This window comes from Mixophyes fleayi, chromosome 5 (assembly GCF_038048845.1).
Source record: "Mixophyes fleayi isolate aMixFle1 chromosome 5, aMixFle1.hap1, whole genome shotgun sequence".
In the NCBI taxonomy this organism is placed as follows: Eukaryota; Metazoa; Chordata; class Amphibia; order Anura; family Limnodynastidae; genus Mixophyes; species Mixophyes fleayi.
Window position 1 is genome coordinate 57,574,994 of NC_134406.1, and position 128,691 is coordinate 57,703,684.

The 128,691-nt window shown below is 38.2% G+C and overlaps 1 protein-coding gene across 5 annotated transcripts; it reads left to right on the plus strand.

The window, feature by feature from the left end:
• Positions 1-3,623: 3,623 nt before the first annotated feature.
• Positions 3,624-105,804, plus strand: PALS2 (protein associated with LIN7 2, MAGUK p55 family member). 5 transcript variants are annotated; one of them, XM_075212245.1, is made up of 13 exons: positions 3,824-4,092; positions 8,790-8,820; positions 48,860-48,978; positions 57,040-57,192; positions 59,418-59,567; positions 63,876-64,103; positions 75,231-75,362; positions 78,212-78,311; positions 81,812-81,880; positions 87,037-87,198; positions 91,443-91,645; positions 92,501-92,629; positions 102,999-105,804. In XM_075212245.1, the coding sequence occupies exons 3-13, from the start codon at positions 48,862-48,864 to the stop codon at positions 103,173-103,175; spliced, it is 1,620 nt and encodes a 539-aa protein (XP_075068346.1). In that variant the 5' UTR covers positions 3,824-4,092; positions 8,790-8,820; positions 48,860-48,861; the 3' UTR covers positions 103,176-105,804. The 5 variants fall into 5 exon arrangements, with proteins under 5 accessions (XP_075068345.1, XP_075068346.1, XP_075068344.1 ...); XM_075212244.1 differs by lacking the exons at positions 3,824-4,092; positions 8,790-8,820 and adding an exon at positions 3,624-3,785; XM_075212243.1 differs by lacking the exon at positions 8,790-8,820 and having other exon boundaries at positions 3,825-4,092.
• The last annotated feature ends 22,887 nt before the right edge of the window (positions 105,805-128,691 follow it).

Sequence of the window (128,691 nt, forward strand, 5' to 3'; positions counted from 1 at the left end):
ATAAAGACTGGCTTACAACTCCAAACATACATTTAAAAGTTCCATGTATGAAATATGCACCAATGTATATTGGACCCTCTAGTAGCATTTGTCACTGTGCATCTCCAATACCTTCTATATCTCTTTATTGAAACCATTCATTATCAATCGATTTTCTTCTATGTTTTCTCCTATATCTGTAAACAGCAGGATGAATCTTAAGTTAAACAGATCTTCAATTCTAGACGTTCCCAAGGAAAAATTCATTACTCTGTAGATTGGAAGGGCTTTAGCCCTGAAGATCGACTTGGGATGACTCCCCTGATGTTCACGCAAATACTTTGAAAGGTATTCCATGCCCACCCTTAAGAGGGGGGTTCTGTCACACACCGGACCCTTTGGCTTACTTACTGGGGTCCAGTGAGCAGGACTATCCTACTCCGCACCAATAGCCTTCCATGTTCCATTTTCTGATCTTCCCTAATCCTCTGTTGGCTAATTATATTTCACCCCCCCTTATCTTGAGGACTATACATGTATTGTATGTAGTGACATACCGAAAAGTCTTGGTGGCATATAGTAATTTACTATGTATATTTCTCGGTATGTATATTTATCGGTTTGTATCTTTTTGTTGATTACATAAGTAAAGAATTTATTAAAAAAAAACACTTTTTGGCCCATTTTGCATAGGATTTCTTTGACAAGTCAGATTAACTTTTTGAGTAATGGTATCTATTGAAAATACAGAGCCTTCTTAAAAAAATAAGGTATGATTTGTGTGGGTACTGCACAAAATTGACTAACATTTATGTTGGAATGTGCCCAACTGAAAAAATGACAAAACAGGCTCAGCACAGAGGTGAAAAAAGCTTCAGCAATGAAAGGATTAAAGAATCAGACCAACAGTGTCATTTGATATAAATAACATACAGCTGACCACTAATACAGCTGTCAAATGCCAAGGGCTGAACACCTGGATCCACGCATCATAAAAACAACTGCAATTCACTCAGACAAGATTCCTGTTCCTGCTCATAGCGGACACTAAAGCTGCGCACACACTGCAAGTTTTTCACCCGATTATTGTGCCAACCACACGATAAATGACTGTTAGGTCTAATATTGCATTACTGTGTACGCTCCAATGATCAAGTTTTATCATTCCTAAGCACATTGTATCATTTGATTTTATAAATGGACGAATAGTCTCCATAAACAATGGAACGATGTTGTGTCAATTCTGCAGTGTGTACGCACTCACAACCAGCAGTAAAGGCAGAACTCCATAGATTTTACAGAGTCACAATACTTTCAGCAGATTGTTATGACAGATCAAGAGCACAGATCTGAAGGTAAATCGTGTATATGTGTACTCATGAATTGCCATGCTCATTGGAGCTTTCAATCGTTGGTAAAATCGTTAAAGAAATCGCATCGGGAGAAATTTTCTGTAGTGTGTACCTAGCTTAAGCCAAAGTTCCATCTGCCAGTTTTATCATCATGAACTCTAGACCTTCCTTATCCTGTGGCCTTTGATGATTAGAAGCAGGAAGATAAATTACAATAAAATGTCAAGAATATTTGCCACTACAATGAATTTGGTGGTCATTGTTTGTATCTTGAGTTTTTGTAGTTCACCATTACTGTATTAAATCCATTCCTATTCCCTTTTTTCTTCCAATATGCCAAAATCCTTAACTAAACAAACTGTTGGATATGTGCGCACATACCTAACCATTCTAAAGGGGGGATGCAAATGAAACCTGTTTGGTTTATTTGGAAAGACTTTTGCCAGTAGTGTTCCAGGGAAAACACCACAACAATTTGGAATAACATGGGAAAAAGAACAGGTGGGCTGGAAAAGAGATCATGGACTACAGCCAAAAATGTTAACAAAACAGTGTGTCAGCAAATAGCCACTTCAGTTTCTAGCTTAATTTGCTTTGTAAACAATGGAAAGCAGCCTGGAATTATGTGGAAACAGTGACAGTGCCAAAAAAGGACAATTAACTTGTTGAGTAAGCTGCTTTTTTTTTTTTTTTTTTTTTGCATGAAGCACTTACTGTCCCAATCTCCACTCATCTCAGCTCTGCCCTTTTCCCATTATATTGTAAGCTCTACCACTAAACTACTTCTCAATTTACCTTAATATATTTAAATATTTCAATTAATTATGAATGAAGGGACATTGGCAGTGTCTTTATTGCATGTCATTTTTGTGTGTTTGAATCCTTTTATTACATTGGTCTTAGCTGACAATCTATGACTGGTCATAGCGGACACTAAAGCTGGGTACACACTATAGGTTTTTCACCTTATTATCGTGCCAATTACAGGATAAACGACTCTTAGGTCCGATATTGTATTAGTGTGTACGCTTCCACGATCATGTTTTATCGTACCAAAGCACATCGTGTCATTTCATTTTATTTTAATTTTTTTGTGCCTAAAAATGAGCTTTCCCAAAGAAGTGTAAAATACTGTTAGATAATTACAGGCTACACACTATTTCTTGGTGTTGACAGGAACCAATGGTGTGTGGGTGATGGAACCCTATGCCGTCATTAACAACCAGGGTCCTTGTATAGTGCAGTGTGCTAGAGAACATGGCCACAAAGTGCTGTTTATCAACAGCAACTCAACACAAAGCTCACCCACTACTGACAATAATGTCCCTTTACTTATTCCCAGGCACGTTTTTTCAACATCCGTTATTTCATTCAGAGTAGGTGTATTTTTTTCAAACAATTCTTGTTCCATTTCTGTGTGTTTCCCACACATCTCAACACATGTGAAACATACATTTATCTGTAGAACACTAGTAAAAACGATGGGAGCAGCACTCTATCATGCTGCAGTTTACATTGTTAGACAAAAGGGTTTTTATATATTAGTTAAAATAGTTTGTGAAATACAAACTTTCAAAACATACATGTTAATAAAGCCTGTCACTGCAGCGCTGCAGGCATGCCCCACCAGCAACACTCACTTAATATTCTGACCACTTGTTCTCAAGTTGTTTCCATGGGGGCTAAACTTTAGATACTGCAAAAGCCAGAAGCAATGATTGAGTCTAAAAATAATGATACTGTGTCTGAAGCAAAGAAAAAGTCTGGTTTGATTATTTTGTCAGCAATATCGGCATATGCCTAAGGCACCAGGCTCTACAGAGAGGAGTTCTGGCTGCATAAAAAGAGCTACTCATTCACGATTCTCTGTTCGTTCTAATAATTGTGAACAAAATGTTACATTAAGTAATTTGCATTAAAACGCTTCACCAGCTGTACTATCCTGATTAGCAGTAATTGCTCACATCAGGACATGTGGGTGGGTGATGCAAGTTCGTGTAACCACTGGAACGTCTGCTGATAACTACAAGGCATGCTGAGCCTTGTAGTTCCACAACAGCCGCAGATCTCCAACTACCTCTAATTTATTATCACAAACATTTCCGTTACTGGCGTGGTATCCTGGTTCTGATTCCGCGACAGGCTGTTTAGCTCATATTCAGTTTCGCGCATACACTTCTGTATTATTGAGTTTAATAATTGTGCTCTGCAGGAAACCATCATAACTTTCAGTGACTGGAAATGGGCCACACACAAAAAAAAAAACTTCCCCTTGTGAAGCATAGAGGGCGCAGCCTCTCAGGCCAGATCACACGACGGGAGGACACCCGGTTGATGAGAGAGAGGAGGGGGGGAGGTGTCACAGACGGTACGGTTCTGTCACTGAACAACTGTGTGTCACGTCTCTGTAGCACCGCGTGCGGCCGCGAGACCCGTGACATCAACTACCAACAGGTACGTGTGCACACACACACACACAGTACAGTGGTGTCTGGCTTCTCACGCGCGCTCTCTCGCTCGCTCGCCCCCGTGGCTCTCCCCATGCCCGCGCGCCGGTGCGCGAGCCCAGTATGCTGACGCCGGCCGCGCTCGCGGAGAGTTTGGTGGCAGAGAAGAGGGCGCGTGTCAAATTCATGCTCTCTCCCCGTTAAGTGTCGGAGCCCCAGTGTGACATAGCAGAGCCGGGGCAACGCCGGAGCCCACCGCCATTATACCTTCACACCACTGAACGGAAGGGTGCAGACGGTGCGCCTTAGGAGAGGTGAGTGGCTGTCACCGGTCAGTGTAGCTGTGATTTGTGTCCTGCACACCCTGGACAGAGAGGAGGAGCCACTGACATGTGTTATGTAGAGCTGCTGTGTGTATAACATCTGTTCATAGAGACACTGGCTGTCCCCTCATGTCACCCAGCGGGACCATACTTACCTATACTTGTGTTATTCCTATCAGTAATGCGTCTGCAACCACAGGTAAGTGTTAGCTATGCGTGTGTAATATATGTTAACCTAGCCAATAGAAACGTGTAAAACGTGTGTTCAGCTCCTTGTATAATTGAATGAGTATAACCACATGTTTATGTTTCTATATCATATGCTCATGAATGTTCTTTATGAGCCTGTGCTTTAATATGTACATTGCCTTTAGCTAGATGAACTCACTCATTCATGAATGTAGGTAGTATGTCAGTGTGGTGTCCTTCCCCACATGACCCTGTTTCTCTATGCGCTTCCTGCACTGTGTGAGGTGTCTGCCTACTGCTACTGGGGAAACCCTTTCAATCAATGGCCCAGCATAAGGACATTGAGGAACGGCTTAGTATGCCTCCCCCTTTTTTTCCAGGGTTAGAAAGCTGCTTGCTGCAGTCACCCCCAAAGGAGTGGGGTTTCCTGATTAGAGAAAGCAGTGTTAAAAACATATATATATATATATATATATATATATATATATATATATATATATATATGCATGAGGGATTTAGCTGTTATTATTATTTTAGTTTATATAGTGCAAGTCATATTACACAGTGCTGTAGAGAAGATTTGTAGTTATTCAGTCCCTGCCTCACTGGAGCTTACAATCTAAATTCCATACCACCCACACACAGCCTAGGGTCCTTTTTGTCTAACGGAAGCCAATTTAACTTGCCATTACGTTTTTGGACTTGGCTTTGTATTTTTTTAAGGGTCAGGGCTAAATTATGTTATGTTACACAGTTGTTACTATTGGTTTTTACTTCATATAACCAATGAAAGTTATTGTGCAAAAGGCATTTGTAGAAATTGACTTGTGAGTGTTTTGTTTGGGAAATACTACAGATTTCTGTGGTGAGTTATGATACCTGTTGAGCTGAAGCTGCATAATATAAAGAGTGCAGTCCGCTTCTTGAGGTTCAGTGCCAGGGTTTTAATATATTTGGCATGTCCCTTATTTCTTGGTATCATAATGGTAAAAATATAATTTATGTGAGGTTGCTTAGTTTTCTTCTGATGTTTCCATAGGGTAAAATACTAGAAATTACATTGTTTCAGCTTTTTGTTTAATTCCTTGACACTAGTGGTGCTGAAAAATTCAGTCTGATTATATACATCACTCATTAAAATTACAGTATGCTTTCTCAAGTGTTGAGGTCCATAGTGGCAATCTCTGCTCAAAGTTTTTTTGATTTTTGTTGTTGTTTTATTTATAAATCTAAGGGACATATTCAATTGACGGCGGGATTGCCGAAAATCCCGCGCGCCAAAAATATTACCGTTATTACGGTAATCCTGCGCTGGGAAAACCGTTAATACGATAATTTACACGCTGGATTTTTTTTTGGGGTACATGTGCATTAATTATATATATTTTCATTGTACCCGTTTTAAAATCGTATATATTTTTTTTAATATTCATGTATTGCGTCCCAATTACATACTATCACCTGTCATGGTAGTTTCTAGATAATTGGCAATAGGCAATAGTGACCATTTGTCTTCACGAACAAAACAACAAACAATGAGGGTTTAATTAGATTTGCAGACTTTTTACTTTAATCTTAGATTCTCTGTTTTGTCTCTTACAATGTAAGTTATATGGACAAACAATCTTTAGTATTGCTTTGTATATGTCACCTGTTAAAGCAGTTATTTCTTCTTGACCGGCATATGCCAAATATAATGTAAGAGGTTGTACCAATGTTATAAAAGGGATCACAACAGATGTCTGAGCGAGATACTTGCTATTGTGCATTTATGACTTGTAGACAATGTTTGTCATTGGATAACTTTTTTTTGCTTTTCTTTTATCTTATCTTTGTCTTATTGACAGCGTATGTATACTGCTCCTATTTGGAGTTCTGGTAATCAGACTAGTAAGACAAATGATTTGTGTACGTAATATAAACAGTCCTCATAGGGTAGATGATGCAATAAGTATTGTACTAGGTTCATACCTGTTCAATTTGTGTTTCTTATTTTGACTGTAAGCTCTTTGGAACAGAGTCCTACTTTCCCCACCTGTAAAGTGTTGAGTTAAATAAATGCAGGTATTATTGTTATTCATTATTTTGCGCATGGATATCATTTATATATCACATTAAATTAAAGAGTTTCTACACACAAATGTGTAAAAATAAACTGTACTGCAGATAATTAAATAATACTACTCACTATTAATCTCCACCTCTGTCCAAACGCAGGTCTTCTCCCTGTGCAGAAGCAAGGTGCAGCGAATAGCAATGTAAACGGCAATTCATCGGCCTGCCCCTTTTACGTACAGCTTATAATGTTTTTCAAGCTATCTATAGAAGGAACTGACAGTAGACATTTTAGTTGTAACTGGACATCACTGTGTAAGGTTCTGCCTTGAAAAGTACCAGGAGAACACAAGCACCAGGCCTGCAGATGGAGGTTCTACGGGGTCTAGTATATCCAGAGCAAAAGTGTTATTTGGCATTTGACCCCTGCATTTGATACATTTTGGGTTGAACCTTCATCTGGGTGCTGCTTCACACCCATTAATTAGATTAAATGCATAAACTTCTCCTTGACATACCTCCCCTTTCATGTCCCTGTATAATATCTTCATTTCTCTTTACAAATAATATTTACATATTTCTTTAATGTGCGGGCAGATCCTAGCAAAATTTATTCATTCTTCTAATCATCCATAATTCTAGTCTCACAATAAAACTGCATGAATTGTTGGGGACTGGTTTTTGTTTTTTTAAACAAACAAACATGAAATAGGAGGGTACTGTAGAAAAATCATTGAAGAAGCAGAATTATGGTCCCCTTGTTGGCAAACATTAGGACCTTTTGTTTCTGTTGGTTATTGGGAGCTTTGGCAGTGACTAGGATAGTGGAGGAGCAGATATGAGCATTGTTGAGTTTAGTGACCGCATTAAAGACAGACTGGGGAAGGTAAGGAAACTTTACAAAAATGTACACTTGTTCCTTTCATATAGTACCTATTTGGAGAAAGTATTTTGGGGATATTGCTAAGTGGGCACAAAAAATATCTGGAGATGGACTGGAGGTAGGAGAGAAAGCAAAGGGCAAGTGACCTTAAATCAGAGAATTTGAAATTTGAGTGTTATTGTAGAGGGTTCAGTGAAAAGTATAGATATTTTTGTCTAGATTTAGTTCATGAGGAGATGACAGAACTAAATATTGTAACTGTAGATAAAACCCTAGATTAGTGACACAGAAAGGTGGATTTGGTTATTATTTACCAAGAGGAGATTAGGTTACAGATATGTAGACTAAACACAGCAGGGGTTACCAGGACTGTTTATTGTGGTACAACAGAGAGCTATATTCAGACATTTATAAGATGTTTGGGGTCGTTGTTGTTGTTGTAGCGTGTGCTTTAAAGTCTACTAATTTCGTTTTTTAAATGGGCTCTCCACTTTTGACAACCCCTATTTAATACCGACCCTTCTGTCTAACAAATAGGGCCTCCTCCGGGAGCCCAATCTGTTAGCTGGAGCTAGATCACACTGCAGCTTGCTTGTTTTCACTGCAGCAAAGCTTCAGATGAAAACTGAGTATTACGATCTTCCCAGTCCTCTTCAATTCAGGATTGAAGAGCACTGGATAGATTTAGTCCAAAAACACTGAGCTATGGCACTGTCCTGTACGGTTAAATCATACCTTTTGGCAAGTCATTCCCTCAGCATTGAAAAGAGGTACCTGTCATTTCTGAGTAACATGAGGGTTAGTAAGCGTATCTTCCAGTTGTTGAAAATTCTTCTGTGGAAACCAGAATGGAATTTAGTGCTACGTTTAGGTTCCATACCCACTTGTGTTTTTTATGCTGCTGAAAATGCACAAATGTTCCATATACATTTAATATGCATTATTTTACTATTGTTTTAAGTTTACAAATGCACTAACATGTAATAAAAAATGCATGTCCATTTTACATGTAATACATATGCATGTAAAATGCATAATGCAGCGCCAGTATGTTCCTTTAATTTTTTTAGCTAGGTGTTTTTGTTTTCTGTTATTCTCTTGCATGTTCTATTATTGAATACATTCTCAAATTGTGTAATGTGTGGCAAGTTTGGGGATGCTTTCTGCATTAATATGTACAGATGGTTGGATCAGACAATAGCCTGTGGCAACTCGCATAAAAAGGATCACCTTTCATTGAAATTGTATAGTAAATGAGTTTACTTGAAACAAGGCATAATATGAGGCATGCATTTCTTGATCCAGAGACTAACCCTGATGTGCTGTGCACTTCTTCCGTTACTTCACTTTCACATTTGTTGATTCAAATAACATATAATTTTTTCTCTGGTCCCCATCAGATTCACCACATAAAATGTGCTATATATGTGTATGTGCTCTTTAAATTACCTATTTCATTCATTAGTGAAAGTTGAGCATCTATGTAACCCAATGTCCTCCAGCCTCCAATGCCAGTGATTTCAAGAATGGAATAGTAACAGTCTATTTTTGAATCTTCCAGTTGTGGGATGCTTGAACCCTATCGACCAGAGGTCAGTTATTTGTCATGCCATCCTCTGAACTTTTCTTATTCTTCCTTAACCAGAAATAGTATCACCATTTCTACTAGTAATTTAAAACCGAATAGGTGTTTGTAGTGTCATTTTATTTAATTGTTTGTTGAATCTAATTTAATAAATAGTCACGGGGCCTTGCAGACATGCACAAATGCCTATCAGCACTCTGCCATCTACCCAACGTATGTTAAAATTGTAGATTGCAGATTCAAACCCACTTTCACCAGCAAATGGTATGGTAAAGAGAGAATTGTCTCTGATTTTATCAGATACTGTACAATATAGGGTCCTGTAGCCTAGTGTGTATTTAACCAACAGTTCAAGTTAAGTAGGCAATTCTAGTAAAACAAAGACTGTATTCGCTGTTGCATTTAATTTAGATAGGCATGTCTTTTAATTTTCCCCATGTGATAAGGTCTCCCAACATCAATATATTTTATTTGTTCGTTTCCTTAGGACATTGAAAACTTTAACTAAACAGTGATACTTTGTCCTCACATTTAACAGCTGCTTCAACAATGTTGAAGTGGATGGAAAGCAAACCCTTGTTAGAAAGTGAGCGTGTGTGTATAGATCCATTCACTTCCATTAGTTGTTGGACTGTCTGTGTCAAAGGGCATTTATTATGCTTTAAGAATGTGTACTACAAGCTTAAAATGTCTATGTGCAAGAGGTCCTATGGTCGGAAAAGCAGTTAAATTTAGCTTCTCTGCTGTACTAAGAGTGCACTGACTTGAATTGAGCTACAACATCCTTGTAACAAATTAGAAAACTTAGTTGTAAACCTTTCAAAGGGAAATGAAGGTGATGTGAGTGGCCATACTACTATAATATGCGCATAGTTTGCTGTAATGCTTTTTGCAATCATCTGTAGGCTAGAGACTGGTTATTTGCTATATATAATATGCTGCTTTTTTTACTTGTAAAGATGTTTACCATATAAGCAATCATTTGATGGTACTTGTAAGCTATGATGCTGGTTACCTGCAACTTCCCCCCCCAATGATTTTTGCACAGCTTGCATTTATGTAGTTGCAGGAGTGTTAGATCCTAACTTTTAGATAGCTTTTGTTGAGGCCTGGCTTAAATAGGGCTTTAACATGTCTGTAGGTCCTCAGCGCTGTACAGAGAACTCGTTCACATCAGTCCCTGCCCAATTGGAGCTTACAGTCTAAATTTCCTAACATACACAGAGAGAGAGACAGACTAGGGTCAATTTGATAGCAGCCAATTAATCAACCAGTATGTTTTTGGAGTGTGGGAGGAAACCGGAGCACTCAAGGAAACCCACGCAAACACGGGAAGAACATACAAACTCCACACAGATAAGGCCATGGTCGGGAATCGAATTTATGACCCCAGTGCTGCGAGGCAGAAGTGCTATACTCACAGGATTAGACACTTGCCTTCATTGCTAAATTATACTAGATAGATAAAAGCGGATAGCTGATTGGTTCCTGTGTTACATCTAAATGAAATACTTAAAATGAGCCTTTTTGAGCACCCTAGTAAGTTTCACATACAGAACAATTACACACCACAGTTAGTTGCTATACACTTTATACCCACCTCCCCTGCACTCCTGCTTCTTCTGTAGTCTACTTATTCCCCCTTCCAGTCCTCCCCAGGCTCTATGCAGTAACTCAAAAAACAACCAGCCATAATGAAAGAACTTCAGTCAGCTGAATAGAGACAGGAAAATGAAACACCCCGGGAGGAATCCCCTGATTCCTTTCATCCTGTCTCTCAGCTGAGTAGGTAGTGCGTAAGTATGATGTAGTACTTTGGGGGTGGGGGGGTCTCTATTGGGGACTTTTTCCTTGGTTGTCTCAGAGGGTCCCCGCAGCTCACCACCAAGAGTTCAAGCAGGGGTAAAGGTGGCTGTCATGGGGACGCTAGTTGGTACAATGGTGTAACAAACACAGGGCAAAGCTTCTAGGCCTTCTTGGGTGCGAGACATCTCTTATGGTTCAGAAGCCATAGTCCGTCTTGAATCCTAAATCTGCATGGGGGGAAGCCTTGGAACTACTGTCCTCTGTTTACTAGGATTGAAGTCTGTGGAATATTCTACCGTTACGGAGCCTGAGCTCACACCCAAAAAACTGAAGAGCACCCATTCCAGGTAATCCCCTTATTTAGGGGTGATTTCTAAATTTTTATGATGAATTAGTCAGTTATTTTTCCTTTTCAGTACTGTTTCAGCCTGTTGAAGGAAAGCGAAGCAGCAAAACTCATCACAGTGTTTGCGGAGCATGTGACAAACCTTTCTGTAAGAGACTCTGTCTTTTATTTTTTTATTTTTTCCTTTTTGAATTTAGTTTGTTTTTATTTATTACATTTTTGATTATTATATTTTTAATAATTAAAATTAAATTGAATGGTACCAGTAATTATTGATGGATTTGGCTGTCTATTGAAGTGTGTGGCTAGAACACTAAAGTCTGGGTAATCACTAATACAATTGTAATACTTTTAGTATATGTAATGATAATCAATGTATATTGTATTATGTAATAGCGACAGGGCAGCTAAGGATATTGTCCAATGTAATAATATCATATCAATGCTTTCATCTCTGCTTAGGATATATGCCTTGACTATTGACATTGTAAGGTCTTGTGGTTTGGATCACTGGTCTAAACATAATGATGAATCTAAAGTAGTAATTCTCTCATCTCAACACCATAGAAGCATCTTTGATTATCATAGTAAAATATGAATTCTTGGTCCCGATCATGTAGCCAGGACAAAGTTCTAGTGCTGATAATCACGTTGAAAATTTCCTCAGATGAAACCGGCTATCACAGTGAAATGTGTCAGGAGTGGAGACGCTGACACATTGGTTTCTGTGCAGACTAATTTCCTGAAAACCAAAGGCCCACTGCTCAGTCTTCTGCCCAGTTTGCAGAAGTAATGAGCAATAATGAACACCTTTGTGTTACAAAAGAGGATTTATTTGCCATGCAAGGGCTTAAAAGAGCTAGACCACAGACAAGTGTCGACCTGGAGGACATTAGGCTTGGTACATTGGTCAGGAAGTCATTGGGTTCTCTCAGTGATCTTAAAGTTTGAGAAAATTCCAGGTCATTTAATCATTCAATTAAGTTGTGAATATCCTCCTCAGAATTATTAATAATACCATGTTGATTGATTATACCTCAGCTCCGTTTCTCCAAGTTTCCCTTTTTGAGGGTCACCAGCATAAAGGCGTAGTATTCAAAGTGCAGAAGGTTATTAAGGATTTCAATAATAAGAAATGGGCCGACCAGACAGACGCCTACTTAATCAAAAGAGACGTGATCACTCTCACCTTGACTTCTGTCTGGCCTACCTGACTCTCACCTTGACCCTTTTAAGTCTATCCTCAATGCTGCTGCCCGCCTCCTTTTTCTCTCCCACCGCTCTCTGCTGTCTCCCTCCAACAGTCACAACATTGGCTTCCCAATTGGCTTCTCTGTAGGCTGCCCTACAGAATTAAATTTAAACTCGCCATCACCTTTAAAGCTCTTTATCAATCCTCCCCTCCCTACATCTTCAATCTCATCTCTACCTTCACTCCTAGTCACCCCCCTCCGCTCTGCCTGAGACTGCCGCCTCACTACTTCACTGGTCACCTCTTTTCACTCCCATCTCCAGGACTTTGCCTGGGCTGCTCCCCAGCTGTGGAACAATCTTCCATGTTCCATCAGGGTAGCATCTACTCTCAAAGGCTTCAAATGTGCCCTTTAGACTCATTTATTTATTCAAGTCTATCAGTCCTCCTCCTAACTCCCTTGTCCCGGCTCTCTCCCCCAGTTAGTACCACTCTATTTGTGTCCCTCACCTTTTCTTTAGGATGTAAGCTCCCAGGAGCAGGGCCCTCTTTCATTGTGTCCAGGACCACTATTCCATTAGTGGATGGAGAACCTTTAAAAGATCCAATAGGATAGAAAATGGAAAGCTTTTTCATGAAACTTTATATTTTTCGGGTACTGTGCTTAAGCCTAGCAGGCTGTGTCCTCGATCTTCATTTCTCTCAGAGTATAAGTCAAAACACTGCATAAGAATTATTTGGCCAAAGTTCCTTTTGAAAGCTCTTTTCTCTTTTGAGTTAAACTAGATTCATTTATTCAAAAGCTTACTGGGGAAATTAATCATTTACCTCGAGACCAGAGAACAAGAGGATTACTTTTCTCTTCTCAAGAACAATTTAAGGAAGCACAGAGCTATAGGCCTGGAAAGCGGTATTGAAGACATTATGGGCCATTATTTCTAAACAACCTTTCACAAGTAAGGAACAGAGGCCTTCAATGAAGCCCTCTTAATAACTCTTTTTGTGCTCAACCTCTAATGAGTTTTGTAGGTGGCAGAATTTCACAGTATGCAGAGGTTTAGACACTTGCCACTCAAGATTGTATGGAAACGATGAAGTCTCATACTTCATGCAATAAAGAATCAAGACCTCCTTACTTTCATAAATCTACAGGATGCTTATTTTCAAGTCACACTGTCTACATCTCCAAGTACCTTCATCAAGATGCAGGTAGTTCACATGGTTACTCTCTGATTCCCAAGGACAATGTGGCATATGAGGGCGACCTATTTTTTAATGCCATAGTAATTGAACAGTCTCAGTAGAGGCACAAGTGAGTCTCCGACAAGGTTATTGAAGTACTACTTCAAGCTAGATAAACAAAACTTTTACTCTGTTTATTATAGGATTTGAAGGACATTTATTCGGTGGTACAAATCCAAATTGGAGGATCCTTCGTCTATCATTATGCATGTTCTTGATTTTCTTCATGATGGTTTCAACAAAGGCTTAGCCCTCACCTCAAGATTCAAGTATCTGTGCTTTATGATTTTTTTAGGCACTAGATTAGTGTTGAAGGATCTTTATTTTTTATTTTTATTTTTTCAAGCAGTTAAAGAGAATTTGTAATTGTATTAAACCTTTGGGGGGCACTTTGGTATCTCATTGTTGTCCTGGATGCTAATTCCTTTGTACCTTTATGGGAGGTTTCATAAGTAGGAAAGATTACACATTTTTATTTGGCCTTTCTGTAGTACTTCAATAAGGACACTCCATCAGATAGAGAGGTCATTGTCCAAGCTTATAACAGTAATGGATGTGAGATGCCGGAAATTCTAAAAGTGCTTTCTACAAGGGCAATGGCAACCTCCTTAACACACAGTGCCCAGTGGACAATATCTGCAAAGGAGGAAGGTGGTGATTGATTTACACCTTTGCGAGAAATTCCTTTCTGAACATGACCTCTTCTGCTGATGCTTAGTTTGGAAGAAAGTCTTTCAAGAAATTAATTCAAACAAAGGTTTCCACTCTGCACTGTCAGTGTTGATTTTGCTTGAATCCACCCTCTTTTTCATGTGTTATTTGATTATATCCTATTTTTTCAGTAAGCAAATTAGATAAGTAGTACCTTTTTAATTTAATTTCCTTGAGGATACTCAAACTTAATATTCTCACTTGTATTGTCTGTTTAGAATTTTCAGGTACAGCTTGGGAAGTTTATCAAAGACACCAGGGGAAGGAGCAGATCACACTGTATACTTTCAAAGGGTGTTTATTTTTCCTGTTTCTACTCCACTGGCTAGTGAGGTAACCCATTATTTATTGTGGTCATGGAGTATCTCAAGGAAATATATTTAACTTTAATAGTTCTCTCATATTGCTAAGCCCTGTCCTCTTTGTGGGTGGTGGGTAGGCATAAAGAAGCCTCACTCCCTCATAGGTGACATCATGAGCACCACCCACTTGAAGGTGATTTGTGTTTTTTTTTGTGGGACTGCTGTGCAGATGATCCTGCATTGTCTGTTCCTATTCAACACATATAAATCTTGTTTAAAGTGTGGTTATACCATTGTGGTAGATTTTCCAGCATTTGTTAAAGAGCTTTGTTAAACGCTGGATTATCCCGCTGGCATTGAGTTACTAATGCAATACGATTTCTCAACGTACATTTGACATTGATAACATTTACTTGCAATACCTTTGCTGACCACATAATTTGTTGTTGAATTATTGTAACTATACAATACTATATAATAATCTATATAGCACAGTGTTGCCTATGATAGGTGACTGGTAGAACAGCTTCTGGAACCAGCATTTGTTTCTAGCCTTATTACTATGACATGACACATCTTCTAATCGTATAAGGCCAGCAATAATGGTTGTCTTATTCCAATTTGGTCAGGCATTATACAGTTGTGATAGGGCATTTTTGAAATCTAAATTTATTTTATCCGCTTATTCAATATAGCACTCCTGTGAATGGGAACCAGCCTAATATTATTCTATATTCTAACTTAGTTTCATGTGTTTACCGCTGATCAGTATTGATCTTCCCTTTGTTGATGCAGTACTGAAGATTCAGCCTCTTTGAACCATCTCAAATCACCATTCTCACATTTAAAAACCAATGTAGCATGAAAGTCTGGGTTGGAGGAACAATAAGATATAAGGTGTTGCAAACATTAATTATATATGGTACAAAATACTCTTGGAGTAGTTGTGTTTTTTTGAATAGTCAATATATTGCATAGTACTGTAATGTTGAAATGTATTCTCATTTCTTTGTAATTTAATATAAAAATAGGTATTGAGATCATTATCACACTACTTCTGCTTTATACAATTAGTTTTACAGCTGTCAATTATTCATAAAATTAGCGATCATTTTATTCACTTGTGTTTTTACGATTATTATACATCCAGATACAATGTCTGTTAGTGTGACATTAATTTCAATATGGTTCTTAAAGAATTAAAATAATCTGCCAGTAAATAAAATAAAATGTATTATTTATTTTTGCTTAAGTTGAACTTGTTGCCTTTAAAATTCTGTAAATTGTAAGGGAATAGCTAAGTTTTTTTTAAATGTCTTAGTGGAATTATCCAAATCCGGCATATGAGTTTGGAGCTAATTGTTTTGAATATGTGTTACATAATATCCCATTGATTTAATAATATGAATCATTGGCACACATTCTAATGGCCATACAGTTTTCAGATGTGTACTGCTGATTCATATTTTTGTTTGAAAAGCAATTATCGCAACATATTTGTTTTTAACAGCATACGGTAATTACATAGCAACTCAGCTGAAGCTGCTGCTGGAATGTCCAACTGGTGGCTATATACAAAGCTTTCCTCTGGACCATAGCCATAGTGTATTTTACAGTGTTTTTTTAATTGTTCTGGTAAACAAACCTCATTGTATGACCTATGCTTTCCACTTAAAAATTTGGAGCTAAACAAAAAAAAACTACAACACTAACCCTTATAATTTTATAATATTAACTAGGCTCAAGTTATTACTTAATGAAATGGTCATACTGTCCTGTTTTGGAGAAGTGGTCACCATTCGGGGTGAGTTAACACAATGATGGGCAACAGACTGCCTAGCCTTCCCCTACAGACCCAGGCTGCTTCCTACTTTATTGTCAAATTTGTTTGTTATAGCTTTGCAACGTTTAAAATGCTTACCAATATGTTATTACAGATAGGTGTCTTTCTTTTAGAGATGCTCACTGACCTCCGTAGTGTGGTTTTGGATCTGGGTTAGCTTCGTGTTTTGGTTTTGGCAAAACCACCCTCGTGTGTTTTTTGGTTTTGGATCTGTATTTTTTAGAAAATTTGCTAAAATATGCTAAAATCACATAATTTGTTGTTTGTTTGATTTTTTTTTTTTGATCCTACATTATTATTAACCTCAATAACACTAACACTAATTTCAAGTCATCTGCAGTCAATTTTGACCACCTCACAGCTCACAATATTATTTTCATACACTTTCAAACAAAGATTGCAGCAGTTCTTGACAGCGTTAAGAAAAAGGCCATTGTCATGCCTGGGCATAAGACCAAAAATCCACCTCTTATGTGTGCAATTATTTTTACACAAATCTTGACAACAGTTGTCTAGCCATTTGTAGCGTTTGCAAAGCCACACTCAGTAGAGGTATGGACCTTAACCATCTAGGATCCTCATCCATGTTACGGCATTTGAAGTAAGTTCATGGAAAGCTGTTGGGAAAATCAGAAACATTAAACAGCAACAAGCAGCCCAGCATCAGCTACCTCCCTTCTCTCATCTAGATCCCAGCACCTGCAATCTACACCCCAACACCTTCATCATCAATATCCTCACAAGTAATGGGAGTTAGTCCTGCATCCAAGTTGCTAAGGCTAGATGACTCCTCCACTAACCATGATTCCTCTGAAGAATTATTGAGCGTTAGTCCTACTGCTGCTGCTGGGGGTGGATCTTCAACCCGGAAGAAGACTACTAGTAGTTTACAACAATTGACTGTTAAACAATCCTTTGCTAGAGGAAGAAAGTATGAAAGCTGTCACCCAGTCGCAAAGCGGATCACAGACGATGCTAGTATTAGATCTGCTGTCCAATATCCACTATTAATGCAGCTGGTGTTAGACAATTACTTGAGGTCTTGTGTCCACATTGCCAAATTCCATCATAACACCATTTTACTAGAAAAGCTATTTCTCACCTCTACCAGAAGGCAAGTAAAAATGTAATTATTGAGCTACAAAATGCCATTCTACCCACTGTACACTTAACCACAGATATGGGGACAAGCGGGACTGGGCAAACTAAAGATTATATAACTGAGACAGCCCACTGGGTTGGTAATTTGCCTTCACAAGCAGGAACAGCAGCAGCATGTACCCAAGTATGTCACATTTTTCAGAAGTAGGCTGCTCTCTGTATCAGCGGCTTCACCAAGAGGCATATTATTGTATGTGTGTGTATATATATATATATATATATATATATATATATATATATATATATATGTATATATATATATATATATATATATGTATATATATATATATATATATATATTAGTGTCGGTGTTATCGGGGATAAGATCACCTCTAAAAAAAGATATGTGCTTGCAAAGAGTATCTAAAGATTTGAAGGCTGTGGTAAAGTCTGATTGAGCGTGGTAGGGAATTCCATAAGTGGGGAGCAGCACGGGAGAAGTCTTGAAGGCGGGAGTGAGAGATGGTTATCAGACACAAGACAAGGCGCTGGTCAGAGGTAATACTGCTGACAACCTGTTTTAAAAATTAAGGGATGTCATTGCAACATGGCTTATCCTGCTTGGACTCTACTGAGGATATGTGATTTCTGATAACGCCACCAATATTGTTAGAGCATTACATTTGGGGGGAATTCCATCATGTTTCCTTTTTTGTTCACACAATTAACTTGGTGGTACAGAACTTTTTTTAAAAAATACAATGACATGCAGGAGATGCTGTCTGTCCCCAGAAATCTTTAGGGTCACTTTCGGGATTGTGTAACAGCATGTAGGAGAATGCAGCAACTGCAAGAAAAGTACATTTCCCCTCAAATTCTAGTTTAGTCCAGCGAAGTAGACACCTGTGAAGAGAGTGCAGACACGGTTAGCTTGAGTCAAGTGATTGCCTTAATTCTACTGTTGAGAAGCAGCTAGAGAAATTGAAGGAGGAAATGAAACTAAACAAATCCGCTAACTATATTGTAATTGTAGATGAAGTACTTAATTCACTTCACCAGGATCAAAGAGCTATCAACATCTTGTAATGACGTATCCTCCTTAAGTTTCTCTGGCAACTGGTTCTAGGAAAAAACTTAGTTTCCCAAGAAACCCAGTGGTGATGCAGATGAGTCAGCACAACATTTTGACATTTGCTCTGCTCTAAAAGAATTGTCCAAAAATCGTGACAGCTCTGCCATAAAATGAACTACAAATTCCATGAGGAAGCCATTATTGGCAATTGTATCAAAGTACACAGGCTTCTGTCATGGTGGATTTCAGCGGGGATGAATTAGTATTGTTTGAGGAACATGTACACAATGATGAGGGTGAATATGATGACATTGTACATTGCAGGTGCTGAAATCTAGCTAAGAGAAGGGAGATACCTGATGCTGGTATGCCTGGTAATATTTTGGGTAGAATGGCATCTTGGCAATTTTATGTTTTTCTACAGTAAACTTTCACCTTTTTTAAAGAGTTTTTTTTTTCTTTAAAATGGTACAAGCTTTTTATTTGAATTTTGGTTTCCCTGACTTAAAACCACTATGCACTTGATCATAGGCTTCATCACATGAGAAAGAGGGATTGGTATCATCATGACTGAGACTGGAGAGTGACAGCAACAATGTCACCTCTCCTGTTTCTGTATGAGCTATGGCACAGTAGAATGTCACTGCAGATTTACAGCAAGCCAGACAGCCCTATATGTTTCAGCACCTACTCTTAGCAATGGAGCACTCCTCTTTGTCTGTTACCAATCTAACACAGTAGAATTTGCCTGAAAATTCAGAAAACAAGCCTGCCACCCCTCCTATTTGTATTTCAGCAATTGCTCTTCGCAATGCAGCTCTTGTCTTTGGGTGAATATAACACTGTACACTTTTTGGTGCAAATTCAGATGAATAGCCTGCAAGGACTAGTATTTGTGTTTCAGCAATGACAATTAGCAATGGAGCTCTCCTTTTTGTGTTACCTATATAACACAGTAGAATTGGACTGTAGAATTACATCAACCCTGTAAGCACTATTATTTGTATTTTTCTGCAATGAGCTTTAACACTGGAGCTATGGAGCTCTCCTGAATGTCACTGATTACTTTGTTTAATACTGCTACCACCCTCCTCTTTCAATTCTATAACTTTGCCTGCCCAACTGCTCTACACTCTATGCTACCTCTTCTGTATCCCTCTCTCAAATGGCGCTAGATCGCCGTGGAGGGCGGTATTTATAGATTCCAAAACTTGCAGGATCCGACATTGGACGACATCACAATGACGTTTTGCCTCGTTTTCGAATCGGCTCGGTACTTGGATGTCTAAGTTCAGGTGTGTTCGGTTTCCGAGGAAGTGAGCCTGAGCATCTCTACTTTCTTTTATTAAATCTATTGTTTTAATTTATTACAGAGATTAATGGTAATCTGCGAGCCTTTTAAAGGTTAGACGGCCACCCGCACGGTCCCTTAATTATAACAGGTTGCCTATCCCTGTGTTATTTACTTACGGATACACAATGCTGGTTCTTTGGCTTTAGATTTACTGGAAAAAGTGTCAATGGAAAACCTTTTCCTGAGCCACAGGTAAACACCAAGAGGGTTGTCTGCTGTTTTCCACCATTACATTATATAACCTTCTTATTTTTTTTGTGGAATTAACAGTAACTTAGCTTTAGGCCATATTTGAAGCACAGCTAGCAAGTAGGTTAGAACAATCTATTCGCCTTAGAGCCTGAGTATTTATATTTAGTATTTTAATAATCATGCATATTTTTACCTCGTCAGACATTGACAAAATTCATGCATATGTGTACTCTTATTATATAGCACCAATCATACTACACAGCGCTGTACAGATATGTAACCATTCACATTAGTCCCTGCCCCATTGAAGCTTACAGTCTAAATTCCCTAACCCTCTTTCCCCACATAACACAAACCCACAATGACTGAGGTCCATTTTGTCAGAAGCCAAATATCCTACTAGTATGCTTTTGGACTCTGTTAACACAGAGTTAATGTAATATATGTCTAGTTATATGTTGGCTGTTAATAAATGTGCAGCTTTGTGTTGGTGAAAGGAATATTTTGTTTTGTTTTTTTGTCTTGTTTTTAACATTAGATTTAGTTTGCGTTATACATACTCTTGCGCTCCCCTTCCTGCACAACGTGCTGATGACAAATAGCATGATCCCTCCTGGATCAATCTTCCAAATGATCACTATTGTGGATCAAATGCCCTAAAATCGAAACTCGCAAACACCAAAAAAATCCCAACATCGTGTAGTGTATCACTGGTACAACAATAAGAAGAAAGTCCACCACCATTCAAATAAAGGTCCTTTTAATTTTCACTGTGAAAAAGATGTAAATCACAATTCACCAGTGTTCTTCACGCTTTCCAACCCCTAAGGATATGTGCTTACAAATGCACAATGTTATAATAGCCGGCTTCATTCCACTCATCATACACAGGAGTTGACATCACCGGATCAATCTGAAAGTGGACAAACATTTGTCTTCGTTGGAGTTCTACGTTTTCTCCATACCCCTCTCTCCGTTTGGAGTTTATTTTCACCAAGTTAGTTGTAGGTGAGGCGGTTACACACGTAGCTGTGAACCGCGGATTATACAAATACCATCATTTGATGCAGTGCGTGAAGTTATTTGTGAGAGTATTCCGCTAAAAGCCTAAAAGGCTGCACTACTATTCATCCACGATTTCAGTCTGCATCATGAAGGAGTGGGACTCCAATTTATAACCATCGGACACACAGCGATCCTAAGGAGATGATTCTCTAATGGTATAAATCTAACGGGTGTGTGGAACGACGCATCGTATTCACAATCGGAGACAGTGAGTACTACAACATATCTTACTCATTTATGTGTCTTTGTCCATCTATGGGGTATGAAGTGGAATACATTTTTCATGGTGAACTAATACTATAAAGCCAATTGGAAGCTGAGGCTTCAGATCATCTTTACTCCGTACGGAGCTATATATATGGCCATATAGATATTAATACTCATCGGAAGAAGCTTACCATTCTATGTGGACTAATGACTACGGCAATAATCAGCATTCTTTTTTTCTGGGAGGAAATTATAGAGCAATGCTCAATTCATAAAATTTTTTGACCACAATATCGGCTACAAGGTATACAGCTGTTATCCATCATTTCCATAGTAGCGTTGTGGTTCTATCAATCTAGACTCATGAGTACCATTCAACATGGTTTTCTATAGTCCTTGAATTGTTACATCATCCTATGTCACTGTGCACTGTGACATAGTTTTTGTACACCTTTCCCCCTACAACTACCACTCAAGCATCAATAGGTATTATATGTATGATTTTTTGTGATATTAAATACTATTTTATATATTTGACCACTCGTGATCTGCTATTTATGCTTCATTAGCCCATATTGGGAGACAGTTAGATTTGAGCGCTGCATTCATTTTTTGTTGTTATTTCTGCATGTTGGGGGGCGCAGCCACTTAGTTTATGCAGCAGCTTGTCTTCTGTCCAATACATTATTGGGAAATTGCTATTATTCAGTCTTTTCCCATTATCCCATTTACCTTCACTGGTATTACATTGGCGCCATATCAGGGGTATTTTTTTGTTTTAAGTTATAATAGCCTTCTCAATCTCCAATCCTGTTATTCTCCTTTTTCATATCCATGTTGCCAAGATCACCAATCGTTACATCGGACCATGGGAAAAAATACCAGGGGAGAATCTTGTGCATTCAATTTTAATAAAACAATAAAAATACTTAAACACTAAATTTATAATAAGCCATAATAGACATAACACACGGCTTGACTCGTATCTAACGTCTGTACAGTGAACGTTATGTAGGAGATAAAGGACCGATCTCGTAGTCTTTCTGCAGCTCCAAACACCGCACGATGTTTCAAAACAGCTGGGCTCAATGACCATCGCCAACACATTTCAACTCGCTCCCAAGATCATGGTTAAGGGTCAATGATGGATTTACTAATGCTAGGTTCGTGAAGCTAGGTCTCCTGATAACTTGATTGTCATTTGTAACCAAATATTTTCCCAGTCGCAAGCAGTGCACACAGACTGTGCAAGATAGCGGGAGCGAGATTTGTTTACTATTAAGTGTGAAGGATGCATTAAAGTGTTGCGTGAAAATGTAACTCTCCCATACACGCACATATAGCCTCTACTGTTAAATATGCACGTGCGAATGCACAAATACCCCCTTCTGTTAAATAATGCCAGAGGCCCTGCAATTGTATATGATCACAGAACTTATAATGTCCTTTCAGAGCATTGCAAAGCAAGTTGGTTGTATGAGAGGCAGGGATCCTTATATCTGTTCTTGTTCTGCCTTGTTTTGCACACACATCTCCAACTGTCTGGATATATTATAGATGTAAAGACAGAGTAAAGGATTATTCATTATAAGAAAGAGGTAAAATCATAGTCTATATTAAGCACTTTCAGGGTTAGAGTTCATAAATTAAAAATGCATCTGGTTTCCTCTTGTGAAATGAATGTCATAATTGCCTCCTCTTCCAGTTATGTTTAATTATATGTATACCCTTGAAACTGACTACTAAAATCCTTATTATGAACTTATTAAAATGGGTTGACACACTATGGGTTTGTACCACACTGGCAATTTAGAAGATAAATGACACCATTTGTTTCACAAGTAATTTCCTGTTTACTTTCAAACTTCCGTTCATCCGTAGCTGAAGTAAAAAAAAATCCTTTCAAGAAGGGATTTCTTAGTATGTTTGCACCTATATTGTTTCCCATTGCTTTTCTTCGTGGTCAGCCTTTTGTGGGAGATGGACATGATAGGCACCATAAATAATATGCAGGAAGGATGAGTAGTAACACTACAAGATGTTACAACTGCTGAAGGTAGGGCGCATGGAAGGTATGTGTGCATGGGTATTTCTATCTTTCCTTCTACATTGCAAAATATGTGTAGATGTGAAAAAGGAAAGAGGGCAGTTCTAAGACAAGAAGTGATTGTGACTCTGGGTATTGGGACTGGAGGGGGTGTTTGGTGTAGATGGTAGTATAGTAGCCTCCAGTAATTAGGTGGATTTTCAGAGTGGTTTTAAAAGACTAGTGGAAAGTATGATTAAGTGTCATAGGAAATCTCATAGATGAGTAGTGGCACAGGACATCTTATATGCAGCAGTTATAAGTGATTATCAGGAGGCACAGGTGATATAAAAATTGAAGAGGGCACAAGATCATGTTTGTTATATATGGACCAATGGAGTAGGCAGGAGGGTGAGCAGTATTTTTAAAAGCGGCAGTAGTCCAGGAGGATGATTTATGGAAAAGTTGACCCTTAGACTTTGCTGTAAGTAGATTGTTAATCACATTTGTGAGGGCAGTCTCAGTGGATTGTTGGGGTGAAAAGACTGAGAAAAGGGTATGTGGTTGAACACAAGTTGCTCAAGTAATTTAAAAGGGAAAGGGGAAATAGAGAAATGGGGATGTAGTTGGAGAGGGAGTTTAGGCCAAGAAAGTGTTTCATTAGAATTGGTGAGATAAACATACATTTAATGTGACGGTGGAGAGACAGGTTGAAAAAGTTAGCTTGTGGCAGGTATGTGTTTGAAAGGGAGTGGAGGATATAGTTGAGGGTCAAGTTGTGGTGTGAGAGAATGAGATGAGTGAAGATTGTGGCGTTCAGAAGAAGGTGTATGGGGCATGTAGCTTCTGGCAGGAGGAGATATCATGTCAATAGTGTTGTTTTTGAGGTAGGTGGCTGTGCGGGAGGAACAGAGGTGAGAGTTGAGGCTGCAAAGAGGTGTCTATGGTTGGAAGACTGGTTTGTAGATAGACGATGTTTGTTTGCTTGGTAACTGAAAGATTAATGTTTCAATTTGTATGGAGAGGAATCAGAAAGAAGTATGTTGGCACTAAAAGGAGAGTTTCTCCGTGGTGCTCAGAAATGTGAGAGCGCTTTTGTAGATAGCCAGTCTATTTGATTTACCATAGTTGAAGTTTGTATTAGCTGAAGCTAAGTTTGAGCCTACTCTTGTATAAAGAGACAGCCAGATCAGGGAAGGACCAGGGTAGTTATGAGAGATAAGAATAGTGTTAGCAAGGCTGAGAAGTTGACAGGGTTGGGGGCATGTAAATGGTGCTGTGTTCATGTGGATTAGGGCTGTGGGGGTGATGGGCATGATGTATGATAAAGCTACAGGAAGTTGATGAATTTTGAGTTGGAGACATGGAGATGAAGCAGGAGAATTCTTATGTCATGGGTGTATGAATAATTATGTCAGTGGTTAGGAAATAAATAAGCCAGGCTACAAAGTGTTCAAGGGACTGGGAGACTGGTGGGCATTAAATGACAGCAACATGTGTAGGTGGGGAAATGGTAAAAATGAAAATGTTAAAAACTTCAAGCGCCTTATAGAGTTCTAACATAGGTAAAGATCAATGGAAGATAAAGAGAAAAATTATACTTATATTCATTGGAGATCAGATTCTTCTTGGATACAACTCATCCTCCATGTAGGGATTACATGAAAAGTAAATAATAGAGAGACAACATAGCATAATATTGTTTGCTATAAAAGATGTGACAAATAAGTCCCAAATGCAGAAAACAAAGAGGCGGTGTTCCTTACAATCTTCTAAAATAAATTCTTGTTGGAACTCTGTTGGATCCACTTATTAGAATAATAGGTGTCCACTTTGAAACACCAACACTCAGATAATCTTCCAAAAAGGGCTTCTTTTACACATAGATTACTATTTCTTGTCTCTCTCCCCTCTTGGGTGTGTACTTACAAGATGTTTGTAAAATAAAAGCGTAGTGTGTGTGTGTGTGTGTATATATATATATATATATATATATATATATATATATATATATATATATATATATATATATATATATATATTATATTCCTTTATCATGAGGATATCCAGAAAAACTTGAAATATTCAAAATTGCTTTGATGATAAATATACCTTTTTAATACAAAATTTTAAAAAATGAGAACAAACATATAAAGACTTCCTGAGTACAGTAAATGGATGGATTCTTACCAGATGGTAAAGATGTTAGGCATGGTATAGATCATAGCAAGTCCTAGGAATTATTGCAATGATTTCCCTTCTTGGCAGGATATCCTGGTAATACAGTTCTTGTATCTCAAGGTCAAGTCCACATGCCTAAATTACCAATGCGTTTCAACCTGTATGGTCTTTTTCAAGGATAGAGGCCTATAGGTGCAATCACTCCTTTATATACTATCTGACCGCTGGATGACATAGTTCAGAGGTCAGAAAAGATCACTTAAATAGCATAAATCCTTCAAACGACAAAAATTTTTCACAATGCTTCAATATATATGAACAAGAAGGATGATTTATGGGTGTGAGGTTTGTTTCTGTATTGATAGTTCAGTGAATGTGGTGGGTGCTGACAATAGAAGGTGTGAAGTAGATAGTGTGGTGGAAGTAAATAAAATAAATTGTACATGTAAATTAGTGTTGGGCCAGTTTTAAGGGTGTGGGAAGGAGCAGTTGATCCAGGTAGTGTAGAGCAGTGGATTCTCCTCTGCCACTTGGACACACATTGACAGGTGACAAGTGCAATGACAGTTAAGCTCAGTGGGACCAGCAGCTAGATAGAGGTGGTAGCCCAGTAGATCTGCCAAACTATTTTTGTTGTGATGACACTCCTTGGCAATACTGTGTAATTTACCACTGTTTTCCACACATAGCTGTTTTTTATTTATGATTAAAAAAATGTTAAAGATAGGGCTTAGAGCTGCTAAATGTTGTCTACATTCCACGTGTGAGTGTATCCAGGCATTCTATAGAAATCGAACATCTGTAATAGTTTTAACCAAAGTATTGCCATTGACATTCTATGAAAAGCAACGATGCCTGGAGTTTATGCTTGGCATGTAATAAATATATATTGATAATAGTCGGCTCCTCTACACTTGTAATTGTGTTAAACAGAGTAGTTTAAAAGCTGACCGTACCCTGATATGTTATCTTAAGATAGTGTAACGGATTTACTGGATTCTCTACTAACCTTGATTAACGCTGGCTTACCTGAGGTGCAGGGTCTATCGATCTCCCCGGTATTCACCAAGAAGGCGGGATGGGCTTTGCTGCCAGGAGTCGCAGGTTGCGGTGCTCAGGTTTGCCCCGAGGTGTAGTACAGCGGAGCAGGAGCAAGAGGAGAGTAGTCGGACAGGCCGGGTCGGTACACAGGCAGGCAATGCAGACAGAATCGGGAAGCGGTCTCGGAGTCAATCAAACCGGGTCGGTACACAGGTCACAAGAACAGAAGCGAGGTCAGCTAGCCGGGTCGGTACACAGAGGACAACAGAATCCAGAAGAGTGAACAAGCCGGGTCGGTACACTGGGAGTCAACACACACGAAGCAGGAACAAGGAAGGACACAGGAATCAGGAGCCAGGAACTGGTAAGTTGCTCTGACACTCTCCAAGTGTCAGAGCTAGGTCTTTATGCAGAGTCCCATTTGAATTCCCCGCACTGGTGGTGATCATGTGACCGCCCTAGGTAGCGGTCACGTGATCGCTGAACCCGGAAGTGTGGCTTCCGGGTCCGACGGAGCGGCGGGGGAGCGTGGAATGGTAAGTATCGTAACAGTACCCCCTACCTTAAAGGTGGACTCTGAACACCTATAAAGGTTTACAGGGAAATCTTTTATGAAAGAGTTTGAGTAGACGGGGGGGCATGAAGGTCGACTGCTCTTAACGAGGAGCGTTCCTCGGGACCGTAACCTTTCCAGTCTACTAGGAATTGTACACCACCTCTGTTTTTACGGGAGTCCAAGATTTGTTTTACTTCATATTCACCCTGATTCTGAATAATAACAGGGGGAGGAGCCCTAGGAGGGGTGGAAAACTTGTTCGTAACCACTGGTTTCAGCAATGATACATGAAAAACATCTGGGATACGTAGAGAACATGGTAAGCTTAATCTGAACGCTACTGGATTGATGATCTCTGAGATGGAAAATGGACCAATGAACCTGGGAGCAAATTTCTTGCTGGGAACCTTTAACCGAATTTTCTGTGTAGATAGCCAAACTTTATCCCCGATAGAGAAATTAGGGCCGGCTCCTCTCTTTTTATCATGGGACTCCTTAGAGCGAGAGATGGCTTTTCTAAAACTTGATTTGGTTTGTTCCCAGATATGTGCGAAGTTACGAAATAATACGTCCACTGCTGGGACTTCAGAAGCAGTAATTTGGGAAAATGTGGGTAATCTAGGATGACAGCCATAGAGAACGAAAAAAGGAGAATTAGAGAGAGCCTCATGGAAATGGTTATTATGGGCAAACTCAGCCCATGGAAGGAGGTCCACCCAGTTGTCTTGATTGGCAGATATGAATATTCTTAAAAATTTCTCCAACTCCTGGTTGGTTCTCTCTGTGAGACCGTTAGACTGGGGGTGATATGCAGAGAAAAAATCAAGCTTGATCCCAGATTTATGACAAAAGGATCTCCAGAATTTGGATATAAACTGAGATCCTCGATCGGAGACAATGTGATGAGGACAACCATGAAGGCGGAATATCTCTTTGATGAAAATATCAGCCAACGAGGAAGATGGAAGACCTTTCAATGGAATGAAGTGAGCAGTTTTTGAAAAGCGGTCTGTGTCCACTAGGACCACAGTACATGACTTGGAGGGAGGTAGGTCAGTGATAAAATCCATGGAGATTTGTGACCATGGGTATTCAGGAACTGGTAATGGAAGTAAATGACCATAAGGTCTCCTCCTGGGGGTTTTGTGTTGGGCACATATGGAACATGACACAAACTTCCTTACATCTTCCCGTATGGAAGTCCACCAGTAATTGTGAGATAACAGGGCCCAAGTCTTGCGAATGCCAGCATGACCCGAGAAGAGGGAACGATGAGCTCGTAGAAGTTTGATGCGAAGAGGTGCAGAAATGAAGGTTTTGCCTGGAGGACAAATTTTCTTGATATGGGTTGCTGCTAATATTCAACTAGGGTCCAGAATAAATTTATTCCCCTCCAAGGGTTCCGAGTCAGTAGGATCAAATGAGCGAGATAGAGCATCTGCCTTGATATTTTTAGATCCAGAACGGAAGGAAATGTTGAAGTCAAATCGGGAGAAAAATAAGGACCATCTTGCTTGTCGAGGATTTAGGCAGCGTGCCGTACGTAGATATAGCAAGTTCTTGTGATCAGTGTAGATAGTGATGGGGAACTGGGCTCCCTCTAGAAGATGCCTCCATTCAAAAAGAGCCAATTTGATGGCCAGGAGCTCCTTATCACTGATACCGTAGTTCTTTTCAGCAGGAAGAAGACGACGGGAAAAGAATCCGCATGGACGTAGTTTACCGGTAGTGTCTCGTTGAGAAAGAACTGCTCCTGTACCTACGGAGGATGCGTCCACCTCTAGAATGAACGGGCGAGAACAGTCAGGTTGCTGGAGGATGGGTGCTGAGAAAAAGAAGGATTTTAAGGTAGCAAAGGCTTGGATGGCCTCTCCAGACCATATTTTGGCATTCGCAGACTTACGGGTTAAGGCAGTGATGGGAGCCACCAAAGTAGAGTATCCTTTAATGAACTGGCGGTAGTAATTGGAGAATCCCAGGAACCACTGTGTAGCCTTAAGGCCCGAGGGTTGAGGCCAATCTAGTATGGCTTTTAACTTGGTAGGATCCATTTGCAAACCAGTGCCAGAGATGATATAGCCTAAGAAGGGAACTTGCCTTTGTTCAAAGATGCACTTCTCTAATTTACAATATAGATAATTCTTCCTAATGCAGGACAGAACCTCCAAGACATGTTTGCGATGTGATACTAAGTCTTGGGAGAAGATGAGGATATCATCCAAGTAGATGACCACACATTGGTATAATAGGTCTTGAAAGAGTTCATTCATGAAGCCTTGAAAAACAGCCGGGGCATTGCATAACCCAAACGGCATGACCAAGTATTCAAAGTGACCGTCCCGGGTGTTGAAGGCTGTCTTCCACTCATCCCCATCCTTAATGCGCACCAGGTTATAGGCTCCTCTGAGGTCCAATTTAGAAAAGATGGTAGCCCCCTTTATCCGATCAAATAATTCTGAGATTAATGGTAAAGGGTACCGATTTTTTTTACGGTGATGGCATTAAGGCCTCGATAGTCAATACAAGGGCGGAGGCCCCCGTCCTTCTTTACGAAGAAAAAGCCTGCCCCAGCAGGAGAAGAGGATTTCCGGATAAAGCCTTTTCTGAGATTGTCTTGGACATAATCCTCCATGGCCTTAGATTCGGGAACGGTAAGTGGATAAACTCTGCCTCGGGGTACTGGTTTGCCAGGAATAAGATCTATATTACAGTCCCAAATTCTATGTGGAGGGAGTTTTGTGGCCTCTTGTTCACAAAAGACATCGGAAAAGGTTTGGTAGGGTTCAGGAAGAAGTGCCAAGGGTACCCTCCTGCGGTGTTTTGGATCCTCCTTGGGAACTACTTTTGATAGACAATGATTAAAGCAATGTTGTCCCCAGGATAAGATATGACCGGACTGCCAATCCACATTAGGAGAATGGAGACGGAGCCACGGAAGTCCAAGGATAACAGGATTGGTAGTTTTATGGATGACGAAGAAGGAGATACTCTCCTGATGTAGGGCTCCAATCTGAAGAGGGATTCTTCCCCCATCGATGGCTAAAAGGGAGATATGTTGTTCTAGGGCTAGCGTGGAGATAGAGAATTGCTTTACCAAGGCAGCCGAAATGAAATTCCCAGCTGCTCCGGAGTCAAGGAGTGCGGATTGAGAAAAGGTATGTTGTCCAGACTGTAAAGAAATGGGAAGAGTGACACAATCATTATTATAAGGAACTGAGGGAGAAGAAATAAGGAGGCCTAACGACACAGTTCCTGAACACGTTAGGCCCTGTCATTTCCCGGACGTTTGGGACAAGAGTTCAGAAGATGCCCGCTCTCTCCATAATATAGAGTCTTCTCTCTCTCAATACAGAATCTTCTCTCTCTCTCTCTTCGGCCGATAGGCGGGTCCTTCCCAATTGCATCAGTTCCTCGGGTGGAAGAACAGGTGTTTGGAAATTGGAGGCTAGACGGATCATACTGCGTCGGGACTGTTCCTTCTCAGAACTACGCTCCTTGAAATGTAAGTCAATCTTAACGCAGAGGGAGATGAGATCGTCTAAAGATGCAGGGAGTTCCTGAGACACCAGCTCGTCTTTAATCCGATCTGAAAGACCCTGCCAGAATGTAGCTACAAGAGCCTCATCGTTCCAGCGGAGTTCCGAGGCCATAGTTCTGAAGTGGACTGCATACTGACCCACAGACTGGTTTCCTTGGCGGAGACGCAATAACCCAGCAGCGGCATTGGAAACCCTTCCGGGCTCGTCAAAAATCTTCCTAAAGGTGGATAAACTATACAGGATAGGATCTTTCCGCTCCCATAATGGGGATGCCCACGCTAAGGCTTGACCAGAGAGCAGTGATATCACATAGGCCACTTTAGCCTTTTCAGAAGAAAAATTTCCTGGCAACAGTTCAAAGTGGATGGAGCATTGGTTCAGGAATCCTCTGCAAAGTTTAGGGTCTCCATCGAACTTAGGCGGATTAGGCATCCGAAATTGGGAGGAAGAAGCTGCTGCTGCAGGAGAGGGGTCCGGAGCCGCACTCACTGGTGCTGGAGGTCGGGTAGCCACTAAGGTGTTCTGAACAACGTCCAGCCGGGTAGATAAGCTCTGAAGGAATTTTAAAAGTTGCTCTTGGTTCGCCTCCTGTTTATCCATTCTACCCACTAAATACTCCAGTAGATCTTTAGCCGCTGGATCCATGGTCAGAGCAATCTGTAACGGATTTACTGGATTCTCTACTAACCTTGATTAACGCTGGCTTACCTGAGGTGCGGAGTCTAACGATCTCCCCGGTATTCACCAAGAACCGCCGCAAGGCGGGATGGGCTTTGCTGTCAGGAGACGCAGGTCGCGGTCCTCAGGTTTGCCCCAAGGTGTAGTACAGCGGAGCAGGAGCAAGATGAGAGTAGTCTGACAGGCCGGGTCGGTACACAGGCAGGCAATGCAGACAGAATCAGGAAGCGGTCTCGGAGTCAATCAAACCGGGTCGGTACACGGGTCACAAGAACAAAAGCGAGGTCAGCTAGCCAGGTCGGTACACAGAGGACAACGGAATCCAGAAGCGTGAACAAGCCGGGTCGGTACACTGGGAGTCAACACACACGAAGCAGGAACAAGGAAGGACACAGGAATCAGGAGCCAGGAACTGGTAAGTTGCTCTGACACTCTCCAAGTGTCAGAGCTAGGTTTTTATGCAGAGTCCCATTTGAATTCCCCGCCCTGGTGGTGATCATGTGACCGCCCTAGGTAGCGGTCACGTGATCGCTGAACCCGGAACCGACGGAGCGGCGGGGGAGCGTGGAATGGTAAGTATCGTAACAGATAGGATACCTTTTTAGGATTTTATTTCTAACTAACACAACTCTTTATAGATGCATCTAGGACATGAATGCCAACACTTTTTATTTGAATCCACATGTGCGTCATGCTGTGTCCTAAATCAATGGTTACTTGTTATCAGGAGCAGAAGTGTCTGAATACTGTATTTTGCAACAAGTTAAAAACAAACACTTATTTAAAAATCAAAACAATATTTTGAACCTTGATTGCAAACAGACTGACTACACTTATTGCTAATGTGATTGGATCAGTGGCATTGAAGGCTTAGGCTCTGTACACACTACAGATTTTTCACCTGATTATCGTGCCATTCACATGATGAACAACCATTAGGTTCAATATCGCATTAGTATGTACGCTCCAATGATCATGTTTTATTGTTCCAAAGCACATTGTATCTTTTGATTTTATAAACTGGCTAAAAATCTCTATAAATGTTGGCACGATGTAGGGAAAATTCTGACGTGTGTAGGCAGATGTCTATCGAGTTTAGAGTCCTTTTTTCAGGTGATGATTCTGACAGATAAGGAGCACAGATCTGAAGATAAATCTTGTAAAATGTGTACACATGTATTGGCATGTTGATTGTCAGGACTTTCAGTCATTGGTAAAATCATTAACGATATCACATTGGGAGAAATTTTCTGTAGTGTGTACCAAGCTTAACTACGACTCTGAGGCCATAATTATTCTGTTTGAGATAAGGATATTCTGCTCTTCTACTAATTGACTGGACACCACTCCATTTTAAAATCAAAATAGAAATTTATAGCCCTGTAGCTATTACAAATATTTATTTAATTTCATACTTGCCTAAAATCTCTTTTTTTTTTGTAAAATCTATTTATTGAAGGCATCAAGAGCAATACATAATAGGAACACAGTTAAATAAACACTGAGCCTAACCGTTAATAACCTTTACTCGTCCAGTGATGGGAGAAAATGCAAAATAGTCCTTTTTTTTTTATTTATTGAAAAAATAAAATTTGAGTAACTGGGGTCTAAAGTGTGCGTTCTAAAGGAGGAAGGCGGGCAGGAGATGTGGGGTGGATAGATTCACTCGTGTGGCTTCTGTGGGTCAGAGATGTGGCCAGTACAGATGAATACCTGGGCATATAGGCTACCTTGTAGGAGAGGACTGGGCTATAAGTTGAGCAAGGATTTACTCGGTAAATAAGTGTCTTATCTACAGATACTGGTGGAACTGCCCCAAAGAAAACCCAGGGGTTCCTGGAGGTGTAGGTCTTTGCAGAATGCGAGCTTGAACTGAGGAAGAGGAGTCCGGTGGGGGATCTTCTAGATAATGTTTGAAAGTGACACACCAGTCTCCATAGAATTTTCATTTTAAGTGGTGATATGCCCAATCCCAGATGATCATTCTATCCCTTTCAATCAGATTTCTTAAGGCCAACTATAATTTGCCTGGTAGAAAGTGTTTCCTAGTCAAGAAAGTCCTTATGTACTTTATCTTACTGGCCTGCCTTTTGAAGGGAAGTGGAACTCTTAACAGGGTTTTTTTTTCACATGCAAATGAATGAATAGGGCTAAGATTTCCATTTTTGTTGTATTCATGTTACTATTGGTTATAGATTTAACTGCTGTACCTTTTTAAATACATGAAAGCTATCATCCTTATAAAGGGCCACACTTTACAGTCAATGACCGTTTCAGCTTCTAGGGAGAGAGATAGACACGATTCCCTCATGTTTTCCTCTTGTTGTCATTGACCTGTTGTCTGGTGACAAAACCAACCTGTCTGAGTTGTGGATTGTAGACCTCATGGCTGGACAGATATTTAGCTTTCCAAGTTTCCCTCTATCAAAGTTCTTTATTTTATTTTTTCAGGAAGACAGACACTTTTTTCTTTAAAGTGGTGCTGAACCCATTTAAGCAACCTGGCAGCTTTTTTCTGAAAGGACTGCATTGAGTTGGCCTAGAAGGGCAGTGATCTTTTAGAGAAGGGAAGAGCAGAGGGAATTCTGGTGCTGTAAAAACAGATTGTATTTGACTCTCTTAACTGGCAAGAAGCTCTTTCCCTTTTGGCTACAGAGATTTGAAGGTTTTATTTTATTACCTTATACCAAGTGCAGTGCCACTTGGTAGAGTAAACGAGGTAGTAATGTTCATTTTGAGGGAGACAATTATTCCCAGCCAAGAAATAATAATTTTTTGCCACCTGAGCAGATCCAGCTCAATTGTGTTAATAACTTGAGGGACGTTTGCTGAATACAGGGTGTCGTAGGTGGAAGTAATATTGACTCCCAAATATTTTAATTTGGAGCACTGCCAGATGAAATTAAAATTACTCTTAAGGATATGCAGGGTGTGGGGGCTGCAAATGAAACACAATGGCCTTAATCTGGGTACACACTACAGAGTTTTTGTCCAATAATCGGCTTAACCAGCCAACATACGACCACTCATTCGAAAGTCGGGTCAGTGTGTATAGTGACACAATGGTCGAATGTCTGCCCAAATGAACGATTGTCGTCTCATTTGGTTGGTCGTACCATTCAATATTTTCGTTCCAATCTCCTTTCAGTTGTGTAGTGTGTATAAATTTCCGACCGATCCACGACAATCCTCCGATACTTCCTCAACCTAGGGGGCGTGTGTATGTAAATTTGTGGTGCCTGTACCAGTCCCACGTGGTGCGGTATCCGCACATCACTAACTTGTGTTTTGTATACATGTGTATTGCACCTTTCTGGTTGCAGACAATTACACTTGTGTAAAGCATGTATATTATTACCCTTTGCATCTATATTGGGAACCTATTCATATTTACCCTTTATAAACCTATATTTTATAAACTATTAACCTTTAGTAACTAATATTTGTAAAATACCCACAACACATCACACAATGTTAATGCAACAGTTTTATTGCAGGAAAAAGTAAAAATATTTTTATTGCAGAATATGACAAGTGGAAAAAAATAGTATTACACTTTAAAGGTGCTAGTTGGTTTGTGGCAGCACAGTTCCAAACAGCATACACATTTTTCACCAAATTTTTTCTCAAGGTTTTTAATTTTTTTTTTCTTGATGTCGCTTGGGTTTATATTCCCTTTGATTTCTTTACCTACCAAAAAAGGAAATAAAAAATGTTTACCATTAAACTTCTATAACTGTAATCTGTACCCAACACCAGAAATAGTCTCATTTGCTCACCTTGCACACTGCTTAAGATCAGTTTATGTTGTGGTCCCCCTGGCACAATCGCAACAATAGCGGGCTTAACCTCCATATGTTCTGGAAAACAGGCGACATTTTGGTTATTATAATGGTACAGGTATGTGCCCAAAGCATTTAGTTGTCAACACATGTTCACTGAAATACTTTTGTGTATAACTTTTTTGTATCTTGGTATTCAACATCAATTTGTTCTTATTTGATAACAGGTGTAACATTAGTGGTATCAGTGGTATCTAAACAGGCCTTCTCACTGTTAATTCTTTGTTCTGACAAAAAAAAATCTGTTACAAATCAGGCATTTGCATTGGTACATGTGAAACAATAATGAAATACATAAAGTCCTTCAAACAGGTACACTACACGTGCTGCTCACTTTTTTAATGTCGTAGTCGTACTGGTCCAGTACTTTTACCATCATCTCCACCTCTTTGGCTCATTGGCATTGCTCTTTTTGAGCATCTCCATCCCCCACCTTAACTTTTTCAACATTTTTTTGGCCCCTCTAGCACCATCTCTGTCTCCATCTCCATAGCTGCAACCCACACTGACACCTTTTCCTCACCCGCCATCTTCTCACGTTCCTCGGCGCCAGACAGGCGCCTCTGCAATTTTATACACTCAGATATGGGCGTTTGTTTCTGCTGTAGACCAATCAGCGATGATGCCCGCAGAGAATGGAGCATTGTGGGTGATGCCTACTCGTGTATAATAACCTTGCGTATGGAGATTTTAGACTATAAGTTTAACCCGTGCAGGACCATTACATACGAAGGGATTTGGGGAAGTTAAATGATTTTTTCTAAATTTTGTGTATGGTAATAAACTTCTATTTTATAGGAATGAATGAAGACAGTGTGGTCTTGCGGTTTTGGGTGTTAACTACAGTGAAAGCGCTGCCCCTTTTATGTTAATGTCTTTGGTATATCGTTACATGCCCCGCAAATGTTGCTTCAGTGTGTACGAAATTAAAATCAATGCTCACGACAACATGACTGTAAAAAGTTGCGAACGTGATGGCCGCTCTTCCCTTTATCGTCTAAAACAAGGCTAGTGTGTGTGCAGTCCATGGACCGAGCGATCAAACCATCGATCGGATGTAAAATCGATCGGCATAAAAAGTTGGTGGAAAATTCTGTAGTGTGTACCTATCTTTAGTCTTGGAAAAATTAACTTTATACCCCGAGAGATAGCCACAGGCAGTGAGGAAATCAAATAAGATTGGGATGGAGGTGTGAGGTGAAGTCAATGTAAGGAGGATATCATCTGCAAATAAGCTGTGTTTATATTCAACAGACCCAATGACAACACCTTTAATATGCTTGAATAAACTTTTTAAGTGCAGTACCTTCAAAAATGTTTCTCTATTTAGCATCTTCTAATTTATTTTCTGTACTTTGAATGCATTATTAAAAGTATTTTTATATATGGGGTTCTTTATAATTAACAGAACACCTATCTATTCCTAGTTGTGCTGAATAATACCCACTAAAATGCATTACAGTTGTAAGGCTATTTTAAAGTCCATTGCATCTGGTGTACTTGAATCACTTATGGGTTTTTGTGTGTAAGGTCATTCCACACCAGATCACCACAAAAAAAACATGAAATGTCCACCACCCATCTCAGATTTTTTTTTGATTTTTTTTTTTTAGTTAAGAGAGGACAGCAAAACAATGATTTCTGCCAAATATCTCGACTGTCTGACAATTAGTTGATTAAATATTGATTTTTCAATTTATTAAATAATTTACTAATCGCTTCTTTATCCAGTTTATTTGAAGTATCACCGGTGATTATTAATCAATCGTCACAAAATTGGGACCCCTAAGGTAACTCTTCCTCCCGCATCCAAAAATCCAAACCAAATGACTTTATCTGCCTCATGTTTTGTGTTACGGCAAAAACGCACGTTTTTCAAATATAATTAAAAATGCTAGGTTCAATTGACTTTAGGGATCCCATTTTTTGGGGGGTGTTTAAAAAATGTATACATTACCACAAAAAAAATCAGCAGGGTACTCTGTTTCATAGTGGAGAAAAAAAATAATGAAATTGATGTTCGATTACTGTTGTACCGCATACATAATTAACACAGGAAACCATGAAATTTAAAACCTTTAACATAACTTAAGTCCTTAACTGAAGTTGAGTCAACAATCTCATTATTTTTCCCTTGTTTGAAACTTGTAGCGGTCTGTAATTTTCCTTAAAGTGTCAGCAGAAAGTGTATACTGCCTTCCAGTACTTCATTGGATAGTAGGCACTTTCGTTACAGAGGACGTGAATAAAAGGAACAAAACACTTATCTCTTGAAGGCCATGACAGCACATTTGTTGATTGGTTTCGTTTCATTAAGTGTATCAGCACATTTTGTTCCTCCTCATTACATTGAATGATATACCCAATGTACCAGATGTTATCATACTCTGCTGCTATGTATGTTCCAGGTTGCAGATCACTTTTATCCACATTTTTTGTGACTGTGGTAATAGTGACACTAACTTTGGTTCCTCCTGTTTTATGTCGTCTGATGAAAATCAATATATGTGTAGCTCATCATTACATTAGGTCAGTAGTGTGGGAGTACATAGAGTGCAATGTCTTGGGAACCATGTGCCACATAGTATATATCTTATAGGTATTTTCTCAAATAACTGTATTAATAAAAGACTTTGCAATCAGTTGACGGAGAAGCGATCATCCCTCCTCTTCCAACGCTATCACAAGGTTCCACTCCCATGCCTGTTCAAATGACTCCACAGGAAGGGATGAAGAAGACAAAGTATAAATACAATGGTGTTCAAATGTTTTTGGGGATGAAGCTAGATGAATGTATCTGGGCTTGTATGAAGCTTTTTAGTTGGATATACTAAAATTGGAGATTATTGGGCAGGTTGTATTTCTCGCGCATGTCCCAAAAAGATTATGACCCATCAGATGAAGAAACAGATCCAGACCTGCTTTCAGCCAAGGTAGAGCGAAAGCCGTGGTGCAACCCAGAGGAAACTGGGGTGCTTCCAAAGTGGTTTAAGTGGGGAAGGATAGGGAGTCTTTTCAAATATTTTGTTTAGTTTGTCCCATGTGTCCAAAGTGAATCAAACAGAGTGGGCAATGTAGGCCGGGGCTGGTCTGATGCCCTTATGGATCCAAGGTAATGATCTTAACTGCAAGTCCGCAGACATCACGTCCTGAATATCCACCCATCTCTTAACCCCGGAAGCCGTCAGCTAGGAGATGAGGTGACTCATTTGAGTTTCATGATAGTATTTATCAAACGGATGAAGGCCTACACCCCCATTGTTTTAATTTGGCCAGACAAAATTTATTGCATCTAGGGTTTTTGCCATTCCATACATATTTGCTACATAGGGATTGGAAAAAGCACAGAGAAGGATCTGGGACTTTCACAGGTAAAGTTTGAAAGAAATATAGCAGCTTGGGCAGGACATTTATTTTAATGGTGTTCATCCTCCCGTACCACGAGATGTAGAAGAGATGTTAGGTATGCAGGTTTCGTTTCGGGCACCCCACATTCAATCTCTAACCCAATCCTGTCTCTTCCAGCTCCGCAACATCACCCATCCAGCCCTTCCTATCCCAGAATGCCACCAAAACCATCATCCATGCACTCATCATTTCCTGTATAGACCACTTTAACCTTCTCCTGACCGGCCTCACTCTCTCCCCCATTGGGTCTATTCTCAACACAACTGCGAGGTTCAATTTCCTCTCCTGCCGCTCCTCTTCTGTCTTCACCTCTCCCCTCTCACCCTACACTAGCTCTCTTCCCCTATAGAACCATTTGCAAACCACTCACCCTCGCCTACCAGACCCTCTCCCACTCTGCTGTTCCTTACATCTCTAACCTCCTCTCCATTCACACTAAATACCCTTCACTGCGATCGGCCAATGACCATCACCTCTCCTCCATCCTGATCACTTCATTCCACTCCTGATTCCAAGATTTCTACCTGTCCCTCTTCATTGGACCGACCTCCTACGCTCTACCTGACTGTCCCTTAATTTGTGCTCCTTCAAACGGGCACTCAAAACTCATCTGTTCCTTAAAGCTTACCTGTCATCCACCTATCCTTCTCTCCATGCTTGACTACCTCACCCTCTCTCACCCCCCCTCTATTCACTACTCTTGCTCTTGATCCCCTCCTCTGACTCACTTTGTGCCTCCTGTCTGTTTGCCCTCCCTTTAGGTTGTAAGTGTTTGGTTATGTTTTACCCTGTACGGTCCAATGTCTGTTTCTGTATGGCACTGCTAAAATTTGTGGGAATCCTATAAATGAAGGCTGATAACAATACTCGGTAAAATAGACCCAAAGTCCTGCAGTTCCACAAACAAATTAGGGAGTAAGATCTGAGGCGAGTAAAAGGTTAGAAGGACATGGTCCACAAAGAGAGAAATTTTATACTGCCTGTGCTTAACCTGGATTGTGTCACGTGATTTATAATAGAGTCTGATTTTCCAAAAGCTGATGTGACACCATCTACAAATTGGTGGTATTTAGCTTAAAATAAAACTTCAAAATAAAATACGTTGTGGTTATGACTTTAGTCTTGGTACTGTAGAAAGAAGCAGTCCTTGATCAAGTCTGTTCTGTTAGGTGCAAACTTCAGGGGAGCTAATAGCTTTTTGTTGATCTACTGTACGTTCTCTTGAAAACAAGTGGCGTGAGGGGGTCATAAAAGTGGAGGAATCTAGTTTCCTTAAATGTTTTATGGAACACCTACATTTTAGAATATATTCTATTAAAAAAACATATTTACGTTTTTGGCTTTTTTAATATTGTTTTCTGTGTTTCTTTTCGAAAATGCAAGTTTTTAGACTCAATCTGTCTTAATTTCAAGAAGGATAATTTATTAATTTAGTATAGAGGGCTGATACAGCCTGAAAAAATATACTTAAACTACATAACGTGTATACTGTAAAAGGGGTGTTTTTGTTATACTGTTTGGCTACACTCACATTTACCTGCGCTAGTGAGTCAAAACGGAAGTGGTTGGAAAAACGGCAGCGTAATGTTAAAATGAAAAGGAGGACAATACTAAAAAGAAGTTGAGGTAAAATTTCCCTTTATCCTATGTCATAGAATAACCACAGATTTCTGTACAAGTAGTATTTTCAGCTATTTTTTTTAAGCAAATCCTAAAAGCATTGATGTTTGATCTGTTTCTTGGCTTAATATGAAAGCGGGTTTGTATTGCAGAAGAACCTGGCTTTACGTTAAAAAAAAAAAAAAGTTCTGCTAATCAAGCTTGCATATATCACTTTTAAAGCAGACAAAAAATAATCCGTTATCATTTTCCTTTTGTGGATTATGCGATAAATTGCTTGAGGATGGATTTGTCATTGCATTCCGTGTAAGGATTATGCTGAACTCCTTCAAGATCCTCTTACAAAGCAGATGCACTAACCGACTCTAGTACACTGAAGTGTGCTACATGTAAACTTGTAAATTGTAATCATTTAGCAGTGTGTTTTCCAAATTAAATTTATATATATATTGTGTTAAGTATCACACAAGCCTCTTAGTTTGAATTTGATCTTCCTCAGTGGCACAATGTTTATGCAAAGTGTTGCCGCATACATTACTAGTCGTGGTTTTTACTGTTTGTATTATACAATAAGGGAACCAGCAAATTCTGCAGCGCTTTACAATCGGAAACAAACACAGTAATAAAACAATACTGGGTAGTACAAACAGACAGATAAGAGGAACCTGCTTGCAAACTTACAATCTGTAGTAAGCCACAAATAGTTTATTACAATTTTTCTGAGCAATCATACTTTAGAGCTAAAATTTTATAGGTTGATACTTGTATTTTAGAATGCCAGATTTGTACAGCTATAAAAGTGCAGTACTCAAGGCAGTTTAATGTAAATCATTGTTCCCCTCTGAAACAATGACTCCTGCTTTTAGGTAGATTTCTGTGTCCCACGGGTTTATGGCTATCTTTAGTCCCAGTGTGAACACGCAAACCATTTTGCATTCAATCTAATGCATTAAGGGATTTTTGCTTTCTCCTCTCTGACGATACACCACTCAGTCAGGTCTTGCTCCCAGCCAACACATTTAAAAATGTCCACCCTCAGAGGGACCGTTAAGAGGGATATAAACGTTAATTTAAAAATGTAATTTTAATTCAACATAATTAAAAAGAATGACTAGGTTGTCATCAAGGTTTTTGTACATTTTTCTAACTGGGCTTTTCCCTTTTATCAACCCCTATACACTTCTGTGCAGAGAGCTGCAAATTTCTTGTGATACATATTATGACAAGCCTTTTGTATAATGATTTTTTTTAATTTTGCATATGATCTCAGCAGACTACATATATTAAGATTTGTTCTAGCAAATGTTTGTATTTTGCTTATGTATACTTACTCAGTAAGTTATCTTTAAATTTATTGTCATTGGTACACCAATCTACCTAATGTAGAAAAGTTTTAATAAGGGATAAACAATATCCAGAGGGTGGTATGAAACCAGCAGGTGATTGACATGAATAAGCTTTTGAGCGGATTTCAAATGCTGGACTTATGAGGATAATGTATTTTTAATACTGTGCATTTGGACTATGTATTGTTTTCACTTTGAAATCAGTGATTGTTGATTTTAACTTGCAGTGTTAGTTTGTAAATAAAAGAAACCAAAATTTAAATGTAGACTCTTCATTAAAATGTTTTTTTGCAAAGAATGGACAGTCGATCATTTAGTACCCAGATAAAATTTCTAAAATACAGATAGGAAAAAAGTTAAGTTTTGGTGCTTTTCAATGAATTTCTCATATACAGATATAATTCTTTTTGTAGTTACACTGAGGAACTTTGCTAAATAGTTTAATAAGAAGGGAAAGGCCAGCTGTAGTATGGGGGACAAAAAGGGAGACACTCGGGGCCTGATTCAAACCTGAACGCAACCTGCACACAGTTTGTGTTCTCGATATTAAAAAATAAAAAAATAAAACATTAAACAGTATAAATATAACTAAAAATGTCTAATATATATATATAGATATAGATATATATATATATAGATATATATAATATTATTGTTGCATTAAATACATAAAATTTATTTATTTTTTTTGCATACTGTACATACATTTTATTGAGTCCATCTTGCTTGCATAAACATGTTCAGTGCTAGCAAGTGGCTCGCTTATGTGTGCATTTTAAAAAGATTATGCCATGTAGTCACCACTGTTAGTCGGCATTTCCACCTGCCCTGTAGCTGGTGCAAATAAGGCTGAAACCAAGCGTACTTAAAGAGAACCACAGGATTTGAATCGGCTGCATCTGCGTAGCCTCTCCATTGTAACATCCTTACAGTACATTGCCTACGTTAGTCCGACCTTTCCCTCCCCAGTTACACCTCTCAGTTGTAGGCAGTTGTAAGTATCATTTGTCTTCAGACATGAATTGTATGCAAGTTCGTTTATTGGTATAAGGAACGTTTGTGAGCATGCACAGAGCTATTTCATGCTAAATACCCTACGCAAACACAATTTAGGCTCCTAAAGTGTTTTAGTAGCTATTAGGCATAGTGTTTCAAATTACATAAAATTCTCTGATCTGCTCTGAAACCAGAAGTCCTAAGAATTTTGATTAGTAGATCCCATACTGGTGTGTATTATTAATTTTTTTTTTAATGTATGCAATATACGTACAATCCCCCTCAGAAGACTGATTATGTGCTTTACACCATGCGCCCAAAATGCTTGCTTAGTTTTTCGTTTATATGTACGTGTAATCTACAGTTGTTGTGTGAGACTATATGGTTTTGAAAATCATGGGCTACTTTCCTTGTGTTGCTGTATATATATTTTGCTTTTTTTCCCCTGTTCACCTCATTTTCTGACCTGTATTGTTTAGAATATTGAATATATACAATATTTATGATTGATCAGTTGTGCAATCTGTTACATTTAATACCATTTTCTTTTTATTCTTTTAGAAGTTTTCTTTTATATAGTTTTCGGTTTATAGATTTTGTTAGTATTGTTCAAGATTGGCTGTTATGTCTTTGTGTGTTTGTAACTCAAATTCTTAATTAAAATATTTGATTGAAAAAAGTGTAAAATATACATGTACACTTAAAATGTGTGTGCATGCTGATGCAGATTTTAGGTTTGCTAATAAATAGTGCATATTAAATAAAAGTGGTAGATTGCGCTAATCCCAGCTGCTAATTGGAACCACACAGTATTCCCAAATTAAGTAATATCGATAATAAATATATGAGTACTCAGCGCTGCTGAATGTAGTCACATGGGTAGACAAAAATACAAATCTACAAATCCCACCTTACAACAAGTGAATACAATAAAGAATAAAAGTAAATGAAAAATATTCATATTCGAATGAAGGGTATATCTGTTGTCTCAGTGTTCTGATCTGTCCCTCCATATTATGTGGAATAGAGAGATGCCATAAAAAAAATATAAAAATACAACATAGTATAATATTGTAAAAACAAAATGTTATACAAAAAAATCATTGAGGTAGAATTGATATTCTTCTTAAGCGTGATTCAATCCATAAAATCTTTACTTTTTTTATTCCACCACAAATTCTCTCTTTATGTGGTTCCACTCACCAGATAATAGATTAATAAACGCAATGGGTGCTCAAGTAAATTCAATGTGATATGATGTCTAATCCATCACCACCCAGATCCTTAAGTGAAAACACTTACAAGAATAACATGGATATAAAGCCTTATATCAAATTACTTTAGATTTCTCCATGGAAATATTTAGAATTTCTTCCAGATGTAATCCCTCAGTGTCAGATAAAAATGGATAAAGGCATGTTGTTATAAATCCCCGGGGTGCATAGTCACCACTTCTCTGGCCGTCCGGATGGCAAGAATGAGATCCTAAAAAGTTCCAGATTTGGCAGCCCTATTGTACCGATGTGTTTCAACCTCTTAGTTTAGGTCTTTTTCAAGGATAGGGCTACTACAAAACTGACTCCCTTTTATACAGGAAGTCTAATTAATACAGGTTCACAGGTCATATGCATAAATCATAGAATAACAATTAAATGTTCACATAAGCTGAGATATACTGAAATTTATATCTCAAGAAGGAGGAAAAACAAATAAAATTCAATATAAGTTACAATATAATACATAGAAGTCTTTAACGATCAGTAGAAACTTCAACATGTACCTTTTCGTAATGTCCAGTTCCATAGCACTCCCTCTTAGTACTTAATGTTGCTCGATTAGGGTAAGATTGTATATTTTTTTCTTTCTCATAAAAATATATTTCTAAATACCAAGGGGAACGCCATTTGCCTTCCACCTTCACTTTCGGTTTGCAGGTCATCGGAAGCCAAACACTAAACTAAGTGAAACGCATATGTTCTCCACTGCCCCACTTTCGGTTTTTATGTAACGAAAAGGCACGCATCTGCGCCAATGCCCTACTTCCAGTTTCTACTTTACTTTAAATTCCGGATGCTATTAGCAGGTGGAAGGCATAATACCTTCCACCTAACACTTCCGATTAACGGAACTCGGGCATATTCCGTTTTTAATAAATGACTTAGATAGTAATTGGAAATTAATAACTCCATCAAAGTGATCTGTTGCGACCAAAATGATGAAGATATGCAGGGGGGCAATTGGAAGAACACGATCAAAAGTTAACAAAAAATCTGAGTGAAAGCTTTATTGACAGGTTCAAAATAACAATTCTACATTTTTTCTAAATATACAATGGGATCATCAATCATATGGAATAATCAGTCCTTCATTATACAAAATTGGACATAAGATGTTAGATCAGACTGAAGATTTTTGGCTAAGCAATTACATATTTCCTTTTCAATAAAGATTGAAGAATAGCAAATCATATATTTATACTACAAAAATCACATGAGCTTGAACCATGAATCAATAAAGGATCCAAAAGAATTGGAAGGAATAACATCAATCCTAAAGAGGAAAAAGAGACGAAAAAGGAACAAATAAATGTTCAATTTTAAAACCATTTCAGTTCAAACTCTACGTTCAAACCATTCGGAATCAAAGTATTGCGGTTGTATATCCAGGTCATTTCTGATTTAGCTAATTTGTTATCTAAATTTCTATATTTCCACCTGGGGAGTATCGCTTGGACCCCCCAAAAATTAACAATACTTGTAGGTGAACTGTTATGACAAGTTTTGCAATGTGAGGAGACTGAATGGGTTTCTTTTCCAATTTTGATATTATACAAGTGTTCTCATACTCGATTTTTAAGAGTTCTTGATGTTTTGTCTATTATAATTGCCAGTGGATTCCAAACTATTTCAGTTCAAGGCACCTTTAGGGTCTTGTTAATATTATTCTATGTTGTATTTTTATATTTTTGTATGGCATTTCTCTATTCCACATAATATGGATGGAAAGATCTGAACACTGTGACAACGGATCTACCTTTCATACGAATATAAGTATTTTTCATTTACTTTTATCCTTTTTTTTTTATTGTACTCGTAAGGTGGGATTTGTATTTTTGTCTACCCATGTGACTACATTTAGCAGCGCTGAGTACTCTAATAAATAGTGCAAGAATAAGACTAGAAAATAAATTAAGGGCATAAATTAAAGTTCAGCATCAGTAGTGGAGTGGTGAAGTCATTTCAGTTTAAACAGACTAAACTAAAACCAGTGTTAGAATAATCATAGTTTCTTTTATGAAATCAACACAATTTTAGAAAAAATTCTACCTTATATTCTCTAATTTCAATTAAATTTGGTATAATGCTGCCATGGGTGTAAAGAAAACCCTCAAATCACCTGAAGAGGAATGTGCATTCCTTTAATGAAGTTAACTGGAAAAAATAATGTTTTGTTGATGAGTAGTGCCTCAATAAATACAATTTTTATGAATCACTCAAAAATTAAAGCTCTTGTAGCAGATGATCCCATCATAATCCCAAAATAAAACTTTGGGGATTTATTAACAACCGTATGAACAATTGTTGAGATATTTTTTCAAAGAAATTAAAATATGGCTTTTGGAGAAAATCAAAATTTTGATTTTGAAAATGTTATATTTTTAATTTTTATTGAAAAAAGATTCTGTTATATATCCTATGAAAGCCCATAAATAGAGGTTTGAAATGAGACCTTGCCCAACTCTCTAGTTCAATCAGGTGAGCTACAAATGCAATTGAAATAAACGTTAAGTACCCCTTCTGTTTCCGTAGAAAAAAAATCCTTAAAAATATGACTTCTTGGGAATAGAGTAATGTTTTTTGGTTTCTTTGAAAATGCACGATTTTCCAGCGTTTGGCATATTCTTCATTTAACAATGCTGGATAAAAAAATACAGCAAGTTGAAGGCAGAGCACGTGAAAGGCAGTAAACTTATATCAGGAGGAAGAAAATTAAAGAGGAGAATCAACTTCACGATAACAATTAATAATTTCTTACTTCTTAAATTCTTACTGAGAAAAGGAAGAAAGTTGCGAAAATTAGAGGAAGCCGGTTCTGGTACTCACACTGGGACTAAATAGGGCCATAAACCATTGGGATGGGAGGCTATAAGAAGAACCGAGCAAGAGGGTGTGAATGAAAATTTGATTCTGGAAGCGGAGTCAAAGCCGAAATGGATTCCTTAAGCTAATATGATGGTTAAATTAGGTTTTTATAATATTCTCCTTTTCAAGTGTACCGTAGATACAATGCACTTGTGTTTGATCGTGTCCCTTCTAGAGGTTAAATGTTGCAAATGGTAAAACGTATGCTTTTTCTGTTATATGACTATATGTATTGGGATTAACAAATTTATCCTATTGATGTCATTCATCAAAAAAAGGAAGAGCCCTGGTCATAAAAGGTTTTCACAAGGAACTGTTCTTACTAACTCCAAATCCTCTGTACATTAGCAATGTCTTAATTTTTTTTTTATTTAGTACTATAGAAAGCTTACTGTCATATGCATGTATCTATTCAGACAATTGATGAGATAGTGCTCAAGATATTGTACTAAAAATAATCAACAGATTTCATGCGTGCTGTGAAAAGGATTTCTGGATAGGCACTAAGTCAATTCTCTTGTAATGGTAGAATTTATGTGTTCCTGGCTTACATGTTCACTATCTTGTAGTAATGCATGCTTTGTTCCTCATAGAACTTGCTCCTATTTATTATTAAATTTGGATAAGTGCCAGCCCATTGGCTCTATTCTTGTAGGAACTAGACATCCGTGCTGCACGTAATTAATACGATTCGCCTTTCATTTGACTCTGCGTTTCGGAAACATAAATTTTCTTTATCAAGGGATATTATCTGTTGAAAAACTCATGTTTGGAATCTTGGTGGACGTGCAATAAGTATTTTATTCCTTAAATTCAAGTCCAGATCTCAGTGAATTCCAGATACCTATAAGTTGCAGAGAGATTGATATTGTCCATGGACATGTAAAAATCAATACCTCTGAACTGTTCATCCACTGAAGGGGTGGGAGTTGATCTCTAGTGGATCAGGATAAGTGCCTTAGCTCTTTTAATTTAAATGTTTGAGAGTGATTTTTCATAGGTGGATGTAGGAATATTGGAGCATGTCAGAAGCCAGAACCCAGGGTCAGTTAGCACCTTAAAACCAACAGAGGGAATGATGATTTCATTCCATTAAAGAGTAATCTCGGACCATGTCCACCAAATAGGGAAAGGGGAGACAATAACAGAGTTGGCGAAATTGTATCTGGGAGTCTATACCACCATGATAATATCTTGTATTGTGTCTCTGCCACTAAAGTATTTAGTGAGCAAAGTGTATGGACTCGTCCACAACAAAGCACTTTTATGTACAAACCTATCCTCTAAAATTAATTTGTAAATACTTTAGATAGTATGTTTAAGTTGGGGGAGGGGGGGGGGGGTGACCTGGGTACAGAGCAGCTCAAAATCAGAATGTTGTCTACTAATTACTTTCAGAATAACCCACTTCTGGAGAATGTGTAATTATTACTATTATTATCCTTTATTTGTTAGGCGCCACAAGGTTTCCGCAGCGCAGTACACAGTACAAATAGTAGACTATACAGGGTGAAACAGTACAAAACAATAAACAAAAATACCAGTACTTCAGAAACTCCAGGCTGGCTAATGCAATAAGCATGGAGCAGAAGAACAGATAGGGAGACAGGAGGGAAGAGGGCCCTGCTCATGTGAGCTTACATCCTAAGGGAGGGAAAACAGAACAGGCACAAGGGGAGCCAGATGAGGCAAGGGGAGACAGCGAGTGGAGGAGATGAAGGGGTTATGCGGATGGTTGATAGGCTTTAAGGAAGAGGTGGGTTTTTAGTGCCCGTTTGAAGAAGGACAGAGTAGGAGAGAGGCGGATGAAACGAGGGAGGTCATTCCAGTGAAGGGGGGCTGCACAGGAATGTAATGCAGTTGTACGTTTGCCACTTTTAGATGAGAAGTTGTGTAGATGTTTTTCTAAAATAATAACAAATTATTTTACTGAAAAATGCTAAATTTATCCTTCAAGGGCAGTCTTTCCTTTCAGACTATAAAATAGATTTTGCACTTTTGTGCAGAGAGCACAGATTGTGGTATGAGAATTACAAAGGGGGTATTATGAGGAGGGGACCACTGTACAAACCGTTGTAGCTATTTTATTATATTGTAGTACAAAACTACTGTTTTCACTTCTTGATATTGACTTCTAAATATTATTAGTTATTTGCATGATATTGTCATCCAAACTATGTTTGTGGTTCTTTGTTTTACACTGCAATTTATTTTGACCACTACTTTTTATTCTAACAGCAATGCAGCAAGTCTTGGAGAAACTGACAGATCTACCCTCTTCAACAGGGGCAGAAGAAATCGATATTATTTTCCTTAAAGGAATTATGGAAAATCCCATTGTAAGATCTCTTGCTAAGGTATTTTTATTGTTTGAAATGTTCTCTTACTACGAGAATAGATGTTGTCATATTGTTTCAACCCTTTCAGGAGCACCAGTGTTCTCCCCAGAAAATTTTGCCAGCCGGGTGGCATTAAGAAGTAGCTGGATGGAGGCCTTCTCAATAATTTAAATGTTAAAATTCTGACCCTATATTGATTTAACCTCCAGATTAACATTATATATTCTCTTTTTCTTAGAGGCCCAGTTGTCTGCAGCTTTTTCATAATCAAAGTCTGTAGGATCTGGTCCCTCTAGTGAAATCCTCATCAAATTATTTAGTGTGCTCTGCTTTGTTTGATTCCTTTAACAGGTTTTAATTAGTTTTAGATAAGAAAATCCTATTTCACATTCAGCTGTGCTTACAGGTATGGTAAGTCTATAGCAGCTAGTTTTGTTAAATCTGTAAAGATTCTTTGAGCTCAGTGGCTGTTGAAAATGTATGCATTATTTGTTTTGAATCTAAGGGCTGAGAGCTGTTGAGTATATTTTGGATTTTAGTTTAAACAGCCATTCTAACTGGGGAAGTTTGAAAAAAGAATAATTGGCTGTTATTGTTAAATTTTACTAAATAAGGCACCTCAGCAGCTGCTTGGACCTAGTGTCATGCGGTGGTTTATAATGTCAGTTGACCATTACTCTGCCTGTTTCATCTTTTAATAGTTTTACTAATCCTTTGTGCTTCCCAATCATGACAGCTGCTCCATCAGATCCTAGAACCCACCAAATTAGATATTTTTTTTTTCAACCCTATATTGGCAATTTTTTCAATTATTTTGCTAGCTATAGTTTCAGCTTTGCCATCAGTGATACTCCATGTTGATCTAAAACGAACAGTAATTTCTTTTTTTTTTTTTAAGTTGACATACCTATTTAATGTATATAATAAGCTGCTTCTAAACTGAGATATTTGTTGTTTCATCATATAGAAAACTAAAGTAATCTGCCGAATGCAAATGTTTAAGTAATTCACATTTTATTTGTGAGGCTAAAATGTCAAGAAATTCTTGCATTATTCTTTCCGAAGTGTAATTTGCATTCTTTCCAATATCAAGATGTTTTAAGTATGCACAGCCCCATAGTCTTGCAGTGTTCAAGCAAATTTCCATATAATGTATTATGCGGTAGTTTATTTGTTGCCAACCAATACATAGTTCTTAAAGTGCCCACAAAAGCATCTCTGCAATTTACTCAAAATTTAAATTGATCGTTCAATTTCCCCTTGCGCCGTTTTTTCAAAAACACATTTTTGAAGTATATTTGAACAAGAATTGTTGTGCAATTTACTTTCCTCACGGTCAATTTCACTTTCTTTTTGAAGTCTTTTGTATGTAATAGTTATCCAAGTCACTTCCTTGTTTGTGGCTGGTCTATTTTCATATTTTATACATGTGGAACACATCAGTCCGTTATCTTTTACCAACAACCACTGACATGTTTTAAAATATTCAATGTTTACTCCCAATATGCAATGTTTAGAGAAACATTTTTCATGCAAAATAGACTGATTCATAAGATGGACCAGCCTCATCTGCAATGTTGGAAATCTCTTGCTCTGTTGTTGTGTTTGTACATTAATTTTTCTTTAACCCCCCCCCAAAAAAAAAACCCCTGAAGTTTGTTGTTTTCTTGTTTAATTTCTTACTCGTTATGTGTAACATCTGGCTAAACACAGATATAATTTTAACAGCAATGACAGTGCCCAAATTGCTTTGGACACCAATTATTTTTTAAAGAGCCCAGATACTGATACTACAATTTCCTTGCTACAAATAAGACCCCCAAGTAACAAACACTCAAACGCAGAATGGACACGGGAGGATCACTCTCTTTACAGTTCAGCAGCGACTGATCACCGGTAACCGTGCCTTTCCTTTTATACAGTGTAAGGAATGTCTCTCCCCTGAAGTTTGACGCCCCTCGGCACTGTGATACAGCCGAAAGTTGTGCTGCATTGATGCTTCATGTAGAAATGTCAGCACTTTTTTTGGCCATGGTACAGTGCTGGGCTGCTGCCGGACAGCAGGGGTCACTGCAGTGTGACTTTCGGCCCTATCACAGTGGCGGGCGGCAGGGGATTTTTGCTGGGCAGAGTGCCCAACAAATAAAGCGTGGGTAGAACAATGAGTAGTGAAAATGCCAGAGCATGCAATATACAATGTCCATTATGCAAATTAAATTGTACTGTTGAGCGACCCCAAATTTTAATTGGCTTGTTTTCTTTGTTTTTGCTTTTTTTGACAAATTGATATTTAATGAGTATGCTTTCAAATCTTAAGAAACGTATCACCACATGCTAGGAACACTTTCTCAGACTTATACTTATTTAGCATATGTCTAAATTAAAAAATGTTGTATTTTTGCAAGTGCAAGTTGCATTTGAAATTGAATATAAATGATGTGCGTTTGCGTATGTGTACAAAGTTTTTCCTCATTATTTTAAATAGACCATTGAAATGAATTGGAGAGCTTTGTAAATAATCAATAAAAACCAAACCACTCCCAACAAGTCTCAGAGCTAGTGATGGACTCCATAAGACCCGTGCCCATTGTACCAATATAGTATTAAATAAGTTAAATAAAATTAAATAAATTAAATGAAACACATGTTTGCAGTGTGTTCTATTTAAATTTAATTTTACAAACTCTTGTTTGCCATTGTATTAGTAATGACAAAGCCCAAAATGTCTTCATTTGTAATACAGTGGGATTTTAATTTGTGTCTACTGAAAATAACAACTCCCAATAAGTGACGTGAACCCACAGCAGAATATTTGTGAACTGAATTGACCGTGACTCCCCTTAGTTGCTCGGCTCAGTTTCTCAGTACTAGCTCCAATGTAATTGACTGGAGGTGAGCGGAGTGTGTCCTGGGGGCTCCTTGCATTGTTCACGCATCAGAATAGACTAATTAGTCTCTCCATGGGGAAAGAAACCAATTAACAATACTGTGTAGTTATATATGTTTCAATAGCCTATTCATTTTCGTGTAGGTATTGGAATAAATGGGGAAAAATACAGCAGTACCCTGCTGTTACCACTCTTTTTAACCCCGGTGGGAATGTACAATATGGACCTGACACATTAAGGAGAGCAAAGCATAAAAAAGGAGTAACTTTGCACCTGGGCAAAACTATGTTGCATTGGAGGAGGTAAATTTAATTTGGGGACAGATTTATAGTTGGGGTAGGGCATGTACTAGATCCAACTTTAAATTTCAGTGTAAATATAAAGCTAGCAAGTATTTGTGTGCTAGATTTAAAAACAGCCAGTATTTAACTTATGTGCAAAATAATTTGCACCCCTTGCATTGTAGCATGGTTTGTCCCAGAGAAGATTTACTAATTTTTTTGCCTTACTTTCTTTAATGACTCATGCCCTAGGAGTTCCTATATAGATTAGTGGACGGTTTCAATGGCAGTGACTTTATATGAACGTATTAAAATGGAGCAAGCAGGGTCCAGAAAGCTACAATGCGTATTGACAGACGCAAATATGGGTAGGAGGACACAGAATAGAAAGGTTTTACTTTCAAATTCTGTTTCATGCCTTGCAAGGCACAGTGGTTAAACAGAAAGGGGGGTGAAAGAACTTAACCAGCTGATCAGACTACTGAATCCTGTTATAGACAGTAGAGAAGCTGAGAGATGCCTTTTATAATTGACTACTAAAGAAAGAAAGAAAGAGAGAGCTTATAGAGCATTTTTTAATGAATGGCAAATTGTGTGCAAGTTGAAGAATGATAAAAAGTTAAAAGCTGAACATGCTCTGCATAAGTATACTTTAGATCGCAGTAAAAACATCAGGTTTCTGAAAAAAATTTCTTTCTTTTACATGTTTTTTCTGTGATGTACGTTTCGTACGGTATTTATTTGTATATTTACAAAATTAAGGAAATACCTTTATACAGATCCAAGTATCTCTTTAAATCCACTGTGAAAGTTGACATGAAAGAAAAGACTATTTAGCCAGTGGCCAAGCCTACAGGATGAAATGCACAGCAATGATCGGGAATGTAATTGCTCTCTGTGAGCATGGATGAAACAGAATTTGGCAGGTTTCCTTCAAAACCATTTTTGTATACTCTATTCAAACTCTCACGTGCTATGTTTGTCCTAAACATGTTCTTTCCTATTTTACTTAGTAAAATATACATACATGTGCATTTCTTATGATACAGAATCGTGATAACATATAATTGGCTATATTAATGCTATAACTTGTTCTCAGTTCTGGTCCTTATAATAGTAAAGGAAATGGGAACAAACAAAATAAAATTTAAAAAATTCACTTCACTAACACAATGATTCAACATTCACTATCTTTTTTGGGAAAACTTGAAACCTTTTAGATCTAGTAACATATAGCACCTCTTTTAGTAGCAGATATTTTATCTTGTTTCTTTTTATAGAACGTGTTTGCCCATTTTTGGGCTGATTTCCATGAACAGCTCACTTTCGGTTCTGCCTTAAAACTTCAATTGGGCCAAGAGCCACTATTCTGCTGCACACTTGTTGTGTGCAACTTTTCTTCTTGCTCCATGGAGTCTTGTAAGCCTTTTGTAATTCCTTTTTATTATTGGCATTTTACTTGTAAAAAGTAACAGTGGAATTGAACTTTCTCCATTTGTACACTTGCTGACCCTTTACAGCCTCTTGAACATCTTCATCCTCAGAAATTTCTTTTGATCTGGCATTCTTCATTTCATCAAACCTAAGCTGTAACCAGCAGGCTGTGCAAGCTATTTCTTTTTTCAGGACCCATGATACAGTTTTGAATTTATAATGCATTTTCCGCAACTCCACTGATGGCCAATTTGTTTCTTTTATTGTAATTTAGAAATGTTCGGAAATGTGGTACTTGTGCAAAAATAATTAAATAGATGTAATAATTGCTTAATTATTTGGTAGTACACTACAGTTTTGCAAAAGGTATTTAATAGTGTTATCAAATGCAATTTTTGATTAGTTCTAAGTGTATAGGTGAGATAAATGTAGTAATACCAGGATCACAATCTTCCAACACATTATTATTTTTTAAACTGGCACATTTCTTATTAGCATTCTGGGGCATAATTCTGACTGCTATAATGAATAAATGGTATGGCTACTTTGCAGTGGGGGCCATACCAACAATAGATGAGTGTATGAGTGAAATAAAGAAATCCCCAATTTAGGTGAAATGTCACTGAATCAGACCAGGTGGAAGTCCTGGGGATACATAGAGGAGGAGGCATGTGTAAAAGGGAAGGAGTCACCTCAAGGGAGGAACCCTGAATCTATTGATGCTTTGTGGGCATTGGATGATGGAGAAAGAAAGTGGGATCTGAGATGATCTCCACCCTCTGAATGGCTGAAGAGCAAGAAAATAATTAGAGGAGGGTTGTCACTGTCAAGATGGATTCCTGAGGGCAGTAAATGTACAGGTTCCCAAGGAAAGAATTTGGAGTGTTCTTTGGGCTGTCCTTTTTCCTTACAGGCGAAGAAAATTTCAGAAGTTGCCAAACCGGGCGGTTCCTACTTCAGTACATAAATGGAACAATATTGGCGTGTTGGTGGATTGAGAAAATAGGAGAGGTGCAGCAGCTTCAAATAACAGCTGGCCTATGGGTCTTTCATCATGGTCATTATATGGTACAGGTGAAAGACAGAAATGTCAGATGTGATGTTGACACTTTCATGGACTTTTTAGAGGCATTGTTTGGTGTACTGGCATAGCATGGGGGGGTAGGTAAATGTGGTTAAAGGTGCCATCAACTGTTATCTGCACATATTGGACCTTGAGCTGCATCTGAAAATGCAGTGGACATTCATGGGAAAATCAGGGAGGTGTCTTAAGTAGAACCTAATGCATTATTCGGGTGCATCCCCAGGGTCACGTTAAATAGTAGGAATAAGCACACTAAGGGTGAGTGCAAGTATTCAAACGGGGTTATTGAAAGTGGGTTAACATGTTAATCTTTAGAGAGACAATTGGGGCTGTTTGTATTAAGGACAATTTATAATTTTGCAGCAGAGCTGCATGGGTCAAAATCATTCACAGTAAACGGTACCTTCTCACCAAAGACATTCCCAAAGCCATGCAGCAGCATGGGCAGGATTTGGCATAGTAGTACCAACTGCAAGACAAGTGCTTGTAGGAACAGGGGTAGTAAGCAAGTGAGTGCAGGTCTCAGGTGACAACTACAGGGAGACATATGTGCTCATAGTTCCACCATTTCGTTTGCAGTTAGTGATTTGAACAAAGGGAAGAATAGTCAATGTATAGATATCATTTTGCTTTCATTCATGCAAGACCTTTTATTACAAAAAAAAGATGTGATGGAGGAGGGGCTTAGAATCTTCTACCGATAAATTTCAGAAACTGGTTACAGGCATTTGAGACATTGGATATGTTAAGAAGTCACAGGAACTACAAGGTGATGTAGTAAAAACAATATAGAGTTTATTTCAGCACACACATATAATAATGGGTACATCTCAAACATACTGGATTTGGCAGTAATCAAAAAGTAGACCGATGACAACACTGTGTCGGCAATGCAGGAATACAACACAATCGTCACTCTGCATGCCCTGCAGAATAAGCAAAGATAATTGCCGCAGTTTGTGCTTGAGGGTACTGTGTAGAGCTATATGAATAGCGTGCAGCTGTGAAGCCAGGTATCTTGAACCAGCAGACTATAAGTTAAAAAGGCAGGTAACAGGGACTGAGAGACAGCTGCTTGTAGAGCCAGTAACTGATTATTGCAGAATCAGAATTAAACAGATACAGGACAGATGGCAGCTTATAAAGTGCAGCCTTCTAATCAGCACATAAAGGGAGACACACCCTAACTGCATAGCAGATCGAAGTAACAAGCAGAATGCAAATCGGATGAAAGCCGAACAGACACTCTCTAATCACCTCTCACTCCTGCCCCTGAAGAATTCCCGAACTGCCCCCAGTTATGGAACTCCCTACCCTGCATGACAAGACACTCCTCCAACACTTCAATATTTCAAACACCCTCTCACAAACCACCTCTTTACTTTTAACTTTTCTATCCCCATCTCATACTATTCCTTATGTATGTTCTATCAGCTACAGTCCCCTGTCCACTTGATGCCCCACTATCTCCTATTGTCTCTTCATTGCCTTTGCCTTCTCTTCATTGCCTTTGACTGTAAGCTCTAATGAGCAAAGTCCTTTGTCTCACATCTGCACCTCTTTTAAGTTGGTTATTTTTTAATCTAAAGTGAAGTTTTTCTTTCCTCCAAATCAGACCTCTTCTCAGTTGATGATCCTCAAGCCTTCAAGGCTTTTGTGTCCCCAAACTTACCTATTAACCTTTATAGTGTCTAATGTATTTCATTTGTGTATTAGTAGTAAGTAATGTGTGTTTATAATATTAGGCTCCGTAGCAATTGGTAAGCATAGAAGCACTAAATATGTGTTTGTAAAATATCTTTTATTAAAGACTGAACATCTCTCTCCAGAAAATGGAGATTTTAGGGAAAGCCCACTGAATATGAAGAGCCTCTTATCAACATAGGGTTAATGTAGATGGATATATTTTATTTAGTTTAACGATTGCAAACATCTCTAACAATCATTTTGATGCTTCAGTGATCTTTCCTGTTTAGCAGATCACAACGTGTTATAAAGTCTAAAAATAATGCCCTTTCTCAAAGGAGAATGATAGCACAATTTCTCAAGGTTGGTAAGAGGTCTGAATAAAATATCTCTGAAGATTGTATTTAAAAAAAAAATTAAAAAAAAATTCCGAACTGTAAATATTCATAAAGCCCAATATTTCTCAGATAGTGAAGCTAAAGATCGCTAAATAGCTCCAGCTATAAAATTACTAGCCAGTTTGGGTCCCAGACTGCACTTCTTCTAGGAATGGTTTTGAGTCCACAACAAACCTGGTGGAAACCTGGATTATCTAATGTAAGACATGTCTATTTATTTTAATTCACTTTGATTTAAATGTAATTTTTTGCTTCAGTATCCACAGCATTAATTCTGCAATAAACAGTTTCTGTTTCTTCTGTTGCAGGCACATGAACGTCTAGAAGATACAAAATTAGAAGCAGTCGGTGACAATAATGTAGAACTTTTACATGAAATTCTTGAAGACATTAGCCCTTTAGTACATGAAGATAAAAATGTCGAGGAACTAGTTGGTATACTTAAAGAACCCCATTTTCAGGTGTGTTTGAAAATGGCCAGTGTTATATGGTATTGTTTCATAGAGACATTTCATCCTTTGTTTATACAGAATATTTGAATAATGTTATTGGTATGCATGGCATAGTGTGTTGATCAAATTAAAGCCAAATGTCGTCATGCAGAGATGTTTGTTTATGAAACATTTATACACCCATAACTTGAAAATAAACCCTTCCCATAGATTCTCAATGTAATTATTCAACATGCATTTTTTGTAACTGTTTGTTTAGGTAAATATTTTGGGTTAACTGACAAAACAGAGTCCCACTGGACTGAGGAGTTTTTATTCATCACCCATTTACTTGCCATATTGTATGTATTTCAAATATAAAGTCTGTTGCCATATTGTGGGAAAACAGCAGGACTGCAGAAGACATATTGCATGACATTTTGGAAAGTTGTTAGCTAAGGTAATTACCATTTGTCTCAAATGTCCACTGTTATGAGGTGTGGCATACATCTGGGCTGTTAGTAATCAGAACAATGTCTGAGTGACTGTTAATATAGCTAACTAGCATCCCAAGTTAATTATCAATTTCAACAGGTTATCAATGAGGTAATTAGGTTACAACTTTCAGATTATGTGCAATGTGTCTCAACAGTACTATACTGGCTGAAATAGCATTGGAAAATGTATAACTATGTATTAATATACAGTACTGTGAAAATGTTTTAGGCAGGTGTGGGAAAAATGATGCAAAGTAAGAATGCTTTCAAAAAGGGAAGTGTTAATTGTTTATTTTTTATCAATTAACAAATTGCAAAGTGAATGAACAGAGGTGAAATCTGAACCAAATCATTATTTGTTGTGACTACCCCTTTGCCTTCAAAACAGCGTCAATGCATCAATTCTTCTAGGTACTTTTGCACACCGTTTTTTTGAAGGAACTCGGCAGGGAGGTTGTTCCAAACATCTTCGAGAATCAACCACAGATCTACTGTGGATGTAGGCTTGCTCAAATCCTTCTGTCTGTTCATGTATTCCCAGACAGAATCGATGATTTAGAGATCAGGGCTCTGTGGGGGCCATATCTTCACTTCCAGGACTCCTTATTCATCTTTACAATGAAGATGGTTCTTAATGACATTGGCTTTTTGGGTTTTTTGTCCTGCTGCAGAATAAATTTGGTGCCACTGATGCCTCCCTATAGTATTGCATGATGGATAACTATCTGCCTGTATTTCTCAGCATTGTGGACACCATTAATCCTGACCAATTCCCCAACTCCATTTGCTGAAATACAGCCCCAAACTTGCAAGCAGCCAGTATTTTCCTTGCATGCAAAATAATAAACTAATTTACACCCCTTGAACTGTAACATGGTTTGTCCAGGAGAAAATGTACTCCTTTTTCTTGCCTTACTCTCCTCAGACCCAATATGCCTAATAGTTCATGTAAGTGTCCACTGAAAGATCCCTGCTGAAAGGGGAGGATTAAGACATTTGACTCTACTCCCTCTGTAGACAGCCAGAAATATAAGGAGACCATAATGTCAATAGATTTATTCAATCTTGGAAGATCCTGGTACACAAGACATCAGCACAAAAGACTCTGGGTCACGCATCTCAGTGCTGCTAGAGGAAACCATACGATGACAGGGTTTGTGTCAGCTAGTAGCCGATGCTGGGAGACACAGGACTGTCTAGCTAAACTGTAGCAGTAAAACTGCAGGAGAATAAAGCTCTGAAGGATGCTGAGATACTGTTATTGTGGGGTGCTGACCGCAAGAGGCTGCTTGAGGGAACACGCTGCCATTTACCCTCTAACTTGTGAACATCTTATAGTGTTGTTCTGTTGTAATAAAGACTTATTTTGGATATATTCTGGTCTGCCTGAGTGAGATGAATCCCACGTTGGATAACCACCATCTCTGCTAAGAGTGTTTTCCTTAAAGTAGCCAATCAGAAAATACTGCATACACAGGAATCGTTGATCCTGTGCCTACACATTTGCTGTTTAAGTGTGGGTCAAAAATGCTTGTATACAGTGCATGATTCTAAGTGTTTTTTGTTTTTTTTTTAAATCAAGAAAGCTGAAGGTCTAATAATTCCTTTTATGTGGTATTTTCTGCTTTTCCCACATCTGATTTCGAACTCAAAGCAATGTGAAAAAATGCTCCCAAAGCGCTTATTTAAACAAGTTCTTAGAGTGTACATAATTTGCTTTATGGCATTTAACTAAGAAAACAATCTATTTGTTTACAGAGTCTACTGGAAGCCCATGACATTGTTGCATCAAAATGTTATGATTCTCCACCCTCAAGTCCAGAAATTAATTCTGTAGGGCACAACCAGATTGCACCTGTTGATGCCATCCGCATGGTTGGTATTCACAAGAGAGCAGGGGAACCTTTGGTAAGGGATTAACCATTATATGTATACAATTTTATTTAACATGTCAAAACTTACTTGGTAATAATATTGTTATAACATACAATATCACTGTGTTCACATGATTTTGTCTTTACACTTTTTCAAATTCCATGTCATTGAGTGTTGTTTTTCCTTTTAAATATTGCTTTTTTACATAATTCATGACATATGGCTGATTTTATTTCTATTTCACTCCTGCAAACCCCTTGGCCTATTTGTAGTTGTGTGACGCATATTATAGTTGTCCTTTGAATGTTTTAATTATTTAACTTATTGTATTGTCATGCTACCCCTTGTACCTGACATCATATGCCAATAACTTGGAGGATAGTATGGGTTTAATACAATTATTACAGGATATAGAGCAAATTGGCTTGTGTATTTTTTACTGCAGAAGTTTGGTGTGAGGAAGGAGTTAATTTGCTGTTTAACACCCTTAAATGTAGCTTTTAAAAGCTACATTTTACAAAGTTCAGTAAAAGAGTAGGCCTGGGCCCCTCTTTTGTACACTGCAGCTGTCCTACTTACTCACTGGTAATGTTACCTTTTGTAGGAAAGCTGTCTGAAGGACTGGTGACAGCTAGAAAGAATGTTTCATTCCTACTACAACTTTGGCGACTCCTAGGCTTTCCTAGAGTTCCTATTGTGGACCTAGTGCCACAGGTTGAGATTTACTTTTGGTTTACATATACTTTGATTAAATGGACATCCCAGCTGCAATCATAAGCCAATGTTTTCTCAGTAACGATAACGTAGTAATTTTTATATTTGTAAAATGTGGTGATTATACATGCTTTTGTTCGAGGGGGTGTGACATTTCCTGCAGCATACAGCAGTGAAACGAGAGCTACACTTAATGCATCAACAATTATAACAAGGTTACAGAAAAAATGTTTACATGACTAAGCCCATATCTAATCTTCTGCAGAGATAGCTTTTTTTTCTTTTTATTAAGAAATCAAGTAGAGAAGTTTCACCATTATTTTCTTCAACAGAAAGTGATTTCTGCCTTATGGCAGAAATCGCCTTACCCAACAATAAACTATACCCAACTAACAAATATACCCAACCAGTTAACAAACTGCATAAAGTTTGTTGGGTATATTTAATTCTTCCATAACCACAGTCATTCATGCCCTAGATCTGAAACTATAGATTACAAATATATGCTTTGTAGATGGGATAGATGTTTGCATTTGCTCTTTCTAAATCTCTGTAGCTTTTTCCCCAAGATATAATTACCAGTCAAAATGTTTAAATGAAAATATGCTGTTTTTCAGTGTTCAGTTTTTAGAATAGTATGTTCTCTGCAGCTAGATACCTTTTACATTTAGGATGTCCTTTCCCCAATGTTTGTTAGGGCTACTTTTGAATACTGAATCCTACTGTCTTGCAGGTGCAACACCTGGAGCCACAAAGCCTCTTATCATTTTCGTCAAATTATAATAAACGTGCAAACAGATTTTCCTTTTTGAAGGTGTTCCCAGGAAGCTTTACACTCTGCTTCTCGAAATCAACCTAGCTACCATGATCATTGGTTCATATTGCAGCGTGGGCACCGCCATGTGATGGGTAGACTCAACAATCACTGAAAATTAAGGGCAAATGGGAAGTCCCCTCATATATTTGTTAAGCAATTGCTTTATTTAGTAAGGCATTTCAAATGTTAGTTGGGAGGTGAAACTGTTCTGTGTTTTTAAGTTCCTAATTGGCACACACAGTAAGAGATCCTTCATTCAGTTGTAGGAGTGGGACATTATACCCACCCCTTCACCCTTTGTATAGTAAATCTGATTCACATCCACAAGTGGAAGAAACTGGAAGGAGTACAGTAAGCCCTGGGACCCTAAGTTAAGACAAAACACGTTATCCCTTACTATGTAGATATTTTCTATGTAAATTTCCTTTGGATGTCTTTGGCTGACAGGGTGCCCAGTATATATACCCCTTTATCATAATCATGCATTGCTGTCTTTTACTTTGGTTAAAAATGGTAAATTGCTTCACCCAAAATGTCTTATTTTGAACTAGGGAAAGAGCTGAACAGTAGTAGCTAGAAGTAAACCTAGTCACACCCATGGAAAAAGCACAAAAATTCTAGAGTTATAGATGTATACTCCTCAAACAATTACAGAAGTGAACCACAGCAACAACAGTTTATTACACTAAAATATTAATCAATTAACCATATAAAGCACGCAATATCTATTACATATAAAACATCACAAGCAATCTTCTGCTATGGCAAGAGAACAACAATCTCAGATAGTTAGTGCCGGATGGTCCACTTTCCGGTCAAAATTCAATTCAATGTAGGTATCTTTCCCACACTGGGAGATAGTATACTGCAGACACTCCGACTAACAAGAAGATATTGGTGAAAGCAAATCCACAACAATCTGTTTAATAAATAGATACTCCCGGGTCCTGGTAGGGGCTTAATAATTGGGCCGCAATGATCATAAGATTGTTATGTAGCTGTAATGTTAAGCCCATGATTATACAGATGGTAAAGATGGTCAATGAAAATTCACCTCCCCTTAGACAATAATACTGATCAAATAATTCAGATACACAGTGAATTTCCCTTCTGGAATTTACAGTGTATTAAATTCTTCCAGGTTCCTTATATTGCTCACAGTAGAGACCCCCAATGTCCTCACAAACATGTGTCTGCTTACCAGACGGGTCGCATTAGATGACCGTCTCCACTAGCAGCTCTCATGGGATTTGAACCTAAACTGGGCTCCACTAAAATCATTGCGATATCTTGTCTAACTTTAGGAATAAACAAATAATCCTTGGTCCTTCATGTAAATAATGTTTCCACTTCAAAAATAGCACCCTTTATGGGCACCTTCTATTTTATGATTATTTAAGTTGTTTTAGAGCTACTTGTAATTGGATTCAAATCACAGTATGTATGGGTCTCAAAAGACTATTTATACCTATTAATGGTCTATCAGATGTCTGAATGGGAATGCTAAATGCAGAGTGGTGAGGACAGTATCTGAAGTGTATACAGGGTATATTGTCTAGCTGCACTACTGGTGCCTTGTGGAGAACTGTTAATTTTGAGATTTAAATTTATGCATTGTCCACTAGTGGAAGTGTTTGTTATGTGGTTTTATTTATTTGACCAATATTCTTGAAGTTGGATACCATATGTTTGCATACATCAATATCATCTATTTATTTATATAAATTCTCAACCATATGTTTGCACACACTATTATTTGCTGGTACCTGCTTTCTTTATGTACGATCTTTAGCTTTTGACATTCATTTTGATTAGAAGGCTTCATGCCTGTATAGTTTATTTCAGTGTATGGTACCAAAATAGTCCAAAACAAACATGACTGTACAACCTCAGTTCATATGGAAAATTATAACTTCATTTTATTCAATCTGCCCACTCTGCAAGTTTGCAACTGTATTGACACTATTGCATTAGAGCATCTGTAAGCATCAATGATTTCCTTGACTTCAGCAAGTCTATATTAACAATTCCTCTTATTGTAATTTTACTATTCTGATTTAATTTTTGGTGTCAATTTATTGCAATACAACAGCTTTCTTTTGTCTAAATGTTCTTGTGTCCCTTAGTTGATAGTGCATGGTTTCAAGGGCTTAACAGAAGATTCTGCTGCACCCTTGGCGGGGGTACCCATTTTCACATTTAACTTTTATAAATCCTGTACTACCTTTTTAGTTCGGTCTTCTTTTGTGTTTTAGTTCTGTTAGCTGACTGAGCAGTTATCCCTTCACCATACAGCCATAGATTGTGTCATTTTAAAATTACATTAATAATCTTCATTATCTGAAATACTTGTACTTTTTCCTGTAACTATTTACCTTTTATATGTTCATGTCCTTTTTATATACCACGATATGATTGTGTTGCATCATTATGTTTAGCTTTTATGTTTTGTTTTTTTAATAGTGTGTAATAGTGACTTTGTAAAAATGTTTTGGGTTCTCACTTTTATGAAATAAAGGGGCATATTCAATTTTCGGCGGAAACGCCGAAAATCCCTCGCTCAGCGCACGATTACTGTTATTATGGCAATAGTGCGCGTAAAAAACGTTATTACGGTTGTTTTCTCGCTGGATTTTTACCGTAATAACGGTAATAGTTTAAATGCAGCGGGGAATCTAAAGAATTGAATATGCCCCAATGTATTAAGTTTGCATATTAAATACTAAACTTCCATGTTTGTATTTCTTGCAACAGAAGAAATATTTGTTTCAGTACTACCAATGTTTTTGTTTTATGCTTGTTTTCATCAGGGTGTGACATTTAAAGTGGAAAATAACAATCTGGTAATTGCTCGAATTCTCCATGGTGGAATGATCGATCGACAAGGTCTCCTTCATGTAGGAGACATAATTAAGGAAGTCAACGGCCATGAAGTGGGAAACAATCCAAAGGAATTACAAGAGCTGCTGAAGAGTATTAGTGGCAGTGTTACACTAAAGATACTTCCAAGCTATAAGGATACAATTACCCCACAGCAGGTCAGTGTCGCACACAACGCAAAGTACTTTTATCTAGGTCTCAATCAACTGTGAGTTTGACAGGGATTTCTATATGTATATGTCTATTACTGTGATATTAAGACTAGAATTGCCTAACTGATTGTGTAAGGGATAGGAACAACACTGGGGGTTTTCTGGGGGATTTCAGAGTTTTGTGTATTTTTGATTTGTTCTTTATTTCTGTTTTGTTTCTGATATGTGTACTCATATATTTACATTTAATTGTTGCGGTTTGATATCCTGAAACCATATTCTGATTAAGAGAGGTTATCCTTTTCCGGAGTGATTCCTTATATTATACCATATTATACAAGTTGACTTTGAATATTCACACATGTGATTTGAGATTTATGGTATTACGAATATCTTTTATGTACACAGATTCCCTGTTTTATAGATTTATAGATTTTTCTTTACAATAAACATTATCATTCATCCATGGTTCGTAGTTGATTCGGATACTTTTACACTATTTGCATACTTTTTCACCTTTTTCTTTGTTTCTATATGTCTATCACCGTGATATTAAGACTAGGATTGCCTAACTGATTGTGTAAGGGATAGGAAATTTTCCTTGACCAACACATTGATTATGTGCGCTGTAAAGGTTGTATTCTTGTTTGTTGATTGAACTATATGATGCCAACACAGGTCTCTGCCCATTTTCTCATTACCCATTGATCCTGGGGGTAGGAAGGCATAATTAGCTTCTAGTGGATGGGGGGAAAGGGGGCTCAATTATTCTAGCTTTCCTTGGCCCCATAGTGGTTAGGAAGAGCCCATGTGCCTTTCAGCTGCATTGTTCTGCTTTTAGTACAAAAAAACAACTAGCCTTATGCGGATCATATGCAGTTAGGAAGACCTCACATGGGGGATCTCCTTAAAATCATAACAGCCTTAGATTGATTACTAGAAATTATTAGAGGAAATCTTGCTGTATTCTAAATTATATCAATTGCTATTATTGAGCTTAAATGTGATTTTTATTAAACATTGTTCACACATTTAACTTGTGAGCACATAGATTTATCAGTACATTATTGTAGGATAATATGTTCTAATTACACAGTAATTTAAAGAATACCCTTTAACATAAATGCATTATGCCTAAACACACTTTTGAATGATGGTTGATTTGTATGAACAGTAATGGATTTCACATTGGAAAACATGAACTTTGTGTTGCCATTTAACAACCAGCTTTATTTTACTATTACTCGTTTCAACACTGGTGAGCAAATTACATGACACATAGATGCTTTAACAGATTATATTTGACAGAAATATTCAATTCTATTGTGACATACCCATGGGTCATAACATTTCTGATGCAAGTCAGTTCACCCCTGAACCTTTCTGCATGACTCCCCTGAAGGAAAAGACTTGAATACATATGAATGGTTTATGGTTTATATGTAATTATCAGTGATAGTTATTAGTCCATTCGCATATGTTAAATTGTATTTCTGTTCCCAGTTTTTCCCACAGTCAATCTGAAGAAATGTTCATATCTCTTTGGTCTTTACAGCGCCTGTCTTTAATTGATATTTTAGTGAATGCTGACAATCCTGCTATAAAGTAGTAGCCCCTGGAAAAAAGTCCTGACTTTTAAAAAAAACAAACTGGTTTTGTGTTTTTGTATTGGACTTTCTGTCATTGTGAAATATATTTTTACTAGGCTTACAAATCAAACGAAGTAGGCTCCAGTCACTGGATGAGTGAAGCTATTTTGGACTGTACTTCTGTGTGGCTTTTGTGGTTGTTTATAATCAATACATTTGAAATGTCATGTTGGCCTTTATATAATCAGGAATCACTTTTGCAAGTGAACTTTGTATTTGAATTATTACGTAAGCAAAATTGTGAAATAGAAATAGTCACTAACTTAGAAATAGTTGCTTAATTGGAGATTAGGAATTTGTTATGTTTGGCTTGGTGCAACATGGCTTGATATCCCCAGCCATTTGACTGGAAATTTATAGCTCAATAGCTGGAGAGCCTCTGGTTACTCACTTTTTTTTTATTAGAGAGCTAAAATATTTTGGGGGAATCTACTAATGCACGGTTTTCATGTGATTTACATTGCTATCTTACATAGCCAAATCTATGAAAGGGAAATGACCAAAACGGCATCCTCAAACTTCATTATCCCTGGTCCGTGAGTAATAAGGGTGACTGTGGTACTTGCAGTGGCCCAGTGGTTTCACTGTAATGGAACAGGATACCCAAGACCCTTGTCCATTATATTAAAATAATTATACAAAAAATACATTATTATATTTAATATGGTGACAAAAAAGGGTATTTAAATATAGAATAAAAACGTATTTTCTTCGTTTTTAGTCCAACAGAGTCGAAAAACAAATACAATCATTGCAGCCTAATTGGTGGAGAGGACGAGGGGAAAAAACTAATCACTCTTTGCTGAACCAATTCACAAATCACACTAGCCACCTTTTATTAGCTGATCATGAGAGGAGTCCTGGAGACTGCCTGCTTTGATCCACAAGAATAGAAACTTTGACTATTAATGGACTGAATGAATATTGATGCGCTGGGAAAAAAACAATTAACAATGTTATGGAGTTCCATTTTTTTTCAGTGGGGATTCTAAATATAGCACACAAGTACATTGTAATGAAAGCTCGAAGATTTAGAGTAAAGTCCATTGTTGGGTTCGAGAGTTTGAACAATTCACAATTTTTGATAATATTTAAAGCTAGTGGGAAAAAAAAATGATCTTTAGTAGTTCCCTACCCTGCTGTCTTACTGATATTTGTAATTTAAAGCAGTTTAAAGACACATCGATAAACACTTGTAAATTGTTTTTCTTCTATGGCATTAAGTGTAGAAAACGTCTGAATCGTTTTCCAGCCTCATAAATGTAGTCTAAACTTAACAGTAGATCTGTGCAGTGGAGCTAAAACTTTTGTATTCTCAACACATTGGTAACCAAGCCTCCAGAATCCAATTCAAGCTACTCATCCTCCCAACACTTCCCTCTTTACATCTCTGACCTTGTCTCGTGATACCACTCACCCTCTTAAGATCTGCCTCTAACTGGCTCCTCTCTAATTACTACCTCCTCCTTTCTGCCTCCAAGGCTTCTCCCGTGGGCCCCCCCCCCCCCCCCCACACACACACACACACACACACACACACACACACACACACACACACACACACACACTTGACCAGACCCTACCTCCCTACCTGAACCTTCAGTCTTTCAAGGGCACCCTCAAAACCCACTACTTTACTATATCTTATCACACCCCCACCTAACAATGCTCCCCCTTCGCAATACCAGCTGACATCCCATGCTCTAGCTACTATAGTCTCAGGATTATCCTCTTTCTCTAAACTGCAATCTTGAGCAGGGCACTTTCTACCCCCTGATTCATGTATGCAGCTTCTCCATCAACCTTGTATGAGCTTTGTTCTCTTGGTTTGCCTGATTTCTTGTACCACCTGTCCAGTACTGCAGAGGTTTGTGGTCTCCTAAATAAATTATGATGATAATGAATTCATATGCCAAGGTAGTATCTGTCCAAAAATGCAAATAATCCCAGCTTTTTAAATGTATTTTGTAAGTATTTTATAAGCATGACGCACGACTAGCATTATTACTACTACTACTCCTACACCACCACCCTCTTTTTCTTTTCTTTTCTTTTATAAAGAAAGAAAACATGCACATGCTTAAATCAATTGTTCGTTTGCAATAGAAATCTCTTGGTAAAGGGATTTGGATATATCTGCCTGTTTTTGGAATAATTAGGCTACCAATGGACAGGAGGGAGTTTGTCTTATGAGCATCCACAACTGTGATCTAATCGTAAAGTGTGTTCATTGTGTTCCTCACAATTAAGAGATTAGTTGAACGGAAATATGTCTAAGTATACATGTCTGTTGTCTGATGCCAAAGACTGACTGTAATGTTATGTGTTTAGAAGCATTTTTGTTTTTCTCCATCCTCTTTCTGGTTGCAAGGGTATGTATGATGGTGCTTGTTTGCTTCACCCTTGTTTTAGAGCTTTAATGTAAAACCCATAGTGTTTAAATTAATTCTTAGTAAAAATAGTTCATCCGACACCAACACATTTAACCCCTCCTCCCTATAACAACAGAACAATTATTATTATTGTAGCTTTATAGAATAAATATATATATTTGCATTGCCTGTCTGCAATTATAGTGCAGGTTGTGTGGTGTGGAAACTCTGCACACTATCGTGTTACTGTGCCTCCCTGAAATAAGTACAGTTATGTTAGAGCTTGGTACATCAAGGATAGATATTGAAGCAGCTGGTCATTGAGGTGGCTTTATAAACCAATCAATACTCTGCTCAAGGATGGAGAGTAGATGCAAACAGTACAAAAATGTCACCTTGATTTGTATTTTTGCAGGCAGCAACTGTCATACTAGAATTTTAAAACGGTAATAGAGCCAGACTTGCATGCAGCCAGTTGTTACTGCCAGATTTCATATAGTCCCAACACGTGTTTGAATCTAGTGTATTATGTATGAATAAACATAATATAAAAAAAAGAGAGAAGAAAAGTGTTTGAAATTAATTTATATTACATTACTCAGTTGGGCAGTTCTCACAATATGTTTTCCTTTGGTTTTATTTGGCGCTTACAAATCCAGCAGATTGATATTGATGAAGAACCGTTGATACAAAATCTAATACTGTGCTGTGCACCAGTTTCTAATTAGTGCAGCATATTTATTTCACGTGCTGTGCATTTCTTCACTTCTGCATTTTTTTCTACTCAATCTTTTGCTTCATTGTGCATTTGACATGCGTTATTACTGTTGTTAACAAGATTATTGTAGGCATTTCCAAACTATGTATGGAAAAAAAAAAGATGCATTCCAGAAAAATGAAACTCCAGTAAAATGCCATTGACTTTGGAGATTCTAGAAACAATGGTTTATAGTGTCTGACCCATTTACATGCATTTTACTAGCGTTAAAAATAGTAGTAGGTATGAGCTCTTAAAACAGCCAATGTCTTACTGACTTTTTACAGAGTCATAAAGTTGGTGAAGAGTATGCCAAGCTTGGATAATGGCGGGAATTATTTTTATAAGCATTTCTCTCAGCCTGATTGGAAGCCCAAGGAGTTTGCATTATGAGTATAAACCAGCGTATTTTTTCTATTTCAAATGTTCCTGATCATTGCTAAAGTTTATGGTAAGAGTGGTTATTTATTAGCCATACATAACACACAATATCAAGGAAATTATTAAAACTCCATAGTATTGTAGCATTTGCAACAATTGTTTTGTGTATGGGCACCTTAACACACAGTACTACAAAATACAATAGAAGGTGAATATATTGCACCATATCTTTTACTTTATTTTTTGGGGTATTAAATGTGTGACAATTCGTTATTGCGTCAGCGCTATGAGTGATATTGTTTTTTATGTGTTGTAACTTGCTTTTGGTTCCCTGTGGCCTTTTTATCTTTGATCACCTAGTGTGGTTTGGACTGCTTGTATTTGACTGTGTTTACACCTGTATTGTATTATCAATGTCTTCATTGCTTCTTTCAAGAACCAGTCTCCTAATTCGGCATGCACAGGTTTCTGAAAATCTTTAAGTCTTAGACGGTACATTGCCCTGTCTGAGTATCTAAGGTATGGGCACATAAAAGCGAATCTGTTAATACTCTCATAGTTCTTGAAATCTGCAGCTGTTCAATAGAAAATTAAAAAATATTCTATGCGTATGTGTACAGTGGCACGAAAAAGTAAGTGAACCCTTTTGGAATTACCTGGATTTCCCCAGAAATTGTAATTAAAATATGATCTGATCTTCGTCTAAGTTGCAAGAATAGAGAATATAAGAATACTTAAACTAATTACATACAAATTACTATACTTTTCTTGTCCATATTGAATACATTTTTATAACTTTCAAACTATAGAAAAAGGCTATTGACTTCTAATTGACGTCAGGAGTTGGTTAACCTGGAGTCCAATCAGTGAGACAGGATTGGAGGTGTTGGTTAATGTTGTCATACCCAATTTGGAGTTTGCTATTCACAGAAAGTAATCCCTGATGTGAATCATGCCTCCCTCACATGAGATCTCAGGATACTTAAGATTAATAATTGCTGACTCAATTAAAGCTGGAAAGGGTTATAGAAGTATCTCTAAAAGCCTTCATGTTCATAAGTCCACGGTAAGGCAAATTGTCTATAAATTGAGAAACTTCAGCAATGTTGCCACTCTCCCTAGGAGTGGTCGTCCTGCAACGATGACTGAAAGAGCATAGCGCACAATGCCCAAAGAGGTTAAGAGTAATCCTAGAGTGTCAGTTAAAGACTCTGAAATTTGCAAACATATCTGTTCATGAGTCTAAAATACGTAAAACATTGAACAAGAATTGTGTTCATGGGGGGACACCATGGAAGAAGCCACTGCTGTACACATAAAATATTGCTGCAAGTCTAAAGTTCGCTAAAGAGCATCTGGATATTCACCAGCTCTACTGGCATAATGTTCTGTGGACAAATTAAATAAAAGTTGATTTGAGGTTGAGGTTTGGACACAACACTATGTGTGGAGAAAAAAAAGACACAGCACAACAGCATCAAAACTTCATCCAAACTGTAAAATATTGGTCATGGTTTGAGGGCTGTTTGCTGCCTCCAGGCCTTGGTTGTTCTTATTGTAGCCTGGGTTGCTCTTATTGATGGAAAAATGAATTCCAAAGTTTATCAAGACATTTTGCAGGATAATCTAAAGCTAGATGTCTGCCAATTGAAGCTCAACAGAAGTTGGGTGATCCAACTAGGCAACAACCCAAAAACACAGAAGTTTATCAACAACTGAATGGCTTCAACAGAAGAACAATTAACCTTGACCTCAACCCAATTGAGATGATGTAGCATGACCTGAAGAAGGTGGTTCACACCAGACATCCCAAGAATATTGCTAAACTGAAAGTTTTGTAAGAAGTGATGGTCCACAATTCCTCCTGATTATTGTGGAGGTCTGATCTGCAGCTACAGGAAACGTTTAGTGGAAGTTATTGCTGTCAAAGGAGGGTCAACCAGTTATTAAATCCAATGGTTCACATACATATTCCGCTCTACACTGTGAATGTTTAAACTGTGCGTTCACTAAAGACATCAAAATGTAGAATTGTTTTTGTGTGTAAGTCAATCAGACTGTTTGTTATTCTTGTGACTTAGATGAGATTTAGATCACATTTTATAATTTATGTAGAAATCCAGGTAATTTCAAAAGATTCACATACTTTTTCTTGCCACAGTATGAAATTTGATTTGAGTATCATAATTCATCAAATGTATGAAAAATTACTCTACCGGATGGTATTTTTATACAAGAGTGCACTTTAAAGCACTACTATCACCTTCCATATCGGTTTTTCAAACCTGGTACAGAGCTGCAGCTATTTATCCCTGGGTTCCATTTGTTCTGTAGAATACATATTATTTTTTACAATTTCAAATACTGGGAGAGAATCAGTCAGAAGTTGCAATCTTTTGATGGACTCACACCCTGCACTGCAGCAGTTGAGGGGCGCTGAGCAGCTTTAACGGTCTGTTTTTATCAGAAAGCCATAAACATTTTTATATTTTTTAACTATGGAAACACCTACACGCCTGCACACAAACCTCTCAACATGGAACTGGGAAAAAACAAAAAATTTGAAAAGAGAAGACCTTCTCTCTTACAAACTCAAAGAAACAGGAAAGCAAGAAAGAAGCACACCCCTCTTCATAACAATCTACCACAGGAAACTCAAAAAAATCCTGAGAAAACACTGGCACATCTTACTCCAAGACGACCAAATAAAAGAACTCCTACCATCCAAACCACGCATAGTCTACAGAAAAGCAAGAAACTTGAAAAACATGCTAACGGCCAGCTTCGTCCCAAAAGACGATAAGAAAAATAAAGAAACCTGGATAAAGGAAGGAAAAAAGGGCTACTACTACTGCAACCGATGCATGGCCTGTAAAACAACAAAACACAGCTCGACAAGACCAACCACCAATTACAGCTCCAACTCTAACGGAAGCACACACTAAATAGAAGAACAAATGACATATGACTCCACAGGAATTATATATCTACTTGAATGGCCTGCGGACTACAATACATAGGAAGGACAATCAGAGATCTCAAGACCAGAATCCCAGAACACAGAAGGAACATAAAGAGGAGTGCAAAACCACAGCGTCTCAGAACACTTCAGGATAAATCACAACCAAGACCCCACAGGACTAAAATTCACAGGCATCAAACAAATCCCGAAACCATGGAGAGGAGGAGACTTCATCAAACTTATCTCAAAAGAAGAAGCTAAATGGATCCACAAGATGGTAACCCTAACCCCGAAAGGACTCAACATAGACTTTGACCTGCGAATCTTTATGTAAGTATAAACACCCCCCCCATAATACCAATAAACATAATCCACCCATCCCCCCAAAAAGGAGCCCCCCCTCTCATAAACCAGTAAACAAAATCCACCCATTTCCCTAAAAAATTAGGCCCCATCTAAAATATATACCGCCGCTGAAACCCTAGAAAATTAAACCCAAGAAGGTAAAACTCACAATAGACCCGCCTTATATTCCCCCCCCTTGCTCTATCCGGTTTTTATAGCCACCAACTTCCACCCAAAACTAGCCCCTGCCCTACCCCCCGTCCCCAAACAAATAATCAAATAGTACATCAAAAATAGCCTGCAAAGACAACATAGATAGCCCCCCCCCCAAAAAAAATGATCAAATCAACTGCATCAAACCCCCTCAACACCCCCCTCCTCTATATCACTGTATCGCCCATTCTCCCCCCCCCCCCCAATATAACAATATAGTTCAAAACACCCCAAAATGCTCATTCCAATATTTAAACTCGCCCTCCCAAACTAAATATAGCTAACATCAAGCACTATCCTGCCGCTAATACCCAAGAACAATAAATCCCCCAAAACTTCCCATTTGCTCACTCCTACATATAGAGGTGCCTATCATCATCCCAAAATATACACCCCCCCCATAAATGGACACCAACTAAACATAAACAGCCGTTAGCGACAACGACGAGAGCGCCTCTCCCAATAGAGGCTACAAACACACATAAAAGCTACCACTCCCCCTCCAGTAAATCCTAAAAATGCTGCATCAATACTAAACCCCCACTCATACTAATAAACTTACCAACAACGCCCCATAAGAATAATCCATTATCTACACATTCCTTCATTTACAAAGTTATCCCTTCTGCCCACATTAAACAAGAGTCAAATAGAAAGTCCAACGTGCGCCCCTCCACCCCCCACAGGCACACACAAGCATCCGTCTCATAATTTACAATCAAATCAAATATCGGACGTCGCGAAAACAAACCTACACCTGTTTGGAAGCGGACTCTTTGCCCCAGCACTGTGCGCAGCAATACTACAATGCCGCCAGACTTGAAATAATGATTTACATTACCATTACTTTCCATAGTTTGCACATTGCAAATGTATATTTTTTACATTTTACTATTGATCTAACATGTGAGAAACTATCTAACAGCACTTTTGCTCCCTATGAGTAAAATAGTTTATTGCTCAGTGAAGCATAGGGTCACAAGTTGGTAGATTCTGATACATGGCACAAAATCACATGATTACAATGTGTCAAAACAGGGCTGAATAAAGAGTAGAGGTAAAAATGTTGATATATCTGCCTTATCAGTACTATGGGGCACTGCGATCAGGCCACTTTATGTATATGACTCTAGGCGAGATGCAGCAAGTCAGATTTTTAAAGACCAGTAACTCTTAACTAAATTTAAGATAAAGAGATTGCCAAATATTGCCCACACTTATTTTTAATGTAATGAAACGTTACTGGTCTAATTGGATATTATTTTTTGTTATGTAAAAAAAAGTCTCTGATCAGGAAAACCTGCATCTATGGCTTCCACTCCCCTTTTCTGCTCCACAATCTGTTTCATTCCCAAGTGTGTATTGGGAGAGTATGGGGAATGTAATACTGTACTCCTGCAGTGTAGAATTCTGTAATACTCATAATGGATAATAGAGAGGGTCAGCTTTATAGGGCAACAGTGTTTTTAAAATTCTGTATTTAAATGTTCCAAAAAAAGAGCAAATTCTTTGTTACCCAGAAAACATGATCATGACAGCTAGTCATGGCACTTTAGTAAATTTTTATATGTTGTGCAGTGTGTTTTAGTGTTGAAATTATACATTGTGTTTGTTGCGTTATCACATTATTCTTCAGTTGCTTGAACAGTACATTGTGCTTGGGATGATGGCAGTACACGATGAAGCTTCAACTAGTATAACTGTAGATTTACATATATTATCACTTGAAATCAATAACAATGGGTATGTGTATCAAGTAACAAAGCTGTATTTCAGTTTTTCTTCAAGTATTAGCAATAACACCTGCTTAATCTTCGACAAGAGACAACTCATTGCTTCCTATGGATGGACTTATAATGGTAAAATTGATTGCCGATAGGTTCTCATGCTAAACAATTTTGTGAGAAAGGGAATGCCACATGCAGTATGGGGAAATAAGGGAGTAATTCTTAAATGTAATTTAGTATATTTTAGGCATAGTGCAGTTATAGAAAAATCTGGAATTGCAAGTCCCAATGATTGATTTATTGTTATAAATCCAATATCTGTAGTGGCTTTATTTTATTTATTTTTTTGCCCTGATCAGGATAGTGGTTGCTGGCTATCCTTTTACAAGGAGTAGTTCACTGTAGGATTTTCCTTTTTAGATGCTGATCCTCTGTAGCAATTCATCATGCATAGCAGTGGGAATTACATTTTGTGATTGAAGTTTAATATAGACAAATTAGGCACACTGGGCACACATTTTTTAATATAATATTTAATGATGAGAGATATGGCCTCAGTTACTATTGCCCCATTTGTTTGTGGCATATTGTAGTATTTTGTTAATCTTATTTTAGGTACAGTAGATTGTACAGGTTAAAACAATGCTTAACTGAATCACAAAAATTACATTTTGGGGTTAACATGTAGTGTCACTATTAATGATTTCTGATTTTATTTTTTCTTTAGGTTTATGTGAAGTGTCATTTTGATTACAACCCATTCAATGATAACTTGATTCCCTGCAAAGAGGCTGGATTAAAGTTTTCTAAAGGAGAAATTCTGCATATAGTTAATAGGGAAGACCCAAATTGGTGGCAGGTAGGTATAAAAAAAAATAGTCTATATAATGCATTCTGTCAGTTGAATTGTACATAGTGATGGACTGCCAGAGTTACAAAACTTGTTTCTACAATACTGTTTTCTCATGATGAAGTTTGGTCTTAGGTTTCAAGTTTGCAAATTACTAAAGTTTTGTTTCTCACAGCAGAAAATGGCAAGTTACGCTTTTGATGTAATGGCTTTAAAATATTCAATTTAAATGCAATTATTTTCATTCCAGTAGAACTTTATAAAATGCAATTTCAATTTTATATTTTTTTTTCTAAAAATTGGAATATATAGGATTTTAAACAGAGGGCATACATGTTACAGCTTTATCTGCAGATCAAGCTTTATTTCTGCCTGCAAGGGTAGTAGTGAAAGTATAACTGTGAGGAACCTAAAAATCTAACCAATTAGTGAGAAAGCAATGAATGCTACATAACGAGGTTAAGGATTCCTTGCACAGTAGAGTGCAAATGTAAGTATATTCTTTATCTTCTCTCGCATCCTTTCATGTTTTTTCAGCAAAATCAGCCTTGTTTTTGTTCTCCTTGATCAATACAACAATTTCAGCTCCTTGCTGAAAATGTTACTGTAGCTTTTTCTATGCCAGAGTTGTCTGTTACCAGCAATTTCCCTACCACAACCTGTTGTCAGTTTATTTTTAATGTGTTCCTCAATGTTCTTTGTCTCCGCTGTAATTTTTGCATGGTGTTTGCTTGGCCACAAAGACCTAAAAAGACACAATTTTTCCCTTTCCGCACTTTAGCTGCTGCCAGAAAAAGTGAAACCAGTTTTTCACCATGTATAAAAAATAATTACAAATTACTCTTTGCACATCAGTAAAGAATGTAATTTGAGCCATATGCTGCTATCAAACTGCACTTCATTGTTTAATTAACAGGAAGCTTTTCGAAAATATATATGAAAGGTCTGATGCATTCAGGGTTATGTTAACACCATACCAAGCATAAGGGATATCTGCATTGATCTCAGAGAAGCCATTACTGCTGCATATCAGTCTGGAAAGAGTTATAAGTCCATTTCCAACAATTTCGAGTCCATCATTCCAAGCGCTTTGAATTTTATTGGGACAAAAACTCAGCATAAATAAAATTATTGCAGTTAGATTATTTACAATAAAGAACGTTGAAAACAGTTGCTAATTTTCTCTGGAATGGATTTCCCAGCAAATTCACTAAAAGATCAGACCGTGTAATGCTTCAGAAAGTTGTAAAGAATCCTAAAGCTAAATCCTTGATCTCCAGGACTCTGTCTACATGGAAAATGCTAAAGTTCATGACTACCATTACCAATATACTTTCATTATGGGTGTTTCATACTGTTCAGTCTAACTGTCATCGAAGGGCAACCACGAGAAAGGCTGCTTTTATCCCAGAAAAAAAACATAACCATACAGCTTACTTCCAAAAGTCTTGTATTTTGTCCAGATACAGCTTTTTAAACCCAAGTCCTAGACAGTCATGACCAAAGCTAGTTGTTTGGTATTAATGTACAACATTCACGCACACATGTTTGGTGAAAATTAAACCTGGCATGTCACAATAAGATCCTCATACCAACTGTTATGCAAATATTTGGGGTTGTTTTTCAGCCAAAAGACCTGGATGCCTCACATTCATTGAGTCCACCATGAATTCCTCCTGGTATCCAGCGTATAATATAGGAAAATATTAGGCCATCTGTCAGATAACTGAAGCTTGGCCAAAACTGGATCATACAACAGGACAATAATCCTAAGCACACTAGCAATGACTGAATACTTGAAGAAAAATCCAGAACTCAACCCCATTGATTTTCCATAGTGGGACCTTAGGAGAGCTGTGCAACACAAATGTCTTCAAACATCAATGAACTGAAAGTATTGTAAGGAGGAGTGGGACAAATTCCTGATGCAATAGACTAGTCAACTCCTACAGAAAATTAGGTATGCTGCTAATGGTGGTTCTACAGGAAACGGAATCATGGGGTGTACTCACTGTTCCACACACGGCTTCATGTTAATTTATTTTTTGTTGAATGAATAATAACATTTTAAAATTGGTTAATTGTCACTTGAGACGAAATTACTCGCAGTTTAGGACTTGAGGAGGAGAAGATGATTGTTAAATATGTCCTGATATGTAGAAATACGTGAGGTTGTATTTTCTTTTTTACGTGACTTTGTGTGTGTATAATGTATGTGTGTGTGTGTGTATATATGTGTGTGTGTGTGTGTGTGTATATATATATATATATATATATATATATATATATATATATATATATATATATATATATATACCTGCCCAACACAGAATTTTAAACTGCTTGCCCTGATGCTGTGCGAGATGCAGTAACAAAAGAAATATCAAATTAAGAATAAATGCCATTTCAATTTATTAAATGTTAATAATATAGAGTATCCTGGTAAGCATATGTTACATGTTTATTATTTCAGGTTTTTATTTAATTTTTTGATCAACTTTAATTTTGGGCTTGTTGAGTTTAAAACAAAAAAAATTAAAAGAACCCTGTTATTTTTCCACTAGTAGTTTTAAAAGCTTCTCATTCATTTCAGCTTACATCTCCTACTCATTATAAATTCATCTACTTGCTTGTTTTCCCATGGTTTTTCCAAAGATGTTAATCATCATTCAGTATTCCTTCTGTTAGCTGGTCAAATGTTTAACTGCAATGCAAGATTGTAGCATCTGCAATTCCCAGCTGGCATCAGAGGAAAACTGAATGAAATTGGCACTTCATAAGAAAATGTATGTTGCTTGCCAGCTTTCTAAATAATATTTTGTATGTTAGATGTATAATTTTTTATTAACTATTTACAGGCAAGTCATGTAAAAGAAGGTGGAAGTGCAGGTCTTATTCCTAGTCAGTTTCTGGAGGAAAAGCGGAAAGCATTTGTTAGGAGAGACTGGGATGGAGCAGGTAATAAATATCACTGTAAATTGTATAAATTGTATCTGTTTTTTAAAAATAATGTGAATAGGTAATAAAAAAGTATGATATGTTTCCATAGATTTATTTATTTAAAAAAAAAAAAAAGAATCATCAGTACTGTTAAATTAACCATTGGTTGCCAAAAAAATATTATATTTTTTTCATTTCTTGCAATTTAGAATCTGTGTACTGAAAATTATTTCTTATGTTCTTGCTTGGCTGTTGCTTTAAGTATACATTGGTAAGTCCAGGCTTACCCAAAATTCAGAAAATAATTTACACCATGTGGTGAATCAGGCCTACCACAGTGCACTTGGGGGGAAATTCAATTCCCCCCAAAGTATCGCTGCATAAAAACTGTTACCGTTATTACGGTAATATTAACCTGGCTTTCTGAGCTGCGAGCAAAAATCAGGGGTTGAAACTACGGTATTAACGGTAATGTTGCGCAGGCCACGTTACTTTTTACAGTAACGCGGCCAATTGAATTCTCCCCTTAATGTAAAAAAGCTAATCCACAAAGATCAACAAAGGTCATGTGTCTATATCCTTATTAAAGGACAATGCAGCCCCTCTGGTGCTTATTCTTCCTGGTTGTATACAGTGTAGGGATTCCTCTCTATTGATAAATCACCCATATCTTCCACCAAGTTCCCCCTGTTTTTATATCAATCAGCACATTAAAAAATTCCAAAACTCATTTCTTCTGTACTTGGGACTTGTCTTCAAATACCCAATGCAATATTAGTGGATGGCTGGTAACGTTTTCCAAGGTCGTTCTCTACAAGTAAGTTGCCAAATGAGCAGTCCTTAGCCCGTAATAAATCGGAATTCCTATCTATGCTGTTTTTATCTGGTTTCTAGGCATTTTAACTGGATAAAAACACCATAACATAGAATGCATGCTTTGATAGTATATTGTGTTGTCCTACTTTTAATCTAGCACTTTGCATTGTTTTGATCTATTACTATTTAGTGAATTGAATGGTATTTAAATCAAAACATAAAAAAGCAAAGTGCATCTTTTTGGGGATATATTGTTCCTGCTATTACATTGCATGAAAAATATGCTACGATAACAGCTACAATGCCCTAGGTATACAGTTGCTGCTCTTTTGCTTGCGATATACATTATGACTTCAATGTCCCCAGTATATAGTACAACTCCTATCACAAGATAGTAGAGCTACAATACCCTTAGCATAGAGACTCAAGATATCCTTGGTATGACAGCTACTATATAAAGTGCGCATACTATGCAGTAACTCTTATGTGCCCAGACGCATGCCCCAATATATAGTGTAGCTCCATATTCCCTCCCTATACAGTAAAGCTCCATCACATGCGATCAGTATACAGTAGAGCTCCATTGCCCTTTGTATGCAGAAGAGCTGCCATATTGCTAGTATTATTCATCTACTCCTTGTGCTGTCCCTGGAAGGGGCATGTGCAGCATCAAGTTGAACTCCAATTTTGTAGCAAAGTTCACTGATTGTAAGGCATCCAGAACACTAATAATTTTTGGCGCACAGAGAGTCCAATCCTGTTTAGTAGTAGCATCAAAGTGGAGGGACAAGTCTTTGTATAATCCTAATAAATGCAACTGAACAAAACACAGTACGGAACATACTCATATCCACCTATCCCAGCCATTTCTTATTTTACTCCTTTCTTTTCCAGCTTAGCAGGCTCTCTCCCCTCTCTTCTATCATGGAGTTTTCCAATGTTTGCTCCTCTGTTTCATAATTCTCCTTTATCTCTTGTCTGCCTTTTATTCTACCCTGCCCCCTTTCCTCATATCTCTACTATGTTTCATTATCCCAATGTTTTTCTCTGCTTCTTCTCAGCTCACCTCATGTTCCATATATAACCCTCCCCCTCCCCTTATGCCCCTATTACTGTTGTCTGCCCAATGACTCATTGCGTATCGTTATTTGAACCATGTCTTTTTTTTGCCTTTGTGTGTGGTTTGTTTTTCGTTTTTTTTCTTTCCCTGTTCATCACCCCCTTTGCTTTGGTCTCTACCTTCTTTGCATCATTCTCAGATCTTTCTTAGGCATCCTCTTGTTTATGTGACCGGAAGGGGCTGCTCCTCCCAGTACTGGCAATTTCACTTTGAAATAGTATGAAAATATATGAATCTTCTGGGTCTGGGAGGTGCAGGACAGGGAAAGGAGGCTCCTTATTGCGTGTAATTTAATCATGTCTTCTTGATGCCTTGCCTATAAGGAACAACAGTGTGAGTAAATATAGTAAGGATAAGTTCATCAACATCCCATCACTATAATCTGTTTCTGCCTTTCAAATCTGTTTCTTCCAAAGGGCAGATAGTTTCAGTCGGACAAGAAGAAATTATTTCACTGACCAGGGCTAGCTCACCAGAGTTCAATGGCCCTTTCAATAATTGTGAGGGACAATGTTGTGGGACAGTAGATCCTACTGCCAGTCTGCTGCTACAGTACATTTCTTGCTATCTCAACTGGTGTATTTCTTTTACAATGCACTGACTGATGCTAAAACTATTTATTTTCTAAATATACTTTCCTTTTTTTTTCTTCACTTTTTCACTATTCAGTCTGTCCATTCTCTTTATTTAATTGTAGTGACTGTCAGTTACTTTATAGAGTGATGATTTGTGTGGGGAAAAAAAGTACCTCCCCTCCCACACCCCCAATGTTTAAAAAGAAAGGGAAAAAGTAACAAGCTTCCCTTAAGCCATGAAATTATGAACTTGCTAGTACAGGTAATAGTAAATCATGTCAACTGACATCCGTGTACAAGTGCATGCAGACGTGAAAACTAGCTATCTCTTGTTAGTAGTACAGATGATCATGAAGCTTGTGAATTGTCATCCCTCTGTGTAATGTTTGCATGCAAATTTTTATTATTATTTAAAATTCATAAGGACATTTGTTGAAAAGATATCCGCTTGCTTAATTTATTTTATCTGACTCCTCTACTTTTCTGGCAGCTAATCCTTAATGCCAGTGTTGTAATTGAAAGTATTACATTTCAGGCAGTTAAAATTGGTAAAAACAAATAAGGTAATTTTTCTGGTTTAAATATACTGTTTCCCCAATGTCAAGAGATCCTTTATTCCATATTTAATGTTTCAAAAGTAATTTTGGTGACTACTCACCAGCAGCCACTCTGCAAATACTAAATAATATATTGTACAATGTATCTAATGGGTTATTGTAGATTGCTAGCAAACTAGCCGAGTAGAACATGATTTTTCAATAAGGTTGCACTAAAATTATCGCCGTTTTATTTAGATATAGCAAATTTACTTAAAATTACAACATTAGAAAGTAACTGATGGGTGGGAAGGAAATATTTGTTAAAGTGTGTGAAAACGTTATCTTCTAAATAAAAAGGCCCATAGTCCTACTATAGAATTTGATGGTTCTATAGTATCAGACACAACATTAGTAACAGATACATCTGCAGGTAGCATGTGCCTTTCATTGCATCTTTTTACATTTCAGGTCAGTTCTGTGGTACAATTGCAAGCAAGAAAAAGAAAAAGATGATGTACCTCACAACAAGAAATGCAGGTACTATTAAAACTATTTTATTTGCAGATTTTATTGTAGTAGCAGGTCATTGTAGCCTTTGGCTATGTGGTCTTTTGTGACAAAAGCAATGTGCAAACACTGGTCACCAAGTTGCCATGGCAATTGGAAAGTGCGCACTGGCGACTGGAGCGGTCTGCGCTCTCTTGCTTTTGTGCTTGTGTGTGCAGCCACTGTGTACCCAGATTCAGTACCAAGCTTTCACTTGCTCCGTTTGCCACATCTGATTAGCTGTTATTCCCTCCATTGAGAAGCCACATTGGCGAACACTGCTGAAGCTCCTCTCATTCCATTAACTGCATTGTATTATTGGGAAGCAGGCCATGTGGTTAGTGAAGCTATGTAAGTCACTCACTTTTACAGTAATTTGAATATCGGAATGCTCCGATACTCATGTGATTGGCCTCCAGAATGTTTTGATTAAGGGATGCTAGCAGTAGCATCTCAAAATATACACTCTTTGACTGCCTTCAAAACAGATATTTAAAGGACAAGTAAAGCCACTATTTAACATTAATGTATAACAAATATTGTGTATTCCTAAGCTGAATAATATGCAAAAAATAACTGATGTGGTTATACTTGACTAAATATGCCCATTATGCTTCTCTGCAGCTGCTTGCCATGTTAGGAGTAAGGTGCTTCTCAAACTAAACAGACATTGGTTACCAGCCAGGCTACACTTGTTTTGAAATGCAGTTATTTTTTTTAGCTGTAGCCATTAATATAAATATATATTTTGTATTTATTTTTGGTGATTCACAAACCTTTTATAGAAATACTAAATGTTAAATTGGATGACTGAGAAATTTAATTTTTTAGGATGTTTAAGCGACACTGTTTAACCATGGGGTATAGAGGACGCTGCGCTGGGAGTTGGGCACTATTCTACACAGAACCCTCATCTCAGCTATTCACATCTCACAAAACAGGGCTCCCAGAGGAGTCACCTGGAGTCAGTGGTAGACTAGCAGTGACCATCATACAGCAAGCATCCTTGTTCTTTATGACACACACGAGAGAGGATGACTGGCAACTAAAGAAACAGCCAATTCTGCTAGATAGGGGAGCACCTCCTGGGCAGCACAGCATGAAGCTTCGGTTGAACAGTTTTGTCGAGCAGCAATCTGGTCCTCCACCCATATTTTTACCAAATTCTACAATGCCTTTGTTTCCAACAACGTAAGACAAATTTTCATTCAACTGTGTCTAAGTGTGCCCTCTCCTCCCCTAGAGCTTTGGAATGTCCCCATGGTTAAGGAGTTAAGCAGTGTTCCCCAAATTGGATGAATGAGAAAAGATGGTTTTTCTACGAATCCATTTCTCTAAATCCATTTGAAAGATATTGTGTTTTGTTCTTTGCTCAATGTGATTCTAGCTTGATTGTTTTATTTTAGTCCTATCGTATGGACTTTATTCATTGAAAATCTGATGTCTTACAGTGGAAGGGACATAGAGGGGGAGGAGTAAGTTCAGACAAGTTTTAGTATAGAATAGTGCCTTACTCCCGCCACAGCGCCCTCTACATATCAAATGGATTCACAAAAATGGATTTTTGCAGTCAGTACAAAAATACTCATTTCAATAAAATCAGCTATGGTCAAATAAAGTGCTGGCACCTGCTGTTCAATGATGCTACAGGGTTTACAGCCTCAAGTTTGAATGTAAACTTCTGCAGGCATCCTTTGTCAATGCATGTGATTAGGCACTTTGATCACCTGTAGCTACAGAAGTTTGCAGTCATGTCCAAAGTTTTGAGAATGACATAAATATAATTTTTTGCACAAAGTCTGCTGCCTTAGTTTTTATTATGGCAATTTGCATGTACTCCAGAATGTCATGAAGTGTGATCAGATTAATTGCAATTAATTTTAAAATCCCTCTTTGCCACGACAATGAACTTTATCCCCAAAACAGCATTTCCACTGCATTTCAGCCCTGCCACAAAAGAACCAGCTGACATCAGGCCGGTCATTCTCCCGTTAACCCAGGTGAGAGTGTTGATGAGGACAGGGCTGGAGATCATTCTGTCATGCTGATTGAGATAGAATAACAGACTGGAATCTTTAAAAGGAGGGTGGTGCTTGAAATCATTGTTCTTCCTCTAACCATGGTTACCTGCAAGGAAACACATGCAGTCATAATTGCTTTGCACAATAAGGGCTTTACATGCAAGGATATTGCTGCTATTAACATTGCACCTAAATCAACCATTTATCAGATCATCAAGAACTTCAAGAAGAGAGGTTCAATAGTTGTGAAGAAGGCTTCAGGGCGCCCAAGAACATCCATCAATCGCCAGGTCTGTCTCCTAAAGTTGATTCAGCTGCATGATCAGGGCACCACCAGTGCAGAGCTTGCTCAGGAATGGCAGCAGGCAGGTGTGATTTCCTCTGCACTCACAGTGAGGCAAATACTTTTGGAGGATGGACTAGTGTCAAGAAGGCCAGCAAAGAAGCTACTTCTCTCCAGGGCAAGCATCAGGGACCGACTGATATTCTGCAATAGGTACAGGGATTGGACTGCTGAGGACTGGGGTAAAGTCATTTTCTCTGATGAATCCCCTTTCAGATTGTTTGGGGCATCTGCAAAAACGCTTGTCCAGAGAACGAAAGGTGAGCGCTACCATCAGTCCTGTGTCATTCCAACAGTAAAGCATCCTGAGACCATTCATGTGTGGGATTACTTCTCAGCCAAGGGAGTGGGCTCACTCACAATTTTGCCTAAGAACACAGCCATGAATAAAGATTGGTACCAAAACATCCTCCAAGAACAACTTCTCCCAACCATCCAAGAATAGTTTGATGATAAACAATGCCTTTTCCAGCATTATGGAGCCCCTTGCCATAAGGCAAACGTGATAACTAAGTGGCTTGGCGATCAAAACATCAAAATTTTGGGTTCATGGCCAGGAAACTCGCCAGACCTTAATCCCATTGATAACTTGTGGTCAAGCCTCAAGAGGCAGGTGGACAAACAAAAACCTACAAATTCTGACAAGCTTCAAGCATTGATTAGAAAGGAATGGGCGGACATCGTCAGTATTTGGCCAGAGGTTGATTGACAGCATGCCAGGGCGAATTGCAGAGGTCTTTAAAAAGAAGGGTCAACACTGCAAATATTGACTCTCTGCATAAACTTAATGTAATTGTCAATAAAAGCCTTTGACATTTATGAAAATGCTTGCAATTTTAATTCAATATACCATAGCAACATGTGACAACCAATACTTGTGTTATTCTCAGAACTTTGGGCCATGACTGTACATTTAAGTTGTTAATTATAATTAACACCATAATTATGTGGTGTAAATAAACAGACATGAAAGCAAGGGGTCACAGACATACTTTTTTCAGGTTCCCTTGAAACATACTTTAGATAAAGGTTGTAATGAAAGCAAGGTCTTCTTTTTTTTTTTTTTTATTATTTTCGATGGATTTTAAAGTCACCATTTTTTTTGCGATCCCTTGTGATTTAGTAACTAAAGTCATAATGTAAACAATATTTATACTAAAAGTATATACATTCATTACATTCTGACACTTCCTGCAAGAATCAGCAGTTAAGCAGCCAATTTAAAGCACCACATATGTTCTTGTTGTGTTTCAGTATAAGAGTGTGCGTGTGCGTGTGCGTGTGTGTGTGTGCGTGCGTGTGTGCGTGTGCGTGCTAAAAACTCCCATCCACCAACCTCTGTATGCACCACTCGCCTTCCACACTGCAGTTGAAGTACTGTATTTACTTATCAGTCACTTGTTTTGATGTGGGAATAGAGGGAGCAGACATAACCACCAAGGGCTTGGTTACCTGCTGTGTGTAAATAAACTCCTCTACCACAAAATGTTTTTACCCAAAGGTTAAAAAAAGAAAACATAGTGCAATGTTCCTATGTGACTCTCCCGCTATGTGACTCTCCCGCTATGTGACTCTCCCGCTATGTGACTCTCCCGCTATGTGACTCTCCCGCTATGTGACTCTCCCACTATGTGTCCCTGCGGGAGGATTATGGTAATAATCACACCACATAAAGATGCAGGCAACATTGAGCTATGTATGTATTTTGTACTATATTTGCGGCTAATTGAACCACCCCATAATAATGTTACATTTATTTTCCTATGTACAACATAAAAGAGAGAAACATAGTAACTTTGACCAAAATTAATTTGCACTGCTCTTTTGTTGAGCTTTAAAATCGAAGAACAGAATGTATATAGTCATTTGCCCACTCCCTGTGTGACCTTGAACAAGCCACTTTTCTCCCTCTCTTCAAAGTACATAAATTTAAACACCAGCCCAACCTCTTTGAGGCAGGCTAATGTGCCTGAGATTTTTTTTTATTTATTTTTTTTGCACAGAGCTGCACTTATTAAGGTATGTTTTTAATTTGAATATTGTGGGCCTTCAAATTACTTTTATATATTAGAAGACAAGTATTTCGCCATCCCTAGGAATTGCAAAATAAAATTCAACTATTTACATTTTTATTCTGGAATGAAAACAAGCAAATATACAAAATCTCAAATAACACATTTGCCAGCTTACATTGCAATGTGATATTTATCAAGGACAAACCTTTTTAAGAAAAGAACAAGATATTCTCACTCATACAATTAAATATGTAATGCATCTTATAACAAAAGGTTTCCTTTTTCTTCTCTACAGTAAATTTTATAGTATACAAGTATTTTGCTGCAATTCTGTTCATTCTAAGAATTCTATACTGCCTACATGTATTTATTATTAACCTTTTTATAGCACCAATATATTATGCAGCAAATAATACCAAACAGTTTATGTATTGGAGCACATTCATGTAAACTGGTTGCTATAAACAAAAATACCTCTTTGCATAGTGACCTGTGCAGTTTTACTCATACATATAGAAAATAAACGTAGATTACTAATTTCTTGCTGTAGGTTACAGTGCCCTCTTCTTCAGTTAGCTATTGATGAGCCAGTACAATTAAATTCTGAATGGATTAAACCATGTATTTATAATCATGTTATATGTTAGTCTTTTCACTTGCTTCATACAGGGTATGTGTACAATATGTTGCTGCCTGTTGATTGCTTAGATAGTGTTATTCTATGTGAATTATGTAATAAAAACTTTTGTGTCTTCCCCTTCTGTACAGAATTTGATCGCCATGAGATTCAGATATATGAAGAAGTAGCTCGTATGCCTCCTTTTCAAAGAAAGACACTTGTTTTAATTGGAGCCCAAGGAGTGGGTCGTAGAAGTTTGAAAAATAGACTTATTGTCATCAATCCAACCCAGTTTGGAACAACTGTTCCCTGTAAGTTTTAGATCATTAGTATAACTAAAGATGCGATGAATGGGTGTGAGTGATAAAATCATATCTCACATTAAAATATTATGATTTTATTCACAAAGATCTTATTTGAGTCCCTGTTTTAATATGTCTCATTACCAAATATAACTCAAACTTAAATCACTGAGACACATTTTAATTCAGAAAGTGTCATGTAGGAATTGTATACACTTGTTGACATTGATCTTGACTGAGATCATTTAGTTAGCATGCACACTTTACATTAGTTGCATCAAAGTGATTACTGGTGGTATGATTTCCTATTTATGTATTTTTATTTTTTTTGGTTACAACATTTATAACCAACAAAGTTTGTATGGCTTTTCTTTAATTACAGATTAAGGGGGATTTCTTATTGTCTGTGTTCAATTTCTTTAAAAGTATGTATTTTAGTAGATGTAAAAATGTAGCACATATGCATACATACAAAGCCTACAAAGTTAACAATAAGCAAAAATAAATGTACACAAAATTAAGTACTACAAAAGAGTACCCATAAACCTAAAAAATGGACCTGTGCAAACAATGTGTGGAGTGTGAGTTCATGCATCTCCTTATCGGTAGACTTGTCTGAATGCCAACCTGGTACTCTATAGTGTCCAACCTGATTTTAAATAAGATTATCAGACAAACTGCAATATTAACAAATTGCTCTTTATATTGTCATTTGTGTGCTTAAATGAGCACGAGGCCATGGATAATCCAATACTAATGTGAAAATCTGGTTGGCAGATGACCACTTTTGGAAGTGTGCATGCAACTCCATGTGATTGCAGTTCTTACCCTGGTTTGGTCACCCAAGTGGCCATTGTATTGCCAGCATTAGTTGGATCTCCACTTGAGGGCAAGGTGAACTCCAGCAGCCATACAAATAAGTTGTTGTAGGTGGGTCACGTCTGTGGCCAAAACTTTAACCCATATTACAAATAATCAGTGAGGAAAGGAATTCAAAATGATTCCATAATGAAAGAGAATAATAATCAGCCTTTCAATTTTGGCCCATATCCATGACACTATTGGTGTGACCACTGGTTATACAGAACTGAGCATAGAGTACAGTAGTCCTAAAACTCATTGGATTGTACATGTAGGACTCCAGTACTCACTCAACGGGGTAAATCATTTTAAGAAAAAAAAAAAGGATTCTTCCTTACATACTCAGGTTTAATGCACTTTTAAATATGGTGGATCCAAGTGCACAGGTCTGATGCTAAAAACGCGTAGCACAGAAATGTTTTTATGTTTATTTTATTTTTCTTTCAAACCTAGATAAGGGGCATATTCAATTAAGCACAATATTCTGTAGTGATGAGACCCTGTTAGGGTATTAAAACATCACTTATTTTTGCTTGCACCTCATAGAACCTGGAATAAAACCCAGTACTGTTCTGAGCTCTGGGCTGGCTGATCAAGGGAGATCACTGGAGACTCCTGCAATAGATGGATGTGTAATGCTTCCAATTACAATGGAGTTCTGGTTTTGACAAGAGTTTCCTCTGGGTACATAATGCAATACTATCTTGTGTTCAAGATATTGTCAACAGGGGATACAACAATCTTGGGTAGTGTGTGCCCAAATTCCTGCTTTCAGTTCTGCACCAATCAGAACTAATGTGATCTGATTTGGGTGATGGTCATTGGAAAAACTTTTTGTCCTGTCCTCCCTTCTTTAGCTTTGAAAGCCGAAAAGATTACTTGGATGTCCTGGCACCACCCTGCCTACTGTACTGTCTCTCAGCTCTATATCTCCTAGCTTCTTTGAAGTGTTACCAAAATGAAGAAGGGAAATATCTTGCCCTTCGATTTTGTAGAAGACAGTGGTATTTATATCTTTTGAATCCTTCAGTCTAGGTGATCACCAAAAAGCAGTGAACTTTCAAATCCATCATTTAATTCTTTGAGCGAGCATCTGTTGCCCACGGACACAGCCAGAGAGCTGTTTTAGCCACTGCACCTGAGGCCAAACAGGTCAAAAAAGCAGTGGTATCCAATGATGCCTCACAGATGAATTCAATTCCTCTCTGGATTACCTATAAGCTATTAAGTAGGTACTGTATAGTAATCTTTTCTTTAACGTGTGTGTGTAGGTAATCTGTCCAAAGTCAGTTCTTTAAGGGTCCTCCATCTTCCAAAGGAACGGTCTTGGCTGAAAGGCTGGCTAATTATGTTTCAACCTTATAGACAAATTCGATTTTGCCACCTCCTCATCCTGAAAGGGATCCATTCAATCAATTCTTTTAAGGTTAGTTTGGCATCTATCCAACAGCTTCCATTCCTTATGAATTAAGCCATTTACTACATGGTGTATCGTGAAAACTCTTATTTCTTTTGCTGGAATCCTTAACATTGAAATCTTAAAGTGAGGAATGATCTGGTGTTTCAGTAATCCTCATGGATCTGGAAATATGTTTGCTTAACCTGGTTAATGTGGATGTTCTTCTCAATTGGGATCTTCCTTAATTGACCCAAACTCGCTGTTAGAAGACTAGTTGAGGTCAGCAAAGTACCCTTTTCAGATGGACCAAACCTGACATTATATCAGGCTATACTTGTCTGTGACTTGGGTCTCTTCAACCCTAGCATGGCATGTAAATCCTTCTTAAAAACAAACATGCCTGCATCGAATAGATTAATTCTCTAAATTGTTCAGGGGGCTGCATACTGTTTCCTTTAGGTTAGGATCTACAGTCTGTACAGAAAACCCCTTCACAATCCTCTGGTTAGGGTTTGTCAAAAGCTCCACAAGCAAGATGCTGATGGCTTTTGTAATACTTTTTCTCTTCTGCAGGTTCTGAAAGAGTACTGAGTAGGAAGAATATTTCACTAAATAATAAGTAAATCAAACAAGATCCAGTAAAAGCACCCCTGACTATTTGCTTTCCTGGAATGGGTGCTCTTCGGCTTTTTGGGGGTGGATTCAGGCTCCATGATTGTGGTAATTCTACAGTGCTGCTCCTCCTGCAGTGTTCAGCAGTTTCAACAGTGTTCTATGGGGGCCAGCAGTACCATCATGGGGTACATGAAACGGCCCCTGTTACGTCTAGCATCCCTGATATCCTCCTCCTTGGAGTCTTCTGAACATGGAAATGGAGCATGGGCATGTGCAACGTGCTGACATGAGTGCACACACTAAACGCGCATTTGCTACCAAAAGAAGCAACTAGTAGTTCCTGGGGATCCATCTCTCTGTGCCGTCGGTCGGTTCCAGGAGTACCACTGCACTGCAGAAAAAACAAAAAGCACTGCTCCTATCCTAAGGATAGGAAAAGACACCACGACAAGCTGCACTTTATACTTTGTGTGGGTGTTTCTCTTTTCCTGCCTCTACTCAAACTAGAAGGGAGTTATTTCTTTGTGTCGGCTGCCATGGAGGATTGAAGAGGAAATGCCAACATGAGAAGATTTGAACAGTTTCTGTCTTTTTTATAGATTAACTTGACCAAATTTGACAAACAGTTGGAAAAAAATGTATTCATGAAAAGCAAATATTTTTATATAGGACGCATTATAGAAATACAATATGGCTAAAATTGTTGATCAGAGACCTCATTGCAAAGTGGAAAGGGACTCTACTGCCTTGAACATCTCCTCTAACGAAAAGGGTCACCATTGTTACTAATGGTTGTCTAATCTACTAGCATTTGTGTTTGTACATAGTAAACAGGTGTGCAGCTTCCCCCTGCTCACACAAAGACACTATAGGGCACATTCAATTCGCTTTTCAGTCTGCGATTACGCGCGACTGCACGTGTAAAGTGACAGTACAGTACCTCAACATCGCAGATTTCCTTTTGCAACCCTATGGGGTGCGCACACAAATCCACGATGTTGTGGTTTCGGGATTTGTGCAGCTGCGCGTAATCGCAGACCAAAAAGCTAATTGAATATGTCCCTATGAATACTTGTTTCGAAGCTCAACACAAAGCTTTTTTTTCCTATGTCATAAGAGTCCAAAAGGCCTTTACTCTAGTGATGAGAACAATGTGTGTTTACCAGAAGAAGAGTCGCTGCAGCCTTCCAGATTGCACCAGGAATGTTGCATAGATGATCCCTATAACTTGCTAAACATATGCACCAGCTATAGCACAATCACGTTATCTCCCTTAGATTGTTCTAGAATTCTTTGCATCTTTACTGTCTTATGACATTTCCAGAGACTGACAAGCACACAAAGTTAACAGTTTACTTCCTTTTTAAATCTTCCACAGTCACTTCACGCAAGCCAAGAGAAGATGAAAAAGATGGGCATGCATACAGATTTGTATCCAGATCGGAAATGGAAGCTGATGTGAAATCTGGCAGATATTTGGAACATGGAGAGTATGAGGGCAATCTCTACGGCACAAAAATAGATTCCATTCACGAAGTTGTAATATCTGGACGAACGTGTATACTAGATGTAAATCCCCAGGTAATTTATTTTATATTTTTATTATTACTGTTATCCTTTAATATGTGTGCTGTATCTGTTTTTCTGTCCAACACTAAACCATTTATATCCATTTCCTAGATATAAATTATATAATGCTTTAAGATTATAACACTATTACTTATAATGTACCAACTTAGTACAAATTATTATGATATAACTGCCAAGGAAATCCATGACAATAAAAAAGCACAAGGCTTTAGTCCTTTTACAAACCATGGTATTCCAAAGTGACTTCTAATATCCTTAGATGTAATCTATAGAATTAGCTTAAATAATTTAACTAATTGTATAATGGTAGTGCAACAATTTTTCTTCATATTTTAAACAATTCATTACCTATTTCTGATTTATGGTGGGTATTGTACGTCTTCCCTGTATTTGCATATGAGCCATATACTTCCTTTTGTGTACCAAATATACTATGTGCAAAACTCAAAGCTTAGGATCTGGTACCTACAATTGATCCTTGGTTACATACACTGAATACACATATCGAACTTCTCCTCTTCTGTCACAGCATCTAAATATATATATGTGTGTATATGTATATGTGTGTATATGTATATGTGTGTATATGTATATGTGTGTATATGTGTGTGTGTGTGTGTATATGTATATGTATATATATATATATATCTATATCTATATCTATATCTATATCTATATCTATATCTAGATCTAGATCTCTCTGTCGGTAACACATGCCATATGGCTTATGTAGTGTAGGTGCCAGCAATCTGCATCTCGGTCAGCATTACATTTCTTTACTACTGCAATTTATTGTGTACAAGTGAAATTGAATTTAACTTCATGCACTTGCATGTTTTCCTACAGGCATTAAAAGTGCTAAGGACTTCTGAGTTTATGCCATATGTGGTATTCATTGCTGCTCCAGAGCTAGAGACGTTGCGTGCTATGCACAAAGCGGTTGTGGATGCAGGAATTACAACAAAGCTGCTCACTGTAAGTCACTTTTTAGCTCTTTGTGTAGCTAAATATATGGTTTATCAACACCAGCAGCGGATCACTGATCTTTTTAGTAAAAGGTAGATCTTTTGTTCCTATTATAATTATGTAAACCAAAGTTCAATTTTAAGACACAAGGGTGTCTCACTTGGTTTTAACAGAAATAAATGATTTAGTAATTAACAAAATGTTTTAGAAACTGTTTACCAAATTATATTGAATTTGTTATCCATTTGTTTATATGCATTTAACCTATGCATGCATTATATTAAGGAGTATGTGAGCCCTGCTAATCCACAGATGGTGATTCTGCAATTCAGCAGCCGTATTTAACTATGATGAGCACTCTGTCAAAATATCCAGCTCACTTCCTAACATTCTGTCCCCCTTTTAAATCCTCTGATAAAAAAAGGGATATGAGCAATTACTTATATTAAACTGTGATTTCTGGTCTTAAAGCAGTTAGTCTGACAATGTGAAATTGCAACCAATAATGTATTGTCCCTACATAAAGTCAGTATCTTTAGAGAGGGTCTTGCTGATATCCTAAAATGTTTCTACAAGTACTTTAACCCTATTTATTTTCATTACTTTATCTTGGATAAGTCAGTAAGTGTGAAAATTAGTCCTTTTGTACTATGTCTAGCCAGTAAGCTTTATCTCCACAAAGAGTTGGTTAAAGTAATTCAAGCTGTGGTGGACGCCTCTGTTCCCTTCCTTGATCTCTACAACATAGCTTTATCTTTGGATAATGTGCACCTTCAAATTAAAAAAGGTAACAAATGTACTATTTTTTAACAGAGAGGTTTTATAAAAAAATCATATATATATATATATATATATATATATATATATATATATATATATATATATATATATATATATATATATATACACATATACACAAGTTAACCCGTGCATGATACTCATGCATTCTAGTCAAATCAAGCTACTTAAGGTGTTAAAAAGGTTCTTGTCATGCATTTGGGCCTCCTCAGGGGAAGAGCGTTACTTCCCGACGCAAGCGCCCTTTCTTAACGTGGTTTTGTCCACATGTCACCACCTCATCATTTTTCTCCATCACCTCATCCTTCATCTTCATCGCCACATCCTTCATCAAGCTACTGAAGGTGTTAAAAACTCCCCACTGTCACCCCCGGCAACCACCAACCACTCCCAACTGTCACTTCTCCTTCAAGAAATATATAGGCCAGTGTATAACTCTGCCCAGCAGGTGGCGCTGCAGCTTGTTGTTTTTTTCCCACACACGCCACTAGGCATTTATATAGTGTGTGTATGTGTATATGTGTGTGTGTATATGTGTGTATATATATATATATGTGTGTGTGTATATATATATATATATATATATATATATATATATATATATATATATATATATATATATATATATATATATATATATATATATATATACACACATACTATATGGACAAAAGTATTCAAACACTTGACCATTACACCAACAGGGACTGTAATGACATTGTGATAACAGCTTCCACTTTTCTTGGAAGGCTTTCCACAAGATGTTGGAGTGATTCTGTGGGAATTTGTGCCCATTCACTCTGTAGAGCATATATGAGGTCAGGCACTGATGTTGGACGAGAAGGCTTGATTTACAATCTCCATTCCAGTTCATACCAAAGGTGTTCGATGGGGTTGAGGTCAGGGCTCTGTGCGGGCCAGTCAAGTTCTTCCACACTGAACCCATCAAACCATTTCTTTGTACTCCTTGCTTTGTGTATTGGCACACAGTCATGTTGGAATAGAAAAGGGCGTTCCCCAAACTGTTTCCACAAAGTTAAAAGCATTGCGTTGTCCAAAATGACTTGGTATGCTGAAGCATTAAGATTACCCTTCACTGGAGATGAGGGGTCTAGCCCAAACCCTGAAAAATAGCCCCATACCATTATCCCTGCTACACCAAACTTCACAGTTGGCAAAATGCAGTCAGGCAGGTAACATTGTCCTGGCATTCGTCAAACCCAGACTCGCCCATCTGCCAAACAGAAAAGCGTAGTTCATCACTCCACAGAACATGTTTCCACAGTCCAGTGTCTGTGCTTTACACCACTCTATCCGACGCTTGGCATTGGTGTTGGTGATGTGAGGCTTGCATTGAGCTGCTTGGCCGTGAAAATATATATATATATATATATATATAAAGAAATAAACAATGGCGCTCTATACAGTATTGTATGTGTAAAACAGTAATATTCAGTCCCACATAGGCACCTCTTCCACGTAAGGAGGCAGCTTTCCTTCAAATATCCGGCTGGTAAGACCTATAAGTAAATCTGATAGGTACAACAGAGGAAAGCCGCAATGGTGATTTTGTCAGAAATAATTCTGAACTAAGTGGGTATGAATGCAAGGTAAAATTGCATATGTATATAATTCCAAGTCTCTGGGTTGGTTTCCAACACTATATGTATTCAGTCCAGTCTCATATCACATCCAAGATAGAATAACCAAAACGTATCAGACAGTGATGTGTAGATATTCACACTCAAATCCCAATATTGAAGACTTTGGTGTTAATCACATAAAGCTGACTGGAACAGTATGTCACAGCTTCTCAACATTCCAATCATGTACTGAAATAAAGACAGAGAGAAAAAAATATATAGACTAGTATAGTCGAACACTCGTGATAATATAGTACAGATCACTGAGTGGCAGCGTACCAAAAAGAAATAGAAAATCAGCTTATCTGTATCAGCATGCTGACAGCAAGTTATTCCGAATGGACAGGTCTGCGGCACTACAGCTTCACGTCATCACGACCTCTGTCAATGTTAATGATCTGCAGCGGCTGGTTTCAGGCAAGTCTGTTTATTTTGCAATCGGTTTTTGATAAATTCAGATTTTATTTTTAGGGCTTGTCGCTGTCTGAATTCTAGTCATCGGTCAAGCATACCCAACCCATCACACCAGGGTCCAGTTGTGTCATCTCAGAACAGAAAACTGAGGCTACAGTAGGCACAGGCTCGCCAAAACGGTACAGCTGAAGATTGGAAAAACGTCACCTCATCAGAATCTTTTCTGCCACAACATACATATGGATACTGTCAGAATTTGACCAACACAATGGGATTGACTGCAATTTTTGTGTGATAAACGACCATGCTCACTGTATATACGCTGAGAGTGCATTTGAAAATCCCACCCAATTCCATGTCTAATGAAGTATGTGGACATAATGGTGGGGTCCCTAAATAGCATAAGTTGTCCAAAAGGTGTTAATAGAACAGTTTGCATCCATAACTGGAAGCAGTACAGAAGGCCGCTGTCAGGTTTTTTACCAGGTCAAATTACATGTTGACACAACCTCTGCCATGTTCACATTTAAATGAACAGATCTATTTTTGCAAAAAAAATATAAGTGTAAATGTGGAAGGTACAAAAGCTCAAGCACGCTTTCAGTGGATTCATTAATGCTTTGTTTTATTTTGTTTCTTTTTTGATTGGCTCAAGTCAAATGACCCAGTTTTAGAGATGAATAAAAAATTGTATTTCTATCCAGACTTTTTTTTATATTTGTATTGTTTTTTAATGTGATATATAGGGCTTTCTTTTTGTAGCAAATTTTAAATATTTTTATTTTCTTAGCATTACCTTCTGGCAAAGCAGATCCAAAGTAGTGGAAAAAAATTGGTTCCCATGTAATTATATCGGCAATATTTGTTCCAGGTGTAGACAACTGGGAGGCTGATTATCTCAGCCAAAACAGAGTTCATCCGTGAGAATGGTCCCTTCATCCGGAGGTCTTCGATCTCCTGGTTCAACGCTGGGGTTGTCCAGGAATAGATCTGATGGCCTTGCGTTTGAACTTCAAGGTTCCTCTCTTGCTCAAAGACCAGGGACTCTGTGGTGGGATTCATGGGTGCTCTAGTGATCCCTTGGCGGTTTTACTTAGCTTACCTATTCTTTCCTCTTGCTATGATCCCAAAGGTTCTCAAGAAACTGAAGAGGGAACGTATGAAGGCCATCTTAGTGGCTTTGGACTGGCAATCGGACGTGCTAGGAATTGTAGTAGAACCTCCGTTCAGACTGCCTCTCAGGCCAGACTTGGTCACTCAGGGTCCCCTTCGTTGCCAGTCATTAGGTCGGCTGACTTTAACGACGTGGCTATTGAAACCATGATTCTGAAGGCCAGGGGTTTTTCTACTAAGGTAATTAAGACCATGATCAAGGCCAGGAAGCATTCATCAGCTGCTAATTATTACAGATCATGGAGGACTTATATTTTATGGTGTGAATCAAATCATTTTCACACTTCCCATTTCAATCTCTCTAGGTTGCTGGCTTTTCTTCAGGCGCGTTTGGACAAAGGTTTGCGCTTAGCCTCGTTGAAATCGCAGGTTTCAGTGTTGTCCATTTATTTCCAGTGTAAACTGGCCTCCCTCCCGGAAGTTCATACTTTCTTACAGGGGGCACTTCATATTTTGCCTCCATTTGTCCATCCTGTTGCGCCATGGGACTTGAATTTGGTTCTCCGGGCTTTAAGGATCCTTTTGAGCCTTTACAGTCAGTGGAACTTCATTTCCTTACTTGGAAGGTGGATTTTCTTTTGGCGATGTCTTCAGCACGCCGAGTTTCTGAGTTGGGGGTTTTATCTTGTTCTCCCCCCTTTTTTTATTTTTCATGAAGTCAGGGTGGTGCTTTGCACCAAGCCCTCTTTTGTCCCTAAGGTTTTTTCCCTTTTTTATTTAAATTAGAAAATTGTTGTCCCTGCCTTTCCTCAAAGTACTAGGTCATGGGATCAGTCTTTGTTGTTTTTGGATGTAGTCAGGGCTCTTAGGTGCTATGTGGACCGCACAGCTAGTTTGCGCAAAACCACAGATCTTTTTGTGCTTTATGGCACGAAGAAAAGAGGTTGGCTTGTTTCTAAAGTCTCTTTATCTCTGTGAATTACCTCTATCATCAAGCTGGCTTAATCGAGGTCAGATAGAGGTTTGTCAGCTCATTCCACTAGGACTGTGGGTACTTAGTGTGCGGCGCGTCACGGAGCTTCTGCTGAACAGCTGTGCCATGCGGCTACGTGGATGTCTGTTCACACGTTTGTGAAATTTTATAGGTTACAGGGCTTTGCATCACAGGATGCCAGCTTTGGCCGTAGGGTTCTACGTGCAGCCGTGTCAGAGCAGTCCCTCTCTTAGGGGACAGCTTTGGTAGGTCCCCTATGTATAGCAGTGTCCCCCAATTGGACGTATGAGAAAATAGGAATTTTGTACTCAACGTAAAATCCCTTTCTCGTAGTCCATTGGGGGTGACTGCGCGCCCACCCTTGCTCTGAATTTTGTATGGTTGACTGTGGTGGTGATTAACTTAGTTGACCTCCTTCGGGCTTTGTTAGACAGAAACTGAATAACCTTCCTGTGGGAGGGGTATAGCAGGGGTGGAGTGTCACTCACAGATTTAACTGTTTAAGTACCTGGACTCCTGGTACCACCTACTATACCCGTATGTATAGCAGTGTCCCACAATGGACTACAAGAAAGGGATTATACGGTGAGTGCAATTTTGAAAGCACTAGCCATGTATATAACAGTTACTAATACACAAGACATTTATACAAAGAAACTCAGTCTTCTACTTTCTGCTGCAATCCTTTATTAACATTAACTGTTGGTGTGAGCTGTCCTGTAAGTTGAACATCTGTGACACAAATATCATGATCATTAAGAAAGTTGGCATACTGCTTATAGCTGGTCACATAACGTTTTTAAGGAGCATAATAAGCGAGTATATGGGATGTATGTACACTCACTAATGATCAAGAATATACCTGCCCAGAAGCAGGCTAACTCGCAGTTACTGTAAATGTAACATGTTTTCTGGTCCGGTGGTAGTCATTTAAACAGAGAAAAGCAACAGAAACATGGTTCTGGGGATCTGTCTCACCACACTGAGAAAATAAATCCATGAGAAAGAAAGAAACGTGTTCTCATTCTGAATGTTTCAAAACAGAGAGATAACAGAATGAGCTGAATAAAGGCCATTGCCAGCAATAACCTTGCCACATGACTGAATACATAAAGAAAAAGAAAAAAAATGGACACTCACATATATGTATTCAAATGACACATTAAGATAATCAAAGCAGACCTGTCACCTACAAGCAATTAAAAATATATGTGAACAGAAGGATTGGGTTCTAAATTACGACTCCCTAAACCCTGACACCAATGATCATCTACTACTAAGAAAATAGCTACACCCATTTCCGGTGCCATCATGCCAGTACACACACCTATTTTGCTACATATCTCTTTTCATTTGGCTTTTACACTTTGTAAATTTATTTTTATATTCACATTTTTATTGTTTATTACGTATTTTTCTCATTAGCTTCCAGTACAATTTTTATACAGATTCCTTGGGACCCTATAATTGAGTTACTCACTCCATGATCAGTTCTGCTCATGGTATTGTCTAGGTCACAGCAGGGCTGTTGCAGGCTGGCAGGGATGCCTTTGATTGGAGGAGATGGAGAAGGGGACCCTCTCGCCTTTATTTATTTGGAAATGTTCACAGGATCAATGCTTACCTGTAAGACTTTTTTTAAAATGTGATCTCAATGCATTCTGACCATGTAGAACAGGGGCAGAATGCTTTGAGTGTGCTAAGGTTTAACTGTAACCTGTTTTGTAAATTGCATTGGGGTACAAGGATTGACATTGAGCTACCAGGAACAGAACAAGCATGTTTGTAAATTAAAGAGCAGACACATCTCGGCAGTGTGCACATCAGCAAAGGGACAGCGATAAATTATAAAAACTGAGAACAATACTATATAAAAGAAAACCTTTAATGTATTAGTTTGCACAGTTCCAACAAGGGCTGTTAAATTCATGTAAATATTAAGAGATGACTGTACAGTACAATTGTTTTTTGTTAAATTTGTTACACCTTGCTTCTACACAATGTTACCAATTTTAGGCAGGCTAAACCCATTGGTTTTTTTTTTCTTAAAGAACATATGTTGCATGTACATAGTAGAGGCAGCTATTTTGTTTGCTAAATAAATTCACCAGAAACACATTGTGACAGGATGGACCGTCTATGTCACCCTGTCTGTTGTTGCTGGGAACCGGCTGGGCTTACTTTGCCACCGTCCCCTTTCATTATTCTGAATACGCCCTTCCTGTCACAGTCGGAGGAGCCTGCTGCCACCACTGGATTCCTTTATGGCATCCAGAACCACGTTCCTTCTGGGTAACTGTCGCGGCTAGTGTAATCCCGTACTGGTACTCTTTGGCTGGTACCCCTATGGATCAGGGTGCTGTAGATGGATCCCCCCTGGCCTATCACACTGGCCAGAGCTGCTGGGTGGCTGGCAGAGCCGGTGGTACTGGGAGCTGGGTCCAAACTTCAGAACAGCCGGAGGACGGATTAGATTTAGGGTCTAATCTGTAGGTCACAGGATTACAGCAATATTGAAGAAGTTGTCAAGCAGACTATTGAAGCAGAGAGTGATGTTTATGTCGCTCAAGTGTCCTGACAAGGACAGGTCCACTGATTTAAAGGTATCAGTGGTCAGGACAGATGGAACATCGGAATGATACATTTAGTGTACAGTGGCTCTCTTTTTATACAGTTTTAGACACAGCCTCACAGGCTATTTTTACGATGCATTTGCTTACCCAAACATGGATTTACATGCAATGCAAAGCTAATAATATTTACACTTATCTGTGATCCTAAACCCTTACTGTGATTTCCTGCATCTTATTTTTTACACAGTAGAAAGCAGGTCTAATTACCCCTTCCTTTCCCTTAAGGGGCATTGGACACTCACATCAATAGGTCTAATTAACATGAGATTAGCATGGGTGCTTTCTTCCAACAGTTGCAGTATACACATTTTCTCCAAAGAATTCCCCCAAGAAAAGTTGCAAACCCCAAACAAGGCATTTCCTTACACCAAGATATACAAAAGACTTTCTAAACAAAGGCTTTATTGTATCCGATATATACATCAGAAATAATGCATTCCCTATAGCAAGGTTAAAATAGGAAAAACTAATTTTCTCCCCTGGTCTCAGAAATAAAGATGTCCTATACCAAAATATAAAAAATAAGTGCATTTGCAGTTATATAAATAAGCGCCCTGCACTATTTCCTTTAAATAAATTTATACCATAAGTTACTTATAAGTTATCCAGTCACACACATGAATATTGTTCCTGCCGCATGGCTATCGATCATGAAGTTCTTTAGTGATGTCATTGATTCATTTGGAAATTTATATCGTTTTTAGATTCTATATGGGAATATCAAATAATATATACCATATGCTTTGCCCTGTAGTTGGCATGATTTTGCACATATGTGAGTGCCTTAAATATCAGCTATTATGTGTAGATATATGTCAGGAAAGAAGAAAAGGATCAAACATGAAATAGTGTCTAAAAATTGGAAATGTAGTATATACATTATATTTATGTCCTCTCCATTAGTATTCACTTCAGAAGAAAAATGCACACTCCATAACCAGAGAGGTTTTTTAAAAAAATATATGTAATTCTTTGGGTGGACAAAATAATATAGAATTCAGTCCGCCAGTCAAACCTGGCATTTGAGATCTATCAATAAGACTCCCAAAACTTAGGCTCCAGCGCTATTTTTTTAGATACATCGTCTTCCAGACTCCATGGACTTGACCAACCCTGGCTTTGAGGTTCTGCCAATCACTGTTGTGTTTAAAAGCCTCAGTCCATGCCATGTTAGGGTGATAGTTCTCCTAAGTTCTCCTAAGTTCCAGTCAAAGCTGTACAGTTATTACATGTCTATGGATGGCAACAGCATGTTAAGATAAACAGTTCCTCTACACCATGAACCATGTCATTGAGGAGATATGGCACGTTCATCTTTCATTTTTCACTCAATGAATGTAAAAAAAATTATCTGAAGAGCATCAAAATTGCAGCCATTTTATGGTTACAGACCGTTCTCTGACTAGATTGAAGTTCACAAGTATTGTATTTTTCTCTACTGTATTTTAATTGTTATATTTTTCTGGCATCCATTGTCATTAAACATTTTAATTGTAATGCATGAAGTGTAAAGACAAACAAGAAACTGTCCGTTTACTTCACATTTCCAGCATTTTTAATGCTGTCTTTCCTATAATGTGTTTTTTTGTTTGCATTATTAACACATCTGCAATTTTAGATGCATTACCATTGCTTTCAATAAAAAAGCGAGATATACAGCATCCAGTATTTAGTTTAGAGCAGCTCAAATAACTAATTTCTATGAATTTTAAAGCACTTTTCATGCAGGTTTTAACGCCTCAAAACCAAATCAGCCTTTGGTCCCAAAACTTTCTGGCAGTTTATATTTCTGTAAATACAATTTTGTGAACTAACATCTAAGTATTTCACAACATGTCATACTTTAACCTAGTGTCTTTAGGGGTTTTCACATCCCAGATGCCATAAAAAATGTCAGACTGAGTAGTTTGTGTGCACAACATTCCAAAATGAGTAGTTGGGCTACATTGATCACAATTGTACATTTGCTTAGTTTTTTTCCCCATTCTTATTCCCTCAAATGTCTTGAGCGGCAAATTATCTCACATTGCCGCTCGCACCACTGTTTAAAATGTGTAGCTTGCCCTTTTTGCTTCCCTGCATTGCAAAGCATCTATATTGGGGTACTTACCTTGCAGCTGTTCTGCAGTCTGGACAGAGTGTTTATTAGTGCGGGACTGAGTCACAAAATTCCACCCTCCCTCCGTCCTGTAATTTGTCTTCCACTGCGCTGTAGTTCATTTCCCTCCCAGCATCTTGTAGTTCATGACCCCACCCCCTTCATTTTATTTCACAATCTGTGTGCTGCCACAATTCTCACGCAGATTTAGGGCTGTGCAGAGCATTATCTGGCTGAGTGGAGGCATCGGGAAAGAAACCTCATAATTGTGGAAACACACTTAGATTGGCTAAGACAGTCACTGAGCAAACATTATCTGACGATCACAGCCAATGTTCATGCGCTGCCATAATATTACTTTAATTCATTTAATACTTTTTAATGGAACACTCTGGATGCATTCTTGAAAGTGCTCTATCTTCGCAATGTGGGCAGCCATTTTTTTCCCCCCTGTAAAACACCTATGCCACTCTGCAATTATAGATAGTTTGTGATACTTGTTAACAGTGGAATTAAATGGAGGAGCCAATGTCTGTGAAGCAGGCTCTGGCTGTCCTATTTAACTTGTTTCGGCAATACATGTTGTTATTCTATTAAGCCCTGACAATATTTTAAATTTATTCCTCCCTTATGTAGACAGTTGTTGCATATTTTCTAATAGCAATCTGGTTTTTTTTCACTTTAGGACACGGACCTGAAGAAAACAGTTGATGAAAGTGCTCGTGTTATGAGAGCTTACAACCATTACTTCGACCTAACTATTGTAAATGACAACTTGGACAAAGCGTTTGAGAAGCTACAGGCAGCTGTTGAGAAGTTAAGAGTGGAGCAGCAATGGGTTCCAATTAGTTGGGTCTACTGAGATTTTATTAACCAATAATAAAGACAATAGACAGAGTGAGCTCAAAAACTGGGAAGAGACCTTCAGCACTCGTGGTGTTTGTTCCCAAGTAAGGATTTTAAAGGATCGTACACTGTTCTGAATTTTTATATAACGCTAAGGGAAAGTGTACTTAAATATGTAATTTATTTTAATTTTTATAACTTTTTAAAGATAATCTTTCTATTCATAATACATGAAGGAAATGCGTTCAAGCATTTTTGTGATTTTTAATTTGGTACGTATGCCTTTTTCATCCAAGAAAGTTTGTCATTAGCATTTGGTCTTACATTTTCACTGTGACATAAAGGATACTTGAAATAAATTTGTAAGTCTGTTGTTTGATACATAAATGGGTTAAATGAATTTGTATGTGTTGGGGAACACACTTTTCTGAGAAGAAATGCAGCAACAATAACTCTTTGTGGCATTATACAGATCTTCAGTGTGTAATGGAATGCATGATGCTGGAAGATTTAGTTGGGAATTTACATTAGTAGATAAACTTGTTAGAAGAAATATTGGTTTAAAAGTGTGTGCTCCTATCACTGCACATTTGTTTTCCTAATGTTTTACAGTGTACCTATCGCCAACATGTAGTGCAGGCAGCCGTTTTGAGGGCTGAACCAATGTTTAGTACAGTCTTTTGGATCTCTATAAAGTAGTTGCATCACTGTTTTCTTGTGTGTCAATGTTGCTACAAGTCCCTAGTGAATTAAATGACTGCATGTTCATAAATATTGGTTCATTCCACAAAATTTTTACACCCACTGTGCATTGTCGGTGGGTGTTCTTGACTATACACACTGGATTTACCATCGATAGTCTAGATCTGACATTAGCAGAAGTGAGAATAAACACTACTTATGATTAGGTTTAGTAGTACATCTGTAAGTGGAAGCTTGCCATATTGATTACTTCAACAATAAAATGCTCACATTCCAAAGACACTCATAGAATAATGCCACTCAATGGCCACCTCAATACTCAAAATATCACATCTTGACATTGCTAAGTAAAAGTTGTATTTGGTCATTCAAATTATGAAATATGTGATGTAAACGGATGCATCCACTATCACTGAAGTGGTAGAGTAAAACACTCTGGCTTTATAGCTGGGTCTTGGACATTGGTTTTCAGTTAGGCGCTAACTAAACTACATCTACACCTGTTGAACCAGACTCCCAGCATTATTGCATTCTTCTTGACTGCTTAATTGAACAATTCCATCCTGGTATTGTTTTATTTGTAGTAAATAAATAATAGTCTTGCACACTGAAACTGTGGCTACGAAGGATGGGAATGCAGTTTTTGGCTGGTGTCTGAAGTGGTCTATTAAGCAGATTTTTGCCTCAATAAATACATACCTTTTACAGATATTAGAATTTGTAAGAGTTCTGTGTTACAGTAAGGTAACATGTCAAAGTATATTGTGCTCAACGTGTCATATAATTTTTTTTAATCAGTATTTACATTCTAAGTATGAAACAGATGCAAATCCACATTTAACCTTCTCACTACAGTCTGCATAATGTTGGTGCTTTCTTTACTGATTTCTATAGCTAAAAATGTGAAATTTCCCATTTGTGTATTTAGACCCTTCTTCATTAAAAGTTGTTAAGCAGTATTTGCACTGTTGTCTTAGGGACATTACTTGCTACAATGTTACCTTCCAGTTATTGATAACAGGCAGCTTTGGTGTAGTTGGGACCATGGTTTCATTGTTAGAGCCTTATTCCAGTTTTCTAGTAAATAGCAGTACCTTTTGGATTTTAACAAAGTTCAGATGTATTGTGTGTTGCTGAGAAGACATTTTTATATAAAACCAGACATCCTTATATATTTTTTTTTATTCCTCATAGTTCATTATTTATACATTAACCTATAAGAAACCAAATGGGTTAATCTTTGATAGTTTATTATATTTTTGTGTTCCATCTCCAATTGATCTGCCATTGTATTTTAAAAATGTGGTGTAACAATGTTTGTGCTATATGTTGTTGGGTGTTGCTTATTTTTCCTGAATAGTACTATTTGGTATAATGCTTGAAATTGATGTCTGCATTATTGAACAATCCTTGTTTCCATGAACATATGATGTAACTCAGCATTTTCATAAAGGGGCAGTTACATAAACTAGTACATTTTGTACTTATGGGTTGTTATTATTAGGGCCCAATAAATTTTCATTCACTAGTCCCCATTACTACAGTTATAGCTAAGGTTTACAAATGACTATTACTAAGATATTTGCTGCTGTATCAATTACTTGACTCATTCGTTGCATTTAGCATTTACAGTTTTGCAAATGTTTAATATCAACATTCTAATAGCTATGCGGTCTTTTGATCTTTTACTGAAAAAATACTTAAGTACTTAATCTCCTGACACCAAAGCATAGTACAGGATGGAATTGAAGCAAGCCTTCTATGAATATTTTCTTCAAAGGACGTATCACCTGGCTAACTGAGAGCAAATGCCGTTATCTCGAAGTTTAAGTGTGCATCTAAAGTATGGTTTCAGATATTTAACAGTGATTTTATATTGATTAAAATGAAAGTCACAATGATAACACATTATATTAAAATAAAAATTTAATTCAGTATTTGAAGTTGCTGAGTTTTTCTTTTACCATAATGTTGGCTTGATATATATATAACACATTGTTCAAAATGCAGCAACATTTGAAAGGGTTTCAATTAAGTTCAGAGTTTTGACTAATCACTAATATTCATGAGGTCCTAGTTTGGTCATTTGACAGGCTGCATTTTCATGAATATTGGGTTTAGCCCAGACAATGGCTGTCTGCCTTGTGGCGAATTTTAAATAACTTTGACCAATACATAACTTTTGTGTTATTTTATTATATACTTGCTTTGAAAGCTACTGTAAAATAAATCTTATAAACTGAGGCGCCCCAATGTTCTTAAAGTGACGTGGACAGGGATAGGCTTTCATGTAAGCTTTCATCTTGAAAAGCTTTGAAATAATTGCATTCTCTTTTATGTGTTTAGCTTTCCAAGCATTTTCCTAGTCCTAACACATTTTCCCAGAACATGGTTATTACAGAATTATTAGCAGTATGACTTGCTGTAGTTGTAATAAAGTTGACTTTGTAAACCAAACATAATTGTTTCTAACTTTAGGTTAATATATTATAATAAGTACGCTGTATTCATATTGCTGACCACTGCAAATTTTTCAGATTGATTTATTCAATTGATTACAGGATTACCCTGCATTGTGATTTAATTAACTGACCTTTCTTCTTAGGTCAAAGTTAATACAATCATTGTATTTGTTTTATTTTTCAGCATGTTTGCTATTTAAAGAGAATCCTACACTACCTAGAAGTCTGTGTGCCCTCAAATATAGAATTAACACCTAGGGGCAAATGTATCAACCAGTGGATTCTGCAAGTTGCCGATTTCCGGGCAACTTTGTAGGGGAAATTTTAAAAAGGCAATGGCTTTCAAGGCAAAACTTGCCTTGAAAGCCTTTGCCGTTTTAAATTTCCCCAGATTTATTGATTTTGTTCAGAATTACCAGATCAAACGTTCTTTGTTCTGCAATACAGGTGCTGTCATCAAAGGGCAAAAAAGCAGCTTTAACATGATTTCACACACCACCTTAAAAATCTTGATTTACAAGATAAATAAAATAATTAAAACCATAGTAACATAGTTGATGAGGTTGGACAAAGACACCATTCCATAAAGTTCAACCTTTTTTGGATCACCTGCAATCCCTCTCTAATATTTTAAATTGATCCGGATGAAGCAACAACCAATCTGTTAAAATTGGGGGGGGGGGGGGAGGAATCCCTCCTTACCCAATAATACAATCTAATTTCTCCCTGGATCCACAATTGTCTTTCATTTTAATTAGCGGTCGTAACCCTGGATATCCTTTTCTTCTAAATATTTGTCTAACCTTTTCTTAAACCGATCAATTAAATCTGCCATCACAACCTTCCCTGGCAGTGAATTTCTTATCTTGGCTTTTTATGGGTGCTTTTTCTTCAAAATAGTCAGCTCTTTTAGTAGTCTTTAACAGTGACCTCTACACCTTGACGTGTTTATGCGCAATAACACAATTTCATCAGAAGGAAATATTGGAAATAGAAAATCCCATGTATTTAAGTATCCAGGAAACAATCTGGTTTGACTTAATACACCTGTGTTTTTCAAATGAAACATTCAATTACATATGAATTAAAAGGAGACCAAATTAAAATATTGTCACTTTTTTTTTTTTTTTTTTAAACTCAAAATTTTATTGCATAATAAAGTTTGAAGGACATATACAGAAAACAACAAGAATCTTGCTTGAGACAATCTCAGAACAAGTATCCTGGAATGTCACTCACAGAGCAGTAATATGCATTACAGTATAACAAGTTAGTAATGGGTGAAGGATGGAAGGGTAAGGAAGTGGACATTGGGGGGGGGGGTGTAAAGGGGGCAAGGGGGGGAAAGGGGAATGGTCGTCTCATGAGGTATCCTAAGAAAAGCATGTTCTCCCTCAGGAGGGAGCACTATCAGGTCTGCAAGGGAGCACTATAAAGTAGTGAGATGAACAATATTATATCGAATTGTGTCGGGGGAGATTATTTGGAGGAAGAAGAATCTGCAAGACCCTAGGCATACAGCCAGGGGGCCCAAATTTGATGAAATTTGTCTTTTGCCTCGTAGTTGCGAAGTGATCTTTTCCATGTTGGCAATGAACCATATATATGATCTTAGAGAAGAGATGCGGGGGGAGTCCGTCTGCTTCCAAAATTTAGCTATCAGGCATCTAGCGGCTGCCAAGACATGTGAAGCGAGTTTCGCAGAATGGGTGTCAAGGTCCTGTACAGGATAGCAGAGAAGGAAGGACCTGGAGGGCACTGGAGGAGGGAGGAAAGAAGTCTCGAAACCCTGTCCCAGAAGGAGGAAATGACAGGGCATGACCACCAAATATGCACGAAGGTGCCTCGATGACCACAATTTCTCCAGCAGTCGGGAGAAACCGACTGGTACATCTTTGCGAGCCTGTCAGGTGTGAGATACCATCTATAGTAAACTTTATACGCATTTTCCTTAATTAATGTGGAGATGGAGCTAGAAGCCACATTCAGCCTGATGGTCTCCCAGCAGTCCTCCGGGGGTGGGCCCAGATCCCTCTCCCACTACCTCTCATTTGTGTTCCCGGAAGGCACCAATTTCACCAGTAGAAGACTATACAAGGATGAGATCATGCCCTTTCGCAAGGGGGAAGAAAGGCAGAGAGATTCAAATTGGGAGGGGAAGAGGGGTGAATTGTCCGACAGGAGGAAGTGCCGAATATGCAGATATTGGTAGAAAGGCGGATGAAAGTTAGAGACTCTGGAACAGAGAGTGTCATAGGATATAGGCCTTCCTCACTCAAGGAGGCTTCCTGCAATTCGGAATCCCGCCCTGGTCCACAACCGAGAGAAAGATCGGGGCATACCCGAAGGGAAGGTGGGGTTATGCCACAAGGGTATAATGTGCAGAGGGTTAGTGAAGATCGAGAGATGGCCCTTGCAGGTCTCCCAGATCCGAGCAGCAAACTCCAGAGTTGGCAAACGCTTGGTTAGAGCCTTCGGAATATCAGAAGGAACTCCCCTGAGGCCTGATAGGCCGGGTATGGAGAGATAGGCAGCCTCTAAGTCTGCCCATGCATGAGATGCGGGAGGAGCAAATGAGGAAACTATTGAGCGGAGCTGGGCTGCCCAGTAGTAGGCCCTGAGGTCGGGAAAGCCCCTGCCTCCACAGCTCTTAGGTTTTTTGAGTAGTGCCAATCTGAGCCTGGGAGTCCTGCCCCGCCACACAAATTTAGAAAGGTGTTGCTGCATAGAGTAAATTTCAGTTAAGGGTATTCTCACAGGCAATGTCTGAAAAAGGTAAAGAAGTTGAGGGAGAACAGTCATTTTTACCGCAATAATCCTGCCCAGCCACGAGATGATTAGGGTGCGCCAGGAAAAAATGTCTGATTTGAGTTTGTGAAAGAGAGCTGGATAGTTCTCCTGATATGGGATTCGTATGATGTGGTAATATATACCCCCAGGTATTTTAATTTTTTCTTCTGCCACCTAAAGTGAAAATTGGAGGTGAGATCACAGCAGTCCTGTGAGGGCACATTAAGAAATAGGGCTTCGGATTTTGTTATGTTGATTTTATACCCGGACAGGTCGCCATATCTCCTGAGGAGGCAGAACAGGTTGGGCAGAGATGTTCTTGGCTGCTGGAGCGTGAGGAGTATATCGTCAGCAAACAGTGAAAGCTTACTTTCCAGAGACCCCGTCTCCACTCCTCTGATATCTGGGGAGGCTCGGATAGTGGCTGCCAAAGGCTCAATGACCAAGGCGAAAATTAAAGGGGAGAGTGGGCATCCTTGGCGGGTGCCGTTGCTTATTGGAACGGGGTTAGAAGGAGAACCATTAACCATAACCTTAGCAGAGGGATGAGAATACAAGGCCTGGACCCCCGACAAGAAATCCCCAGACAGACCAAAATGCTTGAGAGTATGAGTCATGAACTGCCAGGAGATCCTGTCGAAGGCCTTTTTCGGCATCTAAGGATAAAATGATGGAGGGAGTTTTCCTGATGTTGTATGTGAATGAGGTCAATAGTTCTCCTCGTGTTATCCCTGGCCTGCCTACCGGGGACAAACCCCACCTGATCGTAGTGAACTAACCCAGGGAGTACAGTGTTTAAGCGATTGGCCAGGATCTTAGCGTATAGTTTCAAGTCGTTGTTAAGGAGGGATATTGGGCGGTAACTAAAAATCATGGACGTCTTTACCCTCCTTGGGGATCAGGGTTATCCGAGCCTCCAGAGATTCTTTGGGCCAGGGTTTGCCCTTCAGGATAGAATTAAAAAGAGTGGAGAGTTGAGGGGCCAGAAGAACAGCAAACTTTTTATAGTAAGCTGCCGAAAAACCATCAAGACCAGGTGCCTTACCTGTTTTCTGACCCTTAATGACCTGCCCTACCTCCTCTAAGGAGATGGGTTCACTAAGATGATCTGCAGCCTGGGGAGTAAGCTTCAGAAGACGAGTGTCTTCCAGGAATTTATCTATACGCTCTGCCTGTTCCCAATGAGCCACGGTATTGGGGGGTTGAGGGAGATTATACAGTTTTAGATAATAGTTCTGGAATTCCGAGCGAATTAATTTTGGATCATAGACCAGAACTCCTGAGGAATTCCTGACCGCCATAAGATTACGGGCCAAGACTTTGGTCCGCAGCCGAGTGGCCAAGAGCTTGTGCGCCTTATCAAAATATTGTCACTTTTGATGTTTATTCAGAATGAATGGGAACAATATTATACTAAAATAAAGGTTTGGCAAATAAATAATCAATTTGAGAAATCTACAGACATGGAGATACTGACACACTATTTGCTATATGCAGTTCTACACAGAGACTGCTAATAATTGTTTTGAATTTTTCTGTTTGTTATGTATTAGCTTAAAATTTTGTATTGTGTATAAATTATGTACTAATAAATGTGTACCATTTGTAGAAAAGGAGCAACAACATCAGTTTTTATAAGTGTGTTAATAGAAATATCTAACTTTTAAAGTGCAGTCCTCTTTCTTTTATAAGTCTTATGCAAGTCATTGCCCATTTTTAATAAGCAAAATCATAATAAAATCAGTTAATATGCAAAATCAGTTGAAGTTCGTGAAGACAGTGGGAAATTACAAAGTTGTGCCAAGGCGTGTCAATACATCAAGGACTACGTTGTTTAGAAGACTTAATACTGTCTCAGTTCAGCTTCTGGACCCAGTTCATCTGCCATTGCTGTCATCCTTCATTGCTGTTGCCACCTCTGTTCCTTCTTTGGTTCCTTCTCTGTTCCTCTGCCTCCTTGGTGACAGCAGCTGCCGCCACACATGGGGAACCCAAGTGCTGGCTCCAGCAGTAAGCACAATACTAAAGTAAGACACCAAGCTGCTCACAAGTTGGCAGTTAATCACAAGAGTGCCAGTGCAGCATGAAAACAAAAGTCTTCCCCCACAACCAGAAGAGAATGGAGGTTCAGTAGTTATAACTAGTACAGGTGAGTTATGTTTCTCTTTTTTTTTTTTTTTTTTTTTTTTTTTTTTATACAGAATCTAAATAATTTTGTCCCTTTGTGATGTTTTGGAGAATCTCATGGTAAAAGGCTACATTAGGGTTCCTGTTAGCCTGGTTAACTGCTGAAATTCCATTAAATAACCCATTGTGATTCCTTGCTTCTTGCCAAAATAGAATATAAAAAGAATGTGTGACTTCATCAACGTCAATGCTAACCAATGCAGCGTTGTGCTCTTTATTGTATAGAATGTTAACATAGCTTAATTTGCCTAACAATATCTATCCTTGTCCAAAATATTATCCAACCCAAGTGCATACCAGTCTTTCACAGCTTTATCCTAGGGCGGTGGTGGGGTTTATGACTAAAATCTTTTAGTGTATGTATGTATGTATGTGATATGTCTGAGGGGACCGATTTTATAGGTAGGCTGTGTCACTACTAAGAGGCCTAGGGTTTATACTTATATTTGCCATTTATGCCAAAAGTGGTGATCCCTTCTCTGCTGGGATCAGTATTGATGGGGTTTACGTGAGTGATATGAAAAATTTGAATAAAAAGATTTTGAGTTGTTTCTGCCACCCATACCACAATAACTGAGCGAAAACTTGGTATGGTTTGTATTTAAAGACAATTTATAATAGAACAATCTTCAATGTGTAGATGGAGAAAGACAGATATCGAAGGTAGAACCTTTGGAGATATGTTTGGACAGGTTAACTGTGATGACAGAAGCAGGAAGTGATTATACCAGTTTGGAGCAGTTTATCCTGCAGACATAGAGAAGGATGTGAACATACATCCTGGAAATTTAGCAGCAGTGCAAAAGTGAGACTTGGATTAAATATGTTATTAGATTTGAGGAAAGAGCGATGAGATAACAATGCCTTTTCAAGCATTTTGAAGGCAAATATGGATTTGCCCTACTATGGCTAGTTTCAAGGTTATCTTTTTACAGTAGTGACCCACACATAAATGGTGTGTTTTCTGACCCAACTCTGACTTCCTAGGCTTTCATTGACAGCAGGTATTTGGTTATTGTGAAAACACAAAACTAAGGGGTTCACCTACATTGTTAATATATAAGTGTAGTGTGCACTACAGACATGGTAATCATCAACCTAGAGGACTAGACAAGAAATATATGTTGCCATGGAGCCCTAGGATGACTGTGTGCGGAGTCATCTGGCTTGGGATCTACTTGATCTTGTCTAGTGTTGTGTTACAAAAATTCATCCCAGAGTAATATAAATAAGCAAGGCGGTATCTCAATAAAGATGAATATTGACACACAATATACAAAGTATGTAGTAAGAGAATATCCAAAGTAAATAGTGTGTGTGAGGTTTGGATCATGATAGGAAAGAGAGGAAGAGAGAGAGAAGTGTGTTGTGAAGAACTTTCAAACTGAGGATTGGATAAATATGTGGAAGCTTGTATTGTGAAAAAGATAATAAAATAGGCAGTGAATCAAATACTTGAAATTAAAGATGTGGATAAAAAGTATATAAATTAAATGAACCTCCATTACCAAATACTGGCTTCCTCAGTGGTTTCTTATTCAGAAAATATTCCTTACTGAAAGTCACAATGGTCTAACTCCCTTTTTAGTCTGAGTAGAGATAGGGGAAAAAAAATAGTATATAGTGCAGCTCCTCCTTCACCCTGGCATCTTTCATGTCTCTGGCTAAGAGTAGTTTCAGGTAGTAGTGGCTTCTTGTGATCTGTAGTGCAGTGAGCACAGCCTGGCTTTTGGTGGTTCCTTGCAGATTACCTTTTGCAGTTGTAATTTGGAATGAGAGATGGGGCCACTAGTTGATTCTTGTAGCAAACGTGGGCTTGGTTTTAATTTTAGGCACTTTCCAGGGAAGAGAACAGCAAGATGGAGGACATTGTCCGATTACAGGCTAAAAGTAGGACCTCTGAACCACTACTTCATTCCCTGTGCTCCCCTTACCACTAAGCACAGTTAAGGCGCTGGTTACCATTGAATATTGCTAGACGATTTCCCACCACAGAAGAGCGGATACTGCACCACTTATCATCAAAAAGCCAAAATAAGTACCTGTTCTAGGCAAGCTTTCTTAATGCATTTGTCCTAGTCTTTTTATTAGGTAGCTAAGTACACTTCCCTTCTCGGTAATCTTTCAGAGCCTGTTGAGGGGAAGAAAAATTCCAAAAACCCATCTTCAGGTTTGTGGAACATGTGACAAAAAGGGTATATGTAGGGGTATATTGTGCAACCTGGTATGCACCAGCCACAAGAAATCTTTATGCAGCCCCCAGAGCAAATTCAGGAGTTAATTTGATGAAGTCAAAGCAAAACTTTTGTCACTAAGGAGGACACTTATACCATACAGGAAATTAAGAAAGCCAGGTCACAGACCTGCGTGGACTGACATTGTTACTTGGTGTCCTCCTTCATGGTGGTCTGTTTGGTGCCTATATCAAGAATGGTCCTCTAGCAGAGAGGCCAGCGAGATTAAAGAGGATCCTTAGTTATTTAACCTTGACTGTGTGGATATTCTTAAACATTTTTACTATTTTTAACCCGTAGCTCAGTAGAGAAAAGAAAAAAAGCTGGCACCCTGGGAAGGTATATACTGTGACTCCTCCTTTTCTTCTTTGTCTTTTTCAAAGCTGTGTAAGACAGTGGCAGATCAGTTAAGGTTTTTTTTTGGTTGTTTGTTTTTTAGTATAGGAGCTTACTGGAGATGATCCGTAAGTTTGTGTTTGTGCAGTATGTGATAATAAATTATCCAGTGATTACAAAGAAGCCTTATGGAGTGTATCCCTAGAGAATATAGCTGTTACGAGCCACTTCGGTACGCCGCATCCTGGCGTGAGGTAGCAGCCGAGCACGTGCATTAGTTTCCATGCACTGTTATATTTGTAGAGGTTGTAGGGACATCCTCCAACTCCAGGGGGAGCTCTCGCATGATTATATTGTCATTCTTACATGTTCCTGGTTGTAATATGACCCTATGCTAGTTCACAGCTAGTAATTAATCAGCACCCTCCTGAGGCTGATTATCAGCCCTGTCCTCCTCCTTTCTGATTTGCCCATCATAGTATTTAAGGCAGTGAGGACTGGGCCTCACTGCCGGTTATAGTTCCTGCTCCAGTACTGTAGCCTGCTCCCTCTCTGTACCTGCTTTGATCCTGTTTACTATTGCCGACCCTTGCTTGAATATTTGACTACGCTTGTCTGCCTGTGCCCCTTGATTTGTTGCCTGGACTCTGACGCTGCAATTTCGCCTGTGACCTCTGACCTCGGCTAGTCTACTGGGTACTCTATTTGCTGCCATCCCTAAACCCTTGCTTGGACTTCACTCTGCTGGTTACTCCTATACTCTATCGCTGGGTTCTCCCCAGTCAGTGCACAACTCACGACCCTCTGTTGTCTGCGGCCAAGTCTGTCCCCACCACTAGGGGCTCCAGCGAACACCAGACTTCAGAGCAGACTCCGGGTGTTGATGTACTGGCTGGAGGGGTTCCTAACAATAGCCTAGTGCAAATCCCACAACAGTATAAGGAATGAATTAGTTGGATGTTGAAATATTTTATGTCTAAAGAGGAGCTTCAGACAACTCAAGTGGTTTAAAGGACAGGAGGCCATGGACAGCATATCAATATTCAAAGAACCGCTTAACTACACTGCCTTGTTTGGTAAATAAAAACTAAATGAGTTTAAAAGGTACTTTAAGTAAATTATATAAGTGGCCTGTGACTAGTAGAAAATGTTTCTGCTTCTTCTTTAAGGCAACCATTCAAGGAAGCCAGAACTTATCGTCTGGATAAGCACTATACCAGACAGTATGCAGTCAATTAATGCATGGGGCTCTTCTGTTCCTTTCGAGGGAAGGAAGAAAAAACAAGTAGTCTACAATGACTGGAATTAACCTGCCTTTAACTAGCCTGGATTTTGAGGTATGTGAAGGCTTGCACATTCACCACACAGGACCACTGGGTCCAAGACATTGTAAACAATGGGTGCAATATAGAATTTCAGAGTGTGGCCAAGACAAATTATTTTGTAAAATCATGGAGCCCACAGTTTGCATACACTTTTACAGAAACAGGTAATTGGTCCAGTACCTACCAATCAAAAGGGAACAGGCTTTTACTACAAATTCTTTCTGGTAGAAAAGCAACCAGGATGCTTTTGGACCTAGAAAATTCAGAGTCAAGACATTTATGCATGGATTCTGTAAATTCCACTTTCAAAGCAGTACAAGAAGCAGATTTCCTGACATCAGCATGTCTACTTTAAAATACTAATTGCTTCTCACCATCATCCTTTCCTCACATTCAGTCTGGGACACAAATTCCTGTCTATGTGTCTAATACTTGGCCTCTGAAAATCTCCCAAAACATTTACAAAAGGTACTCGTGGCCCTGATTGCCACTCTCAGGAATAGGAATTGCAGTTTGCTGTATCTGGAGAATATTCTGGTAATTGGAAAGTCAGAACAGAGTGCCAAAACCAAGAGACACAAGTTAATTTTGTTTTCTACAGGAACATAGCTGAAGCATAATCTTGAGCAAGAGTTATCTATCTCAACAGCTGCAATTCCTGGGAATCCTGATAGATACAGCAAGAGACAAAGCATCAGTGTCTCCAAAAGATTCAACAGCTGGTTTAGCTAATTCGGTCTCAAAAGAAGTATTCAGTGACGGAATATCTAAGATTCTTAGAAACAATCTCCCCAACCATAGGTTTTCTCCATTGGCAAGATGGCTATGAGGAATCTGCAATAAGAGGTTCTCAAACAAAGGCATTACGATCTGGATTGTCTTGATCAACTTTTAATAATTACACAGAACTAATAAAATATGTATGTCAAAAGGAAAAATGACTACATGCAAACATCCTGAAAGCAAGAGCATTGTGGCGTGCAATACAACACTCTCTGCCTCAATTGCAACATAAACATCTATGGATATTTTTTTTTCCGGACAATCAGATTGTTGTAGCCTTTATAACGTGACAAGGAAGCACCAAGAGCAAACACATGATGGCAGAGATATCAACAGTCATCTCATGGGTAGAAAACAATCTAAAGTCCCCCTCAGCACTTCATGCAGCGGGAAAGGACAACAAAGTGGTAGATTATCTTGGTATGTATCAGGAGGACACTGAACACATAAGTATATCTAAAATAGAGACGTTCTGGATCCCACAGATGGATTTGATGGTGACAAGTCAAAACATCAAAGTAAAAAGATTCTACTCCCAACAGAAGGATTTAAAAGCAGAGAGGATAGATGCCCTAACAGACCTTTGAGGTTTGAAATGGGCTCTGTGTCCACTAATTGCACCTACACTGAAGAAAGAGGGAAGCAGTAGAAGTAATATCAGTTAATTCATTGTGGCCTCAGACTGTGGCTTGCACTACTGCGAGCCATTAAAACCATGACCAGACCTTCTACATCAGGTGCCAGTTTTTCACCCAAGTACAGAGAATTTCTTTTTCTTTGTGTGGAGATTGAGCAGTCATTACATACATTGAAGGTACAAGTGTCTTTACTAAGTGCATTTCTGGATACAAGATTAATATTAGACAATATAATGAAGATGTCATTTCAAGCAGCAGAGAGAATTCACCCTTGCATAAAATCTTTTGTGGCCCCTTGGGCTCTTTATCGTGGTTTAGAGGCTTTAACATTAGAACCCACTGAACTACTAAATATTTATGATAGACCTCACATCCAATAGAACAGTGGGAAAACTTCTGGCTTTGTGGTACAAAAAAACATTTCTGCACATATGCTCAGATGAAGTGGAGTTGTGAACAAATCCTACATTCTTGCCAAAAGTAGTTTCCAAGTTTCATGTTTACTGAGAAATTGTACATCCGCCTCTGTATCCAATGCCAACTAATAAGGAGGACAAATTGCAAACATTAGATCTGCTCAGCTCAATATCTGTGTATCTCTCCAGAAGGGAGAATGTCAAAAATGCAGATCATCTCTTTGTACTTCCTGAAAGTCCAGTGCAAGATCATGCTGCTTCTAACAACACACTTGTGAAATGCATTAGTGAAGTTATTTCTATTTTATAAGAGGAAATGATGGGAGAGCACATTCCACAAGAATAGTGGTGGCCACTTAGGGCACAGCTTCGGCACAGGGCACAGCTTTGACAGAGAATAGTTGTCGGTTCATACATTTTACAGACACCATCTTCTGTCATGTCTCCAGAGGACACAAAGTTTGGAAGAAAATCATTCAAGCAGGTGATCTATATAATCTCTTAGGTACATAATCTGTTTTTAATTGATTTCTTCTTTGTTTTACCAATATTTGATTGCTTGTATATATCGCATTTGTGTGGGCTGCCATGGAGTGTGAAAGCAAATTGTGTTTACTTGATGATTTCATTTCCTTGAGGAACTCCATGGTAGCCCAATATTTCCCTTCCACGTTTCTCTGGATAGTTTTCAGACAGTCTGGGAAGTCATTCAAGACACGGAAGGAAAGGAGGAGTCGCACTATATATCTTCCGTGGGTGTCAAGATCCTCAATGTAATGAAATTATCAGGTAAACATAATTGACTTATTTATAGAACCATGGGCATTGATGAGACATCAGCCCCCTCTACATTGCAAGACTTTTTTGAAGTTTCACAAGAACAGTAGTGTACCCAGTGCATTGGGTGGTATACAGACCTAATCGATAAGGAATGGGAAAAACTGAATAAATGCCACATTAAAAAGAATTGGTTACATGTATCCTTTCCAGGATAATGAGGTTGTAAAATGGAGTTCAGTTCCTAAGGTTGATAAGGCAATAAGCCAGCCTTTCATTCAGGACCACTACCCCTTTGGAAAATGGTAGCCCTTTTAGAGATCCTATGAATAGGTAAATGTAAGGTTCTTTTAACTAACTTCACTATTTCCTCTGTAGCTGCTTTAAAGTCAAGTCTAGTGATGGTTTCTAGGGCGCTAACAGTTTGAGCCAATCCCCTTAATACAGATGATGAGCCAAATATAAAGCATAAGAAGAGCTACGGAACCATAATGAAAACCATAAGGGGAAAAATTGAACAATCCAGAAGTCTATAAGAATCTTAGTGTAGCAAGTTCTTATTAATGAATCAGTTTTTTCTTTATCTTTTTTTTTAAAAAAAAGCTTTTAGAGTATCTCAAAATAAAATATAAGTAGTTTCAGTTGGCAAACTGAAATTCATTTATTATACATTCAAGATTCATTCAAATATCTTCTGATGTGGTTAGTAAACAGTATCCACACCCACGTGAACAAATGTGAATCAAATCACAAATGCACATAACTTACACTAATAATGAGTGAGCCAAATCCTAAAATAGGAATTTAGTTAAGGAAAGCAATATATACTAGTGTAGTATTGAAGTCATTAAAACATAGTACAAGTACCTGCCAAATTTGCACTCACATAAACAAGGAGAAGATCAGCATGTAGAGAGTGATTTTGGTTGACTCTCCATACTTGAGTGGGGAATATTCTCCGATTATATTCATAGGGAGGAAGAACAAATTCCTCTAATGTAGTACATTCAAAAAAAGAAGAAAATCACTTTAATGTATTACACTTACAATGTAGCAACATAAAATCTTCACAAATAAAAACATAGAGCTTCTTTCTTGTAGTCTATTAGGAATTTTGTAAAAAAGAAAATAATATCAGGCGCTATGGGATCTTACTAGTATTAATCTTCTATTATTAGGAATTTTACCAGATTTCAGTCCTTATAACAGCATGCATCTCTCTCCACGACGATGTCCTTAGATGTTGAATAACCTGTGTTTGTTATATAACAGCAACGTACAGGGAGAAGTCTGGTTGGAAGGAAAACTAATAGTTCTGAAACCACCAACACATTTCAGTATCGAAGTATCTTTGTGAAAGGGCAGAGCTCCGTAAACAGCAGTTATATAGTCAGTGGCATCCAATCAGGTTCAAATTAGGTCCAATTAACTGAATACTATTTAAATCGTTTATATGTGAAATAAAACAAAATTACAGTACAAAAATGATATGTTCGTATCACATAAGAAAACAGATTGCAATATATATATATATATATATATAGTAGTAAGCTTTCAGCAACTAATTAGATGTAGTTGTGAATCCATACATGAAACAATTACATGCAAATTGCTTCAAGACAGAAAATGTATGATAATATAAGTCATTTCAAACAGTGCATTATAAAAGGACTGTACAAAAAAGGAATATTTATGGCTCAATACATTATCCAATAACACTTGTGTCCTGACAATGAAAAACCTTGCTGGTGCTGTAATTGGTGTGCTACTTATGCAAATTAGGCTTAATGAACACTACCGTGATCTGAATGATATAATGCATTGGGAAGCTGGTTAAGCAAAAACATGAAGTAGATGTATAAAACAATTCAGTATATAGTAACCCTTGTAATCTAACAAGACAAAAACCTTGCTAGTACTATAATTAGTGCCACACTGATACAAAATGTACAAGATCATAATCTAAGTGCTATACTACATAGAGAAGCTGGCTGTACAAGAACAAACAGGGATTGGTATTTAAAACAATTCAGTATTAACTGACATATAATAGAAAAACAACAAAAGAACAGTAACCTATTAACAGCATTACATATAGCAACTTTTTATTACCAACTGATTTAAATATCCATCAGTTCACAGGGCATATTGATTAACATTCGTATTCAAACTAGTTTAGCTCTAATGGTAATAGGATAATGAAAACTTCTAGAGTAATGTTTATACCTCATTGAAAATCCTGTGAATTGACATCAATAACTAACTGGTGATGCATCAAATGTAACGCTAATATGTACCTGGTTAAATAGAGCTGTATACATTTTTTGTAAAATATTTTCTATTGATGTCTATGGCCATAGCAAAAAAGGCAGCACTGTGGCTTAGTGGCTAGCACTTCTGCCTCACAGCACTGGGGTCATGAGTCCAATTTCCGACCATGGCCATATCTGTGTGGAGTTTCTATGTTCTCCCCGTGTTTGCATGGGTTTCCTCCGGGTGCTCCGTTTTCCTTCCACACTCCAAAAAACATACTGGTAGGTTAATTGGTTGCTAACAAATTGACCCTAGTCTGTCTGACTGACTGTGTGTGTGTGTGTTAGGGAATTTAGACTGTAAGCCCCAATTGGGCAGGGACTGATGTGAGTGAGTTCTGTGTACAGCGCTGCGGAATTAGTGCACTATATAAATAAAAGCTGATGATGAGGATTATGTGGCATCACACTACATAGATCCAACTCTGCAGTCCAACATCAAAATGTAGGTGAGAGATAACTAAAGACAACTTATCATACCGAGCAAAGTTAGATCTGCGCTATGATGAATAGTGTCAATATATCCATTCACAATCAAACGCTCAAAATAAGATTACAATAAAGGCAGCATTAAATTATATGCATCATTTAAACATGCAATGATAACATAAAATATGCAACTCATGTAAGCTATTTAATTTCGAATACCTGGTTTAGACCATTAGGAATGAAGGTACCAAATAGATAGACTAGTTCCATTTCAGCTTTAGCTAAATCCTCTTTTCTATCGTTACATCTTCAATCACCCTCAATTAATTTAATACCACAAAAATCAGTAATAGATTGTATATTGCATTGATATTGTTTTTTACAGTGATTAGGTTACAATTTAAATGCTTTTTCCTTTAATATTGCAAATCTGTTCTCGCCATCATTATTTTAGTTTCTAAAGGTGCATCCTATATATTGTTTATTGCATATAGATTTGAGCAGGTATACACAGTTCTTGGTATTGCAGGTGATGAATTGATTAATCTTAAACTTTTTCCCAGCGGCACATGATATACATGATACAATTTGCAAACCTAAAAAAACTTTAGTCTTATTGGAAGTAAATTTATTTGGTTTTGAATAGCTGTTTTTTACTAGTTTATCATGTAAATTGCTTGCATTTTGAAAGATAAACTTCCGCATATTGGCAATGACATTTATTAATGCTTTGTTTTCTTATTAAGGCCCAAAGTTTTCAAGTCAGTTTTTCTATTTATTTGTATTGTGAATTAAAACGAGTAATAAAGGGCACCTTTCTACATTACTTTCAGGCTTCTTATTAGTTGTTAATAAAGAGATACACTGTGTGTCAGAAACCCTATTAATAGTATCCTCCAAAATGTATATCATCACCTTTACTAATTTTTGTTTAATATTTTGTGGTTGATATTTAAAGGGATCTAACTTAGTACAATTACATCACATTATTTAAAAAATTGGCTTTTGGGGATTCCACGAAGGCAGATAGGGTGGTGATTACTTGTAATAGTAATGTATGAATTGGAAACAGTCAGTTTTGTTTATATACTTGTTACTATTACATTATTACAATTTTACTGCAGTTAAATGTTAAACTAATATTGTAAGTATTCTAATTTAACTTTTCACAAAATGTTTCATCACCTTCCATTTTTGCAGACAGTGCAGAAAATTTTGGCCCTTTTCACACTGTGGGATTTTAATGTTGTCTTGGATGCTTTAATGTCTGATGCTTTTGAGCCTTTACATGAAATCACCCTTAGTTGGCTTACACTAAATGTAGTTTTCCTGGTGGCAATAACTTCTGCTCATAGAATCAGGGAATTACATGTCTATACAAACAAGGAAATATTAAGAATAATTTTTTCTACCTAAAGTAATTTTCCACTTTTCATATCATTTAGGAAGTTATACTTCAGTCTCTCTGTCTGAAACGAGCTATTGACAAGGGGGGAAAGTTACATACTCTGGTCAGAGTAATCTCTGTCTAGAACAAAAGACATAATGACCATCACTTTGTCATTCCGACAGAATCTTGTCATCATCATCATCACCATTTTTTTATATAGCGCCACTAATTACACAGCGCTGTACAGAAAACTCATTAACATCAGTCCCTGCCCCATTGGAGCGTACAGTCTAAATTCCCTAACATACACAGACAGACCGAGAGAGAGACTAGGGTCAATTAGCAGCCAATTAACCTATCAGTATGTTTTTGAAGTGTGGGAGGAAACCGGAGCACCCAGAGGAAACCCACGCAAACACGGGGAGAATATACAAACTCCTCACAGATAAGGCCATGGTCGGGAATTGAACTCATGACCCCAGTGCTGTAAGGCAGAAGTGCTAACCACTGAGCCACCCCATGCATCAAGGATAAGATAATTTTTTGAATATTCAATCTGGGTTACAAAATGGAGTCCAGCAGTCATTAATTACTTATGAGTCTGTTTTTTGTGAAGTAGGTTTTGCAAGAGATGAATATTTTTATGTTTTTGATGTTTCATGCTTTTTGGAATGTGCTTATGTAAGGTCTACTGTCTTGTACTAGTGCTTATTTAGAAACATTGATAAGAGAATTAACATCTCCAAACTTCAGAGAGAAGCCTTATTTTAATATGTTGTTGTCAGGGGGAGTCGCATTCTTTGAGTAGAGGTGCACGTAATTAATGATTATCCATTCAGTATAAAAGCCAAGCTAAACGCCTCTCTGCGTACTGGTGCCAAGATTATTACTTATAAAACATATGTGCAAATGTATTATCATTACCATCTGATCTGATTAGACTCATTGGTCCATATACACAAGAGTTAAAAAACTTGACTCTATTCCTCATCAAATTACTCAAAAAAAACAGCTACGTCAAGGACACACCCTATCCAAACAGACTCGTGCAAGAAGAATTTGAGAGGTTATTGCACAGGCATACAAAAGGAAAAGATGTAAGGTGCCAGAAACTCTTAAAGCATACTCTGAGAGCAGTGGCAGCCTTATGGACAGGGCTCAGAGCTCATCAGTGGATCTCTGCAAATCAGTGTGGTGGTGTTCTATTCACACCTTCACCAAGCATGGATGTTGGATGGGATATCATTTTATGTATGCCCACTTTGGGAGTCACTCAGTATTTTGTAGGCTGTTTGTGTCATCTTGGGAAGTTTTTCAAAGACGACAGGGAGAAGGCAGGGCTGCACTAAATACCAACTGGGGGGCTCTCTTTCCTATCTCTCCTGAGGCTAAGACGGGAGACTTATTCTGTATGCTAACATGGAGTATTTTGAGGAAGAGGTAAATGTAATTTGCTTATTTGATAACATATACCACTGCAAAGTATTGTATTTTCTATTTATTTATGCATGCTTTGATATATGTATTTACATACTTTATACCACATTTAACATACACTCCATCTATTTCATTCATTCTTTAATTATTTGATATACTCTCTTTCATGATCCCTTTTTATTTACATATTGCAATTCATCCATTACACCATTCCATTCTTTTTCAATTTATACTCATTTTTTATACTTTAATCATATTCCACTGGTCACACTGTAGGACTGCCCTCACAGCTCTATAACCTGTTACAGTTTATCATTTTTTATTCTGTATTTCCCATTTTTATTTTGATTTAATTATGTTTATTCCAATGTATTATATTTATATTACTTGCTATCAATATTCACTTCCATTCACACATCAAACTCCACACAGTTATCTATTCCTACATTTCAAACTTGTTCACAAATCATCTCTCCTATACTCTATTCAATCATGAACCACACTCACTTACTTTGAATATTTGCTTACTGCATACATTATATATTGTGTCCATATGTGATTATCTTCATTAATTTATCTTTTATTATTGATCTATATCACCTTGATTCTTTCAGCAGCTCTTGTCTGAGTTTCTTTTTTTAAACATGTAATTCCGTACACAAGTCCACCCGGAGCACCACAAAACCAAGTGGTAAGTTTGGTGATGGTAGTGTGTTCAGATCTGCATGACATTCTTAAACAAGGTTTATTAATGTCAAGCTATGGTATAAATGTTCATGAATGTCAAGCTGCATAAAAGGTTATGACTTTTTCCAAAAGAAATGTAAACTTTTACAGCTGTATCCAAGTGAATTGCACCTTTCAGCAGTATCAATAGCATGTATATACTGGATGTCATAAAAGACAGGTGTTAATAGAATAACAGGGTTGGAAAAGTGATGAGTGCCCTTATTTAATACTTTGTAGAGGCACCTTTTACTGAAATTACAGCCATCGGGCTGTTTGGATATCTCTACCAGCTTTGTGCACCTGGATTGGGGAATATTTGCCTATTCTTCCTTGCAGAATTGTTCAAGTTCACAAATTTTGACTGATGAGCTGCGATGGACTGCTCAGTTCCAGTCCATCCATGGATTTTCGATCAGATTTAGGTCAGAGCTCTGACTTGGCCAGTCAAGGACATTCACCTTCTTAGGCCACTGAGTAGTTTTCTTGGCGGTATGTTTAGAGTAGTTGTCCTACTGGATTGTGAACCGCCTGCCCATCCTCAGCTGTGTAGCAGAGCTGCAGGTTTTCCTGAAGAATTTGGGTGTACTTCGCAGCATCCATATTCCCTTCAATCCTGACCAATCACACAGTCCTTTCAGAAGAGAAACCAGCCCACAACATAATGTCATCAGCATGCTTCACAGCAGGTATGGTGTGTTTTGGCTGGTGTGCTGTGTTTGGTTTGTGCCAAACATGGAGCTTGGAGATCAGTGCAAAAGGTTCTATCTTGGTCTTTTCTGACCATATACTTTTACCACATGGCATCAGAATCTTCCAAGTGTTGTTTATACAAAGTGCAAACAAGACTGAATGTGGCAGTTTTTCAGAAGAGGCTACCCCAGGGCCACCAAGAGGAATTTGGGTCCCTGGTACAGCAACTTTTTAGCCCCCCCTCCGCACCTAGTAGAAGGGATGTGCAAAGCCACACAGCTGAAGGGGGCGTGGCCACATAGTGATGGGGGCATGACCAACACAGGGTAGGGCTGCGCCTCTTTAGACATTACATATTCTGTATTAAAATGGTGTTGCCCTCACCTAGTTGCTGTTGCAGCTTTCACAACCTGGTACTGGATTCTTGTATTGATCCTGGAATGTTGGGACCTGTTTGGAAAATGTATAGTTACATGAAATATGGAAAATAATAAGTGAACACCGTACATAACAGATCTCGGTATGTAGTATACAGTACATAATATAATACAGTATATAATTATATAACAAGCAAAATATGGGATAAAAATAATCAGATATGTATATGTTTAAAAATGGTCAAATAATGAAACACAATTGTAAGTGTATAAGAGAAAAGACTGCCTTTAGGGCCTCTGCAACCCCGCACAAAGATCATTTTTAGCATTCAATATATAATACATACATTATAATAAAACATTACATTTATCACACACTACCCAGCCACACTACGCCATCCCCCCAGCCACATACACTGTACCCCATCACATTGTCTTCCTTATTACTATGCACCCATTTGCCCACATGTTTAACAACACACATGCCCCCTTCTGCCCACATGCTTGACTTGCACATGCTTTACACACACTTGCCCCCTCTGTTCACATACTTTACACATGTATACCCACTCTGTCAAGCAGCTTTACTCATACAAGCACCTTCTGCTCACATGCATTACTTGCACATGCCCCTTCTACCCACATGCCTTACGCACACATGGCCCCTCTCCAACACATTACCCTTCTTCTTACCTTTTTCTCCACCAGTAATTTCCAGCTGCACAGGAACAAGAAAAACCAAGGTGTGGCATTACAAGAACCAGCCATTAGTAAAACTTTAACTTTCTCTGAAAAACAAAAACAGGTGTTGAACAGTTATATTCCTCCTGTCTGTCTCTCCACAGATAAAATATTTGCTTTCTCTATGATGAATTTTTGTAGGCACAGTATATAGTTAATGAACACTTAAACCTAAAATTCTTCAGAGATTTCGGTTTGCTCTGAGCTCTCCTGGTCTAAAGATTTACATACAGAAGACTTTATGGTTACTTGTAGTCGATTACCTAGTTTAACTTGTTCTCTAGTGGACTATTGCTAGTGATGTATCTATTTCCATGTTTACTATTTATGTCTCCGAGTGTATTCTCTTAACCCACCGTAGCGCTCTCTTCGACTTCGACATATCACCGTTCCCCCTCTGACCATCATCTCCTCTCCTTCTCCCTCTGCTCGTCTCCCTTACCTCTCTCCTCTCCTAAACACACTCTCACTCGGCATAACCTTAACACTCTTGACACTTGGGGCTAGATTTACTAAGCTGCGGGTTTGAAAAAGTGGGGATGTTGCCTATAGCAACCAATGAGATTCTAGCTTTCATTTATTTAGTACTTTCTACAAAATGACAGCTAGAATCTGATTGGTTGCTATAGGCAACATCCCCACTTTTTCAAACCCGCAGCTTAGTAAATCTAGCCCTTGGTCTTTTCCTCCTCCCTTGAAACTCTTCTCTCCCCCTTATCCGCTCAGATCTGTCCCAACCTGGAGACTTCCCTCTACAACCACACCTTCACTTCTGCCCATGACCCTGCCTGCCCTGCCTCTGCTGTTTTCTTACGCCATTCCAATCCCCAACCCTGGCACTCTAAAGTCACACATTTCCTCAAATTGTGTTCACGGACAGCTGAATGCCACTGGCTAAAATCTAGCTCTCTGGCTGATTTTCTCCACTTTAAGTTCAACCTCTCCTCCTACAGCTCTGCTACCTCTTTAGCCAAACAATCCTACTTTAAATCTCTCATTATTGCTCAGTCTTACAACCCTGCCGCCATTTCAATACTTTCAAATCCTTGCTCCCCCTCCCCCCCCTCTCTCAGTTCCTCCGTTTCTGCCTCTGACTTTGCTACATTCTTCTCTTCAAAATCGATGCCATCAGAACCGGAATCTCATCCTCTCACAATTCTCACTCACCCCCTCAGTTACCCCCCATCCTTCATCCCTTGTCCTCCTCTGGCCCCACTTCAAGGGAGGAAGTCCATTCTTTACTTCTATCCTCTCCCCCTTCCACCTGCCCACTTGATTCCATCACTTCCTACCTCCTCAGATCCTTTTCGCCCATTTACTGCTCCCACCTAGCCCACCTCTACAATTTATCCCTCATTTGGAATATTCCCCTCATCCTTCAAAGATACTATAGTTTATTCTTAATAAACTGAATCTTGATCCCACCACCCTGTCAAATTACTGCCCTATCTCTCTCCTCCCCTTCGCCTCTAAACTTCTACAGCCGTCTCACCAACCAACTCTCTCTGCGATCCTCTCCAATCTAGATTCCGTCTCCTCCACTTCACAGAGACCGCCCTAACGAAAGTAACTAATGCCCTTTTATCTGCCAAATCCAAAGGCCACTACTCCCTTCTCATCCTCCTGGACCTTTCTGTAGCCTTCAATACAGTAGACCACACTCACTTGCTGGACACCCATCGCTCCTTTGGCTTTTCTGACACTGTCCTCTCTTGGTTCACTTCCTATCTCTCTAACTGTTCCTTCTTTGTCTCTAGCTCTGGCTCCTCCTCCGCCCATTCCCCACTTCCTGTAGGAGTCCCTCAGGGCTCCCTCCTTGGCCCTCTGCACTTTTCTTTGTACACCTCTTCACTGGGTGATTTTATCAGCTCCTTAAGCCTCCAGTACCACCTCTTTGATGGTGACACCCGAATCTAACGCTCTTCTCCTTTCCTCTCCCCTTCTATCATCAATAATGTGTCTTGCTGCCTCTCTGCCATATCTTCGTGGATGTCCCACCACTTCCTCAAATTCAATATGGCCAAATTTGAACTAATCATCTTTCCCCCCTATAGAGAATCCTCCTCTGCCACCCTCTCCATCACCATTGACTCTACTATCATCTCTTCTTCACCCAAAGTTCGTTGTCTGGGGGTCACCCTTGATTCCTCCCTCTCCTTCACCCCTCACATACAATCCCTTGTCCAATTCTGTCGCTTCCATCTCCGCAATATAGCCCGGATCAGACCCTTCCTCTCCACTCATATGCCACTAAAACTCTCATCTACTCTCTCATCATCTCCCCCCTGGATTACTGCAACCTTCTCCTTACTGGCCTCCCCAACATCCGTCTTGCTCCACTTCAGTCCGTGCTAAACGCTGCAGACAGACTCCTCTTCCTCTGCCACCTGTCCTCATCTGCCTCCCCTCTCTGTCAAGTTCTAAACTGGCTCCCCTCCACTTTAGAATCCTCTTCAAACTCCTTACCCTTACCTACAAGGTCCTCTCTAACTCTACTGCTCGTTATCTCTCCAACCTAATCTCCAGTCATACTCCTTCTTGCTATCTAACCGCCGCCTCACCTCCCATCTGGTTACCACATCTCATTCCCGCATTCAAATTTTCCCTCATGTCGCCACCCTTCTTTCTTCACCCTGCCTAATTTCAAAGGCTTCCTCAAAACCTATCTGTTCAGACTAGCTTTTCCTTCTAACCCTGCCCTCCTTTATCCCTCTTTACCTACCTTCTTCACTTACCATACTTTGCCTCCCCCTCACTCTTTCTCCCCATCTTCCTAC

Excerpts from the sequence above, each read along its gene's own strand:
- PALS2 (XM_075212241.1), top strand. The coding sequence starts at position 4,231 with ATGTCACCCAGCGGGACCATACTTACCTATACTTGTGTTATTCCTATC. Across the intron at positions 64,104-75,230 it reads ATACAATTACCCCACAGCAG|GTTTATGTGAAGTGTCATTT; the intron begins GTCAGTGTCGCA and ends TTTTTTCTTTAG. Across the intron at positions 91,646-92,500 it reads TACTAGATGTAAATCCCCAG|GCATTAAAAGTGCTAAGGAC; the intron begins GTAATTTATTTT and ends GTTTTCCTACAG.